At 40.2% G+C, this 121,896-nt stretch overlaps 11 protein-coding genes across 24 annotated transcripts; 3 read left to right on the top strand and 8 right to left on the bottom strand.

The window, feature by feature from the left end:
* Positions 1 to 482: 482 nt before the first annotated feature.
* LOC103707905 (uncharacterized methyltransferase At1g78140, chloroplastic-like) lies at positions 483 to 6,149 on the top strand. Its single transcript, XM_008792616.4, has 8 exons — positions 483 to 652; positions 812 to 912; positions 1,068 to 1,208; positions 2,476 to 2,557; positions 2,809 to 2,999; positions 3,749 to 3,860; positions 5,097 to 5,204; positions 5,724 to 6,149. The coding sequence occupies exons 1-8, from the start codon at positions 587 to 589 to the stop codon at positions 5,862 to 5,864; spliced, it is 942 nt and encodes a 313-aa protein (XP_008790838.1). The 5' UTR covers positions 483 to 586; the 3' UTR covers positions 5,865 to 6,149.
* Positions 6,150 to 6,529: 380 nt separating this feature from the next.
* On the bottom strand, positions 6,530 to 12,969 carry LOC103707906. 5 transcript variants are annotated; one of them, XR_005515143.1, is made up of 4 exons: positions 12,337 to 12,960; positions 10,095 to 10,846; positions 8,898 to 9,515; positions 6,530 to 6,815 (listed from the first exon to the last, which is right to left on the bottom strand). XR_005515143.1 is itself a non-coding variant. In XM_026804965.2 (4 exons), exons 1-4 carry the CDS (start codon positions 12,631 to 12,633, stop codon positions 8,993 to 8,995), a joined length of 1,476 nt encoding a protein of 491 aa, XP_026660766.2. In that variant the 5' UTR covers positions 12,634 to 12,960; the 3' UTR covers positions 8,346 to 8,992. The 5 variants fall into 5 exon arrangements, 3 of the variants coding, with proteins under 3 accessions (XP_026660766.2, XP_026660765.2, XP_026660767.2); XR_003385891.2 differs by lacking the exon at positions 6,530 to 6,815 and adding an exon at positions 8,346 to 8,788 and having other exon boundaries at positions 12,337 to 12,959; XM_026804965.2 differs by lacking the exon at positions 6,530 to 6,815 and having other exon boundaries at positions 8,346 to 9,515; positions 10,095 to 10,519; positions 10,616 to 10,846.
* Positions 12,970 to 14,036: 1,067 nt separating this feature from the next.
* LOC103707907 (deSI-like protein At4g17486) lies at positions 14,037 to 21,449 on the bottom strand. Its single transcript, XM_008792618.4, has 4 exons — positions 21,069 to 21,449; positions 14,999 to 15,286; positions 14,824 to 14,904; positions 14,037 to 14,473 (listed from the first exon to the last, which is right to left on the bottom strand). Exons 1-4 carry the CDS (start codon positions 21,232 to 21,234, stop codon positions 14,337 to 14,339), a joined length of 672 nt encoding a protein of 223 aa, XP_008790840.1. The 5' UTR covers positions 21,235 to 21,449; the 3' UTR covers positions 14,037 to 14,336.
* Positions 21,450 to 23,579: 2,130 nt separating this feature from the next.
* On the bottom strand, positions 23,580 to 43,384 carry LOC103707908 (LIN1-like protein). Of its 4 annotated transcripts, none has more exons than XM_008792619.4 (10): positions 43,166 to 43,384; positions 42,856 to 43,063; positions 42,523 to 42,648; positions 42,268 to 42,420; positions 40,145 to 40,274; positions 39,730 to 39,771; positions 33,071 to 33,418; positions 32,893 to 32,944; positions 28,190 to 28,267; positions 23,580 to 24,169 (listed from the first exon to the last, which is right to left on the bottom strand). In XM_008792619.4, exons 1-10 carry the CDS (start codon positions 43,234 to 43,236, stop codon positions 24,103 to 24,105), a joined length of 1,275 nt encoding a protein of 424 aa, XP_008790841.1. In that variant the 5' UTR covers positions 43,237 to 43,384; the 3' UTR covers positions 23,580 to 24,102. The 4 variants fall into 4 exon arrangements, with proteins under 4 accessions (XP_008790841.1, XP_008790842.1, XP_026660768.1 ...); XM_008792620.4 differs by having other exon boundaries at positions 32,893 to 32,941; XM_026804967.2 differs by lacking the exon at positions 28,190 to 28,267.
* Positions 43,385 to 44,444: 1,060 nt separating this feature from the next.
* LOC103707909 (ubiquitin carboxyl-terminal hydrolase 3) lies at positions 44,445 to 50,911 on the bottom strand. Of its 2 annotated transcripts, XM_026804969.2 has the most exons (7): positions 50,313 to 50,911; positions 48,862 to 48,978; positions 48,722 to 48,789; positions 47,136 to 47,234; positions 46,225 to 46,413; positions 45,931 to 46,112; positions 44,445 to 45,368 (listed from the first exon to the last, which is right to left on the bottom strand). In XM_026804969.2, exons 2-7 carry the CDS (start codon positions 48,884 to 48,886, stop codon positions 44,975 to 44,977), a joined length of 957 nt encoding a protein of 318 aa, XP_026660770.2. In that variant the 5' UTR covers positions 48,887 to 48,978; positions 50,313 to 50,911; the 3' UTR covers positions 44,445 to 44,974. The 2 variants fall into 2 exon arrangements, with proteins under 2 accessions (XP_026660770.2, XP_008790843.2); XM_008792621.4 differs by lacking the exon at positions 48,722 to 48,789 and having other exon boundaries at positions 50,313 to 50,910.
* Positions 50,912 to 67,105: 16,194 nt separating this feature from the next.
* On the bottom strand, positions 67,106 to 75,944 carry LOC103707911 (cyclin-dependent kinase C-2-like). Of its 3 annotated transcripts, none has more exons than XM_039134255.1 (13): positions 75,847 to 75,944; positions 75,447 to 75,602; positions 74,596 to 74,677; positions 74,408 to 74,498; positions 74,289 to 74,318; positions 74,022 to 74,167; positions 73,859 to 73,931; positions 73,650 to 73,770; positions 73,392 to 73,509; positions 70,877 to 71,016; positions 70,659 to 70,716; positions 68,138 to 68,208; positions 67,106 to 67,978 (listed from the first exon to the last, which is right to left on the bottom strand). In XM_039134255.1, the coding sequence occupies exons 2-13, from the start codon at positions 75,554 to 75,556 to the stop codon at positions 67,402 to 67,404; spliced, it is 1,617 nt and encodes a 538-aa protein (XP_038990183.1). In that variant the 5' UTR covers positions 75,557 to 75,602; positions 75,847 to 75,944; the 3' UTR covers positions 67,106 to 67,401. The 3 variants fall into 3 exon arrangements, with proteins under 3 accessions (XP_038990183.1, XP_008790844.1, XP_017698522.1); XM_008792622.4 differs by having other exon boundaries at positions 74,022 to 74,131; XM_017843033.3 differs by lacking the exon at positions 75,847 to 75,944 and adding an exon at positions 75,676 to 75,795.
* Positions 75,945 to 79,347: 3,403 nt separating this feature from the next.
* On the bottom strand, positions 79,348 to 88,118 carry LOC103707912 (DIS3-like exonuclease 2). Of its 2 annotated transcripts, XM_008792624.4 has the most exons (7): positions 87,641 to 88,118; positions 87,205 to 87,554; positions 87,042 to 87,095; positions 86,850 to 86,918; positions 83,196 to 85,463; positions 80,543 to 80,614; positions 79,348 to 80,463 (listed from the first exon to the last, which is right to left on the bottom strand). In XM_008792624.4, the coding sequence occupies exons 1-7, from the start codon at positions 87,762 to 87,764 to the stop codon at positions 80,071 to 80,073; spliced, it is 3,330 nt and encodes a 1,109-aa protein (XP_008790846.1). In that variant the 5' UTR covers positions 87,765 to 88,118; the 3' UTR covers positions 79,348 to 80,070. The 2 variants fall into 2 exon arrangements, with proteins under 2 accessions (XP_008790846.1, XP_026660773.1); XM_026804972.2 differs by lacking the exon at positions 87,641 to 88,118 and having other exon boundaries at positions 86,850 to 86,957; positions 87,205 to 87,269.
* Positions 88,119 to 88,980: 862 nt separating this feature from the next.
* On the bottom strand, positions 88,981 to 99,953 carry LOC103707913 (cell division control protein 48 homolog C-like). 2 transcript variants are annotated; one of them, XR_604216.4, is made up of 11 exons: positions 98,997 to 99,953; positions 96,950 to 97,563; positions 95,759 to 95,911; positions 95,152 to 95,268; positions 94,887 to 94,991; positions 91,613 to 91,678; positions 91,414 to 91,478; positions 91,123 to 91,324; positions 90,764 to 90,904; positions 89,346 to 89,494; positions 88,981 to 89,263 (listed from the first exon to the last, which is right to left on the bottom strand). XR_604216.4 is itself a non-coding variant. In XM_008792627.4 (10 exons), the coding sequence occupies exons 1-10, from the start codon at positions 99,919 to 99,921 to the stop codon at positions 89,447 to 89,449; spliced, it is 2,436 nt and encodes an 811-aa protein (XP_008790849.1). In that variant the 5' UTR covers positions 99,922 to 99,953; the 3' UTR covers positions 88,981 to 89,446. The 2 variants fall into 2 exon arrangements, 1 of the variants encoding a protein (XP_008790849.1); XM_008792627.4 differs by having other exon boundaries at positions 88,981 to 89,494.
* Positions 99,954 to 100,323: 370 nt separating this feature from the next.
* On the top strand, positions 100,324 to 104,253 carry LOC103707972 (serine/arginine-rich splicing factor SC35-like). Of its 2 annotated transcripts, XM_039134254.1 has the most exons (8): positions 100,324 to 100,510; positions 100,588 to 100,666; positions 100,759 to 100,838; positions 100,968 to 101,034; positions 102,152 to 102,223; positions 103,376 to 103,582; positions 103,655 to 103,835; positions 103,936 to 104,253. In XM_039134254.1, the coding sequence occupies exons 1-8, from the start codon at positions 100,435 to 100,437 to the stop codon at positions 103,939 to 103,941; spliced, it is 768 nt and encodes a 255-aa protein (XP_038990182.1). In that variant the 5' UTR covers positions 100,324 to 100,434; the 3' UTR covers positions 103,942 to 104,253. The 2 variants fall into 2 exon arrangements, with proteins under 2 accessions (XP_038990182.1, XP_038990181.1); XM_039134253.1 differs by having other exon boundaries at positions 100,332 to 100,510; positions 100,759 to 101,034.
* A 1,250-nt stretch (positions 104,254 to 105,503) lies between these two features.
* LOC103707914 (50S ribosomal protein L29, chloroplastic-like) lies at positions 105,504 to 111,134 on the top strand. The gene is made up of 2 exons (XM_008792628.4): positions 105,504 to 106,820; positions 110,728 to 111,134. The coding sequence occupies exons 1-2, from the start codon at positions 106,461 to 106,463 to the stop codon at positions 110,899 to 110,901; spliced, it is 534 nt and encodes a 177-aa protein (XP_008790850.2). The 5' UTR covers positions 105,504 to 106,460; the 3' UTR covers positions 110,902 to 111,134.
* Positions 111,135 to 112,790: 1,656 nt separating this feature from the next.
* LOC103707915 (cryptochrome-1-like) lies at positions 112,791 to 118,189 on the bottom strand. Its single transcript, XM_008792629.4, has 5 exons — positions 117,652 to 118,189; positions 116,152 to 116,370; positions 114,367 to 115,073; positions 113,376 to 114,175; positions 112,791 to 113,036 (listed from the first exon to the last, which is right to left on the bottom strand). Exons 1-5 carry the CDS (start codon positions 117,989 to 117,991, stop codon positions 112,985 to 112,987), a joined length of 2,118 nt encoding a protein of 705 aa, XP_008790851.2. The 5' UTR covers positions 117,992 to 118,189; the 3' UTR covers positions 112,791 to 112,984.
* Between the last annotated feature and the right edge of the window lie 3,707 nt (positions 118,190 to 121,896).

Below are 121,896 nucleotides of genomic sequence, written 5' to 3'. Positions count from 1 at the left end.
TAATAAAAAAATGATACATTTCAGAGTGGCTTATATTTAGTTGAGCATTTATTTTTTTAAAAAATATATAAAATATCTACCATATAAATGGTAAAAAAAACATTATCTATGAATTTGATGGCTTTATAATATTTTTAGAGAAAAAGAACTTTAATTTCAATCCATAAAAAAATAGGTCTTTTATCCTTTATAAAATTTTCTTTTTAATAAAATATAAAATTTTTTATTTTTATAAAAAAATATTATTTTTTATTTTTTTTAAAATTGTAAGCAAATAAAAAGTACTCTGTTGTTTTTCTGTTAACCGCACCTTCTTTTTCCGTGGACCAAACGAGTACTCACATAAATGTGCGAAGAGACACGAATGACCTCCGCCCGAGCGCGAACGGCGGGAGAAAACCCAACCTTTTTTCTGTTAAAAATTTATTTGAAATGACATTTTATATAATTCGTAAAAATATTTTGGGAGATGATAGAACTGAAGCACACAGAGAGACAGAGAGACAGAGAGACAGAGAGGCTATAAAGGGGCACCTGGGGGCCTGACTCCCGACGCGGTCCTCTCCACCCTCGAAATCTAAACCTAATGGCGGAGCCCCTGCTTTTGGATGGGATTCCAAACTCTCCTCCGGCCGTCGAAGCCAATCCGGAAGTGATCTTTTGATACCCTGCTCTTTGATCGCTTTGAAGTCTTCTATGCGATTTTTTTTTTTTTTTTTTTTTACGCTGAAAAAGAAGTCTTCTTCTTTGTGAATTGATCAATGGATGTACTTGGATAACCCTATTCTGCACATTGTCTTATGTTTCTCAGGATCTTATTCCAGACACAAAAGTGGGCACTGGCCTAAATATTTTCGCCTGTCCTGTTTGTTATCATTCGTTCATCGATCAAAGTGATTCAAGCCTAAGCATGTAAGCTATAACTATTGTAAATTGTTCTGCTACGTTTTTAGGATTTGAAATCAGATGCTACTTGTCGTCTCGCTGGATTTTTTTCATTCTGAAGTCCATTAGATCGTGTAGACATGACGCTTCTTTATATGTTTTATTGGATGGATTTCTTGCAGAACATCCCCAGCTGGGTCTTGTTTCGAATGCCATGCTTGCAAGAAAGCCTACCTCAACAACGGAATATATCTTGATCTCACAATAGCCGGTGGCTTAAGGGAGTATGATCAAACTTTACCATTCTTGACAAAATTCTTTAGGTAAATATCTACCTTCCAATATTGCTTCATTCATACTTATCTCTATGCTTAAATGACGGAATGACAATAGAATTTTGTAGGTTTTCCATCTTTTCGTTTCTAGATCTGTTAACAGAGTTACGTAATGGAACCTTAATATGATCCATAGAAAAAGCGTTTCCCCCTGGCAAGCTGCTCTAAGTTCTCTGAAGAGCACATTATTTCTATTTAAAAAGATGTGATATTATTTGCATAGTTTTAACATAAAAGCCAGAATCACACAAACTTGAATTTAACGAAACTTGATTGCCATGGTTTGTTGAATTATTAAGAAAGGTCCAAATTAAAACCTTTGTTGCAATTGCAGGAAATCTTGCCTTCATCTTCCATCTGCCAAAGATGGATCTTCTGGGAAAAACATCCAATCTTGGTAATTAGAAAGCAAGAGAAAGTTTGGTTAGAATTACAGTAGGCTTCCCTTTCTAAGGGACACTGACGAAACATATGACGCCATAATCTCTTCTCTGTCGTCATTTCCTTTCTTGAAATGTTCTAATCAAGTTCCTTTGAATTTTAGACTGACTTAAAAACAATTTATACTTGTGGTTTTGGCCTCATATAGTTTGCATTTGAATGCCTATCTTTTGCACTTCTCTTTGTACTGCTATGTGTATAAACATGCAAGCATTACTTGCAAATTTCTTTTTAGAAGTCAATCTTTATTAACAGCCGAAATTATGTTATTGATTTTGATTCAGCAGAAAATCTTATTCAGCATTAGATACTATTTCATGCAAAAGTACATTTCCTCTTCTACCTGCGCAATTATATATCAGAATAGAAGTCTTTCAGAATTATCCATGAGGTTACATTGTAATAATTCATCCCTGGTGGTTTTACTGGCTAGAAGACTGGTCTTATAATGCTTCTATGTTTGAAAACCGTAGATTGTTCCTCCAAGTAGGTTATAACTGATTCCGTATATTTTCATATCTTAAACTGGCATCCTTTAGTACTGGTTAGATTTAAATTTCAGGATAGTGATTTGCATCTAGAGAAATTTCTGGGTGGTTTAGTACTATAAAAATGACTAGAAAAGAAGAAAGTAAGTAGACACCTTGTTTATTATGCACACCATATGATAGAATGATCTCTTGTAAAAAGATGGTGAAAAACTCCATTTGCAGAGAACAATCTTACTGAGCAATAGACAGTTGAAAAGCGTAAAGCTGATTGTATATGAGCTGGAATTTCTCTATGCATTCTTACAGATTGTTAACTGCAACAGGGGCGCATTGATCTCATATCTTTATGAGAGAGGATGGCGACAAAGTTTTAGATGGGGTGGTTTCCCTGGCCCAGAAAGAGAGGTTTCATGAATTGTTTCTCGATCATATTGCTGTTCTAGAGCAGTTGTGAACTGTTTCATCTCCAGATTTCACTTTTCCTTTCTTTCACCCTCTTTTAGCATGTTTTCTTTTTATGCAATGCATATAGTTGCAATTCGGGATTGGTTTTATGTCTTAGAAGAGAAACTCATGAAAAGTTAGGGAAATTGTATTCTGAAATATCAATGAGAACCTGATACTATTGCAACGCTCTACAATTTCTCTAAATGCAGCTTGAAATGGCTAAATATTACCTGAGACCTGCAAAAGGAGGAACTATTGTTGATGCAAGTTGTGGAAGTGGCTTATTTTCAAGGCTATTTGCCAAGAGTGGAATATATTCTCTTGTTGTTGCTTTAGACTTCTCAGAGAATATGCTGCAGCACTGCAATAAATTTATTAAGCAGGAGGGAATTTCTAAAAAGTATGAGTTCTTTTCTTTGGGCATGACCTGATTTTCTTATACATAGATTGAGATCATGGTATGCTGAACTAGCCCGTACCGGTCCGGTCCTTGACCGGTATGGTATGGCGGTGAAAAAACGGTTCTGGCCCCATCGCACCAGTACAAATCCGGTATAAAACGAATCGGACCAGTTCGCATCGGTACATGTCCGGCACTATTTTGTATCAATGCAAATCGGACCGGTTCGCACCTATACGCCTTCGGATAAATGCCACGGAATGCCATTCTGTGACATTTTTTTTAATGCCACAGAGTGACATTTATTGCCACGTTGTGGCTTTTTTTTTTAATGCCACAGAGTGGCATTTATTGTCACGTTGTGCCATTCTGTGGCATTTTTAATGCCACGGCATTAAATGCCACTCTGTGGCACTTTTAATGCCACTCTGTGGCACTTTTAATGCCACTGAATGCCATTTTGTGGTATTAAAAATGCCACAGAGTGGCATTAAATGCTACTCTTGGCATTGTCTACAGTGCGCCGCATGCTATTGCCGTTTCAGTACCGGTTCAACCGGCACCGAACTAGTACCAAACCAGTCCGATAGGCGACCGGTACGTCTACTGGTACCGGTTCAGCAATTTTTGATTGAGATAATTATGGACCTTCAGAATTGTATCACATAATGTCTTGTTTCTGAGGATGCTATTGTTTTATAGGGATCTGATTTATTTTTATTTTTATTCTTATTCTTTTTCTGTGGAAGAAACTTGATCTTGGTCAGGGCTGACATCTGTAGACTTCCATTTGTTTCAAGTTCCATTGATGCTGTGCATGCTGGTGCCGCACTACATTGTTGGTCTTCGCCATCTGCTGCTGTAAGAATACTCCCAGAATTTCTTTTTTTTTTTTTTTTTGAGAAAAATAGTGGAGATGCCACCACTAGCATTTGGACCCTAGACCACTCACAAATGGAGAGGTTTGCAACCAGCTGAGCAGACACTGGTTGGCTACTTTCTACTGAATTTCTGTCACTGATAAAGCTGAAGTAAGGAACCTGAGTTTTATAGTCTAGATTTTGTATAGGAGCTTAAGCAGTTCTATTAACACATATATTATATGTGCAAGAGGATGTCCACTAAAATTTTGTGTAGCAGCAAAGTTTCATTAAACAACAAACAGAATGGAGAAAATTTTTTTTTTTGATGAAACAGAATGAAGAAAATACTGCAATTTGTTTTGTATAAAGTTTCACTGCTGAAATATTCTAGTCTTATGAAAAGCTTCATGGATTAGAAGATACACCCTTAGTCTTCCAAAAAGCTTCATGAATTAGAGATTCATTGAGCACCAATGAATGTTGATTGGTTGGTTTTTCCATTGATTGGTCTGTGTGAAATAAGAAAAGGCACTGGTCAAACCATAGAAGCTTGCCTCACATTTTGCCACAGATCCTAGATCCAATATCAGTTCTGCATTTTGCTGCCGTGATCCCTCTATTGGCCCCTTTCTCTGTCTTTGCTAAATACTGAAGAAAACCAGAGTTTTAGTCACTTCACCATCTCTGATGAATTTTGCAGCATGACCCTTTACCTGTATAATTTCAAATTTTTTAATTGTCAACTTGTAATAGAAAAAGCTCACACGATTATTTATATGCTCTATCATCTTGACCTAGAAACCTCGAAACATATCCGATACAGTGTAGCTCAGTCCTCTCTGTATGAGCTTATTTCACTTCCAAATTCATATAGGAAGCTTATATTGATATTATTCCTGATTCATGAAGTTTCTTCTTGTATTTTTGGTGATGTAGATGTCTTCTTTATAGCAAAACTGAGTGTTTTTAACACCTGGATGCTTGTTTTTGGGGTTTCAAGTTAGCTTTCTAATCTAATAATTTAGATTGTCGTTTTGAAAAATAGAGAGTATCATAAGTCTCCATTATATACAAATATTAATTTTTTTCCAATAGAAATTTTAGTGGGTTCTTTCTAATTTCTCAAAAAAAAATCCCAGTTCGGTTCCTTCCTTTTTCTAAAAAAAATATATAATAAATTTACATGCAAACAAAAGGGAGTGCACTCCTCTGAGTTGGATTTTCCTTCTCCTAGGTCGCAGAAATAAGTCGAATACTCCGCCCTGGAGGTGTATTTGTCGCCACAACATTCATTTTTGATGTCATTCCCATTGCTGTTCCAGTCTTGAGGATGCTACGCAAGGTAATGCTTTCATTCAGTTTTTAGGATGTACTGCTTCTATGTTGAGCATGAAACTCAAAACTGTATGGTTACCATCGCAAATGACATGGGATTTGGCAATTATAAAGTAGTATCATTATATGTGAAGATCAGAATATTGGGGCTGTAGGTAGCAGAAAAGGAAGCAATAACCCCCTATTCATTGTGTATTGTGAAACATGCTGATCTCATTACGCTAAAGCTGCAGCTACAATAAGATGAAGGCTTCAAGAAGCCTTTTCTTTTTTCAAATAAAAGAAAATTACACATTAGCCATCATGATTTTAAACAGGCAGATTCTTGCTGACAGCGTTATGATTAGCATATTATATCAACAAAAAAAAGAAGAGTATGCGCCTTCAAATGGCTCAGTTGAGTTTTGAGTCCTGAAAGAGTTAAGTTCAATCACCATCAGGATTGGATCAGGAATGATCTGTTGTCCTTTTTTTTTTGGTGAAATTTATTGTCCTTGACATCTGATGATTTGCTTTCTTTTTGCAGTTTTACATTGGAAACTCAAGCAACTATATTTTTCTGTCAGAAGGTGAACTCAAAGATCTTTGCGAAGCATGCGGCCTAGTAGGTGTTACATGCATCAGGCACCGTCTCTTTGTTATGATCTCTGCCATCAAACCAAACTAATCATCCAGTTGATCTCAAGCACTATGTTTATCATCAGTACCCATTTATCTCCATCACAAATCACTTCGAAGTCGCATTGTTGTTGTTTGTTTGTTGTCTTTCTAGGAAACTTAATGCTGATTAATTTATCACTACCGCAAGAGATGATCACAACCCATTTCATCTGCATCTTGTCTTCAAAAGACATGTTTATGTTGATGAGTAGGATGTATTGATAAGGGATTTCGATGCGTTGTTTGAAGGGTAATAAACAAGGATTAATTAAGGTATGCAGCTGTTTGGTTCTTTAAGAGCTTCAAGTTTTATCTCTGCCTTTTCTTAATTGCTGTCGAGAGAAAATTCTAGATGGCAGTGCCAAGCTTGAATAATAAGGATGCCAGGTCCACCAAAAGCCTCTTTTATTACACCTCAGAGTGTGAATTAAATTTTGATTCAGATATTTGTCAGTTTCTGCCACGTTTCTTGATTAATAAGGATGTCAGGTGCACCAAAAGCCGCTTTAATTAGACGTCAGAATGTGAATTGAATCCTCATTCAGGTATTTGCCAGTTTCTGCCACATTTCCTGCAAGTAATGTCGCTGGTGTACTGAGAAAGTTATTGCAAAATATATATATATATATATATATATATATATATATATATATATATATATATATATTGGATCTATCCTTGTTTCATCTTGACCCAAGGCCAAAAGTTCTGAACATGGACAAAATTACAGCCATGCTTGACAATTATGCATATACACTTACCTTGTTTTTAACCCTATATTGTATTTGAAATATAATAATTTTATGCTTCATTTTACTTCTTTTGCCACCAAGCAGGGCCAATTTGTTTGCACAAACCTACACTCTCTCACTGATATGTGAAGCCCATTTCTGAGAATCGCGTCGCATGCCTTTCATCACCATGATAACCAAGTCACATTTGCTCTTTAGATCGCTCCCTGTAAAGAGAGATGGTTTCAGAAACTGGTAATATAAATTGTCAGCATCATGATCTGATAATAAAATCAAGCTGGATGGTATAGCTACTCATTCCTTTTTTTTTGATGTTACAGTTACATCAAGATTAGATACAATTACCACCTTCTTGTTGCCTTACATTAGGGGTTAAAACCTTTGGCTTTCAATTCTTTTATCTACTTGTCGTTTTGCAACGATTTGAAATCGAGCTGTTCTCTCATAGCATCTGGGTCTTGTTGCACATCAAGTGATGAACTTTATTAATGGTTGAGTGAAAACTCATGTCAAATATCTAAACTAATATAGTATAATACTTATCAATTTAGACAATATTTATTTAGTTTAGATATCAAATATTGGTTTAGATAGAGTATAATACTTATTTTTTTTAGATAGATAATATTCTTGTGTATTAGTTATACTTATATCAATTATATAAGTATAATTAGTACTTATATAGTTGATACTTAATATTGATAATAGTAAGATACTTTATTATCTATTACTTATACTCACTTATTAAGAGAACAGATAAATAATAGTCACTTGTAACAAATATCTACTAAAAAATGATTATTATAGGCTTATCTTCCTCTTGTACCCGCTATAAGAGCAAATGACAACCATTATTTACTACAAATATATTATTTTTTATATTTTATATGTAAAACTATTATTATGATAACTATTATAATAGTAATGGGTAATAATAAAAAATAATAATACTACTTTTTAATCACTTCTCACTTGATAAAAATATTATTTCTCAAACTATATAATTTTTTTCAGAGATTGATGCAAAAAATTGAACTTTGAAAAAAATATTTAGTTAAAAAATCATGCAAATGAAAATAATATCATTATTGATATCAAAACTAGGTATTGTAATACTAAATATGTGTTATTGAAGATTCATTTATCAAAAATAAGAAATTTATTCCAACAAGATGAATAGTATTGAGATTTTATAATTTATTAAGAGCAAAAAAAAATTCATCAATATAATCACTTCTCATCAAGAATAGGAACTTTGATAAATAACCATAATCATTTTAGATATATATAATAGACCATTTAAAATAAAAAATATATTAAACAAGGGCCCCATTTATTATCCAAAATAAAAATAATATTAATAACATTACTAATATGGCATCTATAGGATGAAGCCAGCTCGGCACAAGCTAGACCTCTATTTTAGTTATATATAATAATAAATTTAAGTTAATTTAACCAAATTGCAATATCATATGCTTAAATTTCTAGAGATTTTATGGCCTCTCCCTCTTTCTTCTTTAAAATCCAAATTCATGCCCACAAATCATCCTGGAACAAGCAGGAACCAAGGATTTCATAAATGTAGCTCAATTCTGTGAAATAGCACTATCGCTAGTTATAACCGTTGGCTTGGTTTAAGTTCACATATTTTCTTGTCCACAAAATCAGAGATTTGTACGAAAAATCTTCAAGTAGCTCGATGACGCAGTTCGCCAGAAAAGAGAAAGAAACAGTTTGCAACATGCACAGAGAATTTAGCATTTCAAAAGTTACCAACTACCCGAGCAATCTTCTTACAGTTAAGCAGATTCTGTTTAATGCCTCTTTCCTTTTTTTTCCAAAAAAAAAACCAAGAACTTTCCTTAAAAAACAACTAAAAATAATTCAAAACCACCAAACATCAGTTAAATCTTCCAGCAGCTTGTTGTCTATCATTTTTTCGAGGGAAGCCTGTTGTCAATCAATTGGAAATGTATACTTCCTAAAAGAATCAATTCCAAGTCCAAGATAACATCTAGTCTCTGAGGCAGACACCAGGCTCAGAGAGACCACATTGGTAGTGTAAGGAAGCATTCTTGCATACAAGATTGGTCAATAGCTGTGTAGTGCACAACTTTTCCTTGATCTGTAAATTAGTGCACTCCGAAGAAAAGTTCAATTCTTGAGTCGCATCAACCTGAGGCCACAAGAGTCTATTATGGAAGCATTACATTATCATCCACTCCATCCTGTTAATGATCATGTTTGTTAAGTTGTTAGTTGCAATATTATGCCGGGATTCTTACCTTTTACCAGAATACAAACCCTATCACCGGGCTCAACATTGCCGTTCTCCTCCTCCAGAGTTACAGGGCTATCAGATGACATCTTCTTATCTCTTTCAGCTTTCATTTGATATTCCCACTTGATGGGAAAGCAGCATTTTCTCAGCATTATCATCATTGTCGTCATCATCAGTTTCAAAATCTTGATCTCCATAAAATACATGGGTCACTTTCCTTTCTCTGTCATTCAACTCCGACCTAGAACGTTGGATCCTAGAATGATGTCCCACTAAACCATAGTTTTCCAACTCATTTTTCTCCATTTCTGATGCTTTTAGAGAACCCATCCGCACTCTTCCTCTGTCCCTAGGATAGGTATGGTACAGGAAGGAGTAGATGAAGCAACAAAGTGACATAGGAATTGCTATTGCAGTGCAAAGTGCCTTGGCTAGAGAGGCAGCATTCTCTTTGTCTGTTTCAACACTAGTTCCCTCACCTGGTGGTTTATACCCATAAACATACTCAGCTAAAATGCCCACAACAGGAGAAGCGAATGAAGATAGTATAGACTCGAAGAATCTACTCAGAGCATATATGCTTGTTCTTGATTTCTCGGGGACGATCTCTGCAAAGATGGGACTGCAAGCATTATAAAGCAAAGTAATTAAAATTCCAAGGCTATAATTCTCTCACTGCTCTAGAGATAAGTGCAGCACTAAATTAAAACTGCAAATGGTATCAAATTTACATCTTAGTAATGGTCGAGACTTGAGAGTTTATGTACCAATCCCTTTCTTATTTAATGAAATAATTAATGGAGCTAGTAGTTATGCTGAATTTTAAATGAAGATGCATTCTCATGATGAAGATCTTACAAGTACCTGCCAAAATTTTGCAATTATGATTGACTTGTAACACACAAAGAATGAGTTCAGATATTGGGTTCGTTTCACAATGAGTATGAGATTCACTATGTTTTAATTCTGTTCTGAGAAAATTGTATGGAAGAACAGAATTAATTGTTAGAAACTGAAGTCATTAATCAGTGCTTCAAAGTTCAAATTTTTATATATCAAGTGAAAGGCAACTGAAAGTCAGTTTTACTTATTTATCAGTATTACAATGTCCTTGCTACAATTATGTTATGATCATAGTAAGGTGCGTATAAAGTTTTAATAAACTTCAGAACTGATAATAAAATGAAGATGGGTAACCTACCCGTTCGTAGCCGGACCATTCCAAGTTAAGCTCAACCCCATAACCAACAAGACAATGGAGCGAGCAAGTCCTGTGGAGGGGTTAGCAGGTAAGACCAACATCAACACAGCTGCAAGTGGAACAGCAGAGCCAGAGCTTATCTGTGACGAAACTATCCTTCCAGAGTTTGGAAAATTTATTGCGAGAAAATCCCCGATCTTTCCTCCCAACAGCCCTCCAAGTGATGTTCCGACCATAAACATGCCCATGAGTAGTCCAGTTCGTCCATGTGAGAATCCGATGAGCTCCAGCCACATGGGAGTAAATGAAAGGGCTGACCATGGGAAAGATCCAGTGACACCCTGAGCCACAATAATCTGAAATGATGGAATCTTCACCACAGCCTTGGCTTCCTGGATGAGGCCTTTCACTTCCATCCATACAGGCTTGCATGAAATAGGCTTGCTTCGTGAACCAACAGTTACTGAAAAATGGGGATCTACTGCAAAGAGCCGTACCAGAATTCCTACCATCACACTTACCACGCCAACCAGATGGAAGGCAACTCTCCAACCCGCAATTCCCATGAATGAATGTGGAGCCAATAGGAGAGAGAATAAGCCACCAAGGACAGAACCGATCATACCAGTCAGATGTAGCCATCCGAAAGCCGAACCACGTGTGCTGTCATCAGTGGAGTCTGCAACAAGTGACTGAATGGCCGGCGTGACTATTGCAAGCCCGATTCCGTTCAAGGCTCTTGAGATTGCTACCTGCACAACAGACAAATTATTAACTACATGCAAAAGACATTAGATCTTTTGTGCAGATTCAAAGCTTAATTAAGTTAGATGGCAAAAACAGAACCATCACAGGCATTTAAAACATTATATTGCTTCATGAATTCAGAAAATATCTCTTACTATATTTAATGGGAACTTTTGAGTGTTTATCATTGGCTCAACCGTCTCATGTGATGGCATATAAGAAAAGATAAACATTAAACAAGTAGTTAGAAAGTTTCAAAAAGACAAGCTATCCAACTGTTATAATAATGGAAGAGGCCCAAGAAAAGAAAATCTAGATTTATTATAGTTCCAAAGGAAAAAAAAATACCACCAACAGAAATCTAACCCATGAACTTTTCACAAAGAAGAATTAAACATTTCAAATCGAAAAAAAAGAACCTTGAGAAAGAGAAGTTGAATTTTTAGGTAATACAAATTTTTCCATGATATTGAAGTTTCAACAGCTCATAATATTGAAAAAGCACCATTTTGAATCACTATTTTGACACATAAGTCCTTCCAACATGAGCTAGCCAAATAGTCTAAGAATTAGAATCAAGTAAAGCTCCATCTAATAATTCTTATTTACAAAAGCAGATTCTAAACAACTGTTAATTCAAAATATTTGTTGTAACAACCTAAAACCTCACCCAAAATGGCTAGTCAAAATGTATTATTTGGTTCTTTGATCCTGTATAAGTACCTAAGATCTATCCAACGAATAACCGATATGCGAATAAACAGCTCACACGGTCCTCACATATTTTTTCCATTTAAGTTCTGACGTTCTCGTCAGGCTAAATATTCAAATCTAATCACTAGCACCACGATCGGTCCGTAGTCAGCCCTAATGGATCCGCTCTGATACCATTAACCTCATCCAAAATAGCTAGCTGGAAGGTATATTATTTGGATTTCTTGATCATATATAAATATTCAAGATCTACTCAACGAATAACCGATGTGGGAATAAACACACGCCCGCACGGATCCTTACATTTGTACCCAAATGGCAACAATTAGAGTCACAAGCATAGGGTTTATATTCATATACAAAAAAATGGAAGCCAAATGTCACACAGCAATCGCAGTAGTCCACCAATGTTTATAACTGTCGTTAACTCCCCATCATCCCAATCTAATCACCAGCAACAGAAAACATAAGAACTCACCAAAAACACAACAAAACCCCATTCAAATCGTCAGCAAATCCCAATCATTCAACACTCAATTCCATCCAAGAAAACCAAAATATTTCCACACGACACAACAGACCACCGAAAAAAACAATGCAAGCTTCAATCTTTCCAGCTAAAACCAAATCCCAGGCTCAAATTCAAAAACCCAAAACCCACTTCTCTCCATGCACCCGAAAGTTCGAAAACATGACCGGATAAAACGCCCTAAAGACAGCAAACTTCAATGCAAAAGTTGGCATAGAACGTGAAAAGCACCGACTTTATGCTGTTCCGGACCTGAAGGAAGGTGTCGGAGAGGGCGACGAGGACTGTGGCGGCAGCCCAGAGGAAGCTGCCGAGAGCTATAACGTGAGCTCTATTGTACCGGACGGCCAGGTAGGCAGCGAGGGGGTAGCAGGAGGCCTGGACGAGGGACCGGAAGAGGGTGAGGAAGCCTAGGCCCGTCGGAGTGGTGTGCAGCGCAGCCCCCACCTCCTTGTAGACCGCCGGGAGGAGCGCCTCGTCGGCCCTCTCCATGATTCCGGCGAGGTTCACCAGCACCAGCGTCCGCCGCTCCTCCCCAATCGGCCCCATCTCCTCCTCCACGCCTTGGGATCGACGGTTAAGAGAGAGAGGAGAGGGAGCAAGCGAAGTTGGACTTCGGCCTCGACTTGAGATCGGGATCGCGCCGCGGAAGTGCTGCTATTAAAAATTAGAGACGTGGAAGATGAAAGAAGCACGTGGATTGTTGACCCTGAATAAGGACTGACGATTTTGAGCCACAGGATAGCAAGTGAGTTTGGTGGGACCATCTGTAAAGTTATTGAAGGATGGTCGCTTTAGAATTACTGTACTCCATGCTGCGAAGCGGTCCAGCTTGGGTGTCGCTAAGAAGAGGTTACAAATCCAATTTTTAAAGCAAGATTACGTACCTACCTACCAGGGGAAAAAATAATATCACTTCAACATTCATGACATACCGATTGCTAAGAACACCCAACCACAAGCACACTTTGTGCACCCAACGTGGTATTCTCCATGCATTTCTACTGCGAAGTATTGCTCTTCCTCTTAAGTGTGGAGACTGCGGACCATGTCAAACTCGGAATGCCTTTCTAATCTGAAAAGAATTGAGAGCTCAACATTTTAATCATGGGCAAATTAGTCAAATCGCAAGTCTAGTTAAATTTTAACTTAGTTAAAAGGGACTAGGTCAACAAGGGCACATATGCCAAAAAGAAAAAAAAATGGCGTATGAAAAGGTATGCTAACAAAAAATGTTTTTGGAAGGTATCCAAGCAAAATTAGACATTTATAAAGTTATATATAACAAAAGAAATTACCAAGAATGCTGCAAATAGGTTATAACTCATAGATCCTGCCAAGCTGCCTAATTATGAACAACCACATCACATTGATACAAAGAGAAAGGTCACATGAATTAACTGCTGGAAGTTTTGATCAGTGCTATAAGATTTTTCCATGAAAGGCTTCTTTTATGAAAATATGGGAGGCAGGGACCTCAGCCATCCCTGTAAAACAAGGATCAAGAATTGCTGGCTGTCATCATGTTGCTGAGCCACCCTATTACCTCCATGCTCTTGTCCCCAAGCAAGCCTGAAATGGAGCCAATCTAAAGCCAAGTTGAGCTCAACTTATAAAGCGAGTCTGAGGTCAATTATATCTGCTATCCTTATCTCTTCTTTCTTTTTATCATTTTTTTTTTATCTCAGTCCATTTACTAATTAAATTTAAATTGTTCACTTTCTTAACACAATGCTAACCTAGGTCACTGGGTTCGCTCATCCTTATCAAACAGGCCAATCCAAATCATGACTTGTCCAACCTAGAAATGAAGGCTTTCCCTCAATATGAAACCACCATCCCATTCACCACATTCTGACGGTTGTCTCATCACATTTAACCTGGTTTACAGCCAAGCAGATTAAACATGTATGTATAGAACTTGACTGCATATCTGGACTTAGAATGACGAGTATAAGAATGAACTCCAGGGGGCCAACAAGACCACCTAATTTCCATTCCCGATCAAAAAGATCTAAGGATTCACTGATTCGTCAAACGTGAAAATAACAGATAATATTACAAACGAGTCCAGAAAGGTTGCCGGTCGACTTGAAGGTTACTGACAAGAAGGCTTTGGGCAACATTGGTTGCAAAAGAGAGGCTGTGGAGGAGCTGCTAGAATTATAGAACTGAAATTAATGCACACCTACAAGAACAATGCAGAGATAGGCACCAAAGATGGACACCCAAGAGAGGGGAAGCAGAGCATGCTACATCACATCCATAGCAAGCCTCACTGGCTTGTCTTTAGAAAAAGCTGAATCACGGTTTGGCACCATCAGTAGCTGATGATCTGGTTCCTCATCGCTCTCACCAACAGTTGACGATGCCACTGACTCGGACCCATCTGCTTTTCAAAATAAAATGTCACAAACCAACATCTCTAACTCATATAATGTGATGTGCTACACAAATGTAAGACATCCTGATTATGCTTGAATTTATATGAATTGTCAATTAATCATCCCTGATACCCCATGTTCTCTCCTCCTTCCCTCCCATTTTTTGTGCAATAATTTGCCATTCCCTGTGAGAGGCAAATCCACATAGCATTTCCCAATACCACTATACTAGTTATGAGCTTGAACTCATTTTTACAAAGATAACAAGTCTGCTTGTTGGTCGATGCTAAGTATGCTAAAAGATCATCCACCTGATTTTCAAGTAGACAAATTGTATGCAGCTTATGAACAGTACCTGACAATTCGAGATGCTCTGGTAAATGTCTGACTGCTGTGATCTGAATAGTTTCCGGTAGAAGACAGTTGCAAAAAGATCCTGAAGTTAATACAAATTCATGTAAATTGTTATGAAGAAACTTTAATTTTAGAGGATTTTAAAGGATATAAACATATTTTACGAAAATACTTGCCTAATCTTGCAAGACGGTTCACCCATCCTGGAATTCGCTTTCCAGTCAAACGGATACACACATCGTCTGTAAAATGATTGCAATTTTTGGCGATCAAGTGGTAGGAGTCACCATGATATCTTCCAGCAAGGTGTTCAATGAACAAACGAAACTCTGAATGGGACATGTCTGTGGTGCCCAGAAACACAGAACGCCTGAAGATAAAACCAGGGCAGCTTTTCGGTTCTACCTCGAACACTCCACTGGTCGGGTATTCATGAGCTCCAAATCCATACTCCATGCCATGTACTGTTATCAAGTTTCAGAAGGCATACTTCAGTAATTGAAACATATCTTAATTATGCGAAGATGAAAAAAAAGTCCAAAAGGAAGATAAATATATATGAGTGTGGTAGATATCGTGTGAAAATCCAAAAGAAGATTTCTTATTTTGCTTCCATAAAGACACTCAAGAGCTAAGCATCAAATTGGACTGCGGCTTGCCTCAGTAGTCACACCCTTTTTCTTAGCAACCAGAGGCTCTGGGCTCAATTCTAGGATGGTGAATCTCCAAAAAACTGGACATGGCAAATTGCAGTGCAGGGTGGTCTCTCTCTGTTTCTCTAAAAAAAAGAGCTAAGCATCAAAGAGTTTCACCTGAAAACTTAAAGGGCCTTACGTAATGTCACATAATATTATAGATCATGGGTGATAAATAATTGATCCATCAATTGCACAGCTTCGAGATATCTAACTAGTAAAATATCTAAATTATGTCTAAAAAAGCTGAGTGAGTTTCAAACAATTGTGTAGATTGAAGCAATAAGAAAAATCTGCTCTTTAATAGGAAGATGCTAGAACAAGTATAGATATAGGGGGAAAAGGCCCCAAAGGATATAAAGATACGAAACAGTATTCATTTAAAAAGCTGATCTTGAATGGTTGTGCTCCAATGACCCAAAAGGGCAGCTCCAATGATTGGTTGCACCTATAAAATCCATTGACAAGAGAACCAAAAAATTGTAGAAATTTTGTAGTTCTAATTAGTTATCAAAGATTTTGGAAGGATAAACTAAAAACAGTCACATCATTTTCCAAATATATGCATAGCTTACAGCCCTCCTTGGTCACACCTTACATGGTCATTTAAAGCGACCTTATTATAAGTAATGGCAGTCCTGAGGCTTCTAATAGGGTTTATGCTAGTGCCAGTGACTGGGATGTTCGTCAGGTGAACAAGGAAACAACAAAATGTAGGTCCATACAAAATTTAGAAGACTAACCCAATGTCCACCATATATAGAAAGAAACAGGATCTCTGATGAATTAACATTCAAAACAAAAATGTGTACATTTAGCATGTATAAAGCATGTATAATAACACTATTTGGACAATTATAAGATATTAGATTCAAAATGCAAAACTTTAGACCATGTGCCTAGGTGACATAAAGAACAAAATCCACAGTCCTTGAGTCAACTCCATAGAAACATCTTTTCCATTTATTTTTGGTTTAAAAGGGAGAGTTACCTATGCTCCATGAAAAATTAGAATCAAATATCTCTCTTTTTTAATAGGTTATAGATAACCATGTCTTGACTACAGGAAAGATAACAGTATGAAAATTAGAAAAAACACTAAAATGTATGTACTAAGATTAATCCATGTAATGGAACGGGATAAGCTTATGTTCATAGAAGACCGCTGCTAAGACCAAAACTCCGGCAAATAAAAGATATCGCACTAAAATTATACAGAAATAACAGATTAATAACACAGATCAATATAAAGAGATAAAATCATTACAAAAACCGAGAAAAATAACAGAAGACAAAAAAAAATCAAAGTACCAGTAAGAGAAAACAAACCAAAATGGTGAAACTAATGACATCTGAGTGCGCCAGTCACAAATTTGACATAAATTACAAAAGCAAGATGTGTGTATAAGTAAAATAATTTTTACCCCAAAAAGCAAAAAAAAAAGAAGCACGAATAAGCTCAAAACATCTCATCTATTCTCACAGTAACTAAAGAAAAAGACAGCAAATTTCTCATCTACACTCCTCATCTTTTGTTGCTAAACCCATATATTTGTGCACTATTGGGAACAAAATGGTAAAATAATTACCTTAACAAATGAACTAAAGATAATGTAATATAGATAATAATGACCAAATATCTGTGGATGGAGTTAGATGCCCATAGTCATAAGTCAAATGGATATTCCCTCCTACAAACCCAAGTTGGGGAACTTGCGGAGCTTACCAGTATTACCATACCAATAATTTCTCACCAAAACATAAAAGTAAATGCTGTATATCACTAACTGAACCTTTCATGTAGATCTGTTTTCATGTTCATGAAGCCAATTTTCAATGCATACTGAAGTTTACTCAATCAAGAAGCTATGGTATTTATCCATGACTCAACCTGTATTTGAAACTAGCATGGAAACAGTAAAAACTGAAAATTGCGAAGATATTTCAACCTATCCTTGATGGGATAGGATACAGCACTTCATGTTTTATTCCACCAACTGAAAATGTCACACCATTTTGTCAGGGAGCACATATAGCTACCTAGTTTGGGATGTCCTGTAGAACTTAAGCATAAGCTTGAAGTCCCAGTGCTTTCTTTAGTTGTTGAACCACTTGAAAACCTAGATGCATATAACTTTGCATTACTTCTATACAAGGTATACAAATTGCACAGGCAAACAGAAATTATTTAATTTACTTGTAGTCTTCTTTGCAATAGAAGTTTTTGAATAGCAAAATTCATGGAACCCAAGATGCATAAAAAGATGCAATTGCTTAATATTCTTGCATTTGGACATCACAAAGTTTACTGTATCAATATTTTCTTAATATTTAACATTTTCTTCTAATACAAGGTCCAGATTCCCCAAACATCTTTTATGAATGATTCCCATGCATGTCAGTTAGCACCTGAAATGACCTCTATTGCATCAGAAAAAGAAAAGCTTCCAAAAATAACAATAATGACACCTTTTAATCATCCCTACTGAGACAGACCATAGTTGTGCTGCTTATTTGCACATACTGTAAACAAATATTTATACATAATTACATCATGCAGAGTTCTATGTAGAAGTTAATCTCATGTAAATAAAAAGGACTACACACTTCCTCATCATTTTATATGTTGAAGTTTAATTCAAACATGGAATTGCAGTCGCATATAATCATCACTTAGATATATTCAACACCATTATGAATGCCTTTAATTGATTTTGAAACATTATATTAAGAATATGAGTGCATATTATACGTATTACTACCAAAATACATTCCAAAGAATGATTTTTACTCTTCTAACCAGAGCATCATCAACAATCCAAATTATCTGGATTGATCTTACAAAGTAGACCATCCAAGGCCCCAATATACAAGACACATCTAAATTGCTTTGACTACAACCATGGATAAGGGTAAGCTTTCTATTAAAGTTAATTATCATCTTCAGCATGATGAATATACCATATAAGCAAGGTATGCACGAACCACTTGGGCGAGGTGGGGGCCTAAGCAAACTACCAAGGGGCCGCAATGTGGACTTTGCATGACAGCTTTATGGATGTGGTGAAAGAATCCTTTTACCCTAAATTTTTATCTGATGACCAAAGATCAATAGTGAACTTCATATAAGAAGTCAAAGTTCTTCAAAATGCTATGAAGCTTTCTCCTCTCCTACTGATAAAGACAAGAGAATCATTTCTTGTAGAATTATATGATATGCCTTAAAACAATGATAGGAAAAATTTCTATGAATTCAAAAAACTCCAGATGTTACATGATCCAGAATTGAAGTGAATTGTCGATCAAGAACTTCATCAAACTTGTAGATTTATTCTTGACTGAACCAAGACACAAGGTACCCTCCACAGATTGAAAATGTCAACCTCACCAATTTGTGTAGCACACTAGTCCAAATGGTTAGGACATGTGATGAGTATGACTATCTGTCCCTGCTTTGTTGCTACCAAGAAAATATTTTTGCGGTATCTATAGGTCATGTTGACACTATCGAGTCTTTTCTCAATAGTATAATCATCCCAAACTTACTGCCAATTTTTAAACTGTAGTTCATCAACAATTACTCCACACTTTTATTTGTATGATCCCTAACACTAGTGCCATATTATGACTAATTTAACTCACCACAAAAGTACAAACTTAAATTGGTGACTATGCAGAATACATACCAATAAGTTTGATTTTAACTCCACATGCAAACAATAATATAGATAAAAAATCACTAGTTTGTTTTAAATAAAAAGCATGCAAAGACTCCTTTCAAAGTTCTACAAGAATATTATTTATAAGAAAAAAAGAGAATGTTTAAAAAAACTTTCTAAAAAAACTACATATTTCATATCAAAAAACAGATAGATAAATGAAAATGGAGGAAAAAAATGTGTACCCCATATGCAATTATTGGCTTAGTCATGCCAAGGATTAAAATACCAACCATGCCATGCTATGCCAACAGGGTGCTGTCACTAGGCATGCACTGCCATCATCTGTTCTGTATTGTATGGTATGAATCCATGCAAGGCCGTATCAAGTTGTTCATAACAGCTTTGGTTATATCAAAACAAATTTTGTAAACAAAAGTTCTTTGTTTTGGCATGGTGCACTTGTTTGCATAACACAGCATGCAACCAACACATACCATGCTGGCCACTAGCTGACACACCCATCAGCACTAGCACTTGAATCCTTTGAATTCTGAGCAAAATTTGTAGAACAAAAACTGCACAAAAATCACTTTCCATTTCTCATTCTTTTCATCTCTTATTTCTAATAGTATGATTTCTGCAAAAAAATTTCCTGTCCTTCTGTTTCTCATTTTTCCATGATATATTGTTTCCCAAGATGTATTTTGATGTCGTAGAAAGTAGAATCCTAAAATAAAGTTCCACCTTTGAATTTAATTATTAAAAACTACAGTGGCATGAACTGTTGAGGTTTAAATAGGCTACCATCAACATATTACTAATAACATGTGGGTTAATTTAGTAATTTTATATGTTAAGACATGCTAAATGCAGAAACGGGACAAGGTCCAATGCCTTAATGTTGTGCTTAGGCGAAAAATATGTAAAATCCTTAGGTTGGGTTAAGCCTGAAAAATAGGGCAAAGTACATCAAAGATTCATATCCTCACTGCCACGACGCCGTAGTTGTTGCCACTCCTAGCACCCCCACCATCACAATCACCACAGTGATCATTATCTGCTTCCTCCACCAACATGACCATTGTAGCTGTTGCCACAGTGCCCAAAACCATCATTAATCCGTAGAGACCATGCCATAGCGACAGTCACTATCCTTATCACCACTACGACCTTGACTGCTCCACTTCAACTACAGTCATCACAGATATCATTGTTGTTCTTCAACTACAGTCATCACAGATATCATTGTTGTTCTCTCTCTCTCTCTCTATGTTGGATTCAACCAAACAAATAGAAAATCCAGAAACTCATTTTCCCCTGCGTTCCTGTTCATTTTACTCTAGACAGATTTTTCTTTGCACCTTTCTCTGCAACAAGAAACAACTTTAAATCTTATAATAACTCAACTACCAGGCTAAATCCTACTTTCATTAGGAATAGATTCTCTCAGATAACAGTTCATACATTACCCATCATACCAAACCAAGTCGTTAGGTCAAGAACCCTAAACAAATTCATGACTAACTTAAGAAGGAATGGAACAACACCATCACATAACACTTACCATTCCCCCATTCCTTTTGCTATTACTCACACTTTGTCCCCCAAAAAAAAAAACACTTGCAAAATGGAGGCCAAATAACTGCAATCTCGATCCAATTGGACTTCTTATGCGACTCCGAGCTCATAAGCAAATCCCAAATCCCTCTCAATTTAAGCAACATTCTAGTTACGATATTAAACAAAATTATATTTGGCACCCAACCGCAAAACTCGGTATTTATTCAAAAAACACAAAAAGAAAGATAATGCGGGCGATCCAAGAAGAAGAATTCGATCAGAATTATGCGATAAAAGTGGAAGGGATTAGGTGAGAATGGGAAATGCACCTTCAATGCCAGAATGGAAGATTCCAAGGCCGAACCAGTAGAGATAGTTGTTGATTGGGGTGAGATCGTAGACATTAAGGTAGATATGGGTCCGATTGCTGCTGCTGCTTCCGCCATTGGCCTGATCCCTCAAGGAAGAAGAGGAGCTCGACAAAAGCGAACGCATGGTGGTGGGATTCTTCGGAAATCGAAAGCTGTCCCTATAATTCCGAACCCAAAGCCGATAGAGGCATCTCAGGAAACCAATTCGAGGCGAAATCTAAGATTTTAGTGGGGGGTGGGCGAGGACGAGCCGCATTCCGAAAGGGAAACCCTAGAATTTGGAGAATTTTCCCAAAACCTGGGACCGGTGGTGGCTTTCTTTTGTTACGACGACGCGTGAACGAGAGAAATTACCCCTCTAAAGCAACAATCTTATATTTAATGAATAATTTTTACTCCCATACTACTTGATTTTCCCTAAAAAAGAATAATATTTGATTATATCACGAAACATAGTCATATCCAAAAATTAATTGGATAAAAATTCATGTTAAAATCTTTTTTACTAATGGTATAAGATTATGTTTTTATGAATTTCCCGATGATAAATGAACATGTTCACGTGCACATGATAAATGAACATGCTCTCATACACAATATTATTAGTACAACTCTCAACTTAAGGATTTTCTATGCGGACATATATGTTTAATGCAAATCTGATATACTTTGGCATAAAAAATACTTCTGGACGCCTATCATGTGCAAATATATATATATATATATATATATATATATATATATATATATATATATATATATTTAAATGTTAGTTTGTCAACTTCATTCTTTAGCTAGTTCTCATGCCCCCCCAGTAAATCTGGTTATACCAATCCCTTTTTACCGTACGACAAGAGAGTCAATGTTGGGGTCATATTGTTGCTTATGTTATTCTTCCTTACATGCTTAGTTTGCTGGTGCTTTCGCTATCTGGCAGTACGGATACAAATGAGTTAGGTTGACCCGTAATCCGACCCAATTAAATTCAATTTGATCCATTTTATAGGACTCGTGAGACTATGTTGGATTCTAAAATTGGACCCATTCCATTTTCAGTGCTGGATCTAGGTTTTCTGGATTCTAGTCCGATCCAATCTGACCTGATCCATTTGAAATTTAGATAATTTTGGCTTTCCAACCCTATGATCTATTGAAAGCAAAACTTCATAGTACTCATGGACACTCATATCGTTGTTGTTGTCGCTGTCGCCTACCCTTCTTTTTCTTCTCTAGACTTTCAGTTTGGAGTGCGTCTGGAATCGTTGCCATATGTCGAAATAGTCAAGGAAGATCACATATCAAGGCACAGCTAGTGTTGGAGTGTCGAGGACTCTCCTTTGATGAACCGGACCCGAATAAACAAATCCAACCCGGACCCAAACCAGACCCAAATTTTTTTGAGTTGGAACCAAATTATATATGGACTCAGTCCGTCCCAAATGACAAGGCAGGCTAAAAATTGTAGTCGTGAACTCGATCCAACCCGATCTTTTATTGGGCTGGATCTAAGTTTAAAATTTAGACCCGAACAAGAAACCGAATTGAGTCAAAATTACTCATAATCCAATTCGACCTGACCTATTTGCACCTGGCAGTGAACCTTTTTTTTGTTTAATAATTTAATAGAGTTGAAGGCTGATGTGTCATTTGGAGGTCTCTCTATTTCTTAAAAAATGATTTAACAGAATATCTCACAAAAGGATGTGATTTTTTTTTTCCGCCCAAAACCATTCAGCTTGGACCTCTGTGGCAATAGAGAATGGGAAACTATTGAAACATAAAATGGAACCCGCAGCCCGGAAACCACATTGGCAGGGACATCAGCAACTCCATTAGCTTGGCGGAAGATATAAGAAGATTTGATTTGAAGTCTGGATGGTCTGAAGTGCCAGGAAATCCTTTAGGTAAGGAGGATGAAGACGGTTATGCTTGGCCACCCAAGAGACCACAGTAGAGGAATTCTTGCTAAGCATTGTTCAGTGTGAATAGCAGCAGTCCAAGCCGGAGTGAGTTCAACATGGGGAACTGATGTAGTTTTAAGAGGCATGGTACCGGCAGAAAGCAATCTCCCTTTATGATCTGCCCACATCCCGCACCAGAGGAGTCTTTAACAGAGCCATCAAAATAGACTTTAAGCTGACCCTGGCGAGGGGGAACCCAATGGACATGGAGAGAGGAAATACAGGTACCAGAGGGTACCTGAGGATACCTGATTAAAATCCCAAACCCCGAGGCTGTTGAAGGCTTTGATCATATTCAATGGAATACCGTGACGGGTAAAATTCCCCAGCTAACATGATATCAGAGATCAATATCTGATTAGAAGTATAGTTTGAATTCTGAAATATCCCATGGCTGCCATCCTTCTGAACATGGCACAGGCTGCAGCATAACATTGTTTTGAGTCTCACCTGTTCAGCAAACATAGATTACGGCATTAAGATCTGCATAACTAAGGATTGAAAACCCTAGTAAAAACGCAATTTGGCTTTAGTTTGTTTTACAAAGATGGTAGATAGGTATAATTTATTTTTCGACAGGTAATTGGCTTCCAATGATTGAAAGGGAGTGGAGGCTCTCGGGCTAGACTGGTTGAACTCCAATATATTGCCACATCAATTGAATGAAATTCTGGAACAAAAGACTGGACCCCAGCAGACATTGCTCATCATAATTTTAGGGGCTTAGATGTAACTGACTACAACATTTACCCACAACAACAGTTGTTGCATTTGTAGCGGGCAGATAACAGTGACATGAAGCACACCAGTTCACAATGTTCCATCCGAAGAAAGCAGAACAAATCCACAAACCACAGGCTTCAGATTAGCTTTACATTAACTGTTTCTTTATACTCCTCTTACACACATCAGCAATGCATTTGGCTACAACTCTGAATGGTCCCATGCGTCAAACTTTTAGGAATGGATTTTTCCTTCCAGCTGTACTGTCAATGATAAGTCATAACTCTGATCTATCCTATGAAGACACCTTAATTTTCGACAGAGGCAACATTCTGGACCTCATTGTATGCACCAGTTTGCTCATCAAAAGAATACCTGCATGAAAAGTGGCCATTTATATTTAATCAGATACCATCCTCCATTCATGCACAAGTATTAATTCTATCTCGTTGTTACCAAGGTTTATACATGCATATAGTAGTAGTGCTTCTTGCATCAACAAAAAAGCTCCAAAATAATGGTGGAAAAACACGTTACCAGTGTAACCAACCTTCAAAATTATCAGAAACTAAAGCCAGAAATCTTATGTCGTAACCAAAAATATATCTTTAGTACATTCATACCTAACAGTCACCAGAATTCCTAGTCCCCTGCCACATAACAGTGCAACAACTAATATTGCTTCTCCTGCTTAGAACCCAACCCAAACATTGAAATAGTCATCTGACAAGTAGCAGAGAAAATGAGATTCTACACCCTCACCTTGGAAATTATCAGAAACTAAAGCTGGAAATCTAATGTTGTAAGTTGTAACCAAACACATATCTTCAGTATATTCATACTTATCAGGGACCAGAATTCCTAGTCCCCTATCACATAAGAGTGCAACAAGGAAAAGTAAAATTGCTTCTCCTGCTTACAAACCCAGCCGAAACAATGAAATGGTTATCTCACAAGCAGCAGAAGAAATGAGATTCTACACCTGAGGGTTCATAAATGCTACCATAGATTGGGCAAATGTTACAAAACCAGTCATCAAAATTATGCAAATCAACTGTAGAACATTTATCAAGAAAAATTCAATGGTAAAAGGATCACTATACCAACCTATTCAATATCAAGAACCTAGAGATCACTGCTTTCATAAAAAAGTAACACATACAAGGTACTCAACCCTCCCTGATAGTAGTGAAGTGTTATCTATGCTGCATACTACTTCCTCAATAAAAAAGACAAAAAATGAAAACAAAATATTTAATCAAACCAAACATTAGAAAAACCAAGCTTCCAATGTTTCCATCTGCAGAAAACTTATTGATAACACATTAGTAAAAGTTCACATTGTAAATACTTACACATTCATCCGTAATAAAAGAACTATCAAAAGAATGCCTTCCCACAACATGCCCTCACTCCAATGAAATAAATATACAATAACAACTACAGAGAGAGAGAGAGAATCTTCACTTCACATTACCAGGTTAGTCATTGACTTTGCCTTCATAGGTCTAAAAAAAGAAAACAAAGAAAGAAAGAAAGAACGAAAGAAAGAAAGAAAGAAAACACCAAAGTCTACTTTGTTCATCACATTTCTCAAATTCATAGAACTAATTGGCAGCTGTCAAACATATTCCTCACTTTGAAAACTCTAAAAAATAACCATAAATTATAAAATGAAACTCATCTGCTCTTGCAGCACAAAGCCCCTCCTTCCTTCCTTCGAAATTCTAAAGTAGAAAACTATCCACCACCACATCAAAACACCTGACCAGAATAGTCTGATCCCCCAATCAATACACAAAGTGAAACCATCATAAAGAAGAACATCTTTGGAAGGAGGATGATATGACCTTAAGTTTTACAAATTTACAAGCAAACTCTGCCATTATCATCTCTAGCTAATCATTGAGGTCAGACTTTTTGCTTCCACATTACTCCCAATACACACCATCATTTATACCACATTTTCCACTGATGGAAAGTACTCATCTTTGAATTGGAAACAGTGTCTTGACAATTTTCCTTCATGCAGGAATACATGCCCAACATGTTTTCACCTTAATGTACATTAACATCCCTACAATATTTATTTCCTCTAACTTTTATCCATCACAAGCCTCCTCTGGTAGACATGAGACCACCGGATGCAGCATTCTCTTGCTGACGAAAACAAATCAACCCCAAATTGGCAAACTATTTCTTTTTTCACTCAAAAAAGAAAAGGTTGACAATCTTCTTACCTTACACAAGATTGAATCTCCTACAATCGTTACAAGGCAACTTGTATAGCTCTTCCAAAGGATGTAAATCACATTAACCAAAACAGCAAAAACTCCTGATATCTTGTAACATCAATTCTTTGTAGGGGTTCCCAGAGGATAAGAAGCACCTTTAATTATTGAAAAGTTTTGTGTCTTGCCCTCATTTAAGAAATTCAATTATGTAAGGATCCATAAGAAGAGCAAGAAATGTTCCATATCAATGATAAGTATAACCGATTACCAGTACCACAAATATATTAGCTTCATTGCTGAAGACTATCTTGTATCCAGAGGGGCCTTAAGTTTTGGGGATGCCAAACATTTGGTTCTGGTAACAAAAGGTTATCAAAAAAAACATCTCCCTCTCAAAAAACCAAATACGATCAAGGAATGCAAGATTCAGGCACGTGACTAAAAATCATTTGAGATATACCTTCAGATCTGAACATGTTATAGGACAATAGTTTTAACAACATTCAATTCAAACCTAGAATCAAGTGTGGATTCTAATAAATATTTTTTCTCATTTAAATTTTGGATATGAAAATATGATAATAAAAATTAAAATATTCCCCTAATATCTGGTCGGATTTTCATAGAATATAGATATAGAACTAGTAATGACTTGAATTCAATTATGGAATTTAGATATAATTGGACTTCAGACCTAGACATTGGCCTCTGACCAAACGCTGATAATCCTACTTATCAGTTCCAAAATCACTTCTAAAATATGTTTTAGATCTATCAGCATGTATAATTCCATCTCTTTCCTCCACAACAGAATCTTCATTATGTGTTTCTAGATTTATCTGATTCAAACAACAGACACGTGAATTCTATGGTGGCAATTACATTAGAAACTGGATGTTCAGTAGCAACGTCTTTGCCTAGAAAATCCTACTTTACTATATGACGCTTGTTCCCTGCTCATTCTTTCACTCTATATTATTGTTTCAGTGATGAATATCCTCTCAGCTCTGAACATTTACTTCTTAAGCTTCATCCTTACCCTGAAACCTAGAATGTGATAGTTTAATCTTGGATATCTAGCAATATCCTGTACTCCACCACAATAGATAAAAATCGTATGTGCTACGAGTTCTAATCTCAAACCAGATGATGTGATCTAATGATGCACACTAGATATATATGGTACCCTGATGGAAGATGTGGTGCCTTCGGTGGAAAAGGATTCGGAGGCAATTCTTATGTTTATCGAGGGAAATTCACTGATAGTTTGGTTGGAAAAGTAAGTGCTGAGCAAAGAACACAGAATTTGGGAAGGGGAGTTTCACTTTTGAATTACTTGAGTTAGCAAGGGTGGATGTACGAAGGATTTGACCTAAAATCCGTACGGTCTGCCTTCTCCCTTAAGCACACGCACTCCTGCACACACAAAAAAAAAGGGTCTAAAGTACCTTTAATTTCTAAGAACATGGTAATTTTTGCAATCATAATATGTCAGATGCCCGCTAAAATGTTGAGGAAGATTCCGATGGCAATTTCAAACTTGTGGAGACCCAGGAAGTTAATGCAATTCCAGAGTCAAGGAAGTTTGCGATCATAAGTATGTTAGATACCTGCTAAAAAGTCAAGGAATTCCAATGGGAATGTCAAAACATTGAGGAGATCCAGGAAGTTAATGCGATCTCAAACTAATATGAAGTCTCAAAACAACTACACTTGCAAACGCACTCTACACATGTTCTGACATAACAACATATAATATCAGAACCATCATCAGCAATTCAGGATTCCAGTCAACCAGATCTATAGCATAAGTTGGTCAGGCAGCTATATGCCAAGGATTACTTAGTTAAAAGCTTATTCTTATGCCCAAGAACATCTGCAGCAGCCCCAATGGACTTCACCACTGCATCTTGTAGAATTCATCCAACTCATAGGCATCGGATACAGTTGAAACAACTGCAATCAATAATTCCTCTTCACTATTATTGCAAAGAAAGAGCTTGACTTTAATTTCCAACAAAATAAACAGCTAATATTTATTTCTCATACCCACATGCAATTGATAATCAATTTGAAAACTACCAAAGGCTAGCAAGCAAGGCTACTAGTGAACCCATAAAATAAGCCTGAAAAGATAAGATAAGAGGTGAAATATCATTACCATGTTCCTGATGCAGCACAGCAATACAGTCCTGATGCAGGGTCATAATAATAGCCCAAGCTGCTGCTATAGTAATAGCTGAGGTAAACAAGAACAGTAATTTTTTAATTCAGTCCAATAGCACCATGCTAACAGAAAATGTGTATCCATAACTACAAGCACAAGGTAAGAGGATTATTGCAAACACACGATACACTCACACACAACATGAAGTTGCAGCTTTTAAGATGTCAACCAGCATAACACGATGAAATAGTTCATAGTAACCCAAGAAACATAGCAGCTCTAAGATTCCTAGTAAACTGCATAAAATGTTGATTCTGCTAGCACAAGACCATGGTTTGAAACTACATAAAGAGATAATTAGTTAAAATAATTAATATCTTTCTCGACTCTAAGAACTGAACAGGTATAGACCAGCATTTCCTGGACACAGACAAGAATAGCATTCAGACACATCCAAGTGTCTGATTTGGTAAATAGGAAAAAGGAAACAATGTAAAACATTGGTAAAAGAATTTTCAGCAAAATTATATTCATTCAATATCTTTAAAATATTGTATAGTTGAAAACTATTAAAAATATTAAAAGATATAGTCCTTTTTTTTAAAAATAATACATTGTACAAGTATTTCATTCAAATTCCAAAATTAGCTCAAGAATACAAAAAAACATACAACTCGCAAAGTTATTCAACACTTACACCCTCAACCATATTTTAGAAACAACAAAAGCTTACCCTCCACATGATTATGGTTGGTCAAACTCACTGTCAGAAAGGGTAACTCTCTCTTGATCTCAAAGAATGTAACCAAAGAATTAGTTAAGTACCTAAGACTCTGACACAATGATTCAAGTACTTGTGCATACCAGTCCATACCAGTTATATTGGAAAATTTAACTCATTTTTTGTCGTGCCAATAAATGGAGAAATACCATGGTACAACAAAATCGTACTTCATAGTAAGGTGCCGATACTCTAAACCTTTCTTAGACATGTATCCAATTTATGCATATGTATTCAACACAAAATCTTCAAGGTGAATGCCAAGCGTTTATATAACAAGGGACGAGTAATGAAAGCCCAAAATGTGTGGATAAGTTGCTCCTAACATGCTCATGAAGCATGGAAATGGAAACAAGATATAAACAAAACATAATCAAAAAAAAAAAAAAACTCCTATATGGCAAATCTTAAAAAGATGGGACATAGATGAAGTCGTAACATGCATTCACATGTGCTTTTTCTTTTTCCTTCGTTCTTTTTAGAGAGGCAGAAGAGCTTCGTTTGACTGCCACTAATTCCCACTCAAGGCCCATAAATTGTTTGTCAAATTGTTACTCACTGGTTTGACTATATATATGCATTTGCGCTTGGTTTACACTTATCCTTGTTTTTACAAAGTCTAGAGTCTATAAATTAAAATTCTACTTAAACTAAAGATCAGTTGTAATATTTTTTGTTCTATGGGCCCTGGTCATTAAATTGCAGCCGAACAATATGTAGGCAATTAGTTTCTCACAAGGTTCATTGAACCAGTATCATGACCCGCACCCGTCGGCGACCTGTACGGTATGGTACAGGTCCGCATCGTGCCGTGCCGGAGTGTGCTGAAACAGGGAGGGAGAGAGAGTGGGAGGGTGTGAACAAGGAGAGAGAGCAAGAGACTCACTAGATGAGGGCTTCAACAGGGATGAGTAACAAGGGCTTACATGGAGAGGAGGAGAGGGAGAAGGAGAGGAAGGGAGGGATGGAAGGAGGAAGGGATTATACTCTAGCCCTAGCGGAGCAAGAGAAAGGGGGGGAGACTTACCGGTGACGGTCAACGGGGGACGGGGGGCGGGGGGCGGATGGGATGAGCAGCGTTCGATGGTATCGATACCATCAAAAGCAATGTTCAAGGAGCTAGCAAACAAGAGAGAGAGCCTTAAAGGCCTTGAAATATGACAACTTGTGCAGCTTATTAGACGTTCTCTAATAGTAATATCCCAACATTGATCATATATAGACACATATACATAAATCTATATCTACATATATATATATATATATATAGAGAGAGAGAGAGAGAGATATACACATACATCCATATATATACATATACACACAATTTATATATATACATAAATATACATATATACGTATCTAGACACATATATATAAATATAGATTCGGTCAATCTTGATCGGACAATAGGGGTCCGACACCAAGGATCCAAGTCACTAGATGTGATTTACTACCTTTAACTACTTAAAAATCATGTGATTTAGAGACCATTGGCCTATGCATCGAGTGGTTAAAAAATATGTATTATTTCATGGTATTTGAATTATTATTTTTTACCGCTCGGTGCATAGGCCAGGGCTCTCCAAATCACATGATTTCTGATAGATGTAGTAGGTCTCATTCAACAGCTCAAATCATCGATGTGGAACTCTGTCATTCAATCAGAACTAACCAGATTTGACTTCAAATGCTGTTGACCGGATTCTAGTCCACCTCTCTCTCTCTCTCTCTCTCTCTCTCTCTCTCTCTCTCTCTATATATATATATATATATATATATATATATATATACACACACATATATATGCATATATATATATATATACATATATATGCATATATGCATGTATGCATGTATGTATATGTATATGGATATATATATGTATATGTATAAACATATATGTATGTATGTAAACCATGTTGCATATGACAAACATAAACTTCTGTACAACTTATTAGACATTCTCTAATAGCAATTCATGACAGCTAGGATCACATGAGCATATCTCTAATTTATTCATCAAGAAAGAAACCATCATTTCATACCAAAAGTTCAAACTTACAAAGATGCAGGAAGAAATGATGCAAACATGTTAAGATGTTTAGATCACCCATCCTACTCATAGTACTATTTTTTTAAATATAGAAACATAGAAAATGTATCCAGCATATAATTCATGGAATCTGAGGTGTATTTACGTATGATACGTGGATACTTCCATTAGGGGTGTAATTGAGCAGAGTTTGATCGAGCCTGGGTCTAATCAAGATTGGGGTGAAATTAATTTTGAGCTAGAAAGCTGAGACCAAGTTCAATTTGTTTACCACTATTTCGAGCCCAATTCGAGCTTAATTTCGAATTGAGCCAAAGAAAAGCCTAATTGATCAGCTTGAAAATCCTAAAATCGAATCAGAAATCAATTCAAGCTTGAACTAAGCTTGGCCTGGACTAGAAGCTTGATTTTGACGATGCCTATCTTCTTCTTGGAAGTACTTCCCTCGTTATACAATGGCTCCCCATTCAAGGCTGAATTAAAGCTTAATTCAATCTTGGTTCAAATCTGAATAACATTTAATAATAAAAATGAATTAAATGTTCAAGCTTGAAATGACTAATATTGTAGACCATTGGACCCAAGATCCAACAACCACTATACACATACACAACCGTTCAAGCTCGAATTAAAGCTTGATTCAAGCTCGGTTCAAATCTAAATTAACATTTGATGGATTTCAAAATTAAATAAACACTCAAGCTTGAAATGACCCTAATATTGTAGGCCTTTGGACCTAAAATCCAATGACCACTAAATACATATATTTCAAGTCCACATAAGCTAGACCTATTCAGCCAGAGTCTCTTCTGGCTCGGCTTGAAATTCATTTTAAGCCAAGATGCTGGTTCAAGCTTGGTTTATGTAGCTTCAAGCTGAGCCTGAACTAAGCTTTTTCCAAGCTGAGCCCGAGCCAAGCTTGACCTATTCAGATCACTTGTTACCCATATCTCCTCAAAGGCGCTATTAGAGCTTTAGAGTAACACATGTTTTTCATAAATTGATCCTAAGATCCATGGTCCCAACCAAATGCTCGTCAAAGGAAACCTTACAACCATCTCTACTTGCAGCAGGTCATAGAAGTTTTTTCAAAAGAACATTAGATTGATTTTCTTCAAAATATTACAAATGCAATGCAGTGAGCTTCTTAAAATTCAGTCAACATAAGTCCATTTGTGACAACCAAGTACATAAATTAAAAGGCTATCCCATTAAAGTGTACGTATTCAGATAAGATGCTCTTCAATAGAATATACGCATGAGACTCATATTCAAATGTCAGAGCATAAAAATTTCTTCAGATATGTTTTAGATTCCAAATTCTCAGTTAGTATTTTTCTAGAATCATGCATAATAAAGAATGTTCAAATACAGCTACGCATGAGGATGTTAGTCTGATTCAATCAATGGAGAAAACATTTGTTAGGGATGAAACAATGCTTCTTGCAACAATTAACTTGACATCACCTCAGCACGTGATAAGTAGCATGGCCATTCATATTCTATATTTGAATAAAACAACTTTGTCATGAATGTAAAACAACCTTTGGGAGGTGGACTTTGCCTTTCGCTTAGCCAATTCTAATGGCCCTTCATACATTATATATTTCTTCTTTTCAATTGTCAGGATCCAACAGTAATCTTCTGCATTCTTTAATTTTAGTCTTCTACATTACAGTGATTTCCAGACAGAGGTATTTCTATTTAATCATGAGAGTATTACCTGCATTCTTTAAACTGTAACTTCTACATTATACTGATTGCTACACAAAAGTATCTTTTATTGAATCAACAGAACATACTTAGTAATAAAATTTGAATTAAGAATGCCATAAGAGAACAGTGGATGGATCAATTACTCACCCAGATGATGGATCATATACATAATCTGACCTCAGTCCTCCATCAGCAGCTTCTACAGAATCAGACAAAATTCAATTAAGAATCATCCAATGGAAATTAACTGTTTTACTCAAAGTAGATGAAAGCCAGACAAGAAATTATCAGTAACCAGTTTAACTCCTTCTTGGCAAGAAATTACCTGCAGAATCTAAGTCATTTGAATCTAAGCTTCCGGAAGTGGGTTGAAGAACTGGTTCAGAAGTAGAACCTGAACCCACAGCACTGCCATCAAACCGAAGATTTTCATCACCATTCTCATCATCGTCCGCAAACATGTCAAATTTGTCACCGGCATCATTAGATGAGACTAGTAGAGTAGAGGCATTTGCTTCAGAAGGACCAGGCTCCATGTCCCATATCAAAGAATTGTGTGTTGCATGTCCCATACCATCCGAAAAAATATCTTCCCTGTTCTTGGCATCAGAATTTCCAATATCTGCGCTTTCTAAAGTACCATTCTTTGCACGAGCTACGCGCTCATATCCTTCTGAAGCAAGAGAAATGAAGGCACAGTTGCAACAAAAGACGAGAACAATGCATCTTCTAACAATGAAAAAGCCTCCTGTTTAGCCCTAATGCTTATGTAAGGCAACACCCCTTGGGATATTCATCATAAAAATCACCAAGGATACAACATGGCCAAGCCAGTGATCTGAACTACAACTTTTCAAAGATTCCAAGAAGAATAGCCATCTAACATGGTCAGGACTACATCATTAACAAATGCATAAAAAGTAATAGAACTGACTATAAATGATACTGACGGAAACTAAAGATACCAGCAAATGAAGAGAATCAAATTACAACAAATAATGATAAACCTGAAAGTATCATTTAATCTTAACAATATAACTCATGTTTTTGGTAAAGTTCTATAAGTGTGACACATCACAAAGGATCTGCCACAGAAGAGGCATGAATACTGCAACACACGGAATAAACTATCAGCAAATCAATCAATCACAATTTGTCTTAGTAAGTTCTGTACGTAACTAACCTTCTCTCATATAGATTTCTCATAAGCTACAATGAGTTAGTAACATAGTTTCCGAACGTGTTTCATATGCAAAAGAATTTCTCTTGAAGACTGTTGGGAAAACAGTTAGATTTTTTAAAAAGATGATAAAATAAGCATCACACGGATAGCATCCCCAATAGTTACCTATTAGTTTTCTCATGACTTTTGAGCATTACCATATGCCTTTGTCATGAATTTTACTTTAGCATTACTCATTTCCCGATTTGGACACTTGTTTCGTGCTACCCATTTGCACAGTGTTTCCCAAGTTGTTTGAGAAGGTAGCATTAATGACCAGAGCTACCAGTAACATTCTCAGCCAAGTATTGTAGTTGCCGAAATTTTGCATATGCAACAAAATGAACTATTTATTATTTTATTTGGAAGGAACAGTTGAAGTACTTACCTTTTAGAAAAGTCATAAACTCATTCAGAACAATGATTGATTGTTACGAACAGGGTAAGAAAGCAGCATGCTTCTAACGTGACATTTGTTCAGTGCTGGAGCATCATAGTCGCAATGTTGCAATGATAGCACCAATCTAAACTACAATATAGGAGTAGTATCGATGAAGAGGATCCATAGACTACTCTTTATTAGCCATGTCCCATTATCGATCTAGCAAAGGAAGCACATACTCAGGAAGAAGGAATCAAAATTCCTTTGATGATAAAGTTTGGATTTGACAAAAAATTAGACACTTTGGAAGGCAATGAGCAAAGGCACATGAAGTCAAACAGCAGGAACAGTTCAGGATTGGACAGAGAGGAAGACTAGCTTTACATTAAGACACGGAGCATGATAAAGGACATGGGAGGGGGAAAATACTGTGTAACATAATGAAGGTTGTGCCATAGAAGCCTTAGTGATCCAGTGAGACAATACTATTTAGAATTCTCTTAAGGAACTTATGCTATTTACCTGGCATTCAAGTAACTAAATACTCTTGAGACTTGAAGCATGATAAGACTGGGGCTCATGGTGGAAACTATTTTTATTGTTTAGTAAGGCTTTTGACGTACATTAGAAAGGAAGGCCTCTACCACTTAAAATGAATGGCATGGATAATGAATTTTAGGAGTGCAAAAATCATCGTACCAGCTCAAGAGTAAGAGAGTTATTAATGTTGCAAGGAACCAAGATAAATTGGTAGCGATGGGTGATTAGGAGTTTAGCAAGGACATTTAGTAGATGATTGTAAAAACAGCCTGACATCCTCGAGCCATTAGCAGAATTATGCAGTTAAATAAGCTACTAAATAGTTAAACAGTAAGAAAACCATATTCACATTAAAAATTAAATTTTGTGCAAGAAATACTAGATGGATGAAGGTCTCATCTTTACCAAGCCATTAGAGTCTCTTTGTGGTTCTATCATAGACCTACGCTCCAATCCCCCTTCGGCAAGGTTTGAAGAGTTTAGGTTATTTGGGCGAGGGATACTCCCAGTTATGTAGCCCATTGCCTATGCCCAAGGGTTCAAGAGAATATTAAACCTTTCGGACCAGAGTTGTGAAAAGGATAAAGGTGACATCTTGATGATAATAAGAAATGGAAGAAGGTTTTCAACCTACTCTTAGGACTTAGAATTTTCTGGTTATTGGTTTTTTTTGGTCTTGCAATATTTGTCGGTTATTGGCTTTTATTGGTCTTCCAATATCAAGTAGTGCGACATAGGGCTTAGAATTTTTTCATCAAATATAATCAGGTTTACTCTTATTTATTAACAGGTGAGAAGAAAGAAAAGTAGAAGATTATAGAGTACAAAGGGAAAAATAAGATAAAATAAGAACTAAAGAAAGAATTAGAGATTAGGACAAGAAATCCAAACCTCGCCTTTTTTTCCCTCCTTCCTCAATTAAAATAAATCAAAAATCTTCACAGTTCAACATTCCACATGGATTCTATTTATACAGATAACTCCCTTCTTATCTATGATGTCTCAGGATTTTCTCAATATAATTTTTCCCCGGAATAGACCTCTAATCAACCTGAAACTCCATCATATCCAAGGCTTTTCAAATAATAACCAAATAAATGCAAGAAAAAAACTATTATTCGGGAGACCAAAGAAGAATAAAAACCACTTACACATCTCCTAAAACCTCTCCTTAAAGACTTAAGAGCTAGAGAGCAACTAAGATACTTATGTTACATCGATGTTTTGAGCTGCTAGATGAGACCCCAAAGTAACCCAATTGCTTGCCACTTCTGAAAGCTGAGCCCATTATTGATTTCAACAAGAATTCTAGTGCTTCTGGAGTTTATTCTAGCACCCACTGCATTCTCCCTTAAACCTTAGAAGCTGATCTTCAGCTATTGCTGTATCACATACCTATGGAAAGCCATTCTTCTCAGCAATTAAGTGGTTATTTTAGTGTGTATGAATGATAAATTTTCAGTTATCCATGCCCTAAAAGAATAGGCATCAAACAAATAACTATCAGGTGTGTTGCATAGAGCATCAGATCCTATGCGTATTCCAGTAAATTGAAAGCTTACCATGTATCACACACATTAGCATTACAACTTTATCACTATTTTGTACATCAAACAATTTTGAGGGTGGGCCATGGTGCAATGCTAAGGTTTGCTCCATTGTGACCTTTGTGGTATCACAAGTACAAAACATGGAACAACCTCTTCACAGGCGGAGATAAGAATGCATACATCTGACCCTCCCTAGACCCAACAGTGATGGGAGCCCCCTAGGATGCCCTTTTTCTGTACATCAAACAATTAAAAAGAGTGAACTGCCATTAGATGTAAAAGCAAATATTGCTTAGACAACCCAACACAACTTGGGCATTTAACCAACCATTATTCAATAATATTCAGGAACATAGTTAATTGATTTTTTTTTTACCAAAAGGATAGGTAGGGTTTGTTGGCTTTTAGCATCGAGAATTATTTTCAAATTCCTAAAGAACATAATTTAGAGATCTCTCATTGATTAGAAGCAAATTTACTATTTAAAAATCTGGGGCCCTAGCTTGACAAAGCTTGACTATTATGCCATAACAACAATTAGAAGCCAACCCTAGTGCCAACTTAGCCCTCTCTTAATTTTCTAGGAATTTATCCAAAGGTTATCGTCCTTTCTCTTTGTGATAGCCTGATTCGGGCCTGGTCCACTTGTCCAGCCCAGCCCAAAGTTGGCCCAGCCCAAGACCCCAGGACAAAAAAAGGCAACAAATTGGAACAGGTGATCGCGATCCCTTGCCCGAACGGCCACCATTAAGGTGCAGCAGGGGAAGTTGAAGCCGGCACGAAACCCTCAGGGCTAGTACTAACGACTAGCGACCGTTAGAGGTTGTTGCAACCGGTGCATGCCCGACCGTTGCCATCATTCAACCGAGCTCATCCCCTCTCCTGCGGCTTCTATATAAGCCCCTCCCCTTTGATTGATCCCTCACCACTCACCTCCTTCCTCTTTGGTGACCGGCGTGCCACCTCGAACAAGCACCGCCACCTGAAGCCCTCCATTCTCCCTCTAGTTCGGGTACCCTATTTGGAGAACCATTCCTCCTCTCGCCTGGTTCCGCCGAAAAATGCCACGCTGACCGTGAGTCGCCATCCGCGTCCCTCGCCAATGAGTCCCCATCCTCCGTCAAAGCTCCCTCGGGTTGTGTGGGCTGCCACTGATGTAGCTGCAAGGCGATGCCCCTTTTCTTGTTTTGGTCAAGCATAGCCATCGCTGCTTGCTCTCCGTTGCTGCCGCCACCTCCGGCTACCACCCGTTGGATCTCCACCACAACAGCCACCATGAACCACCCTCTCATCCTTCCCCCGATTACCACGAAAAGAAAAAAAGGAAAGAGGAAGAAGAAGAAGAGGAGAGAGAAAACCCATCCCTCTCTTTCTCTCTCTCTCTTGTTTCTTCTCTCTTCTCTCTTTAATCTTCCTATTTCTCTCTCTAAAAAACTGGAACCCCAGTAAGAGAGGTCCCATCCTTGGTTCAACCTTTCTCTCTCTACTTGATTTGTAGATTCTAAACCGATTTACCCAGTCAGCCAGTCCATTTCGGATTACTTAGGGCTTTTTAATTTGTACTTGGATTTTCAAATAGTGAGTAAAAAGTAATTGATTCTTCTTAAACAATTTTGACAGGTACAGCAGATTTGCCCAACTGAACCTAGTAATTTTTGGGCGAATAGAGGTAAGTGACCCTGGCACAAACCTTATTAATTTCAAATTATCGATCAGTTTTAAGTATGAAATTATGAATTATATTTGACATAATTGATCCTGCATTTTCTTAAAAAGAATTTAGGATCAAGTATATAATTGTAAAGGTTCCATGTTTTTGGCCAAATAGCATCGTTATTGAATACTTTATTGTAAATGCTTTACGTATAAATTATGATTAAGAAAAATTGCATGTTACTATGAAAATGATATATATGGCATTGATTATGCATTTTAAACTTTTGCGATGCCATTTAGCACTTCCAAACTATTTATAAAGGTATGATTTATGAAAAATATGAAATATTTTACGAGCTCTTAAATAGTTACGACTGCCACTAATAATGGAGACCAATCGACACCCTGGAGTTAACATCCAATAAAAATGGCTTTCTGCCAACGAGTTAAAGTTAGTAATGAATACGAACTATAATAACTTGTCGACTACGAAGATGGCCCTATCACGGGTTATAGTGACCGTAGAGCGAAAAATCTGTGAGCACTGTTTTAATTAAAAGTATGGATAAATAGCAAATATTTGACGATTATGAATATTTTAAATTGCACTTTCAGCTTTACAAACTTGAATGATTTGTGCATACATGATTGGTTTGCTACGACACAGTTTGTTATTTTGTTTATGAAATATTTTATTTTACAGTCTAAGTTTACTTTCCAAATGATACATTGAACCATGTAAAAACTTATGCTTGATCTGGTAAGGTGGTGCATTGTTACTTACTGAGCCTCAAAGCTTATTTGTCTCTTTATTTTTTTTTAAGATAATTAAGGTTGCTAGGAGCGGAGAAGAATAAACGAAGGATGAAAGAAATAAGCTTGAAGCATAGTTGCAAGCTATCAATGAATATAGTTATGACTATAAAGTTTGGGTTATATAGTCTTGAATATTCAAATGTTGGATTTAGATACGTTGTACCCGCTTCTCTTTGTTTAGCAAATGGAATTGGACTAATTTTATTATTCAATATTTTTTTATGAAGAATTTTTTTATTGGGGGCTTTTCACAAATAATCACAAATTAATTAATATGTATAGAAAAATTGTAAGTTCACAACTTGACAGTTCAAAAAAAAAAAAAAAATCCTTAAAGAACTCACCTTTCCAAACCAAAGTTGTTTTGTGAGGTCATCTCCTTAAATAAGTTTTATGTACCAAGATCTGATAACCTAATGACAGGATTCTACCCTCTCTTACCTTCTTTTCTCTTGTTATTGTTGAGTTCGAAGTACTGACAAAGATGTAAAGCTGGCATAACAACAGTGAACTCATGTAGAAAGACAGGTTTAAATGAAACATTGCAAGACATATTGGTAGCACACAATAGCCAGCCAAAGTCTTGATCAAACCTGCATTGAGAACCTTGATGCATCAAGAGCCCATTATTGAGGTAAGAAGTTCAAGAAGTGAATGAAGAATAATATGGATTCAAAAAACAATACAAAGATGATAAAATCAAGATAACAACAACAACAATAAACTATGTTTAAACAAACTTTACATATCCTGTAGAATTTCCAAAAGAATATCTATTGGTCAGGTGCTTCAAGGAATAAAATAAACAACAAACTAACCTGCCTCCCGCTCGAAAGTTTCACGTTCCTCATGGTAAGCATCTACAAAAACAGCAACGTGTTTACAAAGTTGAGTGTATGATGGATTTACAGAGTAGCAGAATATAAAATCCAAAACTATTTGAAGCTATTCAGAGGTAGATCTCTGAACTGAGAAATTGACCAAGAACAAGAAATGGTGGGGGGAAAAAAAGAAACCTAATATAATAGAAAATAATCTTATGGCCAAACATATATAGGTACTCATGTATGGCTTGTAGAACACAAGGTTAAGAATCAAGGCCACTACATAACTGTAAGGACCCCAACAACATTAGAAAAACAAAACTCAGTTTAAGTGCAAATGGTTGATCAGTCTACCAGTTCATAATGTTTAAAACTTTGAAAATTGTTAAGGCACAAGTACACACTTAACTGTATTCACCATTCTCCATAAGTTTCATGGCATATTCAGTGAGTTGATCAAACATATGTTTTGCGTCTAATGACATCTTTCCTCTGTTGTCACTGGAAGTGCCTTTAAGCCTTTTTAAAGCTTGTATGATCTAGTTAGCAAAAGAAAACAGGAGCAAAATCAGTTTCAATACATAACCAGCTTGTTACTGGAACGTACTGCAAGCTAGTTCATGCACGAAGAACTCAATTATTTGTACATCAATCTAGAAGATCTTCTAGCCTTGCAGAATCTCACACTTATGTTAATTTACAATTTACAGGTAATATACACCATTAGCGCTCCTAAATAGAACCAGTCAACTTATGAGTGACAAGTGAAAAATGCAAACATTATCACAGAAGTACAAAACTGCAACCCAGAAACTAACATATTTTCTGAACCAAATTCCAATATGCATCCAACTCACAATAAAATGAAATGCATTAACCTCTGCAAATTTAAAACCAAAAAAGAACAAAAAATGATGCTTCATTACCTCAAACACATTACCTGACCCCAAAAAAGTTGATTTAGAATGATACAGTCTGACATAGCATTAAGCAAGGATTTACTATTTAGGTATCAGGCATACGTGCTGGTCTGGCTAGAAACTGGTACATGATGTCGATACGTCCTGGTTTTGGTGAACCAAGTGCAAACCACCCACATCGCAATGGATCAGAGTGGAACCGTCTCTGCCCTGAGCTGAGCTGGACACACTAAAAAGGGTTTTTTTTTGTTTTTTCACTATTATGAGGTAGAAGTTGGGAGAGAGAGAGAGGGAGGGGGGGGGGGGGGGGGAAGCAGGGTGTTTCCACACTTGAAGATTTGCACATCTAAAGTTCAGATTACCAGAAAATCAATGAGGTAAGCCTAGAATATTGTTTCTAGCTAGGTAATACCTTCTCCAGTCAGTTTTTTAGTAACTGTTGCAAACATTTGACCTTAAAATAGGAGGAATTTCGAATTGTTGAGTAAGGATCATCTTTTAGGTTCATTTCTTTGGTATTTTTCATTGGTTTACCATTTCACAATAAATTAATCATATCTAAATTGCTGGTGCACAAATAGAGTTGTTTGAAATAATTTCTTATGATAAGTTATGTGAAATGATGTATTACACAACAAAACACATTTCCAACGACAATGGAAGAGCACACATATAGTAGCATAATATGAGCATTTAAATTAATAAAACTTACCACATTTTGTATAAACTCAGCATTAAAACAGTGAAAGAATAAAAAGAGGAACAAAAAAATTGGAGAGAAAATTTAATGGTAGCAAAACTTGGCATGACATAAAAACCCGACCCACTCGGCCCTATTTAGGGCAGGTTTGGGTCAAGAATTTTTTCCTAGAGTCAAGTATGGGTCAAATTTTTTGACCGAACCTTAAATGGGTTGGGTAGGGGCGAGAGATTTGACTCAACTCGGACAATGAGGGTAGGGTTCTATTTGGTTCAAAATAATTTAGATCAAGCTGATTCATGATCTTAGATAAGAAATTTTTGAGTAGTTGGTCTTTTCTTGATGCTAGTTATTTAAATCATTTTAAAAATTTGCCTGTAAAAATTGTAAGGACTGGATTTAATAAACTAGGTTATGTCTATGAGGAATTAAGCCTTACAAAATCTATTAGGTTAAGGTCAAATAGGTGACTCGAAATGACCCATGGGTGAGTATAGGCCAAAGGATATGGGTCAACACCTCTTGACGTGATGTTGGTTAGGGTCGTGTGTTGGTCAAGATTTTGTAAGTTGTTATCCTTGCTTGACCCAGCTCAAACCCAACCCAATCCATTGCCACCCTTAGGAAAAATAGCCCTACTAAGGTTACTAGCAAGGCACCAAGCAATATATATTGTTAATGTAGTACTACCAGCCAGCAACAGATACAGCCTTATACCTCAAGATTTGAAAACACTGCATTAACCTTTATGCTAACAATACAAGCTGTTAAAGTATAACCAATAAGCAAAACCGCATCCAAACCAGCTGCTGCTACAGTAGTAGTAGGAGCAGAAGTAGGAGGAGCAGTAGGAGGAGAAGGAGGAGGAGGAGGAGGAGCATTAGACTAAGATTGAAGATCAACAATAATTACCGTTTCTCCTGGCTGAAGTAAATTTGCAATATTCCTCTTTATCTTTCCTATATCCTCTGAAGAAAGGTCCTGATAGTCTTCTTCTGCACTTACTTTCTCCTGATGTTTTTTTGCGAATCTCGTATCAACTTCAACATTATCCAGCCACGCATCCTGGATCAATAAATACCAACAATTTGTCGCGATGTGAATGGAAGCATAAAAACAATCTGTCACAATGGATGCATAAACATAATAACAATAAAAATCAAGCACCTTAATATCATGCTGACTTGCATATTCAACAAAATTTCCATTTTCGTCAAAGTATCCCTCTTCTCTTTCTTGCTTCAAATTAAATGGTTCTATTCGAATACCATCCTCTTCAAAATTAGCATCATCCTGTGTCAAAATTAATTCCTTTGTATCAGCTAACCCTTGCCCATGAACTGGTGGGACTGAAAACAAAAAACTCCCAACTTCAAGCAAAAGAATTATAACTTGGAATTTGGAAACATAAATTTCTCCAAAATTATGACCCTAAAAACAGAAAATCGAGAGTCAATACAAACAAAAATCTAACAACTAGGGATCGAAGGGTCAACTGACCTCATAGTGAACCTCGGCAGAGGATATGTCCACCTGGTCCCGGAACAGCTCCTCCTCTCTCAACTGGCTTCGGCGCTTGGCACGCTCCTTAGCGGCGAGCTGGGCGTCAAACCTCGGCTGGAAGTCCTCCTCGTCTCCATCACCGCCGAACGAGAGCTCGTTGCCCTTCTTCGCCTTCTTCGCCTTCGGAAACCTAGCCCTCCTCTGCCTGCAGCGCGGCCAAGATAGCAGGATGAGATAAAGAAACCCTAGAGCTTCGCGAGAGAGACAGAGAGATTTTGCTGGGTATGAAAGAAGGAAGGGAAGTTACAGCGGGGACGGGTCGGAATCGTCGTCGGGAAGCGGACGCTTGGGGCGAGAACTTTGGCCCTTCCCTTCCATCGACTCGGCGGGACGGTCGGTCGGTGGGTCGGTCGGGCGGAGCACCAGATTATATTATGCAGTCGTCTAGCGCTGGCACCTGCGATGCACACGTGATTCCCAGCACGGTTCGGATCAGACGGTACGAGCCCTTCGCACGTGCAATGAACGTGGGAGATGAAAGTATGAGCGGCTCATTTCTATCAAATCTCTTTTTTTTTTTTTTACGATCTGCGCGGCTGCGCCCATAATGAGAGCTATTTCCCGAGTGTAATACCGAAGGAAGGCACGCATCACTGAAACGCCCGGTGATAAACAATGACTGGCGCAATATATTTTGTGCAAGAACCAATTCTCTACTCCACGTGTCGTCCAAGTTTCAAACACAAGAACCTGTCACCGAAACACCAGCTATATGCACGAACGTGTGAAAACCTTTGGAAGATACCAACCGTGGTAGTCTCATGAAAGCTGTTACTCCAAATTATAGTTATTTGACTGCTTCATAACATTCAATTAAAACAATATATTTTAAATTAAAAAAAAACTTAATTTATAGAATTAATGCTGACAGCAAACCATGATTTGATGTTATTTTCTATTGCATCTGTTCAAAACGACTGCTGTATTAGCTAGTATCTTACTTCAAAAAATCTACTCCCCAGTATTAATTGGGCAAATAACGGTCAGCGATGATCAGTCAGTGATGATTAGTGATGATCATGGTGTTTGGTAAATAATATTATAATAATGTCAGTGATGATCAGCCAATAAAATTTCTTGTGGTGCAAGTCCCTGTACGGCTCTGCTCCCTTGTCCCTAGATGATCTGTCCAAGGGAGTGGCTGGACTGTGCACGCGCTGGAAAATTCTGGCCGGGGCATTGGATTTCACTTCATGCCGAAGCTGGCAAAAGAGTGCTTCACCTGCCTCCTCATCTGTGTAAATGTATCACTGCTAAATTTCTTTCAAGCATCGGTAAGAGATTCACGTTATTCAAGTTCTGAAATTGTACTATTCAGTAATATGGGGTCCTCGCTACTCATTGTATTTAAAATATGTTGACGGTATAAGACAACATCAGACAGTTCTAAACTTCTAATACTAGTTCATAAAGCATATGCTGATGTTACTACTCACCTCAGATTGATGAGCTTCGGCTCAATGAGATCTTGATAAGAATCAAAAATAACCACACAAATGAAAACAAGTAGCACTTAGTCAGATAACAGAATCCTGCATAAACCTTGAAAAGTTGAGAATCCAATCCATTCAATTCAATTACAGACACAATTACCTGCAGTCTAATTTCCTGTCTAGGTTTTTACATTTGCCAAAATTTGATAAACAAAACTGGCCTGTAAAGTGTGGAAGATCCAAAGTCCCTCACATGTACAATCAAAGGTATCAAGGCTCAGGAAAAAGTCCTATAAGTCCTGCTTTCCAGTACATGCAGATACAGCTCACAAGAAACACTCTCCGGGGGAAGATCGCATTGTCTATTACAAATATTCAACATTGACGAACACAACAAGACTAAAACTTTTACCATCCATGTAGACTTCTATTTTATTGTTGAAGAAACAGACAGTGCATTTCCACTATCCACTGTACACTACAATCACCCAAAAGATCACATCTTTCACATCTCATCTTACACAACTCCAAGAACGTCTAATTGTTCTACGGAGGGGAAAGTAATGGAGGTAAACAAGTGCCAGGCAAATAACTTGCTATGAAGAAAACCTCTCTCTTAACTTCTACCACCTGAGGCTCTCATAGAATAAGATGTACCCATGATCTGTATTGCCTGAGTACTCCTGCGCAGACCCAAAGAATGTCTGCACAGTGGACTCATCTATCATCTCCACATTTTCATCATCAAAGAACAACCAATGGTTGTGGCTTTTAACAAGGCTGACATAGTGTCCATGGTTGGGACCACTCCCGACATGGACCACAACAGCAAAGAGAGAGTACTCAGAGTCTGCATCATCAACCGTGTTGTTAAGCTTCAACTCCAAGGGAAACACAACCCGGTATGACAGTTTCTTGTATCGCCCAAGCTGCTCAATATACTTGAAGCGCTTGAGATGGATCACAAGGATATGTGGCGGCTTCTTGATCTTCATCCTTTTCTGGGCTTCCTGCAAACTGCATGGAGAAGCAAAAATTTCAAATTTTAGCAAGGGTTACCATTAATTGATGACAATGTGCAAAAGGCTAAAAAGAAGGGGCTGAGGATATGTGGAAGAAAAAAATTAAGCTCAACCCAACATTCCCATGACCATCGTATTCTCGTTGATCTTGTTTAACAATCAATTGCAATTCTCAGCAATAGTTAACATTTTCGCAAGTACACTTTTAGATGATTATGCAGTTCGAAAAAAATGAAAACTTCGGAACTACACTCATGAAGCACGTAATTGACAAATACATTACACAAACTCAACACACCAAAAAGGAAGCAATCCTATTGCCTGGTTAATGTTATCAAGCAACAAAACAGAGTAGAAGGATCTTCATATTAGATTTCAAAAATTATGGTTAGCTTCTTATATTTTGAAGTGGTTAGCAGTAACTACCTTTTGAAAAAAAATCCAGAAGCATTATAATAAAGTCAACAAATTCAATCTTAATGGCACCTACAAGGTAACTTTCACTATGTGACAAAGGCATGAATCAGGAGGAAGAAAAGGATAAGGATGACAGAGACCTGCAGCACTTGTCACAGAAGAACTTGTCTTCAGCATTTAAAGTCTCTGTTGAACTGAAGTTTTTGAGGCAGCTTGTTATAGAACTATTTTGCTCAATGTCAAGGCTCAAGTCAAAAAAGGTTTCATCCCTTGCAGTGACCGTTTCACACCGTAAGCATCTAGTTTCATTGGTTAATATACCCTGCAAGAAAAAATTTAAAATTTAAATTGGCATCACAAAATACCAGCTTTCTAGCTCCATACACGTTGCATTGAACAGAAGGTGCAGCGCAAATTTAGGCCATCTAATTCACCTGAAAACTCTTATGGACCCATGTAACAAGTGGCTCTTTACGAACTCCGTTTGCTTGAGGGTGGACTGGCCCATTAGCAGTCTTTTCTGATGCTGATGAGGTTTCAGGGGAACTTGTTGCAGCACTAGACTCTTTCTCAAGAACTTCAACAAGCTCGTTCAGCAAGAAATTCAAAAACTCATGTGCATCCTAGAATATAGTCAAGAAGACAAGAAGAAAGTTCAACTATCAAACTAGCAAAACAAATCAAATAACTAAAATCCAAGTAACAATAACAGGAAATGCCACATGCTACATACTTAGCATTTGATAATGGAAATGTGGTCAACATTAATCCTCAATATCAGGAAAATATTGCAAGTTCTCAATTTATGTTAATGACTGCTGGAATCCTAAGGGTGATCCTTGTCTCCCTCCTTAATTCAGACAGGGTAATACATCACATTTGGTGAAAGAATCAAAATCTCAAACTATCAGGTGGTCATTCCCACTCAGAACAATAGTGAATGCATACAATCGTCTTAAATTTCAGATAGCATACTAGTTGGCCAGTTAGTGAATAAACTAATGTGTAAGGAAATGAGTCAGTGCACTTCTTCACAAGGCATTGGAAAAGCCTCACAGAAGGCAGATAATAGGAAGCAATGAAACAGCCAATTATTTGGCAATGCATAAGCAACAGTCCTTATCCACTTGCAGCTCAGATTAGGTATCCAAATAACCATGTGCAAAAAATAATTCACCATAGACAACATAGTCAAAACTTATGAATCACTAGGGAAGTTAATTCACATAGTTGGAAAACCAAACTAGCTTGCATTAAGACTGTTTCACTGATTCTTAAAACTGATAGTACATTGAACATAATGTCTGTCAACTAACAATGCACAACAAGGTGGAGACTGAATTACCTGGTGCATGTAACTACGGAAATACTCGTTCTGTTTCTTCACTCTCTGCACAAAACGCTTTGGAGCAATAACACCAGTTTTTTTCTTTTGGGAACTTATCTGCATGGTTTAATACCAATACATCAATCCTCAAAAAAGATAAAAAACATAGATGCCAAAACTTCCATTTACACATGAATGCATGAATATGAATATGGTAGATGAATATGACAGGTTATGGATATGCCAATATAACAAATTTTTGAAAGAACAGGCTAAATTTGTTAATACATGTAAAAAAGCATCCAAAAAGCATAATGAATTATCATGAAAAATAGTCGACGCCCCATAATCAATATGTACAAGCTCCATTTGCCATCATTTAAATCTATAAACCATAGTCCATACTGCATACAACAACATCAACTGCACAAACTCTAACAGCAAAAATAAGCCACTAGATCTCAATCCAATGGCCCCAAAGAAAACATTAGAGCCATTTGATCATAAATTTTGTTCAAATCTAACAACAAATAAAATGAAATATTATATATTATTTACAATTTTCGCTATACCAAGCCAAATATGAGCAAGCTAGGTCAAGTTCATGTCCAGCTTATTTATTTTCGAGCTCAAAAATTGTAGCTCACACTCAGCTTGTTTATTAACTGAGCAAACTAATAAAAAATATGAACAATGCTTCTCAATTTCAAACGAGATATCAAGATATCAATATTTTCATCACATTGGCTGAGGTATCCATAAAGCTGTTCTACAGATTTTCTCGAGAAATAAAATTATTTCTTTATCTCATCTCATATGAAGAATAGTATTGGCTAATATTAACATCGTACAGCTTTTATATCCACCTACATTTGCTTCCATGGCAAAATATCTTGGCCAATATGTTGAATATTTTACCAAGTGATATATCAGGATGTATTGTGTGTAATGGCCAAGATAAAACTGGTTGACATTTTGGATGTAATGTAATGGCATGGTGCCCGACTGATACAAACCGAGATCTTGGCCAAGCTCCAGGCTGAGATGAAAACCTTGATTACTCAAAACAATACTAAATTTTAGTGGACTAGAGACTCAAAGAAATTAAGAACAACATGTTCAATGAATCTTTTCAAAGGTTACATCAAATATCTATCTGATCATGTAAAATCCATGTAAAAGTCATAAAAGGCTTATATGTGTATATAATCTCATGCAGACATTACCACGCCGCTAGTCAGATGCATTCAGATGGAAACAACTAGAACTTATCAACAATATAAGTTATTCTCCAAGGTACAATTGGAATATCCTAATCTTGAATGCTGACATAATGTTACTTGTTTAAAATGATAAGGTGTTTCAAATTTAAAATGGCTGAGAGAAAACCTTCATAAGCTAAGCAGCAAGCATGTACAAACACGACATCAAATATGCAGTTCAATGCCAGCATGCAATGATCTGTTAAGTATAAAGGCAATTATAAGCATAGTTGCCAACACCTACTAAGTTTAAAGGCATCTTATACAATAAGCATGCAGTAAAGTATTCAGTAACAGCCAACAAAAGAAACAAAGAAAAGGAAAATGCAAATAGACCCTTACTACAAAAATAAAGCAGCCAAATATTCCAGTATTGCTCCACAATAACCTAGATGAAGGATACAGTAACACTATGGCAAAAGAATTAGATAATTAGAATTAACATGTGATAAGATATCACAATTAAGAAGTGCATCTTTTACCTGAGTGAACAAATCTGCCAAACATGTCATAAGGTTCTCCTCTGTCTCTCCGAGGTTCTTGTTGTTTGCATAATATTCTAGTAACTGCTCCCTGAATGGAACACAAAAATATAATGCCTGCATATGAAATACAATGATAATGTTAGAAATGAAATAAAGTTGGAGATGTTAAGTTTACAACATAAGCACCAGAAAAATAACACGCAAAACCTAATGAAAACATGCTCCAAACAATTAAATTACTTCATAAATGAATATGCTAAGGGCAAACTTTTGCTGACTGAAAAAGTATCCCATGTAAGGAGTTGCGCATGGACAACTACTAGAGTGGAATATAGAGCAATGAAATGGGGATAGCTGGAAATGGTAATTACTATAATGCCGTAAAATTCACATGACTAATTTAGATATTGCATTTTTATTCTAGCAGAGCACTGGTGATAAGTTGGTTACAGAACTTCTTCTAATCATTTATATCAAAATTATTAAAACATCCATCTTTTTTGTAAGATGGCATTTTTGTGTGCCTTGGAAACAAATCAAATGCTATCAACATACCATCAAGAACCAAGACAAACCCAACAAGTATGTCCACATAAACATTATCTACATGTATTATACATGCAAGTGCAGCAGAGCATGCTAGAAAATCAGTGCATTGTGGTCAAAATTCTCTATCCATGTTTTCATCTCAAGATCCAACAGTTTTTCCAACACGAACATGCAATTGCATCAATCATTTTGAAATACCACGCTGTTGATAGATATTAGGAGGATTCCCAGGTAAATTTCTAATTAACCAAAATGATTTTGTGTGCCATTCATTTGTTGAGTTGCCCTTGGACCACATCGGTGGAAGAGGGAGAGAAACCAGGGAACAAAGGATTCAATCAAAGGCGTTGGTGCCTTGGTGGTGCAATGAATAACGTTATTAGGCAAGGGAATCAAGAAATATTTCTATAAAAGATATTTTGGACTAGTAATTATTCCAAAAAATACTACTGCCACAAATATGGATTCATTGCTACCAGCAATGCTTAAGGAGATTCGCATACAGCTGCTTAGTCTTGGAGACAAGATTCAAAAGGAAACAGAGTAGTCGATGTCGCGTCAGTGGCACAGGAAAACAAAAGAATTCTTTATCTCAACGATGATATTGAGATTTGACAGTCAGTTCACAATCAAGTTGAAAATTCAATCAAAAATGATCATATGGAGGTCAAATACCAAAGTCCACTGAATAAGTGAAAAATCTATCATTTCTGTTAAGAACCCCGGCAAGAGAGATGAAATCTACATAAATAACAAATACTAAAAATACGAGAAGATAGCTTGTGCCCTTAAATTCATATCAAGAATTCAAAAAAATACTTCACATGCACGGATGAAATCAAGAACAAGAAATTAGAATAAAGAATCGAGAAAATTTTAGAATTCGGAAGAGGGAAGACCTGCAAGACGCTGTTACAGTAGCAAGTATTGCCGAAGTTCTCGAGGCCGAAGTACCGCTCGCCTTCGGGGAACTGGTCTCCAAGAGCCTTCTCGAGCTTGGAACCCGCGGCTCCCATTACCGTCCACTTCTCCCACCACCCCCCGGCGACCCCAGCGAGATACCGCAGCCCGGTCCCCAGCCCCGCCCCCGCCGACGACCTCCCCCTCTCCAACCCTCCTTCCACCGCCGCCGCCGCCGCCGCCGCCGCCGCGCGCTCCCCGTCCTGCGCCGTGGGTGCCCGAGACGGATGCGGCCTCCTAGGGTTTGAAGCCGGCTTCTTGGAAAGGAAGGGGAGGCAGTGCCCTAGGGTTTCCGGTTCGGCCTTTCGATCATCGCCTCAGGAGTTGAGAGAGAGAAGAAGCGAGATGCAGGGCGATGGAGAGGCGTCGACGGATTAATCGCCGGGTCGTTTCTCCTTCCCTTCTATCTCGGTGATTTCTTCTGTTGACTCCACACAGCATACCGCACGTGCGCCGTCCCCCGGAGCCATCTTTCCCCTGCCCTTCATCAGGAATCGCGTTGCAAGAGGGCTGGTTCTCGGTTCCCTTCGGGGGGAATCCTGGAATGAGCAATGTTACGTTGATGGAAATGCGGATACTGGGTGCTAATTTGATGAGGATCAGACGGCTGATAGTGATAGTAGAGTCGTGTGGGATTGGTGGATTTTGTTCGATGGATTGAGAGCGAAGCCCCAACAACCGGTCTAACACGCCAAAGAGCCGACCACTGGTTTTGTGCGATTGGTGGGACAAAATGTCATGCAATCATAACGAGGTGCCATGGGAGGGCATGAATCATTTGTATTCCCATCCAAAAGAAACACCTTCCAAAGGTATGGAATTCCAATGCCGCATGTCCTTCCCATGCTCCGTGACAACGGCGGTGCCCTGAAAGGAGCTTGCTTAAGCCCATAGGCTTGTGCATGAGGAAATGCTTGGAGGCGGGATATTCAGACGGAAAGACTCAAAAAAGTTAATCATTTTTTCCTTTAAACTTGTAACCACTTTCGAATCAGAACCTTACCTTACATCAGGTATTGATCATCTCTCGACTGAAGCAGTGTCGGAGAGTTCGAAATAAGAATGGATCTTTTAATCAAGGTTTTACTTATAAGTCTGCGCTAAATTAGCTACTTTCTTGTGAAAAAGTTAAAAAGGATTAGGATCATGATATTATTGTTATATAGCAATCATGATGGATGTTATAAATTATAACAATATTTGATGGTATTTCTTACCTTCTTTTGATACATGTAGTACAATTGTCCAGAGATAACATACTGCTGTCCGCATGTTAATATGCATAATGTTATTATTTCAATGTTACGAGTTGTTGTAAAATAGTGGAATAGTAACTGTTGCTGGTGGTCCAAACCGAGAACGATTGGCACAGCGAGGTGAACGGGGTTCCGTCTGAGTTGCCTTGGTTGGTGTTGATTGTGCTCCACCTTCCGCCGGGAAACCTGCAAGCAAGCCTCGCACCACCACTGGGGTAGTGGGGGCCCTCCGACGATCAAGTCAGAGGAGGTTGGAGGAGAAGGAGAGATAATTGCAGGTAGTAGGAGAATGCTCTGGAAGTTCTTGCTTACCTCCCCCCTTCTCCCCCCCGCAGCATATATACCAGGCTGGGGGGTCCTTCGGGGGGGGTTGGTCATCGTGTGGCACGATGGAGTCGCCACTGATATGGCCGTTACAGGGCGTCGTGGGGCAGCGCCGGGTACGGCCGTGACAGGGCGTAGTGGAGCTCCGCCTTGTACGGCTGTTACAGGAGATCGTGGAGCAGCGCCGGATACGACCGTTGCAGGGACAGAGGGTCGTGGCGTGTTTCAGGGGAACAGCCTGTCGTTGTCGAGAGGGTGCCGACTCGGGATCGGATTGCTGGATCAAGGGGCAGCCGACTCGGGGTCGGGCTGCGAAGCCGAAGATATCCGACTCGGGGTCGGATTGCTGGATCAAGGGGCAGCCGACTCGGGGTCGGGCTGCGAAGCCAAAGATATCCGACTCGGGATCGGATTGCTGGATCAAGGGGCAGCCGACTCGGGGTCGGGCTGCGAAGCCGAAGATATCCGACTCGGGGTCGGATTGCTGGATCAAGGGGCAGCCGACTCGGGGTCGGGCTGCGAAGCCGAAGATATCCGACTCGGGATCGGATTGCTGGATCAAGGGGCAGCCGACTCGGGGTCGGGCTGCGAAGCCGAAGATATCCGACTCGGGGTCGGGTTACTGGATCAAGGGGCAGCTGTAGTCTTCTTGGGCGCGCGCGTCGGTCACGTGGGGCATGGTGGCTGAGTTCCCCCGTAACAGTAGCCCCCCACTTCCGAGCCTGGAACCAGAAGGGGAACGGGCGAAGGAAGTGATGCTTCGAGATTGCCGCCATCCCTCGGAGAGGCGCGCGCGCTTCGAGCTCCCCGACTTCTTTATGGCGTATGGCGGTTGTTGCTGACCTGGCAGCCTGAGGATTTCGGCGGACGTCCTTCCTTAATGGCGTCGATTCGCCTTTGGGGCGCGAGCGACCCTTCGGCAGCCAGGCGTCCTCTGGCGTCACCGGGGCGTCACCCACCTTTCTGCCTATTTAACCGGGGGTCCTCCTCCGTCCGCCTTTCTCTTTACAGACATCTTCGAGTTTCTCCTTTGCGCTGCCGTCATCGCCGTCGGACTGTTCGCTTGCTCCTCCTTTGACGCTCTCGGAGCTGTTCTTCCTTCTCTTCCGGTGAGTTGCTCCATTCTTTAATTTAGGGCTCTCCATACTCTCCTTTTGTATTAGTGTACTCCAGTCGTTCCGGTCTTTTCCCCCTTTTCGACCCTGTCCTGACCGTAGGTTCACTGGCCATTAGGGATGGGCGAAGTGAGAGCAGACCGCATTAAGTCGGAGTTGGCCGCCGAAGACCTAGATAGGTTCGTGGCTCGATACCACCTTCCCGAGGCCTGCAATGTTACACTCCCGGGGCCTGAGGAGAGGATGTCCCATCCTCCTCCAGGGAAGGTTGCCATCAATGAGGGCATTCTTCAGGCCGGGTTCCGCTTTCCCCCCTCGGACTTAGTCGTTCAGGTGCTTCGGGGTTTAAGAGTGGCGCCGACGCAGCTGGTGCCGAACTCATGGCGCGCCCTGACAGCCTTTCAGGTTCTCTGCCGCATGCACGAGGTTCCCGCCACCCTGAATGTCTTTTGGGAATGCTACGGCCTGAGTGGCCACCCCCAGGATAAAGGGTGGTGGTGCTTTGCAGCGCGGCGAGGGTGCGGCCTCGTCAAGGAGGCTCCCACCTCCATTCACGGCTGGAAGGAGCGCTTCTTTTTCGTTGACGCAGATCCCTCTTGGAGAATCAGGGCAACCTGGGAGACGCCGATGAAGTCCCCGATTGGCCTATTGAGGTTGTCGAGGGAGGAATCCGACGGCGTCGCCGTCTTGAAGGAGTTGGTTGCCGAGGGTCGGCTCCCCCCGATGTGTCGCCTTATTTTCGAGGATACCTTGGTGAACGTCGGTCTGAGCTCGGTCCCCACTGACCGTGAGCCCGCCACCCTTTCTTTTTTAGCTCTGTTCTCCTCTTTCGTTTCGTTCTTTCCTTCAGTTTCTCAACCTCCGACCACCTCGTCCTTTTTGCAGAGATCGACGACGTCATGCGGTCGGACAAGGCAACGGCTGTTGGTAGGACGTCCCTACTGGAAGCAGTCCGGAGGAAGAAACGAGCTCCTCCGAGCGGGGCTCCACCGGCGAAGAAGTCCCGCCGGCAGGCGACTCCGACGCCGACAGACGGGACTGGACCCACCGATCAGGGGGACGCAGCGGGCGCGGACCGGGAGTTGACGTTGTATCAGCCCTCCGATGCCGAGACTACCGTTTCTCCGGAGGCATCACCCGGGCGCGCCCAAGATGGACGGGTCGGACGTGATCGGTCCCCCGCCCAGCCTTCGACTCGGTCGGCTCCGGATGATACGAGGAGGGACGCGCCGAGGCCCCGGCCGAGCAGGACCCTGTCAATTCCAGGGGCGGCCCCCGCCCCGAGCGTGGTCAGCATGACTCTTCCCCAAGCGATGGGTAAGGGTAAGGCTGCGGAACCACCGTCCGACTCCGGGGAGAAGTCGGGGTCGGCCTTCACTTTCGCCGGCGCCCGAAACCTCATCGAGACGGTACTGCTGGAGAAGGACCGCAGGCAGGTCCGGGAGATGAGGGTCCCTGACGTTGGGGCTGCCAGCTGCGTCTGTCTCATGTCGGTGAGTGTTCTTTCGGTCGCTTTTATCATTTATAGGCTCCGTTGATCCCCGCCTGACGCCCTCGTTTTTCCTATCTCTTAGCTCGCCCAGTACATGATCCGCCTGGAGGAGTGTTACGAGGAACAGGCGAGGCTTCTGGCGAGGGCCGAGAGCCAACTGAAGGCAACAGAAGAGGGTGGTCAGACTGCGGCGGGGAGGACGACCAGGGACCTCGAGACGAGGCTCCAGGTAGCCGAAGAGCGGGCACTCGGCTTCGCCGCCCTCGAGAAGCAACTGTTGGAGGCTCGGGAGCAACTCAAGGTTGCCTCAGGTCTCGAGGGCGAGATCAAGAAGGCGGAGGAGCGGGCCAAGAAGCAGTCCCGGAAGGCTGCCGACTACCGGGAGAGGTGGGAGAAGGCCCAGCGGTCAGCCGACAACGCCCGCAACCGGACCCGGTCTCTTGAAGCCAAGCTGGGCGAATTGGAGTCGGCTTTGGAGAAGTCCCGCGCGAGCGACCAGGAGCTTCGTTCGCGCCTGGAGGAGGCTGAGGCTGCCCGCATCGCTGCCGAGGCGAAGCACAAGGAAGCCCAGGCTGATCTGTTGAGGGTCTCCTCCGAGGCGGATGACCGGATTGTGGCGAAGGTCTTGGAGGCAAAAGCTCAGATTATGGAGCGAGCAGAGGCGACGCTGGCCGAGAAGAGTGCGGAGATCGGGCGTCAGGCGGTACAGGCTTATCGTCAGTCCGCCGAGTTCACCCGTGATATGTCGGAGGCGGTACAGGCCTATCGTCAGTCCGACGAGTTCGTCCGTGATATGTCGGACGCGGGGTCCGACTCCTTTGTCTTAGGCTTCGAGGAAGGCCTGGCAAGGGTGTCGGCTAAGTACCCCGAAATTGACCTGAGTGGGATCTCCCTTCTCGACTCCCCTCCGGCGCCATTGCCTGCTGCTTCTCCAACCATCTCCCTACCCCCTACGGACGTGCCCGACGTTCTCGACCCGGGGGTTCCTCCAAGCTGACCTTCTGTATTTTGTTCTTTTCTTTGTGTGTTGGCGTTTTGCCAAATTGTATGGGTCTCAGCCCTGAAACAATGAAAGTTAATGCAAATAGAGTTTCTTCATTTCACTTTCGTCCTTCTTCTTTTTAACTCTTGGTAGCGTCTCGTTGACTTCCGACTCCGAGGGTTAGGCCTCAGGAAATTCTTCCGGCGCTAAGCCAGGCATCCGAGGGTTAGGCCGGCGCTAAGCCAGGCATCCGAGGGTTAGGCCTCAGGAAATTCTTCCGGCGCTAAGCCAGGCATCCGAGGGTTAGGCCTCAGGAAATTCTTCCGGCGCTAAGCCAGGCATCCGAGGGTTAGGCCTCAGGAAATTCCGCTCGTTGGTCGGCCAAGGCTGGCGCAAGCCGAGGCGACCGGTCGGGGCTTCAGGCTAGTCTGCTCCCGGGATGATCATCGGGTTAGCCTGGCATCCAAGGGCCGAGCCTCGGGAAATTCCGCTCGTTGGTCGGCCAAGGCTGGCGCAAGCCGAGGCGACCGGTCGGGGCTTCAGGCTAGTCTGCTCTCGGGATGATCATCGGGTTAGCCTGGCATCCAAGGGCCGAGCCTCGGGAAATTCCGCTCGTTGGTCGGCCAAGGCTGGCGCAAGCCGAGGCGACCGGTCGGGGCTTCAGGCTAGTCTGCTCCCGGGATGATCATCGGGTTAGCCTGGCATCCAAGGGCCGAGCCTCGGAAAATTCCGCTCGTTGGTCGGCCAAGGCTGGCGCAAGCCGAGGCGACCGGTCGGGGCTTCAGGCTAGTCTGCTCCCGGGATGATCATCGGGTTAGCCTGGCATCCAAGGGCCGAGCCTCGGAAAATTCCGCTCGTTGGTAGGCCAAGGCTGGCGCAAGCCGAGGCGACCGGTCGGGGCTTCAGGCTAGTCTGCTCCCGGGATGATCATCGGGTTAGCCTGGCATCCAAGGGCCGAGCCTCGGGAAATTCCGTTCGTTGGTCGGCCAAGGCTGGCGCAAGCCGAGGCGACCGGTCGGGGCTTCAGGCTAGTCTGCTCCCGGGATGATCATCGGGTTAGCCTGGCATCCAAGGGCCGAGCCTCGGAAAATTCCGCTCGCTGGTCGTGCGCCTGTCGCTCGCCGCCCGACGGAATTTCTCCATGGCCAGCTGCGATTGTATTTCTCCTCCTCTCCAAGCGTCGCCTGGGGAACACCAGATGGGCATTAAGTGCTAATTAAGGGGTTACCTGGGAAATCGGATCGCCAGTTGCTGCTTGCGAGGAGTGTCAGTTAAGCGGCCGCGATACGCGCGTTCTTCGAGGCGGATGCGGCTTGGGGCGCGAGCGGAGATACGTGGACCTAGGGGTACAGGCCACCCGGAGTGTCCTGCACAAAAAATGCGATTAAGGAGAATAACGCTTAGGAAATCGCGGGAAGATACGCCTTGAGAGCCGGATCGGCTCCGGATTCAATGCGCCCGCATTTATTGGAGCTACCCGTATCGGAACGACCGGGGGGCCGCAGTTTGGCTATAAATATAGGTGCAGGTGCGATGGAGCCTGCCAAGCCGGAGCTGTTCAGGTTGCAATGGATCGTGGGCCTCCTCTCCGGCGCATGGTTGAGAGACCCCTGCCGAAGGAATGGGAGGCGCGCCCTTCGCGACTTCCGCCAACTAGCCGTTTCATCTGGGATCACGTCTCCCCTCCTTGAAGTTCGGCCTCCCGATTGAGCTCCGCACCAGGTGCTTGATCCGGGACCGCGCCTCCATATGCTCTTCCCCCTTGTATTCCTTCTCTCCCCTAACGCTGGGGAGGATCGGAATATCCCTTGGAGGTGGCGTTCCCCTGGAGGCAGCGGGAGCTTCGTCTGCGGCGGCTCCTCGTCCTCTTCGTGGGGCGTGGATGGCGCCTCCGGTTGGAGGCAGTGTGGACTTCTCCTTCGTCCACTTCTTCTTCATCCGCGCCGGCTCTTCGTCTCTTTCGTGAGACGCCGATGGCGCCTCCGGTTGGAAGCACCCACTTCCGACGGAATCGCACCCGCTTCAGATGGAGGTTTCGGGATCCCAGATCTTCAGCTCCTCGGAGTCCCCACCTCTTCTTTACTTTCTTTACACCCTAATTCCCTTCTGGGAATTCCTTGTAATCACACGAGCACGCCGTTGTAACCAGGAATTATTGAAATGCAAAGTGTTATACATTTTCGAACTGTCTTTCTGGCATCGTCGTTCTACTGGTAATACATCCGCAGGTTAGCGGAATTCCAGCTCCTTAGAATTTCTCGACCATCTAGGGCCTCCAACTGGTAGGAGCCAGGTCGGTTTACCCAGCGAACCTTATACGGGCCTTCCCAATTTGGCGCTAGCTTCCCATCTTCCGCAGGTCGAGACGCTTTAGCTCGCCTTAGCACCAGATCTCCGATTCTGAAAAGCTTCGGTCGGACCTTGGAGTTGTAATATCGGGCCACCCTCCGCTGATACATCGCCATCCGAACCTGCGCCATTTCTCTCGCTTCTTCCAAGAGATCCAGGTTCCCTCGGAGTTGTTCCGAATTGGCCTCGGGTCGGTGCGCGGCCACCCGAGGTGAGGGGAGTCCGAGCTCCACGGGGACAACGGCTTCCGTGCCATAGGTTAGGCTGAAAGGCGTCTCCCCGGTAGGGGTCCGATGCGTGGTCCGATACGCCCAAAGGACATTCTCGAGTTCTTCGACCCAAGCTTGCCCCGTCCGACCGATTCGCGCTTTGATTCCTTGGAGGATTGTCCGATTTGTGACCTCGGCCTCGCCGTTGGTTTGGGGATGCGACACAGATGTGAACCGATGCTCGATCCCGAACTCCTCGCAGAAGTCACGGAAATGCTTGTTGTCGAACTGTCGGCCATTATCCGAGATGAGGACCCGAGGTACCCCAAATCGGACAATGATATTCTTCTTCACGAACTTCCGGACTTGCACCTCCGTGATAGTGGCCAGCGGCTCTGCCTCCACCCACTTGGTGAAGTAGTCGATTGCAACAATCAAAAATTTCCGCTGAGCTGAAGCGACGGGGAATGGTCCGAGGATATCCATTTCCCACTGGGCGAAGGGCCAGGGTGCAGTGATTGGTGCCAAGGGGACAGAAGGGACTCTCTGGACGTTGGCGTGGCGCTGGCAGGCGTCGCATTTCCGTACATGATCCTTTGAGTCCTCCAACAAGGTAGGCCAATAATAGCCTTGCCTCATGATCTTATGCGCCAAGGACCTAGCCCCCAAGTGGGATTCGCAAACGCCTTCGTGGACTTCGCCGAGGACGTAGGCCGCTTCCGAGGGGCGGAGGCACTTTAAGAGGGGGGCGGTGAACGAGGTCCGATACAGCCTCCCTTCGTTGAGTACGTAGTGGGCGGACTTCATAACAAGTCGCCGAGCTTGATCTTCGTCTTCGGGGAGGATCCCTTCGGCGAGGTAGGCAACAAGCGGGTCCATCCAAGACGGCTCCGGGTCAATCGCCATCACCGCTCCAGCCTCGCCGATGCTCGGGGCATCCAGGGTCTCCAGGTAGATCGCCCTCGACAAGTTGTGCGCGTCTGCGCTCACTAAGCGGGACAGCCTGTCGGCCCTGGCATTTTCACTCCTTGGGACCTGCCGGATGTCGACACTGCCGAGGTCGGGAATGAGTGCTTGCACCTTCCGGACGTAATTCTGCATGGTCGGGTTCCGGGCTTTGAACTCCCCACGGACCTGCCCGACCACCAACTGGGAGTCGGTGAAGACCTTCAGGCGCCGGATGCCGAGCTCCTTGGTGAGTTTGAGTCCCGTGACTAGGGCCTCATACTCCGCCTCGTTGTTGGTCACTGAAAATCCGAACCTCAAGGCATACTCGGCTATCACTCCATCAGGGCTGGTGAGGACCAGCCCGGCCCCTCCACCTTCGGGGTTCGACGACCCATCGATGTGAAGCGTCCAAATCGGGAGGTCGAGGCTAGGTGTTTCCGGCGACCTAGGTTCCGTCTCCTGCACCGTGCACTCAGCGAGGAAATCCGCGAGCGCCTGGGCCTTGATAGCGGGTCGGGGCTGGTAGCGGATGTCGAACTCACCAAGTTCTACTGCCCACTTCACCAGCCGTCCTGCATTCTCAGGATTGCTGAGGATCTGCCTCAGCGGTTGATCGGTCAAGAGGGTGACAGAATGGGCCTGAAAATAGGGGCGAAGCCTCCTGGTCGCGGTCAGCAGCGCGAAGGCGATCTTTTCAGCCTTCGTATACCGCGTCTCGGCATCCCGTAAGACCCGGCTGATGTAGTACACAGGCTTCTGGAACTTTGCCTCTTCCCGAACCAGTACCGCACTGACTGCGGTTGGGGAGACCGCCAGATAAAGGTAGAGCATCTCCCCTTCTTGCGGCTTGGACAGCAGGGGAGGAGACGCCAAGTATTCCTTGAGCTGGTCGAATGCTGCTTGACATTCGGCCGTCCAGAGGAAGTCTTTCGGGCGTTTCAACACCTTGAAGAAAGGTTGGCAGCGTTCGGCCGACTTTGCCACAAATCGTCCGAGCGCGGCGACCCTCCCAGCGAGCTCCTGAACCTCCTTCACTTTGGTCAGAGGGGACATATCTTGGATGGCCTTGATTTTGTCAGGGTTGGCTTCGATCCCCCGCTGGTTGACAATGAAACCGAGGAACCTCCCGGCCGAAGCGCCAAAGGCGCACTTCGCTGGGTTCAGCTTCATGCGAAACTTCCGCAGGGTGGCAAAAGTCTCCTCCAGATCCGCGATGTGCTGGTCTGCATGGCGGCTCTTCACCAGCATATCGTCCACGTACACCTCCATGTTCCGGCCGATTTGCTCTTTGAAGATTTTGTTGACGAGGCGCTGGTAAGTGGCGCCAGCATTCTTCAGACCGAAGGGCATTACCTTGTAACAGTACAGCCCCCGGTCTGTTATAAAGGCAGTTTTCTCCTCGTCCTGTGGAGCCATCATTATCTGGTTGTAGCCGGAGAAGGCGTCCATGAAAGACAGCAGCTGATATCCGGAAGTCGCGTCGACCAGTTGGTCTATCCGCGGAAGCGGAAAGCTATCCTTGGGGCATGCCTTGTTCAGGTCGGTGTAGTCGACGCACATCCTCCACTTTCCGCTCGCCTTCCGGACAAGTACGACATTTGCCAGCCATTCGAGGTAGCTGACCTCCCTTATGAATCCTGCCTCCAAGAGCTTGTCTACCTCCTGGTCGACCACTCGGATCCGATCCGGGGCACAGTGTCTCTTCTTCTGCTTTACTGGTCGGTGGGTTGGGTCGACGTTGAGGGCGTGAGAAACGACCTCCGGGTCGATCCCAGGTACATCGGCCGCCGACCAAGCAAATACATCGGCGTTGGCTTGGAGGAATTCCACCAACCGAGCCCGAGCTCCCGGGTCGAGATTGGTGCCGACCCGGACCGTCCGGTCAGGACGACCTTCCTCGAGGGGAACTTCGATCACACCTTCGGCCGGCTCCCCGTGCCGCAAGGCCACCTCGTCTCTGGCGTCGAGGGACTCGACGCTTAAGGCTTCTACGGGCTTCTTCCCTTTGAGAGTTGCTAGGAAACATTGCCTTGCGGTCGGTTGGTCACCTCGGACCTCTCCAATCCCGGCCGCCGTGGGGAACCGCATGAGCAAGTGGTACGTTGAGACCACCGCGCGAAGGGCGTTCAGTCCGGGTCGTCCGAGGATAGCGTTGTAGGCCGAGGGAACACGGACGACCAAGAACCCGAGCCGCACCGTGGCTTCTGCGGGTGCAACGCCCGCAGTCACAGGCAGCTCAACGACACCTTCGGCCGAGACAGCGTCTCCAGTGAATCCCATGAGGGGGGTAGATGTTTTGTGCAACAATTGTCTGGACAAGCTCATCTTTTGGAAGGCCTCGTAAAACAAAATATCAGCTGAGCTTCCACTATCCACAAGAACACGCCTTACATCATAGTTTGCCATAGTGAGGGAGATCACCATGGCGTCGTCGTGGGGGGTCTGAACCCCCTTTACATCTTCATCACAAAAAGTGATTACATTACCGACCCTCTGCCTCTTTGCGACGGCTGCCCTTGATGCTTCAGTCGAGCCCCCCGCGTTCCTCTCGGGCCGGGGGCAGCCCCCAGTGATAGCAGGGATCACGCCCGCGACGGGTCGATTCTGCTCCCGAGGCTCCGGAGGGACCGGGTCGGCCGGACGCGAGTCTGCGGGGGGACGTCGGTCGTTTACATATCGACCAAAACGCCCTCGGCGGATGAGAGCCTCGATCTCGTCCCGAAGCTGGAAGCAGTCTTCGGTGTCGTGGCCGTGGTCCCGGTGGTACTCACAGTACGCCCGAGAGGGCCTCCTCCCAGGGATCTTCTTCATCTGTCTCGGGACCGGGAGGTCCTCCCGCCCCTTGATTTCCATGAGGATCTGGGCCCGGGGAGTCAGGAGAGGAGTGTACCGGTTGAAACGTCGGGGCGGAGAACGAGGGCGTAGGGCGCCGTGGTTCCTCACCGGCGACAGGCTTCTGCGCCGACGCTGAGGCGTCGGGCTCCTCCTCTGGCGTGCCTCTTTTCGCCTTTTCTTCCCGAGCTTTGGAGGGATCTCGGCGGCCTCCTTGCTCCGGTGGGCGGCCGCCTCCTCGGCGTCCGCATACTGGTTCGCCCGGGACAACAGCTCCGGGAAGCTCCGCGGCAGGCGTTTGTCCAGGGAGAAGGTGAGTCTGCCCTTTCGGAAGCCACGCTTCAGGACTGAAAGAGCCACCTCCTGGCTCAGGTTCCGGACTTCCAACGTAGCCTTGTTGAAGCGGGTAAGATAATCCCGCAAGCTTTCTCCCTCGTTTTGCCGGACATCAAAGAGGGAGTCGGAGACCAGTCGCCGCCGGCTACTGACGGCGAAATGGGTGATGAAGAGGCGGGTAAACTGATCGAAGGTCTGGATCGAGTTAGCCTCCAAGCCGGCGAACCACGCCCTTGCCGGGCCACGGAGGGTCGCCGGGAAAGCCTTGCAGAGGAGAGGACCTGATGCTCCGTGGAGGAGCATAAGGGTCCTGAAACTCTCGACGTGATCCCGCGGGTCCGCCGCCCCGTCATAGGGCTCGATCGCCGGCATTTTAAACCCCGGCGGATTCGGGGTCCGCAGGATCCTCGAGGCAAGCGCCGGTTGGGAGGAGATCTCCAAGTCGGCGAAGGGATCTTTAGAGTGGCCCTTCAGGACCTGGAGTTGTCGGTGGAGATCGTCCACCCGCCGGTCCAGGGAGCGCGACCGATGGGTGGGAGACAAGGAGCACCGAGAGGGGGACCGACTGGAGCGCGGGTTCCTTGAGGACTGGGGGGTCTGGGAACGCGCCCGGGCCCGCCTCTCGTACCCCGCGCAGCTCCGATAGGACGGTCCCGGCAGAATGGACCGTGCTCGAGAATCTTCCTCGCGCCGGCGCTCCTCCCCATGGGAGAGGAAGGAGCGCGGGTTAAGGAGGACAGGTGAGCGCTCAGGGAGCAGCGGCTCCTGGGCCCGCTGCGGCGCCCGAGATATCACACCCTGCAGGTTCTGCACCGCCTCCGCGAGGGTGCGAACCTGCTGGGCTAACTGGTCGAACTGATCGGCTTCGACCATCTGAATGGGGGGTGGAACGGTGGAGTGTTGCTGAGAATGTGTTGGAGACGCAGCGGCCTCCCGGCCGGAGGCGCGAGAGGCCCCGCGACCGGAGGCATTGGAAGCTCCCCGACCACCTCGTCGTGCCATTACGATCGCTCTAAGATTCGGGCCCTTCCTCTAGCGCCAACTGTTGCTGGTGGTCCAAACCGAGAACGATTGGCACAGCGAGGTGAACGGGGTTCCGTCTGAGTTGCCTTGGTTGGTGTTGATTGTGCTCCACCTTCCGCCGGGAAACCTGCAAGCAAGCCTCGCACCACCACTGGGGTAGTGGGGGCCCTCCGACGATCAAGTCAGAGGAGGTTGGAGGAGAAGGAGAGATAATTGCAGGTAGTAGGAGAATGCTCTGAAAGTTCTTGCTTACCTCCCCCCTTCTCCCCCCCGCAGCATATATACCAGGCTGGGGGGTCCTTCGGGGGGGGTTGGTCATCGTGTGGCACGATGGAGTCGCCACTGACATGGCCGTTACAGGGCGTCGTGGGGCAGCGCCGGGTACGGCCGTGACAGGGCGTAGTGGAGCTCCGCCTTGTACGGCTGTTACAGGAGATCGTGGAGCAGCGCCGGATACGACCGTTGCAGGGACAGAGGGTCGTGGCGTGCTTCAGGGGAACAGCCTGTCGTTGTCGAGAGGTTGCCGACTCGGGATCGGATTGCTGGATCAAGGGGCAGCCGACTCGGGGTCGGGCTGCGAAGCCGAAGATATCCGACTCGGGGTCGGATTGCTGGATTAAGGGGCAGCCGACTCGGGGTCGGGCTGCGAAGCCGAAGATATCCGACTCGGGATCGGATTGCTGGATCAAGGGGCAGCCGACTCGGGGTCGGGCTGCGAAGCCGAAGATATCCGACTCGGGGTCGGATTGCTGGATCAAGGGGCAGCCGACTCGGGGTCGGGCTGCGAAGCCGAAGATATCCGACTCGGGATCGGATTGCTGGATCAAGGGGCAGCCGACTCGGGGTCGGGCTGCGAAGCCGAAGATATCCGACTCGGGGTCGGGTTACTGGATCAAGGGGCAGCTGTAGTCTTCTTGGGCGCGCGCGTCGGTCACGTGGGGCATGGTGGCTGAGTTCCCCCGTAACAGTAACAATATTAGATTCTTGAATTTTTGAACCAAAAATAACTGTACCATGTCACATCCCATCCTGACTTGATCATCATTACTCATAATTATGTTATCAAGAGCATGAACTAAAGCAATCATTGCATTAGTAGAGAAATCATCTAACATACCATGACCCTAAAGTTAAAGGCTATTTTAAACCCAATAATAATTTTATTCGCATTTTTTTAAATAAAAAAAATACCATCTAGAGTTGAAAAATTTCTAAAGATGCTCATTGCAATATCAAATGGACCAAAGAGCACTAGATTTATCTTGAATTCCATGTGGAGCACCTCACCTATATGCTCCAAAGTCCAAAGTTTTCTATACATGGTTCGTACAAACTACACAAACAAAAATTAGAAAAGGGATTAATTACATCTTTTACTTTCTGCCTAAGGCTACAACCCATTTTGACCAAAATAAATTATTCTGCACACTAAATTACCCACTTGACAACGGCAAAGGTTATCCAGATGCATGATCCAAAAAATATGCTAATCAAATGGAGCTAAATAAACCTATTTCAAGAGAATGGAACCTTCAAGATGCAGTCCAAACATTTAAAAACTGAAACCCATCAGCAATGATCATTTGGATGTTGAATTCAAAAGGCGAGGGCGGAGGGGCGAGGAGGCGGCCGGAGAGGAGCGCACGACCTTGACGGACGGCGGGGATCGGGAGGCAGCGGACGGATTCAAGCGCTCCAAAGCGGAACTCCGCCGCTTGTTGCCGCAGCACGGGCACGGGTCGTTGCACTCCACCATCTCTCTCTTTTCATTTTCTCTCTCTAGGATCTGGGGAGCTTCTGGGCTTACTTAGAAGGGGGCATGGGAGTGATGAAGATAGAGTGGGTTCCGAGTTCGAAGGATTCGTAGAAGGGAGAAGGTGGAGAGCAAGAGATACCAGGATGACCGTTGGATAAAATGGCGGGAAGCGGTTTGGTGGAGACGCACGAAGCTGCAACGGTAACCGTACGGCGAAATGTACGGACTTCGAGATCATATCTAATTGGAACAATTGAAATAACCAGCACCGAGCAACAAATAAGAATTTCCACTTCTTTTTTTTAAAATTGGAACAATTGAAATCATATCTAATTCCTCATAAAAGAAATGTTGGAGCAAAATATCGATAAATAATTAAGTCTGTCATATATTATTAGATATATGATTACACATCGAAGTCCAAGTAAAATCCACTGAAAGAAATTTGTGAAATGACAAACAAAACCTGATTATATTATTAATTTTGGTTTATATTTTGCTTGTATCTGAGGTGCATTTTGACACGAAGGCGACCCATTTATATCCTATAAAGATCTCTAGAAACCAAAGGGAATTATTAAACGACGGTATCCCCAAAATCCTCCTCGGCTGGGATAACGCATTTTCAAGCTCACGTCTGTGGTAGCGAGAAGTAGCAATTTTGATCACAAGCTCCATGTTCTTCAGGTGGAAGGAGCCTCGGATTGGCAAGCTCCACCAGACTGACAGCGTGAATTTAGAATGACCATTCCATGCAATTTTTTGTTGGATTCGATCCACAGCTGAGTTGATAGACTAGTCCGACAGTAGTATAACATGCACAAACGCATATGTATTGGGCGGCTTTTCTTTTTATCCATGTTTCCATATATTGCTTCTGATCCACCAGCTGAGTAGTAGCCAAAAACACAGGCTTTTAACAAACGCTTGTTTTTTTGCAGCCACTAACTACATTACATGATTCATAGGCCTCGTCAGCATGGACTGCACCGCTTCAGGTTGGGATTGATTAACAGAAATCAAACCCATAATTTGCATCAAGTCGGGCTCGTACACACCTTGACTCGGGTTAGACTTGGGTTAAACAATGTCAACTCAACTTCAACGCTCAGTCAGTTCGCGTCAGAGCTTGGACAACCTCAATTTCTAAACAGTTCGACCCAGCCTGAGCCAACGCCCCATTCTTCGTTGGGCCACCAACTCGAGCAGCCCAAATTTGCATTTCCCAATAAATCCCTCGGACTTAGCTCACACTCAGAAGATTGTTGTGAGAATGTAGAACGAAAGGCCTGTCTCGGTGACTGGGCTTGCCGTCCGCGTATAAGTTAGGTTGGGCTTCGATGGGTCCGAAATCCAACCAGATCCGTGACCCTGGCTTGCTTTCTGAGGTAATGGTACTGTACTGCTCTGAAATCTCATGCACTTGGATTCCATTTGTGACGATTCACTTTTCCCTCTCGTTAACACACCTTAGCCTGGCTTGCATTCCTGACCAAGGTGGCTGATCCCACCACCCTCAGTCTAAACTTCTGGAGCTTTCAATTTCTCAAGTATGGGTGAATAAAACCAATACCTTAAACAGCAGAAAAAGGAAAAGTTATTATGTGGCCCAGAGTCGCAAGTTCATCAGGAAATAGAAGAGATTCTCCTTTCCAAAACGAACCTCGTTGCTCATGCTACAGCCCTGAAACAGCATTTCTAGCAGGAATCACCCTACTGATATTTTAAGACCCCTCCACCACAACTCCTGGGTCCTGTCAAAACAGAGCAGACTTGAGACCATAAAAAAGAGAAAAGGCAATAAACCAGGCCAAGAATCCAGATTATAGGAATTCAGTTTGCAGATTTCAACGGATCTGCTGCTTAAACTGGCCCATCCATATCCATAAAAAGTTGAAACTTGAAAGGTAAAGATAGCTCCACAGTAGAACAAAAGGACCCTGATTCCAGAAGATGCTCTAAATGATGCCCAACTATACCGTGGTGCCGAGAGATGGACATCATTCTGCATACTTACCAGAACAGAACAAGCAATTTAACAGGGGAACATTTTAAATGATATAGAAGACATACCTTGTCAAACAAAAAACAAATTTCAGGTCCCTAGATAAGAACCATAGTAGCGACCAGTGAATCTCAACTGGGGCACATCAACACTTCCATATACCCAACTCCAGTTCAACACAGCCTGAGAAAATATTCGAAAATGTAACCACATTACTCTGTACTAACATTTAATGATTATGTCCGCATAGTTAACATAGCAGTCAGAAGAATACCTAACTCCTAATTGCAAAGCATAATTCAGCTTCCGCACTAATACTATTTACTCTAACCAACAGGTTACTTCCAAGTTACCAACTCAACAATCCTGAAAATCTAAAGAAAAATAGGTATCTAACTCCACTACTGCCAGCCACCATACTGCTGTTGGTGCTGCTGGTGTTGTTGGTGCTGCTGGCTGCGATTTCCACCCACCATATTTGGGCCTCGGCCTGCACCTGAAGCACCGTATGGACCCCCTTGAGGGTAATTCGTGACACCTACTGCATAACCGCTGCCACTACCGCCTCTAGGACCACCAGTGCCAGGCATACCACTTCCGCCATAAGGAGGAGGTCCACGTCCTTGCTGGGGATATGGGCCGCTGCCATAACCGCCAGCTTGACCACCACGACTAGGGTTATATCCACCACTGGGATTTCCACCCTGTGGATATCTGCTAGGCCCGCCAGAAGGTCCACGTGGCTTGCCATAATGATGGCTGGGGCCAGCAGTCATGGAAGGTGGCGCATTGTGAATGGGCTGGCCAGGGCCAGGTCTGATCTGAGGATGGGGTTGCCCAGTTTGCTGGATGGGCGGTAGACGGGCATGTGGTTGAGGATGCTGTATTTTCTGTCTCTTTGCTGTTTCCTCTTGCTGCCGTTGCTGTTGCCGCTTCTTCTTTGTCTGAAACTCGTGTGAGGACTCATACTTTGGCAAGCTGTATCACCAAGAAATAGATGCAGGACATTGGATTAAAGGTGAGAAATTTGTATGAAGGGCTATACAAATGATAGATTGGATTGTTAGCCAAGACAGTAGAGCCAACAAGGAAGAAAAAAGGCATATTTAGTTCTACACTAGGGAAGAAAACACTTACCTTCTAGGATCACAAGGTAGGGGATCATTCCAAAAGTACTCTGCATCCAGTGCATCTTTTGCGGAAATCCTCTGAAATATTGCAACACAGAACCCCCCCACACAAAAAAAGGAAAAAAAAAAAGAAGAAAAAAAAGAAGGAAAAAAAGAGAGAAAAGGTTATACTTTGTGTTTATATCAAAGTAAAAGATGTATGGATGTGGCATCAGCTCAAAGAATCTACAGGTAAGGATACATCAAAAACGTAAAGCAAACTCATTTATGCAGAGAAAAACATGATAACCTTTTATGATCTCAGTTGATGTAGATATCAAACATATATAAAATCTCAAAAAAAGAAATATAGCCACTAGAAATATTCCCTCCAAGGCTCATCCTGATAAGAATCCATCGCCTAAATGTGGCATTCATAGCAGCTGATAATCAGCTAAAGGATCCAAAACACCAACGTTGAATTTTCATCCCTCTGACATGTCTGATTTCCTTTAAATAACTTTGCCTTTTACAGACTATGGGCTGATACCAGCAAATGCACAACACAATTAAATAGTCTTCAGGGATTGCCAGAATAATGAAAAAAAAATTAAGTTGTTTCCATGTAGCTAAAAATGTTTGAGAACTAAATTATGCATCACAGAAACCTGATGAAGTTGCAGACATCAATTATAACACTCTTATTTGATAAAAAATTCCATTAATGTTTTAATTAAAAAAAAACTCTGATTGGAAGTTGACTTATAAAATTTTCCAGCCAACCAAAAAGCCCCAACACTCCTGAGGTACATCCCTATCTATGCAAAGAAAGCCAGAATGTGAAACAAAGAATGACACATGCTATGATAGGATAGAGGAAGTGAAGCAGTATTGAGCAAACATTTATAAAATTTTAATTATATCTCTGCCCCCCCCCCCCCCTCCCCTCCCTGTTTTACAAAGTCAATCATGACATATGACATTTATGATGACCCTGGAATTATGGATGAGTGCATGTTGGTCTTATCCCTTGAGGCACATAATTGTCAGATGACAACAATGCTATGATTTATATTCTTATATTGTTATGCAAAAGTGATCTTTTCATGGCTCATCCCTATAACATGAGATGGATCATGACTATTATCACAAGTTCCCCCAAAATGAAAACTCCTACACGCTATAGTGTACATGCCTCTCATTTAGTCTAATAGTCCAACTAGAAACTCCCGCCTCAGCTTTATCCATACAGTCCAACCGTAAGCTAATCATGATATCACAATAATCTGTACCCATTAATAAAGCAGGCCTCAACGGCGAGTAAATCCCACATTGGTGTCCTAACTACCAAATTTTGCCTATATGGCATTAAAAAAGTATCATCAAAATTAGAATTAACTGACCTAGCGCTTTTTTTTAATGAATAAATAAAAAAACTAAAGGTAGTATAGCATTTTCTAGTTGGATCAAGATCGGCGGAACCGTCCTGAACCAGGCAGTTTCGGCCGTTCCGAGCCATACCGGTGGCTCACCGGTACAGTTCCGGCAACGAAAACGAAACCCGTTGCCGGAGCCAGAAAAGAAGAAAAGAGAGAGCGAGCGGGGGAGGGGAAGAGAGGGCCGCGGGGGGCCAACAGAGGCCGCGACAGTTCGAAACAGGAGAACCGGCCGCGGCCTCGCTTGCCGTAGCCTCCACCAGCATTCGCCACCCTCCCCCTTCTCTCTCTCTCCCCCTTCTCTCTCTCTCTCTCTCTCTCTCTCTCTCTCTCTCTCTCTCTCTCTCTCTCTCTTTTGTCTCCCACGGTACCATACCCTCGTCGGTATAGGCCCGGCATGAACTGTACCAACTCGTGTCGCCAGGGAACCAGTACGGTGCTCGGGACCAGTTCCTCCGACCTTGAGTTGGATAACTGTAAAAGCTCATCATTTCCCATGCTTGGTGCAAATTATTATGCATCACCATTTACGCATATATTTGAGCAATTTAGAGCACCAGTTTCATGGTTCCCTGATCTGCTTGCTGCCGCATGTCCTATATCATGCAATACTCAAGAAAAAGCAAATGCACCACTCAGCATAACACATATGACTCAAGAATATTTATGAGTTGTTCTCTCTTTCATGTAGTATTCATTTTGATGTCAATTATAATTCAAAGAATCACCCAAATTCTTAAAAATGAAGCATATTCTGCTTCCATTTCGTACTCAAACTACAATGCTACTTTAATGTGCCTATGAATTTCAATATCAGATACATCTGCATCAAGTTTTCTCCTCAGATATTAATAAGAACAAAAAGAGGATAAATCTGATCCATTTCTGGCAGGTTAAAATAATAAAATAGAAGCACATACTACACCAGTATGAAAGGAACAATTAAAAATGAAACTACACAAATAAAATCAAGCAAAATAATAGTTTATGATAAGACTAACACTCTGTATGAAGTCATTGATGATAATGTAAGAACAATCCAGCATGTATTCATTAACCCATTGTCAATAAGTTTTTCCGAATGCATTTTAGGCAATAAATTGATGAAACTACCTGGGATGGATCCAATGTTAACATTCTCTCTAGCAACTCCAAAGCATGCCGGTCAAAACTGTCAAATCACAAATAACATTTTAACAGGGATACAAACAAAACAACATCCAAAATTTCAAAACTTCATACCTGCTCGTTAATACATTGCTTATCAAAAACCATCTCATGCCAGAGCCAATAACATGGACGAAAAGAGAGAAAACATACGAGTTACTTACTGCTTGAAAACCTCCCTGAGACGTCTCTTCATTGGCCGCGAAGGCTTAAAATTGTTATACCAGGGAATTTTTGAAACACCAGGCCAGTTGACCTCATCCGGAGTTCCACAAAGTTCAAATATCTTAGTTAATTGCTCTGGCTGCAAAAAACAGTCAGCAACGTAAATGTCATATTCAACTTTGAGAGCTTTCAATAAGACAAAAAAAAACTTAATAACAAGTCAAAACAGACTTATGAAATCTGTAAATACCATAAAGAAAATAGTTCGCATCAACCAACCTGGTCTGCTTAGTTAATTATGAACAAAGAGTCCAATAAATCCATATCTCACTTCAAACTAAAAACTAATCCATTAAAAATAACCTTTAAATTAATGCAAAATCCTAAATTTAGCAAAAAGAAAAAGGTGAACTATAGCCAGCAAAGCAAGAAGGGCAAACTATTTTTAAACAAAGTTTTACATACTGAATTGCATGTACTAGACATACTATATTGTACCGGCACAGGACAGGCACAGGGCTCAGTACAGTACCATACTGAAATCGTATAGGCCCTGTCCTGACTTAGCACCTTTACCATTTGTTGGTACGGAGGTGTATCGTACCTAATACCGAGACATTAAAACTTGATTTTAAGTATTAAACAATCAATTGCATGTGATAATCAACTTATTTCGCAATGACAATCTTGGTTCAGTAAAATCTCAGGGATGACTCAATGTTATAATTCTCATGGACCAAAAATAATTCTAGAAAAGAGACTTACTAATTGGTGCGTGAAACTAACCAAGTAAACAATAAATGATAAGATATCCTACAATATGAAAACAACGTGCCTTAGACTTTCTTTACCCAGTGAAAATTGCAGTACTCATTTGAGTGCTTTGTATTCAAGAAGATCATCCTAATAATCCCTCCATACACAACTGCATGTACGAAGAAACTATTAAAAAAAACTGCAGCCTAAAGATATTAAGAAACAAATTCAAGGATTCTCAGTGTTATGTTTGACATGCATAACACAGTTATCACTCATTTTATCAGCATAAGAATAAAGCTCATCACTAATATGACCTTTCATTTACAAATGTGTACATGAGATTTGGTGGTGAATATGCTTCTTCTTGACCTGTGTAAGAAGAAACACTAGGCCCCTTTTTCCCCAAATACCAGTAGCTACTTAGAGCATAAGGTATTCTTATTGCATCTTGCTATATGTTACTGTTAATATTATTGTAATAGTAATTGATGTTGTTGCTTATCGAAATCCAATGCATAAAGATGCAAAGATCTGATTTGTTGTTCCAATCATTTTCCTTATTGAAGCAACAAACAAACACCAATTGGCAAGAAAGCCCCTATTGCATCTTGAACTACCAAAATATTATACAATGAGTTAGCCTTTGGGCTGCTTTGATGTGATCTGACCTCTGAATACCCTCCTTTTCTCATTTATACCCCTCTAAGATGAATAAAACCCCCAAACCAACAGCAATCACCTTGGAAACTTAAAAGCTTAGATTCCCTTTCTTTCCAAAACAACTTCAAATGCTTTTTTTTCTTTAGCATAATCATTTGCATATTAAAAACTCTTCAGCATTTCTCTTTTTTTAATTGATAATTTCATGCACACAAATGTGCATTCAGATCTCCCTAATTGATATAAAATTCAGATGCCAGGGGCTCCCCTAATATCTCAGCCGTAAACAATTAAATAGCATTATAAATGGCTGTGAACAACCGGATCTATTTTTGAATTTCATCAAGTTCCTCCTTGTTACCTCTGCATTTTTCCCTATTTCCAAAACCAAAAATCAAAGTAAAGCTTGCTTCCTGCTTAATATAGACCAACCATACCCTTAATCTAATACCTCTTAGCATACAATAACATGGTTGTGACAACTCCTAAATAACAGCACCATAAATTTTATTTAACCATAACCCAAAAATCCTCTCTCATTCTCTTCTTGGTTAGCTCATTAAACCTAGACTCAAATTATGAAGACTTTTTTCACAAAAGCCTATGATGTTTCCAAATTGAGATTCATTTCCTTCAGTCTTTAATCATATTGAAAAACTCCTTTCAGTGATCCTCCACATTACGTTTACTTATCTCTTAAATTGCATTTCTGTTACTCATCATAATATGTGTTTATCTATTGATAGTAGCATGGTAGACAATTTTTTCCTCTACTTATAGTTCACGTGTGTCAACAAGACTTTCTGAACGCCATCTGCAACATCATAATAGGCTTAATTTTATTAAGAATGCCGTCTACTTTGAGAAGATTCACAGTGAGTAATACAAGTTCTATCAAAACTACGAGTCCCGAAAAATCTTTAGAGAGCCTCTCATAGCCATACAAGCACAAATACATAATTAGGGCATTTGCTTGTCTATACAACCCCCAAGTCATGAATGGACATGAGGACCAAACTTACCTAATATGAACTATAAGTAATAAAACCCCTATAAAAGAAAGAATATGTATAGATTCACAAAGAAGCACAATACCTCATTCTTTCCCGGCAAGATTGGTTTACCATACAGAAGTTCTGCAAAGATACAACCAACAGACCACATGTCAACAGCCGGACCATACTTTGTAGCTCCAAGCAGCAACTCTGGAGGCCTGTCACCAAAAACACAATGAAACTTGATCAATTGGATACAGAGAGTGCTGTATCTTGTTAAACCAGCAGAAACAGAAAGCTATATGCATATGGAAATCAGCATTGTCTTCAAATGTTAATGAAGAACAGAAGTATTTACCTATACCACAAAGTGATCACACGATTTGTTAGATTTCCATTGTGATCACTAGAGAATGATCGTGCAAGGCCAAAATCAGCAAGCTTTAGATTTCCCTCGTTATCAATTAGAAGATTAGAACCTGCAGTAACAATAATAACATCGAATCAGCAGCAAAAACAAGGTTAAAAAAAAATTTCTGCCATATTATATATAAAACCTTGTACTACCTTTAATATCACGATGGAGCACTTGATTGACATGACAATAATGAAGACCTGTTAGCAGCTGCCTCATGTAGCACTGATTGGAGATGACCAAACAGCAGTAGTAGACAATCAGTAGACAGTAAAATGAACCATAACACCAGATTATAGAGACCTTCTTTAATACCTTAATTTGGGGTACCGTGAATCTCATCCCAGGACGATCTGCTAGGCCAGTCAAATCATGATCCATGTACTCAAAAACCATATAAATGCTTCCTTTATACTTGTTACCATCTGCAGTATCAACAATTTGAAGAACATCGGAATTCCCTACCAGAAAAGATGGGCAGGAAGACAAATAGAAAAATAACACTGAATTGTAATTGGTGAAATAGATGATTTTTAACTAAGAAGTTCACAGTGAAACTATAAGGTACTGAACAAAACAAACCTGGCTTTCCTTGTTCATCCTTTTCAGGACCTGGTCATGTTTAACAAAAAAATAATTTAGAATGATATGACAAACCTGTCATCTATGAAGAGGTATTCATATGTGATCATGAATCAAACCTGGAGAGGTCACAATCTCTTTCAATTGGATAACATTGTCATGATGCAGCTTCTTCAGAATTTTGATTTCACGTATGGCTGTTATAGGGAACTGCAAGGCCAAATTTTAGCCTAGGTAGAGGATGAACATTTCAACCCTTCAATTTGAAGAATTTCCATAAGCATACAGATAGAACATAAAGGCATACCCCCTCTCTTTCATTGTCCATTCTAATTTTCTTCAGGGCCACTATTTCCCCTGTTTTTATTTCTCTAGCCATGTATACCTGCCTGCAATCATCATAAGAATAAAAGAAATCATAATGTTTTGGGATCAAACCAATAAAATAAGAAGTTCTAGATGTTAATGGATATATGTTAATAGAGTGTTGTATACAATCGCATGCTGCCAATGTTGCACAAATGATACAAAAACTTCCAGATATTTCAGAAGGCATAAGACGAAAGAGCAACTCAAAGAAATTCCATCAAGACCTCAAGCAATAATACAAACAAAAGGACATTGACATGTACGTGTGTTGCATACTGATGAAGACATCCAGAAAAAAAATCCCCCACCAAAACATCCATAATGAAGTGTTATGCATACCACGTGACACCAAATTGATGGACGAATTCACAGTTTCATTGAATTTTTGTGCCATAAAAAAAAAAGATCACTAAATCCAGCCTAATTCTCCAACTGAGACTTGACAAAACCTTCAGCTAACAACAGAAAAGCCAAGTTCCAGTACGAAGCATCTATATGCACATGATTCCCGAGAGTTGTAAAATTTGTGAGCCAATTCAATTTTAGAGCTTCTTATGATTGTCTATATCAATATGCTAGTTGGCATGTAAGGAATACCATCAGAGCCATGTAGATACCACAAGAAAAGAGAAAAATCAAAAAAGATGCAACCTTTCTACCAGAATTCAAGATTTACTGAAGAAAAGAAACATATTTTCTCGACAACATAAGAACACAAGATTGCAATCGAGACAAGAATTTACGCAAAGGAATATTTATTGAGAGAGCTTCGACGGTTCATGCACTCACCCGTATGTGCCTTCCCCAATCTGCTCCAATTTCTCGAAGCAGTCGACGCTCCGAGACCCCCACGAGGGGGGCTCTTCAAGATTCAGCTGCCCGGGAGCGGCAACAGCCATCCCCCCTTATACTGCGATTCCTCAAAAGATCTAGAAGAGAAAAAACCTGGCAGAACAAATACGCCGAGATCAATGGACAATTTGATCAATTCCCCAAACAAGATGCAACGCGATCCTACCACGACACCCGATGAAGGATCTCTGATTCAATTAAATCTAAAGAGTCAACGAACTCGGGAGGAAACAGGCCATAGGGTTTTGGAGGGAAAGAAGAAGAGGGGAGGAGACAAGGGAGAAGGCATGGAGAAATCCTTTACAAAAGAAAAGAGAATAGAAGGAGAGGGCTTTACCTTCGATCAAGGAGCGCGGCGGCGACAGAACCCTGGAGTCGTCTACAAGAAGAGGACGGCTCGGAACCGGACGAGGAGATAATACGTGGAAAACGCACGCCTACAATAGTTTACTGGATTTACATCCAATAATTTATTATAAAAACTTGCTCAAAAATTTATATTTATTACACTTAATCTATGCTTACCTTCGATTAAATTAACAATATTAATAAAATCACTTATCTTATATTAAAAAATAAAGATATTTTTTATATTTTTGAATGGTTGTTATACTACTTAAATTTATTTTGATTATTTTTTAAATTTTTTTCGATATGATATTCGAATCCTATATAAGCTTAATGATTTGGCAAATGTTCTATTAGAGTTAACTGTTAAAAAAATATATATCTCTCTCCATCTAAAAGGCCTTTTCTAATTTGGAATTCAAGTTTTTTTTTTTTGCAGATGCTTTAAACTATTTCTTTTTTTTGCTAGGAAACTATTCCTTTAACTTTAAAGCTTCTACCCATACAGCTAGTTTTCCTTTTGTCAAAATGGTAAAGCAACTTCTTTCTCAAAACCAATGGTTTTGATTTTATTTTTTTTTGGTAAAAATAGATTTATTGTATTGATCTAGTGAAATACATTCGTGGAAATCACAAAATAAAATAATAAGAGAAACACCTTTAGATATAATCTAGTTTTCTAGATAGAAAAGTTAAACAAGTTGAAATAGAATAGTTCTTAGTATGCAGAGGAAGGATAGAGGACGAAAGGGAGAAAAAAAGAATAGGGCTCGCAGGGATGCATTAGAAAGATACAAATAAGGCTGCAAATGAGTCGGGTTGACCAGTGACCCGATCTGATTAGACCCTATCCGATCCATTTTAAAAGACTCGTGGGGCGGGTTGGGTTCTAAAATTGGATTTATTCTATTTTCAGGATCGGGTCTGGGTTTTTTGAATTTCGACCCGACCCGAACCAACCTGATCGATTTGAAATTTAAGTAATTTTAGGCTTCCAATCCTCCGATCCGACCCAAACTCGCTTAACCATTTGGGCCCACAGGACGTAGGGGTGCAGGCCCGGCCACCCAGTTGGTGCTTAAGGCTCGACCTTGTGTCTTAACTTTCTATTCCTAATTGTTAAGCTGAAGTTGACAGTGAGTAGAAATGTGGAGTAATATAATGATATCAAGCTTCGTGGTGGTCTCAAATTGTGGGGTTGCATTTTTTTATGAAGGTAGGTAGGTTAGATAAGAGTTTGGTGGTCATTAGGAGTATGAATACTTTCATTGATTACATTTACCTGGAATGAAATTAGAAAAAAAAGAAAATGCAAATATGTATGAAAGAATTTATTTGTTTAAAAAGAAGAGGAAGTAATAGATATAGTAACATGTAGTGGAATTGGTATTCCATATCAAATCAATTTAAAATAAGATAGCAAATTTCACCAATACCAAAAACAGGTGAAGATCCATAAGTTTATTCTACATGTTTGGCAATGTGGACCCAACCTTTTAGTATCATTAGGTCGAAGCTTTGTTTGGTGTTAGGTTCAGTGGTAGTAGGACTTCTGCAAGTAATTTGAGCCTCATGAGTCTTTATTCTATGCAACTAGTGGGCCAATAAATGGCTAATAATATATGAACTTAGTTTATACTTGAACTCAGTCATGCTAGCTTGTGCTAAAGATATCTCAAGCATGTTTTACATATAAAATACAATAAACATTAACCCATATTTAAGCAAAACAAATATTTATTCATTGTCTTTATACAACAACATCTGATTTCTATATCTCTATTAATCTTTTTTTGAGAAAGTGAAAATTCCTTAGATATAGTTATTTACGGTGTAAGCAAGTTATTAGAGTATTGGCTTTTATCCTTATCTGGACCCAATCCGGATCCAAATTTTTTGTGTTGGGATATGGTTATATATGGATCCGACCTAACTCGAATAATCTATTGGGTCAAAAATTGTAGCCATGGACCCGATCCGATCTTCTATTGAGTTAGGTCTGGATCCAATATTAGGACTTGAACAAGAAACAGGTTTGGGTCGGGGCCACTCATGACCCTATCCGACCCGACCCATTACCACTCCTAGATATAGTTGTATTTTCAATGTCATAATCAATCTAGGCTCATGCTCCAACAAAAATTCCTTGCCAAGCTCATCAGACGTGTAGTGCCAATCACATGACATGCAAACGCCATCCACATGCCAACTGCCCACACTTAAGGGGATCTACATGAGATGCGATGCATCGCAATAAGAGAAGTAACCAATTAAGATTGTATTTGGTACCACTGTCACTTTTTTTTTAAATAAAAAAATTAAAACAGAAATATATTTGGTAGTCAGTAATTTTTTTAAGCAACAAAACTAGAAAAATATATTTAATAAACAAAGCTAGACATAGAGGTGGCAAAGAAAGAGGTACTTAAGGATGCACTTGGCCTTAACAAAGTGGGCGACCATCGCAAGAGGATAGTTATAGAAGGCACGAACCGAGGTGAGGGAGGAGTTGGAGAGGAAGCGGAGGACACAGAGTTATGAGGACCTCAGTGGAGATATCAAAAAGGCTGTGGAAGGCTAGCAATAGTAGAGAAGGAAAACGATGTGTGGGGTGATGATGAGGGCGTCATCGGTGTAGAGCACGATGCCAGGGACATTACAATGAGATGGAAAGAAAGCCGAATAGACAGAGAATTGGAGAGGAATCGGAATAGAGATATGAGAGGCACTAGAGAAGGAAGCCTAAAATTTTATTTTTTCTGAAAAAAAGAAGGTAGTTTTTTACTTTCACTTTTTTTTTTTCATAAATAATGAAAATGTTTTAAAAAATAAAAAAATTGAATTTTTTTTCTTTACACCAAATACCGTTACCAACTAAACCCTAAGGAAAATACTTTGGGGCACCTACTAGTGCAAAATAAAACTCTTAGATCACATAATGTTGGCTAGCAACTCAACATACAGCACCTTCACAAATATCGATCCTCTCATGCCACACGGCAAGGTGATTTTATGAAGTGCATCAAGCGGATGCCTCATAGCATTTCTCCGCAGTATCCACATGTATCAGTGAAAATCTGCATACTTGCATGTAATCTGTGCATGTATGATAACAGTTGCGTTATTGCAACAAAGGAAGCCTCAATCTGTCAAAATGAGCACCACTGAAGAGTTTCCTAGCATAACAGCATCATCACTCTATCAGAATAGCGCCACCAAAGCTTGTAAAGTTCCCCAGCATAACAGCATCATCACAAGGCCTGTAAAGCACTAGATCCCGTCAAGCATACCTAGGCGATCAATCAAGGACATGATGGGATTCCTGGGTAGCCCACTGCTTTTGTCTGGAATTCCCAAGCTGACAATCTGACCCAAATTTTGAAGCACACTGGAAACAATCATATAGGACCAGACTAGACCAACTAAAACATTTCAACCAAATTAGGCAGATTGTCCATCCACACCCAATCAATGGGGGCAAGTGATTTGGAAGCTTACAACATGAACTGCTATTGCAGCAAGAGAATGTAATACCATGGCTGAATTGTGGAAGCATCAACTGGATTAACACCCAGCAAGAGTAACATAACAGCAACTTGAAAAGCTTTCATAATAAAAAAACAAGCCGAAAGTTTGCTAAGCTATATAATCACATATAAGAACACAAAGCTCAATTAACAAGCCTTCAGCAGAACATGGTATAGTTGGAAACGCCAACAGATAAAGCCCACCATTATAAAACACAAGCAGGCTTTTGAAATCCTTGATAGTCTTGACACAGAAGAGGGTAGAGGCCATGGACATCCTGGTCTGAATATGCCTGTTGCGGGAAAAAAAAAACTCAGGCAAATCCAATCTCCCAGTAAGTAGCTTGGTGATAAAAGGCAAAGCCACCTAAGCCCTAAGGCCCACCCAATCCGATTACCAACCAAACCCACAACTCAAGCCTCCCTTAAAAAAGAGAGGCTTTCTTCAACCGTCAGATATTTGTGGGTAGCTAGTTAAAGGAGAGGTCCTTATTCACTTTTGACCTCCCTGCAACTATACATAATTATGATATCTACATGGAGCAAACCCATTCTATTCATGGAATCTTGCAGCAGATGGAGTTCCATTTTCCTTGCTTTTACTCGGATCATTTGATCATGAGAGTGAAACCATGTCAACTGCTAAAATCTCCCTTGCCGCGAGCACCCCTGAATTTGTGACCAACTTACCAGAAGTAAGAGCACATGTATAACCTTGCCCCAACGTCCAACGGACCATCATCACCTCCAACAGCATGGAGAGCTACAGGGACAGCAGATAGGTGTCGCAATACAAGAGGAAAAACAATTGGATAGATTTCACTGTTCTCTGCAAGGCCCGACGATGTTAAACTAGCAGTACCACACCCTGCTTCTGTTGCTTTCTTCTCTTTCTCAGGTACGACTAGCTCCAACGGATTCAACACCAACGCTACATCTTCAATTGCACGGAAGCTCCTGGGGCTACCCCTTCTATGAAAGCGTTTATTCCTAAGTATATCTAGCACCAATGTGCAAGTAGTCTCAAACCACTCAGCAGTCAAGCCTTCAACTTCATCATAATATATCCGCCGCTCAATCTATAGGAGCAGAATACAGCAATAAGATTGATAAAAGAACAACCAGAAATAAAAATTTGGAAGATGTTGATGTCCTTACAGCAAACTTGTGAATGTAAACTGACATGAACCTTGGTCCCAACCCCAAAACTCTGGCTTCAGAAACTAGGACCTGCAAATGGCCAACAAAGAGAGTTACATAAGATCAGGAATCCAGCACAACAAGACAAGCAACAAATTCAGCTGGAGATTAACTCCAAGGAGCAGTCATCTCCAATACAATACAACAATGATTAAGTCATGTTAACAGACATTCCACCTTGTTACATGTGAGATCCATAAAAGTTAAAAACTATTGTTTAGTCCACTTGTCAGAGCACATACATATGGCTGCAACTAATTATACCTTTTTCAATGATACCTAACAACCACAGCTAAACCACAACCTCCACTGTTCCACTAAGATATGCTGCATAATTAGCCTTTGAAGGAATATTTGTAATGATGAAATATTATGATCAAGCAAGAATTATGGGGACAGGGAAGAAGGTTTTAGCAATGTACATGGATACGATAGATTAATTGCTCTTTCTTAATCTATCCTCTTCTCATTTTTGTAGGAGAACAGAGATGAAGCTGAAGCAATTAAGTAGGAGCGTAAAAACATAGTGGCCTATGTAGGTTTGCAGGTTATTAAAAGAAAACACACACACACACACACAACTGTCTACATTCAAAAGACGAAATTATCAAGTAGAAGATTTGGGTTTGATAAAAAAGGTCCAAAATCCGTTATAGTGGAAAGATGTTAGCTATACACTACTAGGTGAAAGAAAAAAGAGCTGACAAGAAAAGGGAAAGTTTAGTCTCTCAGAGTGCTGAGTAGTCACATTGAGCACTAGCAGCTGCAAAGTAAAAGCACTTGGCTAGGTGGCTCACAAGGAGTAATAGCAATAGCATCAGCAGTGCAAAAGCAAAATTTCGTCTGTGCTTTTAATATATTTTCTTATTAAGGTAAATTACCTTGCTCTATGCTGTCATGGCCCTGCCCATAATTTTTTTTAATGGTACAACTGTCTTTCTATTTATTCATCTTAAAACTGCATTTTATTTTTGGCATCTTCTTGAATATTTATGAGTTCATAATGGTAAAAAATTGCACATTTTGAAATACTAGTTATGTCCAGGCAATCCTCATATTAATCAATGCATGTACCCATAAACATCCTGCCAATGTATGACTGCTACTGCCCGGTACATGACTGTTCATGGAGAATGAGTATGTGATGGACAGTGGTAATCTCATTTATCGGGCAAATATTAATTGTTAGATTTTGTTTTCCATAACTTTTTTCTTTCTTTCTTTCTAAATTTATGTATGTAACTAAAATCCATAAAAAGATGGGGGTACAATTTCTCAGAGGGGAGTGCATGTATAGAGAAAAGGCTCATGGTTATATGTACTTTCACCTCTAATTATTGTCCTCTTGTGCTTTCACTTCCAACATATATCCAGATTCTTGAGTGTAAACGTGACAAGATAACATTCTCTTCATACCGTAACAGATCAGAATTACCAGACTTCCCTTGGGTGATGTTGGGACAAAGTTAAGAGTTCCACTAACAGCTAAAAATTTATTAAGAGTAATGGAGATCATAAAAGTTGGAGCGAGACCAAAGCATGGATGTCATTTGACCATTTCCATTATAATAGTAGAGGGAAACATAGCTAACTGATTTTAAGAAAGGGCCTATCCAAATCAAGTTACAGATGAAGCAAGATAAAGTAGGCCAGCTCAAGTGCTCCTACAGAACTTAACACCCTCAGAGGTAAAAACCATTGCTTTCAGACCCATGCACTCATTGGATTTGTTAAGTTTCCCAGATAGGATAAGGTTTCAAAAATAACGACAACAAGCCGAAAAATTTAAAAAAACAATACCTAAACTCCCCCGAAAGGCTGTTACCAGTCAGTTTCAGAATTAATTTATGTAAAATCTAAATGCAACCCTTGTAACGATTATAGCATTCAAATCCAAATCCAAGTCTGATCAACAATCAGGTTAGCACTGGATTTGAACCAATTCTCAACCAAAAGATCCAAAATTTTATAAATAGGGGCAGAAAGAGAGAGCAAAAGGAGAAGGCAAAGCAATATTCCTCTTTCCCTGAGAGATGTCCATAAAACTACTGCCAAGTGTGTTAACATTAGATGGGTAATTTGTATCGGACACCAAAAGAAAGAAATAAACAGAGTTTATCCAAAGTAGGAAAATAAATAATTAAAATAAACTTTCTTTAACCAACCAAATTCATCTCATAACAAGAAGCCAAAAGTACAACAAATTAGATATCCACGAGTCTAGAACATAATATTATGGACCACCACAGTTTGCTCACACCCTCTGTCATATAACTTGATCATTTATAACGATAGCAAATGCAGCATATGAGAAAATTAAAGAATTGTAGGGTGAAAGAGATGAGACAGCATCATTCCCGAATTTGTTGCCACCTGAAGTGCTAGAATAAGTAGTTGGATGCACTACAAGACACTCCAAAATAATACTGCTGTGATCAATACTTCAATTTTTGGAGTCACAGGAAAAGAGCAGAAATTTATGAAATGAGAGCAGTTTGCATGCGGCATAAAAAGCAATAACTACTGCTGACACATTTTTGTCATCAAGTATTAGGATACAATGGAACAAGAAAAAAAGATGGCAGATATGGCATAAGGGCTAATTAAATACCTTTTTCTTCTTCAGCAGAGCCCAGAGATAGACTTTCTCTCCAGCATCCTCAGCATGCCTGCTAGCTACTTTTCTTTCATTACAATATGCAGCAACTTCTGCAAGTACCTCAGTTCCAGGAACTTTAAATTTCAAAGCAGCAGCTGATAATATTTGACTACCTTCTTCAGATTCAGCAGCAACTTTATCAAAATAAAGGCCAGAAAAACATCTGCTTGCAATTTCACTGCCTGATGCTTCACCCTTGTATGCTCCAAGCAAATTCTGTTTTTTCTTTGAATAATTATCTTCAGCATCAAGTACAGCTGACAATGTCCGATGCACAATTATATCAGGATACCTTCGCAATGGGGAAGTAAAATGTGTGTAGAAGGGAACTGACAGTGCATAATGAGCCCAATCATTTTCCCTGCCTTTCAGATCCCCAGTGCAGAAGTATGCTGCTGACTGCATCGGCCTTGAAGCATATGAAATGAGAATATGAAACAATACAGGATCATCCTTTAGCTTCTCCCTTATTTTGGACAATGAAAGGTCAAGTTGACCAGAGGATGAAGTGTCCAACTCAAAACCATGTTTGCTACAAAATGCTTCAAACTCTTTAAGCTTTCGAAAATTTGGTTCAGGATGCCTGCGTAGCAAGGCACAATCAGGAAAAGCCCTGGATATGACTTCAGCAACAGACCTATTTGCCAAAAGCATAAATTCCTCAACAAGAGAACATGACTCCTTTCTCTCATTAAGCAAGCTATCATATGGAGTTCCACACTCATCAAACAAGAAAACAAGCTTAGCAGTTTCAAGCCAAAGGGCTCCATCTTTAAATCTAATGTCTCTCAGCTTCTTAGAGATCTCATGAAGGCTTTTGAGGGATTCAAATACATCCTTCCACTTAAACTGGCCATGCAATTGAGGACCTGAATTTCCTGACAGACTAGGTTGATCAACATCAAATGATCCATCAATGATATCTTGAACAAACTCATATGACAGCTTGCAGCATGACTGGATAATGGATCGGCCTATCCAGCGATTCTTGATGTTCCCAAAGCGATCAATATCCCAAATAATTGACAAGGCAAGTCTATCTGCCCCCGGAATAAGTGATGCCACTTCTTCAGAAAGTTTTGGAGGCAGCATCGGCAGCTTGTGTTGTAAGATATAAACGCTGGTAGATCGAATTTGAGCTTCAGTATCTAATGCTGTGTCCGGAAGAACAAAGTATGAGACATCCGCAATGTGAACACCAACACGAAATATTTCATCAGATATTATTTCTACAGATAAAGCATCATCCAGGTCAATTGCAGAAGATGGATCAATTGTAAAAGTGCAAATATTTCTGAGATCATGTCTACTTTCAAACTCTTTTACAGGGACTTTCCAAGGTACATCTGGAAGGCAAGCCAGTGATTCAGTTGAAAATTTTGCAGCACAAATTGCATTTTCAAACAAGATGGCACCGATTTGTGGTTCAATTTCACCACCTCGTCCCAGAATATGTATGACACGAGCTTGAGGACAAAGACTTTCCTCACTCCACTCATCTATGTGTGCAGCAACTAATTCTTTTTCAACTGTTGTGTCACCATTTTTCAGCCTTTTCTTTACAGAGTCTGCTAAGCTGCCGACAGTAACAACCATCTTTCGGAATTTGGGATCAGTAGGTATCAGTTGTATGTAATCCTCATCAGATAAGGATACAAGGTTCTTGTTTTTTGAAACATGACTACTAACCAGATTTCCATATCCTTCCCCTTCAGGAAGCCACTTCCTAGAACTAAGAAAACCAATTACCGCTCCACGGCGAGGAGACATTCTGATGATAGATAAGACTCTTCCAGTTGGCCGTTTTGATGGGTAAGAGTTTATCATGGCACGTATCCGCTCTAAAGCTCTTGCAGCTTCCCCCTGCTCAAAAGCCTGCATATTTGAATTTTCTGGGGGATTAGACTGCTGTACAATACACTTTTTATTGGAGATGCCAGGTCCATTTCCCGGATTGCTATGAACAACTTCACTAATACCACCATTATCATTAAATTGGCACCTCTTGTCCAATGGGAGCAAGCCATTACTGTAAGTGTAGCAACCACAGTTGGCATCCAACCGTTCTTTCCCAGCACATTTATTGTCAACCACTTCTCGGGCTTCAGAGAGAATATTAGAATCATCTGCCAGAACAGGATTGCCATGCACATTTGATCCTTTCAACCTAGTCCAGGATGTTACAGGATCCAACATGACAGCAACAACATCGCCTTCAATCTACAAGATCGAGAAGGCTTTGTCAAATAAAACCACATCCATAAAACATCAGGAAAATGCCAATGTCATCCGTTATTGTACTAAACCTGCATACTTATGCACACAGCAGTGCCAATTCAATATGAAATCATATGTGATACTAGCATTAATTTTCATAAAAGAAAAAAAAAGGTGTAGATGCAATGCCACTTCAGATAATATATTATAATAATTAAATTTTTAATCAAAAAATTACTCCAAAATATTATGTTGATAATATCTTTTAAGATAAATGCTAGCAACACAATGCAAAATAAAGTCAGTATTATGATGCCCTGATGAAAACAAAGATTCACAGTAAGCACAGAACATAAGGTGGATGATCCCAAGGACCATTTATTAAAAATACAGTAATAGGTCCTTCCACAGGTGGTTCTAAGGACCGGATATAATTCCAATAAGCTAAAATATGGTAATTACTTTTATTAATTGAACAAATGATCCATCAACAATTGGTCTGTCTGATGATCTAGTAAAACCAGAAATGGATGATTGGTTTAAGAAAAACTAATGGCATGTTTCATTCAAGAAAGAAACGATACAAAAAACATCAGATAACAAATGACAACATATACGCAACATTGAAACAAAAAATACTGCCATTTCACAGTTTTCAAAAACTTCCCAGCAAACAAGTCACAGAACTGATCAACTTACAAGACATATACAGTTCTTGCTATGCAAGAAATCAATAATTCATGTACTACATACAAATATGCAAGGTTCAATATAATCAATCTACTTCTATGTCCATCCTAGTACAATCAAATACATATTTAAATTATATATCCAAAATGGAATCTGGATTTGGATATAAATATGAATAAATAAAGTTTGTTTGCATTGCAATCCATGTTCCAGTGCATATAAAGTCTCAATATATGTAACTGGATATCCGCATACATACAACTGAACTGTTGTAATAACAAAAACTCACATATAACTGATTCTAACAATGAGGGATTGTTGATGCTCCACTGCTCACAATTATCTTGTCCTTGAATCATGGAACCTTATGAGAAATTAAACTGAGAGTAGCCTAAATAGGATTAATAATTTAATATCCAATGCTGGAATTAACTACATTCTAAATAGGATTAATAATTTAATATCCAATGCTGGAATTAACTACATTTTCTGGTGTTAGGGATATGTTCATATTGGATATTTGTTCCATTGTATGGCCATACTTCAACTCATTTCTGTCAGCCAGAAGCAGATATACATATTGCGATCCACATATACTATCAATGAATCCAAAACATATACTCCCAAAACTCAGTATCCGGCATATAAACAAAATAAAGGAGCATAAGGTAGTTTTAAAAACCTAAAGAAATTATTTACCGCTCTGTTTTGTGCAGCAACTCCATTGATAAGAACATCCACTGGTACACCATCTATGGTACAGTAGGCCTGCAACATCAGAGAACCCATTGTTCATTTAGGCTTACTCTGTTGGAAACAAGAAAAAACGATAAGAATACAACAAGAAAGCACTTAATTGATCAAAAGTCCAACCAAGCTTCGAGTCCCCACCTCGAGACTATTATATGCATTCACACGAAAAGTAGCTTTAAAGGCTTTCCCTTTCTGCACATGAACATGAACACAAAAACACACATAAATTCATCATCAGTATCTCTCCTTCTTCTTGAGTTCCTCTCCTAATCTAAAAGACCAACTCAAACTCTCAAGATACCTCAATCGCTTCTTCCACTTCTTGCTCCGACCAGTAAGGAGCAAAATACTTCTTTGCTGTGTTCCAGGGAGCCGTTGCATCCATCGGATCCTTCAAGGGAGAAGATGAGTTCGGCAAGGGGCAGGATCGGGAGATCTCCCCTCCCGCAACACTACATGGCAGTAACCCAGCCGTCATCCCACCAGCATCACCCTCATCGTTAATATGCATCGCCGGGAGGGAGCTGAAGCCAACATTAAACGCCTTCTGCAGCCCAACCTTCAAACCGCCCCCACCGGCACCCCCTCTCGAATTCTCCAACCACTCCGGTGGCTGCCCGTACACCGAGTCCATCGAGCTGCAGCTTCCCCCTATCAAAACCCCAAAAAGCCTCAGAAAAATGGGATGTCTAATCGAAAGATCACAATTTAACCAAACCATGGAATCCAGACATAACCTGGCAGCCCGACGAGGGTTTGCTTGGATCGCCGATTCTGACGGCGGCGCCTCTTTTTATCCCTATCGGCCTCCTCCGCCACCGCTGTCCCCGCCGCCGCCGCGTGCTCCGCTGGCCCCCTCATGGCTAAGATGGACTCCCCTCCCCCAAGAGAAGAGAACAAAGAAACAGAATAAGGGGAAGGAAACAGAGAGAATAAAGAGAATAAAAGAGAGATATAAAAACCCTAGATCTGGGTATTCCTCCTTCCGATAACGAGTAAAAAAATAAATTATCGGAAGGGGAGAAGGAAGAGAAGAAGGAAGAAAGAGTGGGGAAGAAAGGAATAGCGGATTTGGAGAGGAGAGGGGGGGGCGATGGGGATAGGGATAGGAATAAGGATGGATTTGGGAAAGAGCGATTCTGGTTTTAACCGCAGGGAGAAGCCGTCATGATTGGTCGGCAAGACAGATGCACCGACTTCTTTCTTTCTTGAAGCGCCGTCTCCTCTGTGTCTCACTTTATTTCTTTTATTTTATAGCCTTGTCGTGTTTTGCGGGCTTTTCGCCTACCGCATCCGATCCCACCTTTTAAAGCTTTGCGTGTCTTCTTACGGGCGTGAAACGTGGGGAGTTTGGATTCGCGTCTGAGGCACGGCTGGCGCAAGTACACGCTTAATACAGAAGCATTTAATGGATACGTTATGCTGGGAATGCGAGTAATTTCTTTAAGAAAAAAAGAAGAAGCTTGAGCTAAATTTAATAAATAAAATAAATTATACTTTTTTTAAAAAAAATAAATAATTTATAAAATCTATATTTATACCAAGTTAAATTAACGATGTTCATAAAGTCATTTATTTTATATAAAAAGTTTAATTTATTCTTGATAAATAGGTATATATATATTGTTATGTCTTAGGTGGTTTCTAAAATATTTTCTGATATATTATTTCAATTCTACCTAAGGTTAACCGTTTGACTAATATTTTATTAATTTATAGATTAAAATATTAAATAAAAATAAACATCATAAGTCAAGTGTAGTTTTTTTTTTAAATTAGAAGATATAAATGTATTTTATTTATAATCTCTGAAGAATTTTTATAATTTACTCCAATAAATATATTTATTGTTCACTGCCACCTATTCCAATTTTTTCTATTAATGATCAAGGTGCATTATAGATCTAGGTTCAAATACCACCTCCATCAGGATCTGAGGAGCAAGAGATGTTGGAAGAGTGCAATCCTCATTGTATAGCCCACCGCCTCTAACCATCCTCCACAAATAAAAAACAAAAGACTAATCATTTAACCAAGGTACCTAGATTCAAATTCCCTTCATTTTTAAATCAGCGGATATTGGTCAAAAATTGGCGGCTCTATTAATATTGCCACAAATAAATTGCATTATTAATACAAACCTCCTGTTTAAAATACATAAAAAACGGAAACCACCGTAGAAAAATACATGGGAATGAAAACTCTGAAACAGGCAAAATTGTAGGCTCCGCAATTGGTTATCTCAATATTTCCGATTGGAAGCAATCAAACTTAGATAAGTAGACCATAAACTCCACTCGGGTCTTCATCGAGAATGGGTAGGGTTGAACAAACTTCTACCAACATGCTGAGCAGCTTCTCTGCAGCTTTCTACCGAATCATCAAAATAGCCAGGTGTGAAGAATAGCAAAACCAAGATTAAGCAAATACACTTTGACTGACCCCTTGATCATCCTGCTATGTTGCAAGATAGATTTGTGAGGTTCTGAGACTGCAGGCTGGTTTCCATGCTATATCAACTAAAGAGTGAAACATGAGTATTTTCAAGCTGCTCTGAAGGTTTGGGATAAGGTCTCATAGTAGATCCTTTCCTGCTTCGCCCAAAAAAGAAAAGCATTTGATTAGTTTCCATGGCATCCAACGAGGCAAGTAGGATTATTCTTTGAAATCTAGAAGAACCTGAAGTGTTTTTTGCTAGCAATAGAATATATTTTATATTGTCAAAGAAAGTAACATGCAAATGTGTTGTCATTCTAACAAGTCAACTTCCGGTAAGAAAAAAAAAAGATGGAAAAATATGTATTCAGAGGGAATAAAGTGAGATGAAAGGGTAGAAAAGCAAGACCAGCAATGTCTCCACTAGAATTGTCAATATGGCCTAGGCTACTTTTGTTTTAGTTCTCTTTTATATTAACGGCAAAAACAATAGAAATTTTATAGATTTGCAAAAAATTATACCCAGTTCAAATGTGATAAAAAGCTTAAAGTTCATTACTGCAAGAAAGAACTAACAGAATGCTATGTTTGCAACTTGGGATCAATTTTAAAAGATAAGTCACCAGAACCAATGTGGGCATGGATGTGATCCAAAGCTCAGAGCAAAAACACCAGCTTTGCCATCACACGCTGTAGATCATGTTTCAAGATGCTGTCCCTTGGGACACGCATGCTGTCCCAATATCTGATACCAACGTGCATCAAATATGACGGGGACATACATTGGAAGGTTCTTGTCTATGGATAGTTGCAATGTAGCACACGTGATAACCTGTGATCCACCAGCCTTTATCACCCCACTGCTGGCCCCTTTGTGTAGATTTAGTGCACAACAGAGATTGAATGCATAAACAAACAACAGGTTTTCATGTCTTACCATGCAGAACTGTCATTAGAATTGTTCTGTCTTGGACACTTATATTTAAGTGTATTGTTTTTCAAAATTGAATAAAAGGCTCTCCAATTAGACTAAGGATCCAGGATTTTTCCTGGACATGTTTGGCAACGGCGAGTTCTTTTTCTGTTTCTTTTTGGGTTTTTTTTTTTTTTTGTTTTGGGTTCGGGGGTTGGGGGGTGGATCAATGTCAACCTTTTAATGATGGACATGATGGATAATTAATTTTAGAATTTTGTGATGTTGATGTTATTGCAAGGAAATGATAAGCCATGCCTCACTCAGCAATATTCTATCCTATATTTTCAAGACCTGCTAGATCAGCTTATCCATATCATGTTCTATCTGTATTGCATGTGTCCATGCTTCATAGGTTGCCTCAAAATATATAAAACATAGAAAGCATGTAATACTGATAAGTCTGAAATCTGATTTATACCAAGCCATGACCCAAAAGTTCTAGTTATACCTTCTCTGAGACAGATGGTGTGATTTTCTGCAAAGCTTGCTCAAAATGTGATATCTTAATATTCCATGGATCACTACTTGCAGTTCCTTGATCTATAGAATTCTGCTTCTCTTCCAAGGCAGCCATGGCAGCTTCATTCATCTGATGAAAATTAAAAACAAAGATAACTAAATAATTGCTGCAATGGTCAAATGAACAAAATCACAAGTGCAGATGCAAGAAAATAATAAGAATTCTTACTTAATAACATTTATGAATAGCATGCCTAGAAAGATCTACTTAATTAGTCCAGATGTACTACACCCTACTAAAACCTTTGAAAACAACTGGAGAAAAGGCAAATAGACCATAAGTCATACCAAAGCAGCCAGATCAGCCCCAGTGAGATTGTTGCATGCCTCTCTATGGGCTAGGGCATCTAAGTCTACATCAGCAGAAATAGGCTTCTTTCGTGCAAGTGCCTTGAGAATTAATCCACGCTCATCGGCACAAGGTAGTGGAACATAAAGAACCTTCCCGAATCTGCCTGGCCTAAGTACAGCAGGGTCCATTACCTCAAGTCTGCATAGAAAAACCAATATTTTAGCTTAAAGCTCAAAATGAAACCCAGCAATGACATATAGAGAAAAGGGGGAATAGATCTGTCACACCTGTTCGTAGCTCCGATGACATAAACACCCTGTCGCTGATCAGCACCATCTAGCTCAATAAGTAGCTGCATAGGTTAAAAAAAATGATTTAGGTTTAGACATGAGGATAAGAGGTTTAATATCGATCAAATCCTGAATGAAATGAGTATAGATAGAAAGAAGAATGCAACAAGAAGAGAAAACTATTTGACAATCCAACCTGGTTTAGGAGACGTTCAACAACCCACCCTCCATCTTTTCCTCGTTTAGTTGTCAAAGCATCCACCTGCCATAATCAAAAGGGAACAGAGGCAAATATCGCACATCAATAACTTAAGAAAATTGACTTTGGAGGTATTACATACTGTATTTTATGCTTATATTAGGGCTATGAAGTTGTAGGCAGTCTCAGCAAGAGCCCTCATATAACCTGAAAACATGCTTCCGTGTTCTTGCTGTGAGTTTTGGACACACTGAACATATTATGTTATATGAATCCATGACAAACTAAATGTACAGTTTCCCTTTTTTTCTCTTAAGTATTTTGCACATTTGCTTATGCAACCTCTGCTTAAGTAAATTGTCCATGAGTTCCAGTTTTAGCTATCTATAGAATATCTCGGAGATTGCTAACTGATCCAATCGTCATCTGCACTTCATACTTAGTTGCAATCAATAATCTGGCAGGTGTTTGAGCGGTGATGCTGCCAAGGCATCCAGGAAGCCACATTGACAACATTAGTTCTAGGAAGATAAATTTACAAGACTTAAGGCATCCAAAGAGGTTCAATATTGAACCAAACCCCTTTATCTTAACTCCTTCCAAGTCTAAGCAAATTCATGAAAGTTTCTCATTGGTTGAACGTGCTTAAACTGTAACCAATAAGATTGACCTCTATACTTGCCAACTAGCTTTGGTAACGTTGAAAGCCTCTCCGTTGCCTAATTTGCCTTGTCTAGGAATTTGGCATTAACATCTAAAATATTGAATTAATGTTGATAGACAATTGTGAAAACTTCTCGACCCTACCATTCAGCCTTTCCACCCTGTAACTGACATAAAAACTAATGAAAGATAAGGATGTAACTCCAGTTAAAGGGCATGTAGGATCGGTCAAGTTCTGTCACTTAAATTTTCAGTTTCATGCATAGAGAAAAGTAATGTTACATTGTCTGCCTATCATGCAGGTGTACTTATCCATTGCACTCCCAACACTAGGGATACAAGGACTTCACCAAAAACTGACCCCAAAGTTAGGTGGAGGCACACGGACATGTATTCCCATCGACATTTGCAGAAAAAGCATTACTCAAGTTATTCAAGTAGGCTTAGGCATATTTTGCTATAGTTAGACCACACTTGGGTTGGCAAATAGACCCATTGTCACTCTCTAATGAAGGAACATAGCCATCCATCAAATGCTCCTTTTCAAAAGGAAAGAAAAAAGAAGAAAGGAAAAAAAACAAATGAAGAGCCCCTGGCTTCCCCACTTCATGTCCTGTAAATAACACCAATCCCTCTTAAAATGTTGGATGACTGAGAGGAAAGCTAGTGGCAGATACTGTTTCTTTTAAAAGCAATCACGTGGATTGCACATATCAACTCTTAAAAATGAAGCACAACCTTGAATCTCCCTTCTATTTTTCTCCTCTCACAATGCTCCACTTAGTGCCTTTCCTTATCAAAAGCACCTCTCTACACCTCCTCCACCCACTAAGCTCTTTTGTACACAGCCAGGCCATCTTCCAGGCTCAGCTCAGCATCAACTTTTCCCCCCATCTGATTTTCTGGTCTCTCCCCATGGCCAAATTTGACAAAGTGCCATATCCAAGGGTTATCATGATGCACAAGACTAAGATCATGTAAAAGTACTTGTATTATGCCATGTGAATACAAGAACAATTCACTAATGTCGACTAGTATCTCTCTATATCTAATTCTTCCCTCCACCAATTTCCTTCTTACTTCAATTTCTAGTTTACATTACTCCTTTGCTGCAATCTCATTTTCCTATCTTAAACTTATCTTTTGCAGAACCATTGTCTCAATATCCTATTTTTTTCTGCATATCACACATCAAATTACTGCATACTTTCATCTTAGCAAAATGAAATACTTTATGGGCCAGCAATCATTACTCACCAATCACCCAATCAACCCTAGATTCATTACCATAGGACTGACACCTCTCATAAAAATTCAAAACAGAAATCATTGACCCTAGAAATTTTCACAACAGTCCAAAAAAAAACACCTGCCTGATTTCCTGTAACAGGATGCCAGGCTGGTTTGTTGACTAAAACCTATTTTAATATCTTCCCTAGGTCCACTTACATACTCACAGGCCATCCCCTATGGTCCTGCATCGAAGAACCACATTAGCTTCAGGAATTTTCTGCTCTCAAAAGTGATGCTTTACACAATCAAAAGAGTCTTCCAGACTAGTCAGCAATAATCTCCTTTTATAGGTGACCTAGCTCTCCTTTTACTTAACTATTTTAGTCCAAGAAGAAATTTACAAAAGCCATAAAATTGCTGCATTATTGATGCCCAAGCCTCATGGATAATAAAATTTGATTACCATATTACTCCATGTTAAGAAGGCAACTAAAACTTTTCAAGTTTTGGCAACTCTAAGATTTGTTCAACTAAATATATACCTAATAAACAAGCTATAAACAATAATCCTACCCTAGGACTTTTTGCCGTTATCAATCTAGCACCCAAAGCAAAACATAAACATTTAATAGTTCTAAAGATGCTTCCTTTTAACTGTCAAATCTACAGCTTAAAACCTAGTTAGGTATAAAGGAGTAGGTTAGCACACCATCACCTCAACCTAGGTGGATGTAACCCATATAAGCAAATCCGGACCCTAAGTGGGTGAGCACACTCTACCTTTAATTAAGAGACCCAATTTATGTGAAATTTGGGGCAAGCCTCCCAGTAATTGAACCGGTGCAATTCTAGAATAATTTCATTTTTTTGGAACCCTTTGCATAATAAAGTTGTTTCTAAAATTAGACTAGCAGTGGGCTGTAGGTTGCGACGGTCTTTCAAGAGTCAGCAGGTGGTTCTTCTCACAAGTGCCCTAGGTGTGTTACATGTGTATAGGACTTGTAATATCATGGAGGCGCAACTGATGCATGGTGGGTGCAGATTTCCATCTTAAAAAAGCATCTGGTTAACCATACACTGTGAGCCATCTTCTGCAGCTCTTTCAGTTTATAGGACTAACACTTGTGCTGGTTGCTAGTTGTGATCAAAACCCTGGGAGCTTCCATCACAAATTGCAGAAAACATAAATGATGTAGGGGAGGTGTGTCGCCAAACTTCACATTATTTGGAATTTGAATTAGATATGATATAGATTCATCATAAAAATAGTAACGTAATAGTGTAGGATACTAAAAAATGTGATATGTACAGTTACTGATTACAACATTTACCAAAGGACATAAAGTACTAAATGTCATAACAGTTATCAAACTACCTCATCAAAAAACAGTATACATGGAGAGCATGTTCGGGCACGGCTGAAAATTGTTCTAACTGCCAGCTCGCTCTCACCAACGTACTTGTTCAAAAGTTCAGGCCCCTAAATTTCAGCAATATTAAGTAGTCATATTACAAGTTGAAAAAATATTTTCAAAAAACTTTCATATAATACATTAAACCATAAAAAAAAAGCATGTAATATGAAGAATAATTGGTGTGGTTGAACAAAAGTAAAAATAAAAAAAGAGCAAAAAGCAAACCTTGATATGTATAAAACTTGCCCCTGCCTCATTTGCTACACCCTTGGCAATCAATGTTTTGCCACAACCAGGAGGCCCAAAAAGCAAAATCCCAGCCTCCAAGTTCACTCCAAATTCCTGAAGAACACATTTACATCAAGATAAAAGAGGATATACTAACAACCAAAGTCCATTTCGGTATTTAACATTACTAGTAACTAGAATGCTGGTGACTGACTATTATAATGCAAATCCCACATTATTATCATTCATCAAGTAAGCAAACAAGAAGTCAGACCAAGATTTCAATTCAGATGGTAAGCAACTGAAATTAGGTACTAGACTTGATGACAGTTACATGTACAGACAAACTTATGGAATACCTTCACTTAGCTACTAGTAACAGAATGCAAGAAGAAAATATGATATCACTTTTGGGTCCCCATCAATGTTATCATTTGCATACAGAAAGAAAACTTCATTCAACTAAAATGACCACAATTGGCAAACAAGGCAATACGCAAAACATTAAAGAAAGTAACTGCAACATACAACAAGAAAGCCTTACATCACTTCAAATTCCCTGATACTTTTTACATGCAATAATATTCCAAAGATAAAAATTTACCTCATATTTCTCAGGGTGTTTTATTCGTTGAACAACATAACGATCAAACTCTCTCCTCAATGAGTTAAGACCACCAACGTCCTCCCACTTAACATTAGGTATCGAGGAAAATCCTTCTCTTCTGGAAGATGGTTGAACCAGTTTAGCTGCTTCCTGCAAAAGAAAAAGAAAACTAGAAAACTATGCATCTTAAATTTTAAACAAATAAGCAGAAAAATACCATAGTAGTAGATGGGTAGGCAAGTGCTTCACTTACAGGTTAATTTCATTAACATCATATAGAAGCTGTAGTGGTGAGCAAACAGCTATAACATCAAAAGATTAACATTTGCAGATCTACCAAAGCATAGTTGAAGCATTAGAAAACAGATGATCTCATTCATGTGTAGAACAGAAACATGTTGATGTGTGTGTAGAGCATAAACATGTTGATGTGGTGCAACCCCTAATGTAGGAAACAGTAAAGAGTTTTGAAACATGCGGGAAATGAACAGAAGTTGACTTGTTGTTTCCCATATGTCCAATACTTTTAAGGACTTGTTGATTCCCATATATCCAACACTTTTAAGACAGCTATTCCTTCTTGAACCTTACAGACATTTCCCTAGTTATTTCTGAGACACTTCCAAATTTGTCAGAAACCAAATCAATCCGTTTTCTTGGATGGGTCTTCCAAGAAATGCCTAGTTGCATGTGTAACTCTTTCTAGGCAACTAAGATAATATAATGCAGCCAACAGAACAAGCAGAAAATAGAAATGCCATCTGTTCAAGGAATAGTTATTAGCATCAAAATATAGAGCAACAAGTGGTAGAAAGAGACAACTATGCTTATGAATCTGCTGACAGCAGGGAAAAAGACATACTAAAATAGGCTATAGCATAACAACAAGGGCAATAAAGCACACTTCCCCACAAAGAGTTAAAGGTTACAGGGAAAAATTCAATATATGCAATTAATATAAAAGCAAAAAGAACAAAAAGAAATTTGGGTAATGAAAAGACGAACAAGATATTGTCGCTTCCTTAAGTACATATATCACAAACAAATGCATGCACATGCATAGGCATGCACATGTGCAAGAGCATGCAAGATGCACCCACCCCCACACACAAATACACACACACAGAAGAGAAGAGAGCAGGGTTTGAGGGGAGGGGGGGGAGGGAGGTGTTACTTTTAGTAGGTTACCTCGAAATCAGCCATTGTAATACTAAGGCTCTCCATTTCTTCAGGGGCCCAAGGTTGCCTCCACCAGTCCTCAGTGTTCTTGTTTTTAAGCTCAGAAGAAAGTCGAGATTTTCTTCTATCTATTATTCTCTTCATTGCCAGGTTTCCCGCTTTATTCACTAATGCTTCCAAATCAGCTCCAACAAAACCTGGTGTGGACCTTGCTATTTTGAAGAGGTTAAATTCACCCTCAAGTCTAAGGTTGCGAGTAAGTACTGACAAAATCTCAACCCGTGCATTTTCATCAGGGACACCCAAAATGATCTCTCGGTCAAACCGCCCAGGCCTTCTTAATGCTTGGTCCACCGCATCTGGTCTATTTGTGGCTCCAATTACAAGAACATAGCCAGCTTTTTTCTCAGATGCTTCTGACTCCAAATTAGCATCGCTTGATCTAAGTGTCTGGTGGGCCTCATCCATGCAAGTCATTAATTGCGTAACTATCCGGCGTTCCATCTCCCTCTGCAGGTTTTCCCTCTTGGAAGCAATGGCATCTATCTCATCAATGAAAACAATTGAAGGGGCAGTTCTGTATGCCTTCTTGAAAAGGTCACGTATATTTTCTTCTGAAGCACCTGAAATAACCATGTGTAAACAAACATTCAAAACTTCAGCTTGTTGGCGATACTACTTTGAATGGAATGACCAAGACAATAATGCAGTAATAAAGAAGATAAACAGAAACACAGCAAAAAAAAAGCATAGGAGAATCATTCACCCATGGGAGAAAAACATGAATAATTCGAGGCTTATATATAATTTACAATACTATGCCTACAATAAGGTAAAGAAAAAAAGGTTCAAGTAATTAAGCAGTTAGTTTGTGCATGATTAGAAAAATCAATCTCAAGATTCACTGTCATATATCCATATATAAAAATATCAAAAGCATAAAGTTGAGTAACAACATCAGGTCATACAATGGACCAGGGATTTTATCAAATAGCACAGAATTCCATTCTAAATCCAAGAAGTATTCAGATAGAAAGGTAGAAATGACCTACAATCTTGAGATAGTAGCTAATTTTTATGCCTCATTATTTCTCTAGGATAAATCATATATTTCAGATATGACTATAATCTTTTAACATTATTTTTGCAGCATTATTTAATTTTTTTAGCAACAAAAGAAGGATCTTTCTTAATGATCTGTCCTTAACCGGTGAGTAGAGGGCTTGGCACCAACATTATTATACCCCATTTTCTGCCGATCTTTTAAGTAGTGGAATTGGTGCTTTGGCAATATTATCATTTGTTCTTATAGTGATTTTCATACCTTCCTCAGTGATGGGCTACAGTAATCTAGGTCTTGATACTCCTATCCCTTTATTTGAAGGCCCAACCACTTGCTTGACCTCCAAACAAAATCAAACAAACAAAGGTTAGAGGTGACTACAAAACCATTTGGTTTCATGATTACAAGCCTATCATTATTGTGGGCCATATACTAGAATCATAGATCACTTATCATAGCGCTGGGGAGTTGGTTGTTTATCTGATGTGCAGCCAGAGTGTTGAATATCCAAACAACATTAGTTTGTGGTCAAGGTCATGCATCATAGTTGCATGGTATTATCTCTGAAGTTATTCATGTCTGGAGGTAAATCTTGGAAACAGTCTCCAAATGTCATTCAAGCGCAGTCCACAACCATCTCTCATGGGTACTTAGCTTGTCCCAAAGCACCAAACCAAGCACTAGTGACTCATGAGAGTTTATGAGCTTAAGAAATTGGCAACGGTATTTCATGATAAGAGTGCATTTCAGTTAAGCCCTCATTACGTGCTAAAAGAAATATGACCAAAGTTCATCTTGGTTGTATGAAATTCCAATATGTACATTCTCCATGTGCTTATATCACGAGTGAAAAATCCTTCATCTCGAACATAAAACATGTATTGTACCAAAAAAAAAAAAAAAAAAACATAAAACAAGTAGGCTATTTGCGAACTTAGGTGACTAAATTGATAGAAGAATATGGCAGACGAACAAATTGCAACTGGATCTTACCAGAGACACCGGAGACCACTTCGGTAGCAGAGATCTTATAGAAAGGAACACCGGTCTCATTGGCGATGGCATGCGCAAGCTTTGTCTTGCCACACCCAGGCGGACCGTGCAATAGAATCCCGGCCATTGGCCTCACCCCTAGCCACTTGGGCAGCTGCGGATGGCACAGCGGCACAATCACCTCCATCATCAGTTCCTCCAGCACCCTTTTCATCCCACCGAGATCCCGAAACCTTGGCCCCTGCCTCCCTTCCTCCCCATCATCTACCTCACCTCCGCCACCCCTCCCCTTCTCAACCACAGGGGTCTCGACCCCACTACCTCCTCCACCCCTATCAACCAATTCCACATTCCTCGGCTTATCCGCAGCCGCCTCAATCTCCATGTTATCCTCCTTCCCGTTCCTCGGCTTCGCCCGCTTGCCGTAGCTATCGCGGAGCAGCGACTTCGTTAAATCGAACTCCGGCCCCATCTTGGCCTGGAAGGCGCAGTCGTCCGAGGTGGAGGTCGAGTCGTCGAAGGAATCGGACTCCGACCGGAGCAGCCGCTGCTCGGAGAGGTCGGAGCGGCCGGGCCTCTCACTAGAGGGGGGTGCATCGTCGTCGGCGGTGGGGCGGCGGCGGAGGGAGTCGATGGTGCGCTGTACGCGGAGGGTGAAGGGCTGGAGCTTGATGCGGGCGTAGTCAGGATAGTGGGAGCGGAGGTGGTGGACGACGGCGTCGACGTCGAGGGAGGAGGGGTCCGAAGGGAGATTCGAGGAGGCGATGCGGCGGAGGAGGACCGAATGGCTGAGGACGGAGAAGGAGGACGTTGGGGACCGGCTGCCTCGCCTCATCCGCTTCCCCATCTCTCCCTCGCTCGCTCGCTCGTTCTTTCCTTCTTTCGCCTCTGCTGTCTTCGTGCACCGGAAATTTGAACAAGTCATTAGGGTTTATGAAATTCTCAAAGTTGGACCGGGTTGGAAAGCAACAAGCAAGATTGATATTGGGTTCTGGAGGAGCAAATATCGTTCAACGGATATGTATATATACATATACATGTACATATATATATAATGTATTTATATGCAGATGTATATATGTATATAATAGATTTATATATATATATATACCACATATATATATATATCACAAATCACATATGTATATATATGAATATATACGTGTATATATATCAGATGTATGTATGTATATACATAAATTATTATATCACATATACACGTATACATATACATACACAATATATATATATATATATATATATATATATATATATATATATATATATATATATATATATATATATATATATATATATATATATCTCTATATCTGTAAGCACATTGATACCGGAGATAGCCCTTCCCTTCGAAAAAACACGCGCCTCCCCGAAACCCTAACCCTAGCTCCATCCAATCCGCTTGCCCCCTCCTTCGATCATGTCGCACTTCGGCCGATCCGGCCCGCCGGACATCAGGGATACCTACTCGCTTCTCGTTCTCAACATCAGCTTCCGTGAGTACCGTCTCTTTTCTCTCCCTTTTCTCCTGACCAGCTCGTTCTGATTGTCTTTTTTTTGGGGGGATTCATAGGTACCACCGCGGATGATCTCTTCCCCCTCTTCGATCGATATGGCAAGGTGGTTGACGTCTTCATCCCAAGGGACCGTAGGTGTGATGATGCTTAAATTTCGCTCTAGGGTTCGAGATTTCCAGGTTTGCGGGTTGTATTTTCGCTTATGTTGGTTTCTCGTGGGCATGAAGGACTGGGGATTCGCGGGGATTTGCATTCGTGAGGTACAAGTATGCTGATGAGGCTCAGAAAGCCGTGGACAAGCTCGATGGCAAGTTTAATTATATTTTCATTGCTCCTTTTTTTATAAAAAAATTAGTCTTGATATCTGTTGTTGTGCGGTTGAAATTGGTAATTTTACCAGAGAAATTTCTGATTCTTGCTCTTGTTCTGTTGATAGGGCGAAATGTTGATGGTAGAAACATTATGGTTCAATTTGCAAAATATGGGCCGAATGCTGAACCTGTGTAAGTTAAAACTTGGAGCTTGGATATTGGAAGTTTTGTTAGATGTCAAAATAAGTTTTGGATCATCACTCGAATTATGGCACGTTTTCTTTCTCTTTTGTATGATGTTGATTCTCTTTTTCTGTTTGATTGTTCATTTGATTCGTTCTTCATAGGATAAAGAAATCGTTAGCTGAGATTTCTATGGTATTGACAGTTTGTGATAACTGCTGCAAATATATGGCATATGTTGGTGCTCTTAATGAGGTCTAGGCGAGTGGGATTTTTGTAACCTTTTTTCTTTTGTTTCAGAGAATTATCGGGCTATCATTTTGATCTGGCATTTTGGACGTGAATGAAGGTCTTACTTGTGGATAATGAGAATCACAACCTTATTCCAGCATTATATGTTAGGAAGATAATATTAGATATATCAGGTTGTAGGCATTGATGAGAAGATTATTTGCTGTTTTTTGCAATAAATAGTAAAAATTTTCAACTCATGCTTTTCAACTTCTACTGGAGCTTGCATATTGCCAGTTTAACATCTGCATATATCTCTGGAATAGTATGTTAAACCTCCAGTGTAGGGTTTAACTAATTCCTGTTGGCCAAGAGTGGTCTTACCTTAGCCATGATCAGATTCACCTCATTGTTGGTTGTCACTAGCTGTTGACCCTGTAGAACATGGTCAACTATCAGATGGAGTGACACCAATTGGTGGAGCATGGATTGTCTATTGGATACCTTTAAGGGAAGGGGCTTGAAGTACTTATTGAGGGGATCAAATTGTTGGTCTCTTGGGCTGGTTATCTTGTTGTACATATGAATAGGTTTTTGGCTGTGCTTTATTTATCAAAAAGTTGAAAAATAATTTAAATGGTAGCATCTATACAAGTTGAGTTTATTTGGATCTTTTAATGCTACACTTGGCACCAGTTTTTGCAATCATTTTCACTGTAATTGTTCCTTTTTTCTTGTTGAATTCTTTTTAGCACTACACTTGAGACTGCCCCTCATTTTACTTTGCAATCTACATATGTATACAATTATGACTTCAGTGTTCTGGTTGATTTAGTTATTTATATGTTTTTTTTTGGATTGCTGCTAACGGTCCTTATCAAACTCCAATTTGCAGTCATAAAGGAAGAATTGTAGAGGTGCTCCCAAGGACAAGGGGCAGGTCAAGAAGCCGTAGCCCTAGGCCAAGGTAAGGTTTCTTCTTCTTCTTCTTCCTTTTTTGAGAGAAGGGGGGGGTTGGGGAAAAAATGTCTCTTCTGATATGCATTGATGATGCTAAGCCAGATTGCTTATCAATATCAGTATGTTGTTTTCCCTTGTTCTCTGATCAGGGCTGCAAGTCGGGCAGGTTGTGTTGGGTTGAGGACAACCATAGACCAACCCAATTTCTGTTCCTCTCAACCCAACCCAAGCTTAAGCTAAATTTGGGTCAGGTTGGGTTCATATGGGTTGGATTGGATTAGACGGGTTAGGTTGGGTTGTATAGGTAATGTAAGATCCCCTGAAGCTCTTGAACATGTTTGTTAGGTTAATACTTGGTTGGATTTTACTTGGATGCGGTTATGCTATTCTATACCTCAGTAGGATAAATAAAACATAGAAGTATTTTATGTGAAGCATAAATATCAATTTATTTATTTATTTACTTATTTATTTATCAGGTTGGGTTAGACTGAGCCAGGTTTGTGATGGGTTAGGATATGTTCTGGTTGAGATAAGCTCAACCCTAATCCAACCCAACTTGTGGTGAGGTTGGAATTCTTGAGCCCAATTAAGTGTTTGGGTTGATGCAGATGGGTTCAGGTTGAGCACAGTCCAAACTGTTTCTTTTTGTTTTTATCAAAATTGATTTTACTTAATGCATCACCAGCATTGCGACAAACATATTGAATTTTAACTGAATAGCTTGTATGCCAACTAGCTTAAGGTTTCAGAGGGTCGTTTCCCCCTGTTCAGTCAGAGATGGCAGGAGTTGATAATATTTTTGGTGTTGTAATACAACTTTGATTCACGAACCATCAAATCAAAATTCATGCCAGTAAGATGTAGCAAACATGTTGACAGCACTAGGACACGTACCTTATCTACTTGGCACCTGAATGTTTATCTTTAATCACACGTTCTGCTGTATAAATTTCTCATAAAATGGCACATGCTTCTATGGATCCATCTGAAGAATTTTGGGGGGAATGTTAGTTAAATTCGCAATAATGTTTGATTTGGCTATTATATTATATAATTTGCATTTCTGTGTGCACAAAGTGGTAATTTCTGCAGCCTCATTGATACTTTTTGTTCTTAATAAACCTATTGGGTTATAATTTTTTTATGCATCGGTCAGATACAGAGATGGTTATCGAGACAAAGTTTATAGGAGGCGAAGCCGTAGTCGAAGCAGGGAGCGTCATGAGCGTGACAGGTACCGTGAGAGAGAAAGGGATTATCGCCGTAGGAGCAGAAGCCGAAGTCTAAGTCCTGATTATTATAGAGGCCATGGTAGAAGGTCAGATGGCGATCGAAGGAGAAGCAGGAGCCGCTCTTTTGACAGGTAGCATTATTGATATATCCTTAGTGCTTTAATGCCTTCTGCATCATTTGCCTAATCTACTATCTTGGATAGTGTGTCACCTGATCGGCATAGCTATAGCCCTCGAAGGAGTCCAACACCTCACAGGACTCCACCTCGTGATAAAAGCCCTGACAAAGGTAACCATGGCGAACGCTCCCCACCATCACGAAGTGTTTCACCCCGTGGTCGACGTGCAGATTCCCGGAGTCCATCTCCACACAGTTCTGATCAGGTACTTAACATTGTACTTGTTACAAAGTTATTATACCTTGCTTTGTTTTGCTATATCTATCTATTTGTTTGATTAATTTTTCACTTTGGTCGATTGGCAGGATTGATGGATGATTGGTTGGAGATCCCCCCCGAGGCTCTGCCATAGGAATATGCTATAAAGGAGGATCTTTATGAACTGCTATGATAGTTTTTGTTACCCTGGACTCCTTTTTAAGGTTGCAAAATTGTACTTTGCTGGTTTATCATGGTTCTAAACTATGCTGTGCTTGTGGTGTTGAAGTAGTAGGTAGGCTGGTAGTGGTTGTTAGAAGTCTACTATGTTCTATATGAACTTTTTGTACTGCATATCTCCTTTCTCCCTCTTTTTTATAAACTTGTTTTATGATAATTTAATGTTAACTTCACTTATGATGGACCCTCCTGTGCATTTTTCTAGTTTACTGTTCGTGAAAGGGTTTTTGTGGTTTACCGGCAAGATGGTTTCAAATGGATATATCCTTGCTGATGATGTTGTAGCTGATGTTCTTTGTTCTTGATGATGATGTTGGTGATGATGCTAATGGTGGTGATGATGTTTGTACTTCCGTGATGATGGTGATAGTTATGCTGACTCTGATATTTTGCTGACCAACATTCTAGAAACAAGTCCTGGACTGAAACCAGTTCTCTATGTACTTAGATGGTCTCATTACTGGTAAGAACTATGTTTAGTTCTTTGATCCAGCGTCTTGTCATTTGTTTTTTTTTTGTTTACATTCTGATGTTGTTCTTGTCTTCTGTATTTCCCAAAGCATGCAGTGGTTGGAGGTTTAGGTTTTTGCACAGGGGGTTGTTCGATTACCTCTCACTCAGTCTCATTAACAGGAATATTGATGAAGTCCGATCTTTTGTAAACCAGGTTTTCAGGTGAGAGGGAAAAACTTGGGTTTTATAACGTTTTAGCTTTTCCAGAACAGGTTTGATGAAGAACAACCTATCATTTTGTTGGCACTAACTTATATTAGGGTGTGTGAACGTATATTATTCGGCGGGGGTAAAGTGTTACCATGATTAGTTAAAACCTGACGGCTAGACAACCACTTAGGGTCTTTGGTTGGTAAAACTTGAAGGAACAGCTTGGAAATGGTAATATATTTTTCCAGCAAAACCCAATTGTCTGGTTCATCAATGGTTATAAAAAAAATTGGTCAACTAATTTCAAAAAATTTAGTGAATGGGAGTTTTCACTGATGTGAGTGGCAAGATCTCATTTACGTGCAAAGCATTCATGTTTGATATGCAGATCTTATTCAAGCTAGTCACTTTTGGTTGTTTCACGTGCTCTAATTTTTTTTTGTGTAGGTAGGCTCCTTCACTGGATATACATAAAAAAGAAGGCGGAGGAGGTAAGAAAGAACATTCTAATATACTGAAAGATGAAGAGGAGGTAAAAAAGAAAAATATCATCGCAGATTGACAGACGAAGAACATCCTAATAGATTGAAAGACAATGTTGGATATATTCCGGTTAAAGAATTTCTTTGCTCTATATTGTTTTAGGTCGGAGGGCTGCCATCTTACGAGGATTTTAGCTACAGCGATCGAGCGCGCTCGCCTCTTCTAATTCTGACCAGAGCAGTTGACCACTAAGCTCTTCAGCGTTGCCACGCTTCTCACCATGGTGAGCCTGTCAGCTCTCAGCAACTATATTTTAATTTGTTAAGGAAGTTGAGGACTTCAGTACAGATGGAGTCGTCGGATGGTTAATTATTTGGATTTATCGGAGATTTTGGTTAGCTGGATAGAGAATTGGTTATCTTCTTATGTGCTTCCTCTTGCATGATTGCGGTCTCTTATGCTTCCCCTCATTTAGAGCACACATGTTCAACACTTGCTAGCACATTTTGGATGCATTTCTCTTCTCTCTTTTTTGGTACAACGACGGCTCACATACGACGGATGTGAATGCGGCCAACAAAATCAGAAAATAATATGCTACCTAGCGAATCTGGTATCAGCTCATGATCTGCCCAAATGAAGCCTCCATAATGATGAGCTACAAAGGATGCCATTCAATTTGCCGCACCGTTCGTCTCTTGATAAATGTGTGTAGCTTGGTGGGATGCGCACTTTCCCAATAGTCTATGAATGTCATAGAGCAACGGCTGATCCTCGACTAGGTGGCCTTGACCCCGAATCCACTCGATCACCATGGCTGAGTCTCCCTCTAAGAGGATACGGTTTGCGCCCGGTGTTCGCCTCGCAAAGGAGACACCCTCCTAGGCCGCTTGAGCTCAGCACACACCACTGACGAGTCGAATATTTGCCGCCCTCCTGCCGCTAACAATCTGGCGTCGTGGTTCCTGATGACGAATTCCACACCGCTACCTCGTCTATTTTTGGCGACACTGCTATCGAAATTTACCTTAAGAAAGTCGGGGGGTGGGGGCACCCAACAGATTGTACAATCTAGGACGCCCGAGACAGCAGAATGGGGGCTTAGGTTGTAACATCAGTAACGGAAATTGAGGATTCCGTTATAACAGGATAACGGTCTTTCGGAACCTGGGAGGTATGGGCGTAAGAGGCAGCGGCGCGTTATCTCCATCACCCGAGAGAGAGAATACGAAGAGAAACCAGGGCAATGGTAGCTTTGGGTGTCTCGTCACCGCCATTTGGGCTCATTTCCTTCGCTTCTTCTCCCTCTTCTTCGCTCAGGATGGCGTCTTCGTTCCCTTCTCTGAAGTCCTCCTTCCACGGAATCCGGATTGGGAGCGGCGTCCGGGCTCTGACGCCATTGCCGTCGCGCGGCGGCAGCGGCGGCGGACGGATGGTGGTGAGCATGGCGAAGAGGCAGGAGGGGATGAAGGATATCAGGGCGAAGACGACGGAGGAGCTCAACGAGGAGGTGATCGACCTCAAAGGGGAGCTCTTCTTGCTCCGCCTCCAGAAGTCCGCGCGGAATGAGTTCAAATCCAGCGAGTTTCACCGAATGCGCAAAAGGGTAAGCTTTTATCCGGATCTTTCCCATCGTGAAAGGTGGAAGAATCACTTCTTCTTTTTTTTTTAATCTCAATTCTTCTTGTTCTTCTGATCAAATTTGGATTTTTTTTCTCCCCTTTCGTATGGTTACTGATATGAATTTGTGTCAAAAATATCGGAAAAAGTGATTTTTTTGCCTGTGTATTTTAGTGTTTTGGCATGTGATAAACGATTTAGATGATGTTAGTTGGAATTTAGTGGGTAGTGGTGTGGTTGTTAATCGAATGGAGGAAAGAACTGCCTGCCAGTTAGGGTTTTGGGATGCTGCGGTGGAACTTCGTAGGTGGATGGGTATCTGAAGATAGGTAATGCCATCAATATGTATGCAAAGAAAAATAAGCTGATCTTGAATTGATAAGTAGGTCTGGAGTTCGGATAATTTATATTCAATGGTATGAAACTTAAATTGTGTCTATTGGATCTTGTTATCAGTTGTTCGGTGACTCAGTATAGTGCATTTAGGAATCAGTTGAAAGACAATCCTATATGATGTACTAAATGGAGCTGATGTTAAAGAAGCTGTTGGGGTGGTGTTGGAAGTTGTGTGTCATGGTTAGTGTTGCTGAGGAGATGTTAATAACAAACATTATTTAGAAATCAGAGTGAAAGGAATAACAATTGAAATCAGTTGAAGTGAAAAGAAAATAGGGTTATAGGTGGCTTAGTATTCGTAGCAAACGTTTTAGGAATACAAAAGGATGAAGAACAACAAACTTTTGAGGTTTTTTGCTTTTTTTCTAGCTTTTCGCTGCTTCTATATAACATCTGTTTCTCACTGAAAGAGTATATAGTTAACAGATTCCATATATGTGCATAACTATAAGGGTTTATTGTCCATGCTAGTGTAGAATACTTTACTTGTCTGATTCGTAACCTATTCTTTTATTAGGATCCCACACATGTCAAGCAAAATGCCTCTATTCCTCCATTAATTATCTAAAACCTATTTCTTCTCTAGCATGTTATTGTTCTCTATCATTTTCAGAAGGCTGATTTTTTGAGGATAAAAGTTCAATCAAGTGGACACTATCATTAACTGTGTGGCATGTAGTAGTGTCAGAATCCAATCATGAAGAATTAGTATGCGTAACATATCACTTTGGTATGATGGCCCAGCATATGAAAACTTCTTAGGTTGAAACTCATGAATTAGCAGCTTGGACCTCAGAGATTTGCATAATCCTCTACCATGACAGCAAGCTGATTTTCCATAAATAAATTATATACGTAGAGGCTGAATCTCTGTATATATTGTAATTGCCCACACAACTTCTGCCTCATCTCTGTAAGCATGGTTATGTGGGCAACCTATGATATTCCTCAGTGTACTTATCCAGGAGTGCTTTTTTTTGATAATTAGTATCTTTCATACAAGGCCTGTTATAGTTTAATTTGGAAAACAATGGCATTTCGACCTGATTATTGTGTCATCGCTGTTGACAATGGATTTTCTGGTCAATAAAACTAGTGATTGATGACCCTCCACTAACATGCAAATGCCTTTTAGTTTATAGTTCATAATCCAGACTTTTTCATCTTCAGTATTTATGGAACATATATTTCAACATGCCTTAAAAAATATTATTCCATTCATTAAGCACCTTCATTGATCAAGGGTGCATTGAAAAATTACCATTTGAAATTTCCTTTCGTCCATATATAAGTCTCAGCATATTGATGAGAGATATTATCAACAATTATCCCTATAAATAGGTGCTAGATGCATCAGTTTTCATGAAATGTCCTAGATGCAATGAATTGTGCATTACAATAAAGTAGCATGCATTATTGCTGCTCAATGCCAAGGTGGACATCTAGTAGAACTAGGAAGATATGCTTAAGAATGGTGCGCATAGGAGGTTAGAACCAGGAAGATATATTTAGGATGTGTTATAATAATTTTACGAGTTCTTGCATGGTACTTTTTAACTGTTGGCTGATGGATTTTGATGGAATATTCGTGTGCATTGAGGACTAAGCGCCCTGACAAGGGAGAAACTTGATTTTATGGTAAAAGATCTAGAAAGAAGAGGAAAGACATGAAAATCTAGATGAATTCATAGAGTTTTGAATAGGTTTTCGTTTGGAGGTTGGTGCATTTATTTCAAGTTATAGTTGATCTCAGTTATAATATATCCAATTGCAACAGTCAAATATTTCTTTGTTGCTGTAAGGCGCTTGTTTTTATCCATTTTTCATGTACTACATTAAACAACATTTACTGGAGATAGCAGTTATGTTGTTGTTTTAGGCTTGTACAATGTATAGATTTTGAGAGGAAGGGAGGGGTCTCCACCTATGATATATTTGCCTAGGTCCAGATACCTGAGGATGCACTATCACTATCCAAGACTTCAACTCGGTACCTCCAGTTGCTCGGCTTAGAAGTATAACCACTGAGGCAACATATGATGTTACTCTTAATTTGTTCATCTAATTTAGGATTAACTTTAAAAATATATGTTTATCCTAAATTGGATGAACAAAAGCCGTTGAATTCGTTGGCGGCTATCTTTTCGTCAATCAACTAGGATTTGATTACTAGTTACATCATCTATCCAGAAAAAAATTGTGTTCTTGAGGGATGAATAATGCTTTAGGCCCAAAAATGTCATTTGAGTTTGATGCTAGTGGTAAGTCCCCTGAATATAAACACCCATCCTAAAAGTAAAGGTGTGGAATGGGATGCTGACTCCTTGGTCCCGTTTTGGGCTTCACATCTTTGGTGCTGTTGGGCTGCTGACTCCATTTCCTTCAATACCTTTTCAAACATGTCAGTTCCACATGTTTGCCATGTATTTTGAAATGATTCCATAACTCCAGTGAGTTTGCAGTCTGCCTCTTCCAACATGGAGTTATTAGGGTAGTGTTGGCCAGAGGAAGGACGCATAGGGTAGCGTAATCTGGAGGTGGGGAGCAGGAGTAAGCAGTGAGAGCTACTGGTAGCTGAAGGTTAATGTGTGGAGAGTAGGAATGGGACTGAAGTACATTAGTTCATATAATGGCATTACAACAATTTGGATGTTTCTCATTAATCTATTGCATAAAGTTTATGTTGAAAATTGGTTTTCTCCTACATTTTAATTCAGGGAAACATGAGGTATAATATGATTTGTAAAATCTATTTACGAGAGTTTGGTCCAAGTCATACTGCTATTTATACAAATCTCTTAAAATTAAAGTCCACAATCTTGGTATCGGATATTGTATTGGTACCATGTTGATACAATATGGATATGCTTGGTAGGGGGGTTGGTTCGGCATACTAAGACTCGGTATACCTCTCTGTATTGAGTCTTGGTTCGGTACCAGTACAGTACGGTATGCGGTGCATTGAGTCTTGCTTCAAAGTTTTTTCTTATTTTGATATTCTAACTGCATTCTTTGACATCCCTCCAAAATTTTCTTTCTTATATGCCTCTTCATTTGGCTAATATATTTATCATATCATAACTGAAACTTAGATAACTTGGAACAATATTGATAGGACATGACAATGATAAGCCCAAAGCTGAATCTTGTGTAAAACCGAACCAAATGCCTACTGTTTTCCACTCTTATGCCTGGAGAACTACTAGCAAAGATTTAATTTCATAGCATTCGAATAATCTAGAGAAATACCAGAACCTAATCACAAAGAAATTGTGGAGGCACGTTATGGATCAGAATGATCTCAAGATACATTTTCTTATGTTTAACCAGGAAGAAGGCTCATTTGATTATTACCTAATCAATTCTTATTAGCTTCTTTCTACCCTTACTGGAAATCAGAGGTTTGTTTCGAAATTTATTATGAATTTAAATTACATCCTAATGTCAGTAGTGTTTTTTTGGCACATAATGTCTGTATTGTTTTTATCTACATTCAGATTGCTCGCATGCTAACTGTGAAAAGAGAGAGGGAGATTGAGGAGGGAATCAACAAGAGACTCTCAAGGAAAATTGACAAACAATGGAAGAAAAGCATTGTTGTGAGGCCACCACCGTCTCTGAGGAAGAAACGAGAGGAGGACAAAGCAGCAGAGGCAGAGAAGTCAACATAAATCGACTTCACGTATAATTACATGCTTGTTTCTCCTGCTCCCTGCAGATTTTTCTTTGTTGAATATGTTAAAAATTAGAAAAATTATAAACTGGCTGGTTTTACTCTTTTTTTGCCTGCTAGATTGTATTAGGAGAGGCGTTTTCCTTTATATCTAATCCTATGATTGCAAATCTGTATTTTGTGGAAAAACTTTCTTGATTCTATTCAATGCAGCCGCCCTTATTTTTCTCAGGGAAAAGAGCAGTGTCTTTTTCAGATCAAGATTTTTGAAGGGCAGAGTAAATGACTACCTTTGGGAGTATGGTGCTTGTTTGTGATGAAAGCTCTGGATTTGTCTTAGTTGCTCCATATCTTGCATGGATTAAAAAAAAGTTGAGGCTGTATTCTGTGCTTTCTTGTCGCAACTGGGATTTGGAACGCTTTCATCATATAACAAATTTTACCAAAAAAAAAAAAGAAAAAAAAAATCCAACTTTAGGTTCAATCTGGAGCCGTTGGGATGCAAGGCCTGCTATGACGGCCATTGCTTTTGTTATCTGTCCAAGTGTATAGATTTTGTGAGGTAACAGGGGATATAGAAATGCAAGAACATTAGCCATCTAGCAACTTTGGAGCAACTAGTTAAAAAGAAACAAGCAGTGAAGTATTATTCTAATAAAAATTCAATGACACCGCACTTCCATAACTAAGAGGAAATCAAATACATGGTGAAGAAAGCTTTTTACTCACTTCATACCGAACTAACAACTACGTGGATCATAAAGGACGCAAGAGGAAAGCCGAGAGAAGCTAGCCTCCAAGAAGCAATTAAAGAACTCTTAAAGAAGCCTGAGGTAAGGTCTATATATATCCTCTGCCCTCGGTTGTGATAAGGTCTATATCCTCTTTGTCCTCGGATCGAAGGGGTCATTGGCTCCTTGGGGCATGGGAGCAAGTTCTAAGAGCAATTCTTTTAACAATGCCAAGTTTTAAGAATCTTCATCTATCTATATCGTTGCTGGAAAGTATTAATTTGTTTATTACTGCCTTAGTTTGCTGTAAACACAAGTCGAAGATGGCATTAACTTCAAGCCGGACTGTGTCATGCTTAAGCATTCAGACTTCTAAATTTAAAATTTTAGTTCCTGTTTTTGACATCCTCGTATCTTTCCCCGGGTTCTCGACATTGCTGAACTGCTTTCACCTTTAGATACTTATCTTCTCTCTTTTCTCGTCACTAGTATACCATGGTTTAAAAGGAAAGTCTATGGAATGTTCATGAATTCAGAGCATTTATGATTGATTGGCATTGCCATCTGATTCGTGTTGTACAATATCATCTTTTTTTCGTAAAGATATTTTTTGTGGAGGATATTGAAGCGAAGAGAGTATGAGTTGAAGGGGAACTAGTATATACTTGCTTCTAGCAGTCTGTTATATGGCAGGGGCAACTGATTCTGGAAAATGTTTGAGGTGGGTGTCTCTCTACGTGGCAATTGGATTATATAAAGAAGTCTACGAAATTGCAAATTTCTATATGGTTGACTAATTTCATTTATTTTGATGATGCACAGAGTTGATGAGTTATTCCCGACTTAATTCATGACATATTCAGCTTTCAGGTCCTCGGCAAAAGGCTTGATTGCTACCAGTATGTTACAGAACCCAACAAAAGTTTGAACACCATATTAGAAATTCTCACTACCTAGAAATCTTTATAAATGTGAAATATAATCTTACAAATGATAATAATATTCTCAAATCTAAATATATACTACATTATCTTATAAATTTGAGGTCACCATACTTTATGATACATGTCAAAAATGTATCCACTGTGTTCGATGGCAACATCAAATGCTCGGATAACAGAAAAATACACTCACCGCAGCAGAGTAGAACAAAGAATAAGAGAATAAGAGAGACGTGCGCATGCGTTTATTAGAAAATTCAAGTAATCCAATGAATAATACTGCGCTCTTATGAATTACTATACAATACAAACAATATGGTACATTAGAATTAGAGAATTTGATTGTCTGCTCAAAGCTACAAAGAAAGAAAGCCAACTAATTTACATGAGTTATCTTCCACTGTGAAGTTTACCCAATAGCATTCGGCTGCACCGCATTCTCCACCTCCCAATTTCTTGTCCTGTCATGCAAATTTATTCACCACAGAAAATAAGATGCACCATTTAGCAACCTAGAGGAAGCTGGTAAGTGTAATTCAAAGATAACAAGGAAAAGTACGTATTTACTTAACAAGAGACAATAAGAATGCTTCATATCAAACAGTAATCATTATGTGAAAAATTCTGCTTGTTTAGGTTACGTAAGTCATTTTAACTCTGTTAATACAAATGCCAGAAAAAAAGAGAGTTGCCTATCCTTTTCCAACAGAGGAAAAGGATATCTTCTAGTTATGCAGTGATATGCCACAAAATTATTACACTTATTTTTACTTAAAAAGTCACAAAAATATTACACTCACATAGTCTGTGAAAGCTGCCTCCAATTTATCAGTTGGTGAGATTGAGGATGCCTCTGCAAATAGCTGCTGCTCACAATGCCAGTGTCATCAGCCACAAATTGCTCCGAACGGCTAGACATCGCCGGAGGGGACCAAACCGGAACCAGACCACCATCTCTTTCTGTCCAGCTACTTGATGAGTCCGCTGTGGACTGTGCAGGTCCTTGCAGCCTGGCTGGACTGAAATGTCGAACAACATTATCCCTCAGCGATCGAAGGCCACCTCTATCGTCGATTCCTCCTCTCTGAGGCTCCGCATCGAAATTTATATTTGATGGCACTTCCTGTCTGCTATCTCCTGCGGTGTTCCCTAAATCTGTAGAAACTTCCTCCTCAACTCTGACTATTGAAGAAGTCATGGTAGGAACCATCTGATCTTCATGTCTCCTGTCTCCAGCTGGGGAATTATTAGTGATCCCAAATGGTTCATGGTGCACTTCCATTTGCATTTCTTCAGGAAAATCGATCAGTGGTAGCTCCGAGGAGTCGCCAAGGCCTTCTTCCATTCCATTCTCTATTGCAGCTCTTGATGCAGCTTCAAGCTGCCACATCTCTGCAAGAGCTTCCTGCAGTCTGGCTTTCGCTGCAGCTATTTCTACAATGGGAAGAGGGTAGTTGGAACCCAGTTCAATTCCTGCGGCTCGTAGTACAGATTCAGGTGCATCCCATGGGTGGTGTATCCATTCAGTTGGCAACCTGGCCAGCTCAGGAAGCCAGCGACGTACATATTCTCCATTTGGATCAAATTTGTACCCTTCAAACTGTAGATTCCAACAGTAGATTTGAAAGCAGGAAGGCATTAAGGGGATTGATAGCATACGGAATATTTAGTGTTAAAAACGCATAGAGATGTTATCTGAATGCATGATATATAACGTACGACATAATTGCATCAAATATAACTTCATGTCATGGTTTAAGCCTGGTTAAAAGCTACTGGAAAAGGCCATACCTGAGGGTTATCAATGCGATCCAACTCGCGACCATCAGGAAGAGAGCCGGAAATATACTGCCAGCCAAGGGCATCGCTTTCAAGATCAGCATCTAAGAGTGTATCCCAGAAATACTTCATCCCCCACCTCCATGGAAGTTGCAGGACCTTCACAAAGAAACTGGATACAACCACACGTATCCTGTCATGGAGCCAGCCAGTTGCCCAAAGCTCTCTCATGCCAGCATCTACCAGAGGATAACCGGTTCTGCCTTGCCTCCAAGCTTTGAAATAACCCTCATCGATCACCCAAGGAAAGAACCTAAGGTGAGATAAAAGAGGCCTCTCATGACTGCAGGGGTGGTTGAAACTCAGGTATCTGGAGTACTCGCGAAGGCCGATAGATCTTAGGAACAAGTTGCAGCTCTCTTCACCTGCTTTGTTTCCCTCATTAGTCCACAAAAGTTGCTTCATGCGAACAAGGTGAAAGACTTTGCGGACACTTAGCTCCCCAAAGTGTAGATGAGGAGAAAGAAGGGATGTAGTCGCAGCGTCTGCTTTCTTCCGATTGAGAGAGTACTCAATGAGCGGCCCATTGATAAACGCAGTCAGGGACTTATCAGCATTGCGCCATCCTGGTGACCACGCTCGAGCAAGAAGAGCATTGCTTCCTTTCTCAGACTCGTCCTCAAAGACCAGAGTATCTGAGGGGCACATTGATACATCACCTGACAAAACAGAGTGGAAGACCACTTGAGAAAGGATTCTTTTCATAAAAAAAAAAAAGAGAAAAATCTCTCTCTCAATGGTCTGTTTTAATTTTGATATCACAGGAATGAATAATTCAGAACGAAAATTCAAAGAAATAGTTAAAACCTATATATGCAACTGTTTAGATAAGGAATATCAAGGTCTTTGAAGATGGAGGTTATAGTTCAGCTTAAAGCTAGTAGGATGGATAAGAAGGCGAGATTAAAGTACACACAAGTTCATGATAAATAATAAGCAGCATGTTCACTAACTTCAAAATCACCTTATATTGCAAAGCAAACCTGATCATATCAGATAAGACAATCACATTTATGCTTATAATTCTGCTATAAAATGTCTGAAATGCCTACTCAGCATCGTATCAATGTGCCTTTTCTTGACAAAGGCATAATAAATTCCTGAAAGGGCTGAGAATGTATAAACAGTAGTTAAATTAGCAAAACATCCCAAGTCAATTTATGCAACAAAGCATGGTCTGTGTACAATAATAACTCACTGTTAATCAGTAGCTAGATCATTTGGTAGCACAATTGTTTGATATTGACATGATCTTAGGATAATTTTTAGATTGTTTGAGCACATACAGAAGAGAGAGAGGCCTTGATGCAACGGTTAGGTTGTTCCATCGTGACTTGAATGTCATGGGTTCGAACATGGAAGCAGTCTTTGTTTGCATGGGGATAAGACTGCAAATATCCAACCCTTCCTAGATCCTGCAGTGGCTGGAGCCTCGTGCCCTGGGATGCTCCTTTTGGTCGTTTATAGAAGCATGCTACCAACTGACCTACTACTTGTTCGCATAAGCGAGCACTACTGCTTAGCAGCATCCATCCTACGACCCACAGTCTGTTTACAACGGCATGGAGGATGTACCGCCATAGTATCAAGTGCCAACACAGAGATTTATCAAATTCAGTAGCAACAGCAAGTGACACTATGAAATGTTCTAAGTTCAATTTAAGGCTGACCTAGGTCGCAATAGATCGATCAGCAATGGAAGAGTAAAAGGTGCAGCCTCATAAACACAGGTCATACCTGATGTTATTCTTTTGGGGGGAAGCAATGGTGCTGCTGGATCATAAGGCATGCTAAGGCATTTACTCCAGAAAGGTGCAAAAGTTGTAAATGGCTGGCCATTTTCATCATAAACTTCCCATGGTTCATAGAGCAAATCCGCATTGAACGAACGGACTGTTATGCCTCGAGCAGTCAGAAGTTCTTTCAAACGATGGTCCCTAACAAGAGACACAGGATCTGGAGAAAAATCAGAAAGGATAGTTAGATGCCTATAAGTAAATAATCAAGATCTGTGCAGCTGCAGCCTGTCCATTTTAATCACTCAGCAGCAGTGCAACCACAAGTCAGATACAAAGTGGGACATGATAAATCGGAAGATAGTTTTTTTTTATCCTATAATTTATCAGAATGCTTTGCATGCTATAAATTATAAGAATGCTTTAGTTGAAGTGCCTGATCATCAAATTCTCTGGTACAAGCCAAGAAAAAGAATAGACAAAACAAAACAGTGGCCAAAAAATCAGAGGAAAGATAGCAGTTTTAAGCTTGAAATACTACAGTGAATTCAAAACTCGCAGGAGCAGCAGAAAAGAAAGAATAATTGTCCACATGTTCAGTACTGATCAGAAAAAGAGGAAATGGATCGAAGGTAAAAGTAAATCGAATCCTGTAATGGGTGCAGGAAAAGATCCATGTCCAAAATAACCAATTCCCATTTTTCGAATCCTATGAATCTGACTCAAACTTTGCACAGCCAGATGATTATACAGCAAAGAGAATATATCTTCAGAACAACGACAACGAAGAAAAGGCCCAAACGAGGAAGCCGGTATTAAGAATAAAGAAGAGCAGAAAACCATTAGCAAGGTGTGCAATTTTCTTACTGAGATCAGAAAAGTAGCATTTAATAATTCAAACAAGTATCAACTGCCACACTCCTTAGAAAACCTAACAAAAAAAATGGAACCCCGCTCCATATATTGTGAGCCATGGGAATTGAATAACAGAACGGATTTTCTCCAAAAGAATAGTATAACAGGCATGCAAATGAACAAGAGCAAAAGAACAAGGGAGGCATTAGAGAACTCACAGATGAAATCTACAGAAGAAGCATCATATGCAACCATGTGAGAATTATTATAATAGGAACCCCAGGACACATCAAAATTTTTCTAGGAATAAAATAAAAACAAACAGCGGATCACCCTTAATAAATTGACTAAATAATCAAAGCCAATCAAAACACAAGAATAAAAGGGGAAGACCATGATGCAGCCAACTTCAGCTAAATAGAAACACTTAATAATAATAAAACAAAGGCTGAATTGAAAAAGATCCTGAGAAGTTCATTTTTACAAAGAAACAACTAAATTCACATCCCCCATACGCAAGGATACAGTCCATCCAATTATGATGCCAAACTGATAAGCAAGTAGACAGCCTTACTCATCCTATGACCAAAGGAAAGGAGAGAGAGAGAGGGGGGGGGGGGGGGGGGGGCTAGAGAGACAGACTGACCATAGAGGTGGTTGAAGAAGAGATTGGTGGCACCAGTGGAGTGAACAATCTCTAGGAGGGTGGAGGCAGTGTCAAAAGACCTCTTGGTGATGAGGGAGGTGCCAAGGCTCCTGAGGGAGGAGTCCAGGTGGAGGAGGCTCTGGCTGAGCCACCACCTTGACACCCTCCCAGGGTAGTAGAGACCCTCCTCCTCAGGGGCCCAGATGAACACTGGCACCACCTCCCCTAACCTCACCCCAGTTGCTAGTGCTGGGTTGTCCTCCACCCTCAGATCCCTCCTGAACCATACAATACCCCTGCTACTGCTGCTGCTGCTGCTACCAACACGGCCAGGCATCATTCTATGGTGTGTCTCTCTGTATTCCTTCTTTCTTCCTCCCAAAAAAATGGGAATAGGTGAAGATCAGATCATGTTACAACTTGCACCATGCTGCAGGGGAAGAGGGGTACTGCAGGCAGCAAATGGCTGCTAGGCTGTGAAAATTCTTCTCTTTTTTCTTCTTTTTCCTTTTTTTCCCTCCTCTCTTTCTTTTTTTTGGGTGGGGGACGGCTTCAGCCCAATGGATGTGGAGATTGGGATGATTGGTTTTGATTTTTCTTTTCTATTTTGTTGTTTTTGATTTTTTTCGTTATGGTTGTATGGGTGGTTTTTCTTTCATTATCAGGTTGCTTTCTTACCAGTTGTCTTTTTTTTTTTATGTCTTCTTCCCATCTCTCCAGCAATTTTGATGGCAATACCTCCTGGAATTGGGAGGATAATCTCAGCCACCCTGCCTCGACAAATATTTATTATCCTTTCCTTGAAATTTTGGGAATATGGTTAGCAGCATCATGATCTAGGCTTATCCTTGCATATCCCTTTGCAAATGGTAATTTAAAATCTCTTAGTAAGGCTAGTTTTTAGTTGCCTACTTACATTTATTATCTCTTAGTAAGGCTAATTTAAAATCTCTTATGTATACAAGGAACAAATATTTGATCAGCAGTTAAGTTAGTCGAACTACTCTTTCATAATACAGATCTACATATATTATCTCTTTGACCTGCTCTAATGATCATAAGAGATTCTATCTACAATTCACCAATTGGATTGCTTACATGGTTCTAATAATTTTCTTTTTTATACATAAAATTTTCCCAAATTTTACCCACCCCTATTATGTGATTGAACTAATGGTTGAGGTGGGAATTTGATCTACCATTATTTTTCTTGTTTTCTTTTCTTTGTATCTTCATCTTGCAATGATCAAGTAAGATCTTCTTTAATTTATTAGCATCCATGTGCCCATATCATCCAGAGGGAAACCTTTGGTTCATTTTTGTGAAGTCTCTCTCCAACGTAACACTTGAATAGCCTATAGACATATCATGCAAGATTTAACGGTTGATATTAGTAAAAAAAAAAGAATTTCTCAAGGATGTTTGTAACAAATAAACCTCAATCTTTAATATTCTATATATATATATATATATATACATGTTTAAAAATCTTTTCATTTGATTTGCTTTTGATAATTCAACTTAAAAGCTAGATATAACGTACCCATGGCATTCGTAGACAAAGCTTCACAATCATTTTAATAAATGCATGTCATCTATTTTTCTAGGTTAGAATTATCTTTAGTATAATATCATGGTAATGTTATAAAAATAATGCAATCATATAGTGTTTCTTTTGTAAAAAATGTACTATATATTTTTATTTTTTTTTGTGATCCCATAAACATCCAGAGATACCTGAAAATTAAAGATCTTTTTATTTATTTTGCCTTCAATTGGTAAGGGCATTGCCTAATTCATGAGAACTCTTATACAGTACTCTAGATCAATAGTGAGATCACCATCTACTTAGGTGAAGCAAACACTTGAAATGCAAGAAAAAAAATAAACGAACACCAAAAAAGAAAAGAATAAATAATTTACAATTAAACAAATAAAAGTAAGCACTCAAAGTTAGACATGGTCAAACTCAAATGCGTTCTCCAAGCAAACACATTTACATTTTGTTGTTCTCCTTTGCATCTAAGCAGTGATAGAAGGAGAGGAAGAAAACAGATTCTATGCGTTTTTGTCCCCCACCTCTCTAATATTCTTCTTTACGCCTTCTCTTTGGCTTGGAGCATAGTAGTGAGGACCGCAATGTAATGGGAATTCTCCTCCTATACCATTCGTTCGTCCCTTTCTTACTGGATTCTAGACAACATTCTCCACAACGACCACCCACTTCTCTCCCAAATACACAAAGACTTGAGGTTGGTATATTATTATTAGGTTGATTGATAGGGATTTAGTGATTGATGGAGACATCAAGGACTCATATCTTCACATTCTTGTTTGGAACTTTTACACGAAATTTTGATCCCATACCTAAAGCTTTTAACCTCACCTTCTCTCTCTCTCTGTGTGTGTGTGTGTGAATTAAGAGTTACATGTACAAGTAATGCCATTTAAGGTGCCTTGTTCACTCCGTAAACAGGTAATCAATCAGTATCGTCGATTTTTTGTGTGGACTGTTGCAGTATTTTTTTTGTTATTTTATTATCTTTTACCCGGGTGAAGAAAATTTAGGTATGGAATCAGACCCTTGTTTCTAGTGAGGTCTTTTTGATCACCAGGAAGATTAGCTTTTAGAAGTCTCTAGGATGCAATTATCCACCAGATGGCTGTTACATACACCATCTGACCTTTATCCTCTCTAAATGTTCGAGCTTTGAAACATCATGAAGTTAAAAATTTGATATGTCAACAGCTGGGGTTCTGGTTGGTATGCTACATCGTCCCTATCCAAGATGTTGCACTACTAGATCCAAACGTTATCCTGAATTCAATAAGAATCGAGCAATATGTTTTCAGGACCAATTTAGATTGTTTAAGAAGATAATGTGAAAGATGGCTTTTTTTTTTAAAAAAAAAATATATATCATATAGGAATGCATAATTTGACAAAATTGTTATTCATGCATATGGGTTGGGATGCAAGTGGATTAAGAAGGGTGATTTTTTGACACAAATCAACCTAATTCATTTGGCTGGCCAGGTGTGTTGAGTATGTCTTGAGTTCGTAAGCTCCAGAAAGATAAAATAATGATCTTTTTTTGGACTAATTTGATTTTTGTAAGATAACAGTTCGAGTCCAAATTAATTTGCTCTAACTGCTAATCTTAAAAGAAGTGAGTAATTGAGTGGTCCAAAGATTAGATGTATTGGGGGTTAGGGTTTGGGAGAAAATCTTGCATTCTCTAATCTCTAGTTTTTTATAATGAAACTTTTGCATCCCGTGGATGTCTGTCAATAGATCAAGCCATATAAATATTGTGTGCTCTTTTTTAAGCAGCAATGTTGAAAAAAATAATAATCTTCATAAGCAGCAGACATAAGTAACAAAAATTATATAAGTTGGGTACCAAAAAAAAGGGCAAGCTTTCTATTTTGCCACATTTCCTCTAGCGTTATCTTAAAGAAGAAAATTAATCATTTAGTAAGCCAATATATATATTTGGATAAATCGATCTATAGTTTTTAGAACATAATATTTGCCAGTATGCAGTACATGGCCAATTGATACATACTTAGTCATCTAGCAACCCAATACATATCTCCAAACAAATTAATACATAGTTTTTATAATATTAATGTAGGAAGATGATACAAAAAAGAGGCTTGATGAGAAAGAAAAATGATATGGACAGTCTCTCTTGGCGTGTGCAATTTTTTTCTTTTTTTTTTTGAGTTACAGGATTTATGGACTCTATTAGTAGAAGAAATTTCATCTCTATTTGACTTTTGATTTTTTTCTTTAAGATAGATGCTAGAACAAATATAGCAAAATAAGTCCTGCCCTATATAACATTCTACAATGGCCGCCCTAGATGGTTTTTGTTCTCAAAACATGAGCATTGACAGGCCCGGGACTTATATGCATAAAAGGTCCCTCCACCTACACACGTGTCCTAATTGCTGACCCATGAATGCCACCCCCCCCCCCCCCCCCCCCCCCCCCTCTTTTTTTTTTCATGAGTGTTTGTTATTTTGGCATTAAATATATTATATATTTAAATAATATTATAAATATTATCAGTTACATATAAACAAATTAATTTTTAAGCAAATGCTTTTATTTAATATTTCTTGAGAAAAATTCTTATTTTAATTTTAAGCAGCAGATATGCTATATTAGAAACACTCCTTGCATGTAAATATATCGGACGGGGCCTAGATTCGGTCAAAATTGCTGTAGATTTCTGC

The sequence above is a fragment of the Phoenix dactylifera genome, chromosome 15 (genome assembly GCF_009389715.1).
Source record: "Phoenix dactylifera cultivar Barhee BC4 chromosome 15, palm_55x_up_171113_PBpolish2nd_filt_p, whole genome shotgun sequence".
Classification (NCBI taxonomy): Eukaryota; Viridiplantae; Streptophyta; class Magnoliopsida; order Arecales; family Arecaceae; genus Phoenix; species Phoenix dactylifera.
This window is presented reverse-complemented; position numbering and strand designations above follow the sequence as displayed.

Excerpts from the sequence above, each read along its gene's own strand:
- LOC103707905 (XM_008792616.4), top strand. The coding sequence starts at position 587 with ATGGCGGAGCCCCTGCTTTTGGATGGGATTCCAAACTCTCCTCCGGCC. Across the intron at positions 913-1,067 it reads AGTGATTCAAGCCTAAGCAT|AACATCCCCAGCTGGGTCTT; the intron begins GTAAGCTATAAC and ends GATTTCTTGCAG. Across the intron at positions 1,209-2,475 it reads TTCTTGACAAAATTCTTTAG|GGGCGCATTGATCTCATATC; the intron begins GTAAATATCTAC and ends TAACTGCAACAG.
- LOC103707906 (XM_026804964.2), bottom strand. The coding sequence starts at position 12,633 with ATGGGGCCGATTGGGGAGGAGCGGCGGACGCTGGTGCTGGTGAACCTC. Across the intron at positions 10,847-12,336 it reads TCTCCGACACCTTCCTTCAG|GTAGCAATCTCAAGAGCCTT; the intron begins GTCCGGAACAGC and ends TCTGTTGTGCAG. Across the intron at positions 9,516-10,094 it reads AATGGTCCGGCTACGAACGG|TCCCATCTTTGCAGAGATCG; the intron begins GTAGGTTACCCA and ends TAATGCTTGCAG.
- LOC103707907 (XM_008792618.4), bottom strand. The coding sequence starts at position 21,234 with ATGCGTTCGCTTTTGTCGAGCTCCTCTTCTTCCTTGAGGGATCAGGCC. Across the intron at positions 15,287-21,068 it reads CTTCCATTCTGGCATTGAAG|TACATGGCATGGAGTATGGA; the intron begins GTGCATTTCCCA and ends ACTTGATAACAG. Across the intron at positions 14,905-14,998 it reads GAACCGTCTTGCAAGATTAG|GATCTTTTTGCAACTGTCTT; the intron begins GCAAGTATTTTC and ends TATTAACTTCAG.
- LOC103707908 (XM_008792619.4), bottom strand. The coding sequence starts at position 43,236 with ATGGAAGGGAAGGGCCAAAGTTCTCGCCCCAAGCGTCCGCTTCCCGAC. Across the intron at positions 39,772-40,144 it reads TATGGAGAATGGTGAATACA|ATGCTTACCATGAGGAACGT; the intron begins GTTAAGTGTGTA and ends CTGTTTTTGTAG. Across the intron at positions 24,170-28,189 it reads TGTGCTGCATCAGGAACATG|GTATTCTTTTGATGAGCAAA; the intron begins GTAATGATATTT and ends CTTTTCATGCAG.
- LOC103707909 (XM_008792621.4), bottom strand. The coding sequence starts at position 50,429 with ATGGGAGCCGCGGGTTCCAAGCTCGAGAAGGCTCTTGGAGACCAGTTC. Across the intron at positions 46,414-47,135 it reads TCCGTAGTTACATGCACCAG|GATGCACATGAGTTTTTGAA; the intron begins GTAATTCAGTCT and ends ACTATATTCTAG. Across the intron at positions 45,369-45,930 it reads TTCTGTGACAAGTGCTGCAG|TTTGCAGGAAGCCCAGAAAA; the intron begins GTCTCTGTCATC and ends TTCTCCATGCAG.
- LOC103707911 (XM_039134255.1), bottom strand. The coding sequence starts at position 75,556 with ATGGCTGTTGCCGCTCCCGGGCAGCTGAATCTTGAAGAGCCCCCCTCG. Across the intron at positions 70,717-70,876 it reads CTCAGGGAGGTTTTCAAGCA|TTTTGACCGGCATGCTTTGG; the intron begins GTAAGTAACTCG and ends GTGATTTGACAG. Across the intron at positions 68,209-70,658 it reads TAACATTGGATCCATCCCAG|AGGATTTCCGCAAAAGATGC; the intron begins GTAGTTTCATCA and ends GCAATATTTCAG.
- LOC103707912 (XM_008792624.4), bottom strand. The coding sequence starts at position 87,764 with ATGAGGGGGCCAGCGGAGCACGCGGCGGCGGCGGGGACAGCGGTGGCG. Across the intron at positions 87,096-87,204 it reads AAGTGGAAGAAGCGATTGAG|AAAGGGAAAGCCTTTAAAGC; the intron begins GTATCTTGAGAG and ends GTTCATGTGCAG. Across the intron at positions 85,464-86,849 it reads TTGCTGCACAAAACAGAGCG|ATTGAAGGCGATGTTGTTGC; the intron begins GTAAATAATTTC and ends TCGATCTTGTAG.
- LOC103707913 (XM_008792627.4), bottom strand. The coding sequence starts at position 99,921 with ATGACTTGTTCAAATTTCCGGTGCACGAAGACAGCAGAGGCGAAAGAA. Across the intron at positions 95,912-96,949 it reads TTACAATGGCTGATTTCGAG|GAAGCAGCTAAACTGGTTCA; the intron begins GTAACCTACTAA and ends TTTCTTTTGCAG. Across the intron at positions 94,992-95,151 it reads CAAGTTTTATACATATCAAG|GGGCCTGAACTTTTGAACAA; the intron begins GTTTGCTTTTTG and ends GCTGAAATTTAG.
- LOC103707972 (XM_039134253.1), top strand. The coding sequence starts at position 100,435 with ATGTCGCACTTCGGCCGATCCGGCCCGCCGGACATCAGGGATACCTAC. Across the intron at positions 100,667-100,758 it reads TTCATCCCAAGGGACCGTAG|GACTGGGGATTCGCGGGGAT; the intron begins GTGTGATGATGC and ends GTGGGCATGAAG. Across the intron at positions 101,035-102,151 it reads GGGCCGAATGCTGAACCTGT|TCATAAAGGAAGAATTGTAG; the intron begins GTAAGTTAAAAC and ends TCCAATTTGCAG.
- LOC103707914 (XM_008792628.4), top strand. The coding sequence starts at position 106,461 with ATGGTAGCTTTGGGTGTCTCGTCACCGCCATTTGGGCTCATTTCCTTC. Across the intron at positions 106,821-110,727 it reads TTCACCGAATGCGCAAAAGG|ATTGCTCGCATGCTAACTGT; the intron begins GTAAGCTTTTAT and ends ATCTACATTCAG.
- LOC103707915 (XM_008792629.4), bottom strand. The coding sequence starts at position 117,991 with ATGATGCCTGGCCGTGTTGGTAGCAGCAGCAGCAGCAGTAGCAGGGGT. Across the intron at positions 116,371-117,651 it reads CTTCTTCAACCACCTCTATG|ATCCTGTGTCTCTTGTTAGG; the intron begins GTCAGTCTGTCT and ends ATTTTTCTCCAG. Across the intron at positions 113,037-113,375 it reads AGGCAGCTTTCACAGACTAT|GACAAGAAATTGGGAGGTGG; the intron begins GTGAGTGTAATA and ends TTTGCATGACAG.